General features: G+C 46.1%; 3 protein-coding genes and 3 non-coding genes across 11 annotated transcripts; 5 read left to right on the plus strand and 1 right to left on the minus strand.

Annotated features, from left to right (window-relative positions):
- Positions 1-3,236: 3,236 nt before the first annotated feature.
- On the minus strand, positions 3,237-3,366 carry LOC117721099 (small nucleolar RNA SNORA17). Its single transcript, XR_004608374.1, has one exon. It is a non-coding gene; the product is annotated as a small nucleolar RNA SNORA17 (small nucleolar RNA).
- Positions 3,367-19,479: 16,113 nt separating this feature from the next.
- On the plus strand, positions 19,480-35,201 carry Impdh1 (inosine monophosphate dehydrogenase 1). 5 transcript variants are annotated; one of them, XM_076913622.1, is made up of 16 exons: positions 19,495-19,736; positions 20,105-20,185; positions 23,558-23,656; positions 26,391-26,439; positions 28,701-28,802; positions 28,919-28,993; positions 29,224-29,430; positions 29,583-29,670; positions 30,437-30,636; positions 30,965-31,055; positions 31,252-31,347; positions 32,157-32,300; positions 32,406-32,550; positions 32,815-32,958; positions 33,166-33,249; positions 34,430-35,188. In XM_076913622.1, the coding sequence occupies exons 1-16, from the start codon at positions 19,567-19,569 to the stop codon at positions 34,449-34,451; spliced, it is 1,797 nt and encodes a 598-aa protein (XP_076769737.1). In that variant the 5' UTR covers positions 19,495-19,566; the 3' UTR covers positions 34,452-35,188. The 5 variants fall into 5 exon arrangements, with proteins under 5 accessions (XP_034374814.1, XP_076769737.1, XP_034374812.1 ...); XM_034518921.2 differs by lacking the exon at positions 20,105-20,185 and adding an exon at positions 33,781-33,797 and having other exon boundaries at positions 23,555-23,656; positions 34,430-34,674; XM_034518922.2 differs by lacking the exon at positions 20,105-20,185 and adding an exon at positions 33,781-33,797 and having other exon boundaries at positions 34,430-34,674.
- A 2,095-nt stretch (positions 35,202-37,296) lies between these two features.
- Positions 37,297-37,403, plus strand: LOC117721137 (U6 spliceosomal RNA). Its single transcript, XR_004608399.1, has one exon. It is a non-coding gene; the product is annotated as a U6 spliceosomal RNA (small nuclear RNA).
- A 22,797-nt stretch (positions 37,404-60,200) lies between these two features.
- On the plus strand, positions 60,201-71,382 carry Prrt4 (proline rich transmembrane protein 4). Of its 2 annotated transcripts, XM_034518798.2 has the most exons (5): positions 60,201-60,537; positions 61,771-62,493; positions 62,600-62,704; positions 63,041-63,157; positions 69,021-71,382. In XM_034518798.2, exons 2-5 carry the CDS (start codon positions 61,842-61,844, stop codon positions 70,847-70,849), a joined length of 2,703 nt encoding a protein of 900 aa, XP_034374689.1. In that variant the 5' UTR covers positions 60,201-60,537; positions 61,771-61,841; the 3' UTR covers positions 70,850-71,382. The 2 variants fall into 2 exon arrangements, with proteins under 2 accessions (XP_034374689.1, XP_076769738.1); XM_076913623.1 differs by lacking the exon at positions 60,201-60,537 and having other exon boundaries at positions 60,767-62,493.
- Positions 71,383-75,091: 3,709 nt separating this feature from the next.
- Rbm28 (RNA binding motif protein 28) lies at positions 75,092-109,228 on the plus strand. The gene is made up of 19 exons (XM_034519372.2): positions 75,092-75,655; positions 79,543-79,701; positions 79,973-80,067; positions 80,759-80,834; positions 81,409-81,501; positions 82,648-82,719; positions 84,823-84,979; positions 85,112-85,251; positions 87,742-87,814; positions 90,973-91,082; positions 95,084-95,157; positions 95,893-96,028; positions 96,940-97,004; positions 98,844-99,002; positions 102,112-102,261; positions 102,562-102,636; positions 105,558-105,817; positions 106,364-106,466; positions 108,728-109,228. Exons 1-19 carry the CDS (start codon positions 75,538-75,540, stop codon positions 108,860-108,862), a joined length of 2,250 nt encoding a protein of 749 aa, XP_034375263.1. The 5' UTR covers positions 75,092-75,537; the 3' UTR covers positions 108,863-109,228.
- A 10,537-nt stretch (positions 109,229-119,765) lies between these two features.
- LOC117721117 (U1 spliceosomal RNA) lies at positions 119,766-119,929 on the plus strand. Its single transcript, XR_004608387.1, has one exon. It is a non-coding gene; the product is annotated as a U1 spliceosomal RNA (small nuclear RNA).
- Positions 119,930-141,744: the final 21,815 nt, after the last annotated feature.

The following is a 141,744-nucleotide window of genomic DNA, read 5'->3' on the forward strand; positions in this document are numbered from 1 at the left end:
TTGAAATCTCAAACCCCAACCCCACCACACACTTCCTCCAACAAGAAGATACCTCCTAAGTCTCCTAATCTTTCTCAAATAGTGCCACTCCCTCTTGACTAAGCAAGCATTCAAATATCTGAGCCTATGGGCATCATTCATGTTCAAACCGCCACAAAAACTATCCTTTATTTTGGTTCCATTTCCCGAACCACTGCCCATTTCTTTAAGTAATCAACCTTGTGCATGTAAAACGTCAAAACTGTTCATCAAGTGGTGTGGGGGGGGGGGGCTGGAGAGATGGCTCAGCGGTTAAGAGCACTGACTGTTCTTCCAGAGGTCCTGAGTTCAATTCCCAGCAACCACATGGTGGCTCACAACCATCTATAACGGGATCCATACCCTTTTCTGGTGTGTCTGAAGAAAGCAATGGTGTACTCATATACATTAAATAAATAAATAAATAAATAAATGAAATGTTTAAAAAAAAAGTGGTGTGTGGGGGTAAACATCTGTAAAACCAGCATTCAGGAAGTGGGGCTAGGAGGATTGCTTTATGTTACAGGCTAGCCTGGGCTACAGTAGTAAATGTCAAGTCAGCCAAAACTGCATGACATGACCCTCTCTCAAACAAAACAGTTTAGCATGGGATCCCTCCCGTCTGCTCTCTAGCCTATGGTTAGATTGCACTCCTTGGCTCTTGGAATTGAGTGTGGCCAAGAACTAGTGGTGTGTAAACAGAAGAGCTTCAGAGTTCTTCAGTGTATGGTGGGCTGTGGCTATCGAGGAACAAACCTGTGCTACAGATTTTTTTTTAAATTTAATTGGTTCATTGTGGGGTTTACATCATGCACCCCAATCCCACTCATCTCCCCTCCCCTTGTACCTCCCCTCCACCCTTGCAACCTCCTCCTCCTCAACAACAACAACAACAAAAAAAAAAACTCTTGTTATGGAAACTGTATTGTGTCACAGTGTGTCCTACTGTGATACAATATATATATATATATATATATATATATATATATATATATATAGAGAGAGAGAGAGACACTATATATGTTGAATATATATATATATATATATATATATATATACACACACACACACACAATATAGCCTTTTCCCACACCTTTTTGCTTGCAAAGAAGTTCATTTCATTGCAGTGAGTCACTGGTCTGGTTCGAGGCCTCTGGCCTCTGCTACTCTATCAGTACTGGACCTCACTGGGACTCCTCTCCGATGTCCTGTTGTTGCCCTGTGTCATGGAGATCCTGCAGTTTTGGATCAGTAGGACTGGCTCCTTCATGCACTCCAGCAGTTCACCCATGGGTAGATGTCAGGGTGGGCCAATACAAAGCCCTGGATCTGGGCCTGAGCGGTGTCTGAGCTGGGCAGTCCACTGTCTCTCCCACTATCATGCCCTCGGAGCTGGCTCACTGGTACCTCTCTCCTGAGCAGGCAAGGTGCAGGGCCCAAGCGTTGCAGCTGGTAAGGGAGGGACATGGCCAGTCTTCCCACTCTCATGATCCTGGGGCTAGTTCTCCTTGTCATAGATGAAGAGATGAGGGAAGTGAGGAGGGTATCTCTCCCTCATCCACAACATTGCCTGGCAGACAAGAGGCAGGAGCAGCTTTCCCATGCTCACACCTTTGGGGTGTGTCCTCCCTCCCCCATCAGGGTCAGCTCTACTGTGCTGCCTGGTTAGGTGCAGGGCCTGCTCTCCTGAGTGCTGCAGCTTGTGAGGGGATAAGGACAGCTCTCCTGCTCTCATGACTCCAGGGTCAGGTCTCTTGCCTGCCACAGGGGGTGAGGAGCAAGGAGAGGAGGTTATCTCCCTCATCCATGCTACCACACAGGAGACAAGTGGTAGCCCAGCTCTCCAGTGCTCACCCTGAAACTCCTGCAATGTGTTGTGGGTTGGGTGGCTGGGAACGCTAGGCTGGAAGTTAGGCATGGCGGCTGTGGCTACAGTGGCTCATTAAAGGCTTCTCCATGGTTCTTCATGGCGCAGTCCCAATGACACAAGAAAGTCCATGAGTTTTACAGGCTTTATTTTCATGGCAGGTGTAGATGGATCTGGATGGGCAACCCCCTGAAACTCAGGGCAGACCTGAGTTACAAAGGGAGGGAGAGAAGGGGGAGGGGCTGGAGAAGAATGCTTAATTAGCTCCACCCTCTGACCTTCAGGTACCTCATTAGTTTGTAAATCTCTCTAGGGCCTGAGGCCCGTTCCTCGTGACTGATGGCCTTAGATCTCTCTGTGGGAGGGGCTGTGGAGGGTTGAAGTTAAATGAAAAGAACCAGGGCCTGGGAGCAGAGCCGAACTCCTGCCGTCCAGTAAGAGTCTGGGGTTCCAAGCTCATGCTCGACCAAGCACCCAGCTGCTTCTCACAATCCACGGCCCCATAATGTGTAGCACCTCTCTCCTGAGTACTGTAGCTGGCTAGGGCTGGGGACAGCTTTCCTGCTCTCAGGCCCCCAGGGACAGCTCTCCCACAAGGACGAGGTAAGGGGTGGGGCCAGTTCTGCACAGCCCTCAGATATCAATATGTCCCTGGGCAGCAGCCCAGACCAGGGACATCTGCCTGGCCTTTGGTGGTAACAAACCCATGTTGCTGAGGGCCACAGATCCAGATGTGTCTCCCCGCCCCCCCCCACAGCCCCCCCCCCCCCCGTGGCAGCACAGACAACAATCCCATTATGGTCCCAGGTGGCGTCATAATTACTCACATCAGGCTGTCCCTCACTACCCTCGAGCCCCCAGCTCTGCCTCTCTTCATTGTGCCCACATCCTTCTGTTTCTCTTTCTCTTCTATTTCTCCACCACTTACTTGCTCCCAGGGTCTCTGAGTGTCTGGGGTCATCTCAGGAGTGGTCTCAGGAATGCTATGCCCCACTTGTGCATTATGGCACCAGGTGGGGTCATCTTGGGCATTGTCTGCCCTCCCAAGCCTGCATGGCACCAGACTGGTGGTCATCTCATGCTAGCTTCCTGTCTGGGCCAATCTAGTGGTCACCTCAGGCTTGCGCCTTGCCTGGCCCGCCCAAGTGACCCCTTGCAAAGGTCCTCTGTCTCAGGCTTACCTGGGGGCCCTGTGATCCCAGGTGGTGTTCTTCTAGTTTCTGGTTTGTTCCCTGTCCTGGAAGCCTATCCAAGTCTGTTTGGCACAGGATTGGTGGTCATCTCGGGCTAGCTTCCTGTGCAGGACCCTGGCGCTAGACTGGTGGTTGTCTCAGGCTCGATTTTTACAGGGAATGTTAGGCTAATAATCTAATCATTCAGGTGTTCACAGGTCAGAACACTGAGTGTAACCTCGCTCCTCTCTGCCACCTACTGACGCACATGTGACACAGCAGCCACACCAGCAACATTCCGGAGGCAGGGTCGAAGCTGCTTTCAAAGCACTGCACACACACACACACACACACACACACACACACACACACACACCCGGTCTATCTGAATGGCAAAGATCAAATGACCAACCTAACCCTGTGAAAAGGCAGGAAAGAAGAGGCAGAGCTCCTGGAACTGGACAGTCAGGAACAACGCACACAGGAATTTCGTGTACAACTCTGGGAAGCGTCTTAGCACTTTTCTAGCCAATCAACCACGTCCCTCATAAATTCCTCTCTGGTCTAAGAGAGATGATCACTTTATTCATACAAGAATCTATATTTAAGTGAAAAGAGCGGCTCTATTCATAACTATCTCACACTGGAAGCAAACCAGATGTCCTGGTGATGAGAGAAAGGATAACCCGTGGCACATCTGTACACTGAATGCTACTCAACAAGAATGAGCAGGTGCATCAGAAAGCGTGCACGCACACACACACACAGACACAGAGACAGACAGACAGACAGACAGACAGACACACACACACACACACAGTTAAGATGTAATAATTTTAAAAGACAACCCTCTCAGGGGCTGGAGAGATTGATCACTGGTTAAAAGCACTCCCAGCTCCCAGGTCAAGTAGCTAACAACCATCTTTAACTCCAGCTCCAGGGGGACTTGATGCTCTTTTCTGGCCTCAGAGGGTACCTGCACATCTATACATATTTATGTGTCACACACACACACACACACACACACACACACACACACACACATACACACACACACACACAGCTCTGGGAGAGAAGGGGAGGAGGGAGAGACAGAGAGACAGTGAATTAAAAACAAACAAACAAACAAAAAAACAAAAACAAAAAAACAAAAACCAGCCAGGCCTGGTGACACATGCCATTAATACCATCCTCCAGGAGGCAGAGGCAGGTGGATCTCTGACTTTGAGACCAGCCTGGTTCATATAATGAATTCCAGGACCACCAGGACTACATAGACCTTGTCTCAAAAAGCAAGCAAACAAACAATAACAAAAACCTTTCCCTGCCTGGGTATGGTGGTTCAGACATATAACTCCATCTATTAGGAGACCTAGGCAAGAGAATTATCTTGCCTTCTGGGATATGAAATGAAACCATAGGGGTTTTTTTTCTTTTTGTTTTTGTTTGTTTGCTGTTGTTTGTTGTTGTTTTTAAAAATCCTTTGTCAGTTTCTTCATCTATAAAATTAATATACCTTCTTCATTGTAGCTGCCGGGTGGGATGGATTTTTATGAAAGGGTATAATGTCCGCATTGGATTCTGGGTGAACGGTTAGCTGCCTCCCTGGATTCCCGCTCTGGTCTCATTGCTCTACACGGCCCCAGAATACCCTTTTACATGGTAGAGTCTCACATCTCACCTCAAAAAGGAGAGCAGTCAGTCAGATCCACTCAGATACTTCCTGCTCTGTCCACAACCCCAGCAGCTCTCCTTGCTTTCTGAAATCCTACAAATGTCTGCATTATTCTTGATGTGTTTAAAGAACTTTCAAAAATATACTTCCTTCATTTGTTACCGAATCCAGGATTTAATATATTCTATCACAGGGAGAGCCAAACTTCAGAATAACCGACAAAACCCACCAGATTGCTGAGGCCAGGGTCTGGCCGGGCAGGGGGACCCTATGCACTTGTATAGATGACTGTCTGCATCCGGTTGCTACAGAGGCCCCCATCTGCTCACAAGCTCTGTCCTCCTGGCCAGGGCATGTATGTGGGGGCCTTACTTGAGTGCCAGTCCTCAGGGGGACTGTGGCAGAGCCACCAGGCCCTCAGCGGGCTTGTCACAACCCGCCTCCCAGAACTGACTCCGGATGCTGGGGCCCCCGCAGAGGAGGCCTCTGCGGCAGGTGAGGCGCGATGAGGGATCCTTTTCAAACCACTTCCTGAATCTGCTTCGGGTCTTGGGTAAGTTCTTGATTTCTTTGATTGGACGGCATCTGAGTTTCCATGCTGTAGATGGGACATCCTTTTTTTCCTTCATGTTCTGTGTGTGTAGCAGGCAGACGGAGCCCCGGACATTCATTCCCCATCTCCTCCTTTCCTCCCTTTCTCCACCCCACCCCTCCCCCTACAGAGTTTTAGACATTCCTGTAAAGCAAGGAGTGAGTTGTAGTAAGGATTCCTGGGCTAGGCTGTCAAACTTACTTCACTTTTTTATTTTTAATGGAATGTATTGGAGACAGCATCTCACTATATATCCCAGGCTAGCCTACAACTTACTGTTTAGCCTATGCTGGTCTGCAACTTGTGACAAGGCTCCTGCCTCAGCTTCCTAAATGCTAGGATTACAGACATGACTAGAGGTCCAAGAGGGTGGCACTGTTGCATCTCCAAGGCACAGCTGCCCTTCCTGACATGTGGAGGAGCTACAGCCTACCCTGGAGCCTCTGGGCTATGCTTCAGCACACCTAAGGGAAAGAAATGCAGCTCCAGGCTGCGGTGCCCTGGAGGGTCAGGGCTGAGGCAGGGACCTGGGGGAAACGCCAGGTCTCACTCATACACAGAGGGGACTGAACTGGAGGTCTGAGTGCACAGTGAGGATTGGAAGCAGAATGGCACCTGGGGTGGGGGGTGGGAGGCTTTGTGGGTGGAGTAGGAGTGAGTAACACCTGCTGGATTCAAGGCATAACTTCCAGGAATCTAGAGGCACCTGATTGGGCAAGGATGAGACAAAGCCTTGGGGACTGAAGGAGGTTTGGAGAAGCCCACCTAAGACTGTCTCTCTCTGACTGAAACCTATTCTCTCTTTCCTTCTCAACATCCAGGCCTTCTAGGCCTTCATACCAGGTCACTTCTTTTCCTTCACTCAAAAACACAGCCAGCCATGTGTGCCCTTTAACCTGATAGGAGGAGAGGACAGTTTGGACTTAGCAGGTAGACTGGACAGAGGGTAGGGCTCTTTACGAACTTGGGGACAAAATGTATCTCCAGCCCGTTTTTTTTTTTTCTTTCCTTATTTCTTCCTCCCTTTCTTTCGTTTGAGGCAAGATCTCACTAAATTACTCATTCTATCCTTGAACTTCCTCTGTAGCCCAGGCAGGCCTTGAACTCATGATTCTCGAACTCCAGCCCCATAAGTAGCTGAGATGACAGGTCTCTCCCATCAGGGCTTCCTCTGGTTCCAATTACATGTGGGGACCTGAACTGGAAGGCCTTCCCCTTCCTGCCTTCGGATACCCCTTGAACTAGTAAGTCCCCACAGCAGCATGCTCTCAGGCCAGGGCATGCAGTGAGCAGAAGAGGGGGCTGCCCTGGCGCCCTGGTCCCACACTACAGCGGCAGCACGCTCTGTCCCTTTGTTCCCAAGCTCTAGGCAAGAGATAGGAGCAGGGGTGAAGGATAGGATGATATTTTAAAGCTCACTTAATGTCAGGGTCACCCGGCAAGAAAGAAAGAAATGTAATCTGTGCTCTCTTTCTCGCTCTCTCTCTCTCTTGTGCTCTCTCCTCCCCATTCCTCCTCCTCTTTCTTCTTCCTTCTTCTTCCTTCTCCTCCTCCTCCTTCTTCTTCCTTCTTCTCCTCTTCCTCCTCTTCCTCCTCCTCCTCCCCTCTCCCTCCTCTTCCTTCTCCTCTCCTTTTCTCTCTCTTATTTTGTGTTTTGTTTTGTTATGTTTTGTTTGAGACAGGGTTGCTCTGTATAGTCCTGGCTGTCCTGGAACTCTGCTGGGATTAAAGGCATGTGCAGCCACCACCTGGCTTTTTATGTTTCTTTTGAGGCCTGGTTGGGAATGGTTGGAAATAAAAGCAAGAGAATATGGGCAGACAGTCCCTTAAGGAGACTTGTGATGCTTCCTCTGCCCTTGCAGTGAAGGGAAGAACATTTCAGTGGGCATCCCATGCAGAGGATGGGGTAGCCACAGTGAAGCAGCTGTTGCGGTCTTGGTCTAGAATCCAGATTCTGCTCCTGCCACTGAACAGGCTCCACAGAGACAGAAACCACACACATCTAGGTGAAGCAGGGTACAGCTTGCAGATTATTCCGTAGTGTAGTGTAGTATATTCAGGGTGTCAGCATGGGGACATGGAGTAGGATGGTGAATCATGGGCTGGGTGCCTGGGTCCTGGCTTTGCATACACCTATGTGGACCTCTGATCTCTGACCCCTCTCCTCCTCAATGTCTGGTGGAAGCAGATAATCTCTTGACCTCGGGGTACTTGGGGCGACCTGCCTGTTGTTTTTCACTCATACCTACTCCCACCACCATCTACTTTGCCCTAAAAGACCTCCAGTTCCTCGCCCTTGCTTTTGTTTTGTTTGAGACATGTGCCCATTTTGTAAATGCGGCTCTCCTGGAATTCCCCGTGTGGCCCAGGGTATGCTCAGTTCAAGGCTATCATCCTGTCTTAGCCTTCCAAGTATCGGGATTACAGGACTTGATCACCATGCCTGACACTTTCTGGTTTTGTCTTCTCTTCCAGCAGCACTCTGAGATACCTCACCTCAGGACCCCTTAGTGAAGAATGAAGTTGAGTATAGAGTACTATAGAGCAGTGGAGTGGGTGGAGTGGAGTGGAGTCCAGTGCAGTGCAATACTGTGTAGTGCAGTGCAGTGTACTGTACTGCAGTGCACTATAGTAGTGTAGTATAGTGTAGGGTAGTGTAGTGCAATGCAGTGTAGCAGTGTAGTGTAGTGAGTGTAGTGTAGTCAGGTGCAGTGTAGTATAGTCCAGTGCCATGTAATACAGTGTAGTGCAGTGTACTGTAGTCCAGTGCAATGTAGTGTAGTGCGGTGTAGTGCAGTGCAGTACGGTGTAGTGCAGTGCAGTATAGTGTAATACGGTATAGTGTAGTGCGGTGTACTGTAGTGTAGTGCAGTGCGTGTGTTGTAGTGCAATGTCATATAGTGTAGCACAGTGTAGTGCAGTACAGTTCTGTGTAGTGTGGTGCACTAGTACTGTGCTGTACTGTACCATAGTGCAGTGTAGGTAGTATACTGTAGTACACTGTAGTATAGTGTGCTATAGTGTAGTGTAGTATAGTGGGCTGTAGTGCAGTGTAGTGTGCTGTAGTGCAGTGTAGTATAGTGGGCTGTAGTGCAGTGTAGTGTAGTATACTGTAGTGAAATGTAGTGTGCTGTAGTGCAGTGTAGTATGCTGTAGTGCAGTGCATTGTAGTGTAGTGTACTGTAGTGCATAGCAATGTACTGTAGCGCAGTATACTGCAGTGCAGTGCAGTGCAGTGCAGTGTAGAATGAACCTCATCAGTCCAATAGACCTGCAGCTGTGTAACAGTTCTGTGAGGGTTCTTGGCTGCCTCCTGCTTCTCAGATGTGTGCCATCCAGCTCCCGTGCTTCCTCCACTTTACTGTATGAGAGTTATCTCCAAGCTACCCTGCTCTGGTGACACTGCACACATTCATCTACACTTTCTGGCTTCTTACCTCACCCTGGCCTTGCCTCAGCAGGCCAGAGCCTCTCCTTTCACTGAGTCTCCGCACTTTCCCCACTGATGCTCAACACCAATTGCATGTCTGTACTCTGAAGTGTGGTTCCATTTTCTCCAGTCCCTCCACATTCTCGATTGAGTGGATGGGTTAATATAGGTGTCCTTTCAGATAAGAGGACAGATGCTCCAAAGTAGGTCAGCTGGATTTGAAACAGGAAAAAAAGCACTGAACTGGGTGATGGCCCTGAAGAATTCCATTTGGTTCCTGGTGATATCTGGAGATACATAACACAGGGGCATTGGTTATACTAGACCACGGCTGAGGCCTGGACAATAGGTGGGCTGGCTTCTAGTCTCTTCTCAGAAATGACCACAGGATCCTCTCTCCAGTTTTTAGCACTTTGGTTTTCCCCCATTACAGAGATACGAGCTTCCTGACCTACCCTGTGGATTGAGTTGAGATGATTCTCACTGATAGGTACTAAGAGAAAGGGAGCCATGGTAAGAACTACCAGTTCCTCGCTTATGTTACAGTTGGGATGAGTGCTATTAGAGTTAAAAGGGAATGTTAAGAGGTCAGGAACACTACGAATAAGAGATAAAGCTTTTAGTTAGGTGTGAACCAAGCAGATCTGATGAGAAACGGTTGGAAGGTGCTGAGAAGAAAGCCCAGTGTGAGAGGGATGGCTAGCAAACTCCTGTGAGACCCCTTCCCCTGGGGAAACATGCTGGGCACTACAGCTTTATTATTATCTTCTTCCTCCTCCTCCCCCTCCTCCACCTCTTTTTCCCCTCCCCTTCCTCCTTTTATTTTCCTTATTCCTTCTCCTCCTTCTCCTTTTTGGGGCGTGGGGGGTGGTAGGGTAGAGGATCTCATCTATCCCAGGCTAGCCTTGAACTCCCTGTGTAGCTGACATTGGGGGGTGGTAGGGTACAGGGTCTCATCTATCCCAGGCTAGCCTTGAACTCCCTGTGTAGCCGACATTGGCCTTGGACTCCTGACTTCCCTGCTTCTACCACCAAAGAAAGTACAGCCATGTACTACCACGCCAGGCTTAAGTATGATCAGGATTTCCAAACAGCACTTCAGAGACAGCTAGTTCTTTTTTATGGTGAGCTACCCTATGCAGTTCTGGATATTTGTGGCCTGTACTCGTGAAATGGAAGAAATGCTCATTTCTCCCTGATCATAATGTCAAAAAACCCTATAGATACAGATATAGCACGGTTGGTAGAGGCCTTGTCTAAGATGCATGAAGTGGCCCTGGGTTTAATTTCTAGTTACCAGGTAAGCTGGACGTGGTGGTGCATGCCTGGATACCCACATATGAGAGGTGGAAACAGAAGCAGCAGAGTTCAAAGTCATCCTGAGCTACATAGGGAATTTGAAGCCAATCTGGGTTATCCAGGATCCTGTCTCAAAAGAGGATCCCGTAGAACCACTGGGCTGGGCATTGTTGTGAGACTCTTTCCAATGTCATCTGGATGGCCTCTGGCTAAGCCATCCAATGTGATTATTTTTAATGAATAGTTTGATAGCAAATCACATTTGTAGCCAACAAGCTCTGGAGATAAGACAGAAACAGTCCTTGGTGAGTCCTCGTTTTAGCTGTTGCTCCTGCTCGCTAATTATGCATGTGTGTGTGTGTCATTCATTCATTTTTTTTCCTTACACTCTGGTCCCAATTCGTCTCCTTCTCAGAGACTCTGGCTCTTGCTGCACAGCCACGCCCCTGTCAGAGCTCACCTTACTCTGCATTCTGATTGGTAGTTTGTTCTCGGTCCACTAGACTTAAAGGACCATGACTGCCCAGTCAAAGATCATCCTCTCCATTGTGTTCCCAGCCTCTGTCTGGAACATGTGATGTTCTTAGTATACTAAGTCCAGTAAACATATAACCGAAGCGATAATACATTGGGTTTATCGTGGGCCAGAGGTACAGAATTTAACAAAGGCTTATGTCTTAGTCAGGGTTTCTATTCCTGCACAAACATCATGACCAAGAAGCAAGTTGGGGAGGAAAGGATTTACTCAGCTTACACTTCCACATTGCTGTTCATCACCAAAGGAAGTCAGGACTGAAACTCAAGCAGGTCAGGAAGCAGGAGCTGATGCAGAGGCCATGGAGGGATGCTACTTACTGGCTTGCTTTCTTATAGAACTCAATACTACCAGCCCACAAGGGGCTGGTCCCTCCCACCCTTGATCACTAATTGAGAGAATGCCTTACAGCTGGATCTCATGGAGGCATTTCCTCAAGGAAGACTCCTTTCTCTGTGATAACTCCAGCTTGTGTCAAGTTGACACACAAAACCAGCCAGTACAGCTTATTACTTTACAGAAGCCTTTGCCTGGCTTATTTATAGCTTACTCTGCAGCTAGGAACTTTACACATGTTCATGAAACAGAATTAATCCCTTTTTTTCAGGTGAGGAAACTAGGGCTCTTTTCAGCAAGAAGAATTGTAGGAGCAAATGGACCCAAGACTATCTCCTGATGACTAGAATCTACCCTCCCTACCCCGCTCCAACCCAACATGCACTGTTTATACCCAGTGACATGGGGCGGGGGGGGGGGGGGGGGAGGCGGCGGCGATACAGCAAGAAGCCCAGACACCCATATAACTGCAGGCTCTGGTTCAGTCTGTCTCGTATTACTGTTACAATTTATATCAGTTTATCTTTGCTTCTTAGAGGGATATGCAGAGCTGTGAAAACTGTCAGATCAGACAGAATCTTTCTTTAATTACATCCTTTTAAAAAGTGCTTTTAGATTATTTTATGTTTATGTTTCTGAGTGTTTGCCTGCATGTATGTATGTGGACCGTGTTTGTGCCTAGTACCTGTTGAGGTCAGAAGAAGGTGTCAAATGCCCTAATTTTAGAATTACAGATGGTCGTGAACCAGCATGTTGGTGCTGGGAACCAAACCCAGGCCCTCTATAAGAGCAACAAGTGCTTTTAACTGTTGAGCCATCTTTGAACTCCCCACCTTCATAATGATATATATTTTACTTAATTGTTTTTAAAAAAGATGCATTTATTTGTTTAATGTATATGAGTACACTGTAGCTGTCCTGAGACACACCAAAAGAGGGCATCACACACACACACACACACACACACACACACACACACACACACACTAAACAAATATAAAAAAGGAGGGAGAAAGAAGAAAAAGGAAAAGAAGTTGTTTAAGAGATGGAAGTGGGACTGGAGAGATAGAGATGGCTCAGAGGCTAAGAGCACTGGATGCACTTCCAGAGGTCCTGAATTCAATTCTCAGGAACCACATGGCTTACAATCATTTATAATGTAATCTAGTGCCTTTTGGCCTGCAGGCATTCATATAGGCATAATACTGTAAAATAAATAAATAAATAAATAAATAAATAAATAAATAAATAAGAGGTAGGAGTGTAGCTCAGTTGGTAAAGTGCTTGCTTAGCATGCTCAACACCCCAGGTTTTGATCTCTATACAACATAAACCAAGCACAATGATATAAACATATATCTTCAGCATCCAAGAGGCAGGAGGATCAGAAGTTCAGGGTTATCCTCAACTATGTAGCATATTTAACTACCAGCCAGGGATACATGAGACCCTGTCTCAAAAACAACAGCAATAACTACAACTACAACATCATCACATCATCATCATAATAAAGCAAGACAAATATCAAGTAAAATAAGCCAGAGTCAACTGTATAGTTTTCTCTCCTATGCAGAGCTAGGCTAAATTTATACTAACTATATACTGTGTGTCTATATATAGGATACTTTGTATCCTAACTTAACAAATACTAACATGTTCTTTGTGGAACAGATCAAAACGTCTGCTTTAGACAAGCATGGTCCTGCATGCCTGTAATCATTGCATTTTGGAGAGGCTGAGGCTGGATTGCTAAGTTTAAGTTTGTTTTTTTTCTTTGTCTTTTGTGGTATTGGATCCCACAGGCTAGGTAAGCACCCTACCACAGTATCTCCAAGTCTCTTCTCATTTTTTAAAAATTTATTTATATGAGTACACTGTCACTGTCTTCAGACACACCAGAAGAGAACATCAGATCGCATTACAGATGGTTGTGAGCCATCGTGTGGTTGCTGGGAATTGAACTCAGGACCTCTAGAAGAGTAGTCAGTGTTCTTAATCACTGAGCCATCTCTCTAGTCCTCCTCCCCCCTCTTTTTTTTTTTTTTCTTTTTTGAGACAGGGTTTCTCTGTGTAGCTCTGGCTAACCTGGAACTAGCTGTGTAGACCAGGCTGGCCTCAAAGTCTCAGAGATCCACCTGCCTCCTGAGTGCTGGGATTAAAGGCTTTTGTCGAATTGCCCAGCTCTTCTTGTTTTATTTATTTATTTATTTATTTATTTATTTATTTATTTATAATTTTGAGACAGGATTGCTTGTTAGTATTCTGTGAAGTATTGCTGTGAAGACACACCATGACCTGTATGTAAGTGTCTATGACTTGCTGAAGAATGATATCCCCGACTCAAATAGTGTGTAAACGCAGTGTTTTATTCTGTAGAAGTCCAGCATGTTAGGGTCTCTCATTACCAAGATAAAAAGACAGCCAAGTGAGCTTACAGGCCCGTTTTAAAGCACATTAGGGGAACTTCAGGGTAGGTGAGCTTTGTCTTACTCTGTCTTTAGACAATCCAGAACCATTACCAAGGCCTGGGGCTGGAGCCTGTTTTTTTTTTTTTTTTTTTTTTTTTTTTTTTTTTTTTTTCCCCAGTAACTGACTTGCCTGGGCTTGTCTGGACTTGTCTGGTTCTTAGGCCAAGTCTCCTGGACTGTCCATTTGAAGCCTGTCATGGAGTCAGTCTAGCCTTTTCATTTCTCCTCTAGTTTTGGGCCACCTGAGTCCTTGAGATGTTTCTATGGGCTGGTATTGTTGTTTGACAATAAATCTGTTCCTTAACAAACCTAACTAAAACATTGATTATGTAAGGACCACAAGTCAAAGTTAACATTTTTTTTTTTTTGTCTTGTAGTCTCTTTCTGTCTAGAAATAATATTTTGTTGTACCTAAGTCTGTACAGAGTCCTCTCTGCTGGAAGAACAGCAAGTCTAGGCCTCTTCTGTTCTTTAAGACTACTTTTGTCAGGGAGAATAGGGAATCCTGGAGGACTGTGATGGACTTTTTCATCTCTTGTTTATCTGTATCTATCGCCATCAGTAGGGCCTTGTAGTTTTTATCTTGGAGTATTAGGGTTGAGGCCCCTACACTAGCAGCTCTGGCCGGCCCTATGCCAAGGAGAGAACCTAGAAACCCAGCGGAAATGGCCACCCTTTTAACTCGATTGTTTGGAGGAGTTAGCTGGCTGAAGACATTCTCCCCAGAGTAATAAGTCACTCTGGGTACAAGCTGTACTAGAACATAAAATTCCTCAGTTGTATTTACAACCAGGCCATAAATGCATGGAGTAAGCCCTAAGGTACAAGCCCACCAAGCATTCTCTGGGGGCAGCATGTATCCTGCAACAGTAGGGGTTACAGTGCGGTTGCAGAGGTGAGAATAGGGTGAGGGTACCTTATTTCCAATGCAGAGTCCCTGTCCAGTAGCCAACAGTTCCATGTTAAGTCTGAGGAGAAAGGAGTTAAGAACTGGCAGTTCAATCAGTCTTCTTGCCAATCACTGTGAACTAGATAACAAAATTGTTGCATCGTCCCCTGGGGGTACCCAGATAGTAAGGGGGGGGGGGGGGGCTATAGGACAACTGGAGTTGCAGTTTTAGCAGATTGACAGGGTGTAAGGTTACCTTTCATTTTTCCTGTGGAAGTTCATTCACCTGGAAGTCTCCTCTGCTGGGGCCTCAACTGCTGGATCACCTCTCTCCTGGCAGGCTTAATGTGGGAGTGGTGTGTCCACGTCCTGACCTCATCCACCTTAACAGCCATAGGCAAGGTTGGAATCATGGCGTGAGGTTCTCTCTAGCAAGGTTCCAGAGTCTTGTGGTTATGTCTTTCAATCTAGACTTCATCATCTGGTTCAAAGCAATGGGGATTATGGGAAGGAGCAGACTCATAAACCTGGGGGATGGCAGGCCAGAGTTGCTTCTGGACCCTATGGAAGCCTTTTAAGGATTTAAAAAACTTATGTTGGTCATATTTAGCTAAGATATCAGACTGGAGGTTAGGCAGCATGAGAGGGGGACTCCCATATAGGATCTCAAGGGGGGGGGGCTATTCCTAGCCCTATATAAGACATAGGTAGGAGAATGACCAATCACCACCAGTTTTAGGAGTTAATTTGGTCAAGGTTAGGGTCCAATTCATCTTCTCTACTTGCTTTGAACTCTGAGGTCTGTATGTACAATGCAATTTCCAATTGATTTCCAGAACCTGTGTTAGAGATTGAGTTACCTGGGAGAAGAATGCTGGTCTATTGTCAGACCCAAGCAGGGTAGGCAAGCCATAGCTGGGTATGATGTCTAGAAGCTTCTTTGTGACTAAGAGGAGGGTCTCAAAGCCCACTCTTACAGTGACACACTTCCACCAATAAGGCTACACCTCCTAATAGTGCCACTCCCTGGCCCCCTAATAGGCTTGTTCAAACATATGAGTCTATAGGGACCATACCTAAACATAGCATAATACAAAATACGTTTAGTCCAACTTCAAAAGTCTAAAAGTCTATAGCAGTCTCAACAATGTTAAAAGTCCAAAGTTCAAAGTCTTTTCTGAGATACATTCAATCACTTAACTGTAATACCCTATAAAGTCAAAATTAAAAAAGCAGATCACATACCATAAGCATCACAGGATATAAATTACCATTCCCAAAGGTTATAGTGTAGAATTACTGGACTAAACAAGACAAAAAACCTGCTGGGAAAACTCCAAACTCTGCATCTCCATGTCTGATGTCAAAGCACTCTTCAGATCTCCATTCCTTTAATCTTTGTTGACAGCAACAAACTTCTTTCTCTCGGGCTGGTTCCACTCCGTTAGGGCTAGTTCCACTCCGTTAGCAGCTTTCCTTGGCAGATAGCCCATGCTCTGGCATCTCTAACATCTTGGGGTCTCCAAGGCAACTTCAACTTTACAGCTTCTTGTTCTAATGTCTGAGATCCACATAAGATCTTCTTGGCTTCTCAAAAAGGGCTTAGGTCACTTCTCCAGCTCTGTCTATAGCACTCTAGCCTCTGGTTGACTCTACTGTACTGCCGCTGCTGTTCTTGGTGGTTATCATCCTATGGTACTGGCATCTCCAGTATGCTGGGGTCTTTTGGTGCAACTAGGCTTCACCAATAGTCTCTCATAGGCTCCCTTTATGGAGCTCCCTTTATGCAAAGCCTCAACTGTTTTGCATGGCTCCTTCAGTCCTGGGTTGTCAACTGCAACTGAGGCTGCACCTTCACCAATGGCCTTCTTTGGCCTCTCACAGTGCCAAGCTTCAGCTGTTCCCCATGACCCTTTCATGCCTTCAAAACCAGTACTACCTGGGCGACTCTTACACATTACCAAGTACAGCTGCGGCACGAGGTGCATCCTTGTCTATCTCTGGAACACAGTTCTTTGTGCTCTCAGAAAACACTTCCCAGATTTCACCTCAGTGATGCTGGCCTCTTCTTAATCACTGTTAATTTCTTAGCTCCAGCTAACCAGCATTAGTTGTCCCTGTAGTTTCTTCTATTCTTGACTGTAAAGCCAGAGCCGCATGGCCTAGGTTGTTCTGCTGCTTGCTGGGGCTGGAACATGGCCCTCTTGTTCTATTACATCATCACCAGCTTTCTATTTTTCAACTCCTTCACTGTCTAAGCTTGACTGTCCTGGAATTTACTCTGTGAACTCACCTTGAACTCAGAGATCTGTATGCCTCTGTCTCCTGAGTTCTGGGATTAAAGGCGTATACCACCACATCTGGACCTGAGTTTCTTTCTACCTGGAACTTGCTCTGTACCAGGCTAGCCTTAAACTCAGAAATCTGTTTGCTTCTGTCTCCTGAGATTAAAGGTGTGTACCACCATGCCTAGGCCTAAGCTTTACATGGTTACTATCCCACAAGATCCAGAAAAAGCCTGTGTCTTCCAGCCTCAAGATCTGGATCACAGTTGTGCTCTCTGTTTCTGATTGTAGTTCATTTCAGATTAAAAGTCCAAATAAAAACAATAACCAAGTCCCTTGTTCAATTTCAAAAGTATAAACAATAAGCTTAGCTTAGCTTATCACTTTCTTAATCTGTTTATCTCCTTGAAGACAGGATTCTACTCCATTCTATTTCCTGATGCCCCTTTATTCTTTGAGCCATATTTTTTGTATTTTTCCTTTCTATGCTTGCTATGCTTCAAAAAGCCCTTTTTAAGAGCAAACTAGAGGGCAAATCTATGCTGGGCTTTTCTGAGACTTCCTTTGTCAATGCAATTAATTGAGATCTCTTTACCTTAGCTTCAGGCAAACACTTCAGACAAGGACAAAAAGCAGTCACATTCTTCACCAAAATATCACAAGAACAGTCTCTAGGCCACATACTAAAATTCTTTGCCACTAAAACCTCTTGGGTCAGAAGGCCTATACCATTAAAATCACCCTCAGCAGCACTGTCTTCCACATTCCTACTAGGATGGCCCATTAAGTCCTACTTTAAGCATTCCACTGCTTCCCAAATCCAAAGTCCTAAAATCCACATTCCTCCAAATAAAAGCATGGTCAGGCCTATCACAGCAATATCCCATTCCTGGTACCAACTTCTGTCTTAGTTAAGGTTTCCATTGCTGTGAAGACATACCACAACCAAGGCAACTCTTACAAGGTCAAAACATTTAATTGGGGCTGGCTTACAGGTTCCGAGGTTCAGTCTGTTATCATCAAGGCAGGAGAATGGCAGCATCCAGGCAGATGTGGGGCTGGAGGAGGCAAAAGTTCTACATCTTGATCCAAAGGCAGTCAGGAGAAGACTGGCTCTCATGTGGCTAGGAGGAGGATCTCGAAGCCCACCCACACAGTGACACACTTCCTCCAATAAGGCCATACCTCATAATAGTGCAACTCCCTGGGCCAAGCATATACATACCACCACAATTGTTGTATTCCCGTTACCTCAACTTCTGGGGTAGCTGAAGTTAAGGTCCTGCACCACCAAGTGTAATCATAATTTTGCTTTGTTTGTTTGTTTGAGATAGGGTTTATTTGTGCATCCCTGGCTGGACTGGAACTTGCTATATAGTCTAGACTGGCCTTGAACTCACAGAGATCATCTTACCTCTGCCTTCTGAGTGTTTGGATTAAAGGCTGTCCTAGTTATGATTATTATTGCTGTGATGAAACACCATGACCAAAAGCAAATTGGAGAGGAAAAGGTTTATTTGGCTTATACTTCATTGAAGGAAGTTGGAACAGGAACTCAAGCAGGGCTAGAATCTGGAGGCAGGAGCTGAGTGATGCAGAGGCCATGGGGAAGTGCTACTTACAGGTTTGATCTTCATGGCTTGCTCAGCCTACTTTCTTATAGAACCCTGCACCACCCACAGTAGGCTGGGCCCTCCCAATCAATCACTAAGCAAACAAGCCCTACAGCCTGATCTTAGGGAGGCACTTTCTCCGTTGACATTTCCTCCCTTCAGATGGGGGAGGGGGAGTGCCCACGACAGAGTCTGGTGCCAAGGGCAGAACTAACTTCTGTCAAGTTGACATAAAACTAGTCAGCACAAAGACCATAATTTGGGGTTCTTGAAATGGATCTTAGTACCAGCAGATCATCCAACTTTTTAAAGGTTTATTTTATGTGTGTAGGTGTTTTTCTACATGTATATCTGTGCAGCATATCCACGCAATGCCTGTATAACCCAGAAAAAGGCCACAGATCACCTGTTACAGCCTTACGGTTGTAAGCCGACATATGGGTGCTAGGAAATCAGGGTCCTGTGGAAGAACAACCAGCATTCTTAATCACTGAGCCGTCTATCCATCCCCAGATCACCGAGTGTTTATTACTTATTCCTCATATTGTCAGATGTTTGAAAAAGTATTCAGTGTAAGAAATGTCAGCTGTTTGTTTTCTTTCTACTTGGCCTCCTCAAACAAATTGCCTGAAGGCAGTAACTCTTTTCCTTGCCTTTCCAGAGTTGCTTTATGAAAGTTGACAATAGTAAAAAAAAAAAAAAAAAAAAAAAAAAGCTGAAATAGAGTGTTTTCTAGGCAGTAGATGAGCAAATAGGAGTACCGTGTGTGCTCGACCGGTATTTCCTTGTAAAAGGATACTGCAAGCAGGGCAAGACCTGGATGGGTCTTTACCTTTGGGAGCCAGTAGCCATTTGTCTTCTCTGGGTAGTGGTATAAAGAAATGGTGGGAGTTTGTTGAATAGGTACAGGGCTTGATGGAGTGTCCCACCTCTCTTGCCTAGGACTGGAAGCACTCCAAGAGGCCATGCAATGGTTCATTTGGTGTGTACTCTGGTGTTTGCGCTCCTTTTCCTCAGATAAAGCCAGGAGAAACTCGAAGGTGCACGAGACAGGGTACAGCGGAGGTCTTCTTCAGTTGGGTCCTTGAGGAACACAAACCTCACTCCACCTCACCATCTGCTTATCTACTTACTCTTGAGCCTGAGTGGCGGCTCACGGGGGCGGAACAGAGCGTGTTGCCAAGGGCGGAGCCCGATGGACTCCAGGACCCTAAACCAGCTCCTCCAGAGCCCCGCCTCCAAACATCCAGTCCTGCCTCTTGCAGCAGACTCCGCCCACGGCCCCGCCCCCTCCCGGAGCGGACTGGGGCTCTTATTGCTTACCCTAGTCCGGGAGCCTCCACGCGGAGAGGCTCCCCGCCGCCCAGAGCTGCGGCCTCCGCATGGCATGGAGGAACCGCTCTCACCCCCACCGGAGTCCGGGCTGCTCTCGCCGCTGCTGCAGGGAGGCGGAGCCTCTGCTGCTCCAGAGCCCGGAGCCCGGCAACACCCGGGACATGAGACCGCGGCGCAGCGGTACAGCGCCCGCCTGCTGCAGGCCGGCTACGAGCCGGAGAGGTGACGCCCAGGGCAAGGCGTGCGGGCGCATCCGGGGCGGGCGGCAAAGAAGGGCGCGGCAGCGTCGGGAGACCCGGTAGCGCTGCGGGGGAGGCCAGGGGCAAGTCCCCTCTACTGCCATTCCACTTCCTCAGATGCAGTTAGACTGTCATACACCTGACTCTGGCTGGCGGATGCAGGCGAGCACTGTGCAAAAAACAGTTCAGTGCCGCGTTGCTCCGGGGAGCTGGGGAGAGGGCGTAGGTTGTAATATCGTTCCCTAAAATTTTATCTAAGATCCGACCTATACTACACACTCAGCGACGCTTGGTGCAAGTGGCTCCGACCTCTGGGGTACAGAAAGTGCTTGCTGGAGTCCCGGTCCAACATTGCTTTCTCCTCAGCTTTCTTCTTCCTAGAACTGTCTTAATTGTTGTGGGTGTCCGGATTGAGTGTCTCCCTAGGACCAGGTGAAGGTACCTGCACTTCCTCACCGGACACTGAGATCCAGTGAGGCGGCTGCTGCTGTTCACTCCCTGGAGAGACTTGTACCCCACTGCAGGGGGTCTGGAAGGCTGTGGTGAATGAGGGTCGCTGGAGAAAGAGTTGGGGCAGTGAACTGGGCCTCAAGGGAACTAGCTGGAAAAAGAGACAGCGGCTAATCTCTGGATTGTATCGCAGTTTGAAATGCAATCCTACTGTCCTTCCGGTCCAGGGGATTTGGACTCCTTTCTCTACCCCATCTGCTGGTGCTCAGCGGCTTGGGGAGGTGACCTGGCAGCTGGGCTTTGGGGGGGAGGGTGGTCTGGGGAATTAGCCAGGTAGTTCTGCTCAGGGTCTGGCCGCTTACATAAGAACTTTTAACGGCTTTAGGGGCTACGAAGCTCAGCCCCTTTTGCCGGTGCTGGCTGTCTATAGAACCGATTTAGGCTTAAGCATTCCCCATCCGTTTTTCTATAATAGAAATCTAGGTTGGAGGGCTTGGGGTTTTAGAGAGGTGCTACTACATGGGAGGAAGCGGGCCGTGGCACTTGTGAGCTTGAAGGAAGCCAGAATTGTAGAATTTCAGAGTTCAGGCAGCTGCATCTTTTTTCCAGATGTACTGCTGCATCAAAGGGATAGTGCCAACCCCACACCCTCCTGCCCCCCACTTAGGCTCAGACGGGCCTGTGTGAAGCTGAACCCCAGCCAGGCCAGTATAAGAGTCAAAACCTGCCGGCTAGACCCACCATCTGCCTTCACCAACCCGAAGCTGTAGGAAGAGGCAAGGATTCTCTGAGAAGCGCTGGGCTTGAGTCCAGCGTTACTGGTCTCTCTGGCTTCAACTTGAGTGAGCCCTGCCCACTTATCCCAGCTTAACAATGCTAATGTGGTCATTACCTTTCCCCCCCTAAAAGTGTTGTTTTGAAATCTTGTTCCTCTAAACAACCTCAGATCAGATCGAGTCCTCTGGGCTGCTTGCCTGAACTTCAGTGCCCTGGTGGACACTATTCCCCTATTCCCCCGAGCAGCTGGCTTGGACCTGCCCCCTGCCCTTGAAGCTGTGAGGAAGGGAGTCTCAGGGGACCAGCTGCCCTTCCTTGCGTTGAAGAGGCCCACTGGTTGCCTGGTGTCTCCTCCCTGTGGAGGAAGCAGCTGGGGAATTGCAGGAAGAGGGAGGGGGAAGCCAGGGGGATGGATTAAGTCTCTAGAAAAGGACAGCCTTGAGCCCAGCAGCTTAGCGCAATGAAGAGCTCTGACATAGGTCAAAACAGGAGGGAGAATGGGTCCCTGACTGGGAAGGTGACCCTCCCCATAGCTCAGACTGCCAGTCTCCTCTTCTGGGACCCAGGAGACACATTAAAGTTACCTGAGGTGGTCAGGCCCAGCTGCTCTCCTGGGCACCAGCCTTGGCTGAACTCTGAACTAGAGCCAGTCTTGACTCATGATGTAGGGAATAGTGACCCATAGCAGGCTCCTTAGGAACCCAGAGAGACCATGGGGCAGGCCATGCTCAGAGCCTGTGATTGACTTGGTGGCTATTCTGTGTTCAGGAAGGGCGGTTTAGAATGAGCAGGGTGTGTCTTCTGGCTAGTCTCACTGCTCTGAATATTGATAACAAGCAGACTCTAGTGCTGGCTCCCCATATGGCCTAGGCTTCTAGATGGAAGCTCTGAGTGTTGGAGACCCAGAGGATCCCTGGCAAGCAGACCAATTCCTAGTTTCCCCAAAACTCCACCAGTCTCCTCTCCTTTCTGATGTCCAGGGTTTTCAGAATTCACACCAGGCCCTATCCTTTGGGCTCCACTGGTGCCCACCTCCTAAGATCCAAGAAGACATCTGCAAATTCTATGTAATACTTGATCTCTATGGGAGACTTTCCTTTCCCTTTGCACATGGATGGAAGAGACTCTGTTTTCCTGGCAGGGTCCCGGGGGCATCATTGGGGAGGTTGGGCACCCCAGAGAGCCTGGTGGCTTGGAAGCCAAGGCTCCCCTGGGCCTAGCTGTCACCACACTGTTGAGAGGTAAACAAACCCAGTCTTCCTGGGATGGGGAGGGAAGGAGCTACATAGCTGCTCTCAAGGCAGGGAGGGAGAAGAGTGTCTCCAGGACCTAGTTTTCTCCCAAAATGTGTGGGAACTTCAGGAGGGCAGGCTAGTGGCTGGGGGAAAGCGGAATGATCTGGGATAATACTTCTGGCCACCTCTACCTTCCTCCACGTGTGAATGGGTTTGCTACCTAATCTTATTGTCTCAGATTGAAATCTGGGTCTTGCTAGCCACTCAGAACTGACCACTAAAGTTCTCCTAAGGGTGTGTGTGTGGGGAGAGACTGCTTCTGTCCTTGTTTGTATACACACTTGTTTATGCCACTGCCCCAAACCTTTGAGTTTTCCCCAACTTCTAACCTGACATTATTATCCCTACTTCTCTAGACTAACCTTCCTGGTCTCTAGATCTTTCAGGATCTCTCTCTCTCTCTCTCTCTCTCTCCCTCTCTCTTTCATGTGTGTATGTGTGTGTGTGTGTAGTCTGGGACTGGGAATAGCCCTTCCCCTTTTGAACTGTAGGCTTTGCACCAATGCATGAGGAGATCCAATAACTGTCAACTAATAGATTGCGGAATATAGGTGTTCATTTATGAAGAATGCTTAGAAGACAGCAGATGACTCTAAGGCTTCTCAAATATCAAGCATTGTTTTTTGTTTTGTTTTGTTTTTTAAATCTTGCTCCTTAGGAATTGCGTGGGTCCAGGCAAGAAGTGGTTCAGGGCCCATCTCCTGTGTGGGGGGGAATTTTGAGTTCAGACTGATATTTCAAGGCTCTGGGGCTTTTATCAGGGTCGGGAGAATGACTATTGAGAAAAGGTTAGAGGTACCCCTAGGGTAGGTAATGGGAGACTAAGGGGCTCAGTGGCCTAAGGAATCTAAGGGGCCCATCCAGATTAGGGGTGAACCCTGTGAGGTACATGGCTGGGGTTCCGGGTAGCATGTTAAAGAGCAGCAAAGGGGGCGTGTCTACGCTTGGCTCTTTCTCTGGTCTCATCCTGCCCGCAACCCCGCCCTGGTCGCCAGAGTCGAGGTGCGATTGCGGGTGATCAGGGCGTGAGTGCAGCAGCGGTAGCAGGGCGAGCGGGGCAGGGCCTTTGTGCGACGAGGGGCGGAGGCTGCGATCTCCGAAGGAGGGGCTGGAGGAGAGGGCGGCGCCCGGGGCCTCCCTCCGCAGCCGCAGCCTCCGCCCCCGGCCCACAGCGGCAGCGTGGCCTCGGTGCGCGTCAGCGGCGGCGGCGGCGGCGGCGGAGGCAGTAGCAGCGGGGTGGCCCGCGCGGGTGTTTATGTCGGGTCGCGGTGTCTCCCAGCAGCATGGCGGACTACCTGATCAGCGGCGGCACCGGCTACGTTCCTGAGGATGGGCTCACCGCGCAGCAGCTTTTCGCCAACGCGGATGGCCTCACTTACAAGTAAGCGCCGAGATTGGCCCTACCTGGGTGAGCACGCCGCCACCCGGCGGCCCCTGGCCCCCGCCCCACACGTGCACCGCTGTTCCTCGCTGACGCCCGAATGCCCTCGCCCAATAAGAGTGACTTGGGGCCAGTGGGGGCTGGGCAAGGGAAGGAAGGAGGCTTGCACCAAGAATAGAGAGGGACGTGGCACAGCGACATCACTGCCCAGGGAGCCTTGACTGATAACTGGCTAGCTCCGAGGTCAGCCTGCTCCCTTACTATTCTCCTGAGTGTCTTGACCACCCTGGAGAGGCCTTGGGACATGCGGGAAAGCGAGAAGTGGCTATTCTAGGGGGACTTTAACCAGCATGATCCAGGATGTCATCCTTCCTCGAGCCTCACCGTGAAAGCAGGGAGGTCTCAGGATCCCATATCAGGCAGCTGGTTGAATAATAATTCCCAGGAGGGGCCCATTGAGCAGTAGTGTGGCCCTTTCCATGTCTAATCCAGCCCTCCTACTTGTGTGGCTTCCTGACCATAGGTTGGGACTGATGCCCTCCATGAATTTTCTGTGCCAACCCTTCAAGCCCACTCCACGTGGCATTTTGGAGAAAGGTAGAGACCTACCTGTCTGCCTCAAGCTTAGCTTGCGTTTTCTGTGGGCCCTCGGCCAGTTCTCCCTGCAGGCCTGGCACTAGCTGTGTCTCCTGGCTGCAGGACGACGTCCCTGCCAGGAAGTAGCATCAGAGCCCTTGATGCGGGCAGAGTAGCTGCTGGAGAGTCAGTAGCATCTGTGGCCTGTCACCTGTCGGTCTCTACCCTGCTTCATAAATATTCCTGTTTGTCGGGCAACTTTCCTGTTGCTCTGAGGAAGGCATCCTCCTGCGGGCCCACAGGTGAAGGGTGATTTTATCTAGAAAATGCCAATGGGCCCAGACTCACATGTTTCTTCTCTGGCCTCTAAGTCAACTACAGAGGGAAATAGGCTGACAGGGGAAGTCAAGATGGGGTCAAAGTTCTTTGCTGCCTTGGTGGTCTTTGATGACTATAGATGGGCTATATCTTTGATAGGAGTTTTACTGCGTGCCTGGGGAAGTTTGATGGGGGGAGGCCGGGGGGGGGGGGGCGGCTCTTAAGAGTTTCTCTTAGGTTTGGTAGCAAATTAGTCGCTGGTCGGTGGTAGCGCACGCCTTTAATCCCAGCACTTGGGAGGGAGAGGCAGGCGGATTTCTGAGTTCCAGGCCAGCCTGGTCTACAGAGTGAGTTCCAGGATAGCCAGGACTACACAGAGAAACCCTGTCACAGCAGTCCTATCTGCCTTGTGTCAATCTAGGCTTGTTGTGGCTTCAGGTAGCCTGTGCCCATAGTATCCCTGGCCTGTGGCAGTGTGTCCCTAGAAGTACGGTGTAGGCCTCCTCTTTCTTCCTAGGCTACACTTGACCGTTACTCCGCTGGTTGTTGACAGCTGCTATGGTCTGGCAGAAGTCCTTAGGACTTCTGGTTGCCCTGTCCATGTGCGTTGGTTGCTCCTGTCCCAGTGCCTGCTCTGTCCATGTGCCTGCTCTGTCAGAACATGTCCTGAGCTCAGGTCTCTGGGGTCCCTCCAGCTGCTTTGAACCTTGTGTGACTCAGCAGCCCCAGCCCTGTGCTGTGCTGGGTTGTGCTTGGGTTGTGTTGCTTGCATTACAAACTTTATTTTCAGATTCTGTGTTTTCTTTTTCTCTTGCAGTGCTGGGAATCAAACCTAGGACCTTGTACATAATAGGCAAATGCTCTATTATGAAGTTACATCCTTAACCCAGATTCTCTGTTGTTTTGCTATTATTTTGTTTTTCTGAAACAGGATCTTGTAGCACAAACTGGCCTCAACCCCAATCTCTCTGCCTCTACCTCCCTAAGTACTGGCTACTATAGGGATGAGCCACTATCCCCAGTGTAGCTTCTGTTTTATTGTGTGGAGTTATTCTTTGCCTTTGTTAGGACTTTTAAAAAAAAAAAAATAAATGGTTTTTTTTGAGACAGGGTTTCTTTATATACTATTGGCTGGCCTGGAACTCACTCTGTAGACCAGGCTGGCCCCAGACTCTCAGAGAGCCATTGCCTCTATGTGAGTGCTGGATGCTGGGATTAGAGGTATGCACCTTCATACCTGTCAAGACAGAAATCTCAAACCAGGCACTGTGGCACATGCCTGTAATCTCAGCAGGCTGAGGCAAGAGGATTGAGAATTCAAGGTCATTTTAGACAACAGTAGAATACTGTTTTAAAAGGGAAAAGAAGAAGCTAGCTTTGGTGGTACATAATCACATCGCTTGGAGCAAGAGGTCGAGTCCAGTATTATCCTTGGCTATATAGCAGATAATCTGGCCAGTCAGGGTTACACAAGACTTGTCTATAAAACTAACTAAATCAAATAAACATCAGACTGAAAAGTCTTTAAGGACATGCGTTGTATGAACTGTGTGTGACCTTATAGGAAACTTCTGTCCTTTCACACACTCTGGGTGGCCTCCGGATCTGTAGTCCCTCTGACATTTTTGGCTCTAGTTCCTGAGGTTGAAGCTATCAGAACGTTATTGGGGGGTAGGGGGAGGGTGTGGTAAGGAAGACCTTTCATATGGAACCAGAGGGTCAGTGGATTCCAGCCTTTCTGCTCCTCTGCTCACCCCTACCCTGTTGCCAACCCTAGGATAGCAGACCTGGATGATTTTGGACACCCTGCCTACCAGTCTCTCTCATTCTGTCTTTACAGCGACTTCCTGATCCTCCCAGGATTCATAGACTTCATAGCTGATGAAGTGGTAAGTGCCTCTTCCTTTGGCTAAGGGAGGGGGCTGACTTCTTATTCAAGGGCAGGTTGTGGGAGAGGCTTTCCTTGGGAATGCTCTTTTGCCTATTACCCTTATTGTTGTTGGAGGGACTAGCACATAGAGTAAAGGGCAGAAGGAGGCAGGCATCTGAGTTGGGGGAGACCCTTGAGAGTCTTGAGTGGCAGTCTCTGGGGTTTAGAGGTTGCCCTGTCACTGAAGAAGTTGGAGGGTTGGCTCAGAAAAAGCCCTGTGAGGAGAAGGGTTGGGCGTGGCTGCTTTATTATATAGACAATAAGGATTAGCTTTTGTCTGAAATGCTGAGCCAGGGCTATGCTCTAGAATCACTTTGAATACAGTGCTCACTGATTGGGCACTGACCCATAATGGACAAGAACTGGCAAGAGGGTTTGAAGGAGTAGGACTGGGCTGGGGGGATGGTCACGGAGGACTTTGGACAAGGAAACACAGCTTTCCTTTCCATAAGGGGCTAGCACTGAGCCAAATCAATGAATAATCAGAAGGCTGAGAAGCTGAGAAGAGTAGAGACAATAGTGTAAGGCAGTTTAGGGAAAGGCAGCGATTCGATCTGGAACTTATGCCTGTTTAAAATACTCATTTCTGTGCTTTTTTCTGCTTATTCTTTCCATTCTCACAAAAGGCCTGAGAGCCCACACATGCACAAGCCTACATCTTTTATATATCGAGGTTTTAGCCTGTGTGTATAGAGCTGGCCCCGACAAGATTTTTACGATTTGGGGGGTGGGCGGCTGGGATTTGGGCTATTCTGGTTGTTCCCTTATGATAGCGATCAGGAAAGCTTGCTTTAGCCACTTAGTTTACCAAAGTTTACTGCACATCCTGGGCTGGGCATCCTGGCTCTGTGCCAAACTCTGGTCTGACAGCTAGGAAGAGAGGGACTAGAAAGATGTCTGCCTAGTCTCCTTGTCCTATGGCCTCTGTCAGGAAGGTGGTGGCTGCTTGGGCATGATAGAAGAGGAAACAGTGTGATTTTCTGGGTGTGGGCCCAGAGCCCTGATCACAATCTGTAATGTACTTCAGGGGCCTGTGAGTCTCAAAGGTTTAATCCAGAGTTTGTTTGGAGGATTTGAGGACTAGATCAATCTTTATTGGCCTGATTCTCAGAAGGGTCCATGGTCTAGCCATGTATAGACAGACAACCTGTGAGTGTATTTAGGAGGAGTGTCTCTTATCCAAAATACTCAAGACCAAATGCTGTCAGATTTGTAGACTTGATTTTTTGAGAACATTTGCATATATATATAGTGTGAAGTCAGGAATGGACCTAAATCTAAACCAAAAATAGTTTATGTTATATATACACATCTTACACACTGCTTGAGGGTAATTTTATTTTATTTTTATTTATTTTTGTTTTATTTATTTATTTATTTATTTATTTATTTATTTATTTATTGGTTTTGTTTTTTCAAGACAGGGTTTCTCTGTGTATCCCTGGCTGTCCTGGAACTCACTCTGTAGACCAGGCTGGCCTTGAACTCAGAAATCCGCCTGCCTCTGCCTCCCAAGTGCTGGGATTAAAGGCGTGCGTCACCACCACCCGGCCGGGGGTAATTTTATAGAGTAGTTTTTTTCTGCATTTTAAGATGACTTGTCACGCGAGGTCAGATGTGGAGCATTGTACTTGCGATCATGTCTGTACTCAAAATACTTTAGGATGTAAAGCATTTGGATTTGGGGTCTTTAAATTAGGCATGTGCGTCCTGTGTTAACAATCCTGACCCTTTTCTTGAGCTCTAGACCCTTAGCCATTTGTGTTCCTACCTGGCTAATAAGTGCCTCCCTGGGCTTCCCTTTGTCACAAGCCCTTGCCACCTAGAACCCATTCAGCCTGCTCCCAGTGTCACATGGCCTTGGTCTCCCCTCCCCTTTCTCTTTTCTTCCTTATCTGTCTCCTTTTTACTTTTCTCTTTAGTCTCATACAATCCAGGCTGGCCTGTAATTCAATATTGGTTAAGGCTAGCCTTGAACTCTTAAACCTCCTGCCTCATCTTGGGATTATGGGCCTGGTGCTCTTTGTGGCTTTCATCTCAACTGAAGTGACCTTGTCCATGTGCCTCACATCCACCTTCTTCTCAAGTGGAATGGTCAGTTCCCCAGGAGCTGTACTGATCACTGCTGTGCTGCAAAGCCTGGCCTATGCAGGATATAGATGCTGGCCAATGTTTATCCAGTGGATAAAACCCTTCAATGGACCATGCTTCCATCCTTAGGACCTGACATCAGCCCTGACCCGGAAGATCACACTGAAGACACCACTGATCTCATCTCCCATGGATACCGTGACGGAGGCTGATATGGCCATTGCAATGGCTGTAAGTCACTTGATTGGGTGGGGACCTCAGGGCAGGGGGGGACTGCACAGCAATGGGGTGTGCAAAGGGAAGAGGAGGCTAGCCTTTGCTCTTACCATACCTCCCTTCTACACCAGCTCATGGGAGGAATTGGTTTCATTCACCACAACTGTACCCCAGAGTTCCAGGCCAATGAAGTACGAAAGGTCAAGGCAAGTACTGGTCTCACCTCAAAAAATACGCAGTCTGCTTCATCTTCTAACTGATGTGTGTCCTAGGTGCCCTTTCTTACAGTGAAATATGGGCTTAGCCTTCCCATTGGTCCTCACCTTATTGAGGGCTCTCACTTCTCAATAACACATCAGGGTCCCCTTTGTTCCTGGTGGCCAGGCTTGGTGCAACCTTTGGGTTTCTTGCAGCTCTCTTCTTCTTCTGTCTACAGAAGTTTGAACAAGGCTTCATCACAGACCCTGTGGTCCTGAGCCCTTCACATACTGTGGGTGATGTTCTGGAGGCCAAGATACAACATGGCTTCTCTGGTATCCCCATCACTGCTACCGGCACCATGGGGAGCAAGCTGGTGGGCATCGTTACCTCCCGAGACATCGACTTCCTTGCTGAGAAGGACCATACCACACTCCTGAGTGAGGTGCCTGCAGGGCAGGGAAGGCAGAGCTGCAGCACAGAGGGAACTCCACCCCCAGGGGCCCCAGATTGGTGCCTGTGACCAGGGACCATAGGGAGGTCTGGCTCCTTCTCTCTCACCTGCCAACCTGCAGGCAAATGTTCCTGGCTCCACAGGTGATGACGCCGAGGATCGAGCTGGTGGTGGCTCCAGCAGGTGTGACATTGAAAGAGGCAAATGAGATTTTGCAGCGCAGCAAGAAAGGTACTGGGGAGTAGACACCCCATCTTCCTGTACGGCAGGATTTCCATTATTTCTCAGGCCCAATAATGAATAAAACAATGGGGAAAACTTGAATAACGCTACACAGTCTGGAGCAGGATCCCTGATACTCCGCTACCTGCTTACAGAAGCCCATTCCTAATTCAGTGTCTTCCCAATGTTTTTCCAAACTAGTCCTGAGAGATGCTTATCATAGTAAAAGAGCGTTCTGGTCTTAGAAGTCTGGGGAAGGACTGAGGGGGAGTTCTAGGACAGCCAGAACTTCATAGTGGGGGACCCTGTGTCAAAAACCAAAAGAAAGAAAAAAATTACCCATTGACTTCTCAGAGTCTCTGAAAAGTCCTGCAGTGGAATGTATTTGGTAGGGCTGCTGTTTGTATAACATACATTCTTATGGGCTATTGCTTCCCAATGGAGAGTTCTTTGAGGTTTGTAATGGGCAGAGAAGATGCTTGTTCCTCTCTCAGGGCAATCTCACATTAAGACATTTTCTGGGTACTTGGTGCAGTGACCTGGCCCAGCAAGTGAAAAGCTGCCAGGGTTCAGGGGCTACCTCTCCCACCAACCAGCCAGGACAGGAAGAGCCTTAGGAACTTGCTTGCTTGGGAAGGTTCTTTGCTTCCTGATCTTTGGGATGCGGTCCGGTCTTGGGTGGGTGCTGTCACCTAGTGGCTGACGTAGGTACTTCAAGGGGTCTCTCATTCCGTTTTCAACCCATTCTGCACTGCTTCTCTTTCCTCCTGGTCAGGGAAGCTGCCCATAGTCAACGATCAAGACGAGCTGGTAGCCATCATTGCACGCACGGACCTAAAGAAGAACAGAGACTACCCTCTGGCCTCCAAGGACTCCCACAAACAGCTGTTGTGTGGGGCAGCTGTGGGCACCCGTGAGGATGACAAATACCGCCTGGACCTGCTCACTCAGGCGGGCGCTGACGTCATAGTACTAGTAAGGAGATGGCGGGTTCCTCTGCGGCAGGCTTGTGAGGCCCGGTCACCTCTATTAAGCCTTTGCTCCCCACTTTGCTTTTCTTTCTGCTTCTCTGGCATCAGAACGAGGCTAATTGTAGAGCCCAGAACAAACGATGCCCTCCCTTCCTCACGTACAAGCTCACTTACCTGATAATTACAGATCACATTCACTGAGCGTCCTCACTTGCTGGGCACTGAGATCAACTTTATACACGTTCGCTTGTTTAGTGTTTAACTTAGTTAGCGGCAGCTCTGTGAGAGGACTTGGCTGTCTAGCCTGAGCTTTTTTTGGTCCCTGCTCACAGGATTCATCCCAGGGGAACTCAGTGTATCAGATCGCCATGGTGCACTATATCAAGCAGAAGTACCCCCACCTCCAGGTGATTGGGGGAAATGGTGAGTGTGGAGTGACCCCTCTCAGCCCTTCAGAACTCCTAGGTGATGATATTGTTCCAGGCGAAGGGGGTAAAGGGTAGGATGGGCTTTGGCTAGCATTTAGGTCGGGGGAGGTATACTAAGATCCCAGGATGCTCCTGGGCAGGGTGGGGACACTCTATCCTTACATTCCTCTCTCGGCTTCCATCATCCCCAGTGGTGACAGCAGCCCAGGCCAAGAACTTGATTGATGCTGGTGTGGATGGGCTTCGTGTGGGCATGGGCTGTGGTTCAATCTGCATCACCCAGGAAGGTGAGTATCTACAGGAGAAGGAAGGAAGGACTGCCATTTAGAAACATCCTGGTCCACTCTGGCCTCACACCTCACTCTTGCTCTATGGATACATGAGTGTCTGCCTCACTAGGCGTTCTCAGGAGCGGGGCTCAGCCCTGTGCCCATGCTTTTACCCTGTCTTGGGATAGTTGTGGGAAGAGGCAGGTGTAAGCAGATGAGGGCATGTGACTTTTGGGAGTGGACCAACCTGCTTTTCAGACTGGTTGTGGAGACTCTGTTGGTATCACACTACTAAGGTTAGTATGACATTTTTCTATAAGGTGTGTGTTGGAAGGTAGCTAGGGCTTGGGTCGTGTTTGTGAGCAGACCATGCCTATGGTATGAAGGAAACAGGTCTCTGAACATCCAGGGATTTAATAAACCCACATTGCCACGTGTAATAGGCTGGAACCCTGCCTCCCAGCCCCTTAAGAGCAAAACAGTCTTCCAAAGGGGGCCACAAGAACCCAGCTCTGGTATTAGCTGCTAGTGCTAAGGACTCCTTTACACAAAGCAGTGCCTCCCCAGCAGCTGGTGCTAGAGACCACCAGACTTGAGGTCCTGTTTCTGAAGGCTGACACTGCTCCCCTGATCCATCTCCTTTATGACGCTGCTAGTGGTGGGTGGATTAGGAACCTAGACTGACTCTCCCCGCTGTTACTGTTGGGTCCTACCTTATTAGGCCTCAGAAACACCATCTCTCGCCACCCTTTCTCCATAGATGGGGATAGATACAAGGAGAAGAGACCCCTGATTCATCTCTGTCCCTTACATCCCCCTTTCCCCAGTGATGGCCTGTGGCCGACCCCAGGGGACTGCTGTCTACAAGGTGGCTGAGTATGCCCGGCGCTTTGGGGTACCGGTAATAGCTGATGGTGGCATCCAGACTGTGGGCCACGTGGTCAAAGCCCTGGCACTTGGAGCCTCTACAGGTGAGGGGAACACTTGGGATTGGGGAGGAAAGGACTAGAAGCCAATGGGGCCGTCAGAATACTGTGGAGTAGGGGGCATTCAGCCCTGAACTTTGACCTCTGCAGTGATGATGGGCTCCCTGTTGGCTGCCACCACGGAGGCTCCTGGTGAATACTTCTTCTCAGATGGGGTGAGGCTTAAGAAATACCGGGGCATGGGTTCTCTGGACGCCATGGAGAAGAGCAGCAGCAGCCAAAAACGATACTTCAGGTTTGTCTTCATGTTCTTGGGCTCCTGCATGCCCTTGACCCCTGAGGGATACCTGAGATGGCACCCCATGTTTTGGAGACCAATATACATGCAAAATGGCAGGTGTATCCCGGCCTGGGATACACGTTGTCTCTGTTGTAGCCTAGTATGTATCTGAGGCCGCTGTGGGGATCCTGGGTGGTATTCTGTCTGTATCCTGGAGAGGCAAGGTGGGGTCCTCTGAGCCTTGGACTGCTCAGCTCAGCCTCCCCACCTTCCATGCAGTGAGGGGGATAAGGTGAAGATCGCACAGGGTGTCTCAGGCTCCATCCAGGATAAAGGCTCCATTCAGAAGTTCGTGCCCTACCTCATAGCCGGGATCCAGCATGGCTGCCAGGATATTGGGGCCCAAAGCCTGTCTGTCCTGCGGTGAGTGTTATAACTTGAGGGGGCAGTCGAAGGTTTTGGGAGGGTTTCCTTTTTCCTCTTCTCTCTTTACTTTTTCTTCATATATATATATATATATATATATATATATATATATATATATTTTTTTTTTTTTTTTTTTTTTTTTTTTTTTTTTTTTTTTTGCGGGGGAGGGAGTGTTTCTGACTTATTCACCTGCCCACCTCCCAGATCCATGATGTACTCAGGAGAGCTCAAGTTTGAGAAGCGGACCATGTCAGCCCAGATAGAGGGCGGTGTGCACGGCCTACACTCGTAAGTGGGTAGCCTCCTCACCATTGCTGATTGGTGCTGGGTTGGACAGGTTCAAAGGCTAAGCTGAGGTTCCAGGGGCCACATGGCCTCTCTGTCACCCTGTCTACAGGGCCCAGTCTACCCTGGAACCTTGTCATGGAGCCTCGAGTAGGCTGGCAGTTCCCCTCCCTCCCTTCGGGTAGCTTCCCGGACAGGGCACGGGAGGTGTGGCTGCTAGCCCCACCTGGGCTCTCTAGCTCTTGCTTGCTCAAGAAGCTTGGTGGCTGGTAGTAGGGGCTGTTGGTGTTGGGCTCTTGCTGGTGGTGGCCCCAGGCAGGCAGGCAGGCAGAAAATGGGGGCATGAACCCTCTGGTGGGGAAACGGGCAGAGAGACAGATGCCAGGCCCAATGCTGGTGTGACTGTGGGTTGGGGGCCGAGCTAGTTGGCAGCAGTAGTTGTAGGCATGCAACCCAGCCTGGTCAAGAGGACCCATCTCCTTAAGCATAGGCGGGCATCTAACCTGTGTCTCTTTCTGCCCCACCCTCCCATAGCTATACCTTTCTGCCGTGTAAGTAACTGCGCTGCCGGGGCCAGGCGTAGAATAGAGCAGGGGCAGTCTGGGTGGGCCGTGGGCTGGGAGAGTGGGGATTGGGTGGGAGGTAGTGCTGGAGTGTAATCAGGAGACATGGACCCAGTTGGGCCCTTCTGGTCCTCATTCCCAGCACCATGGTGGAAGAGACCAACCACAGCCCCTCGTCCAATCAAAACACAAATATCATTGTGGGGTACAAAGAGATGCCTGTGGTTACAGGCCTGGGGCTACCCCTTATGAAGGGCCTGAGTCATATTCTTGGGGGGGGGGCACGGTGGAAACAGGGTACTGAAAGTTGAGCTGGTTGAAGTCTGCTCCTGAGGATGGCTGTGCTTTCCTGAGCTGTCTCTGCCCTCCTGGCCACCAAGGACAGTCCACTCAGGTGGAGCACAGCTTTCTTTGGAACTGGCATGGTTTTTCATGGAGCCCTGGCCAGAGGAAGACAGAAGTCTGGGGCCACTTCTGCCTCCTCTAGCCCCCTGGCTGAGAGGCAATCTCTGCAGCCCTTGCCCTATTCCAAATCTGGTGGGCCATGGGCAAGAGAATGCTAGGAAGGGAGTAGAGGCCACACACCATCTCTTAGCCCCGTCTTACGTTTGTCTTCACAGTTACGAGAAGCGGCTGTACTGAGGACAGCAGCGGAGGCCAAGGCAGTGGAGGGGGCGAACCCCAGGCTCCTGCTCCAGTCACAGCTTCCCTCCATAACTGAGTGGTCCATAGATTTGCACTACGGGTTCCCCAGCTCCTTTCCAGGGAGAGGAGTGAAGTCCCTGAGAGGACTGTGGCCCCTCTCTGGGCAACCCCACAGAGTCAGGTAGCTCCCTGTGCCAGGCTGCCCCATGCGATCTTCTGGGTTCCCCCTTCCTCAGCCCCCTGAGCCCAGTCAGCCTTGGCTCTCAGGCCCTGTGCCTGCCTCAGGTCTTTCTCGCTGCAACCTGCTCTGGCCCAATGTCCAACTCTGACCCCTGGGGAAGGTAGCCCCTCCTGGCTTCTCCTATAGGGCACCTCTCTCTTGCTGCCCCCTTCCTCCCAGGAAATGGTGCTCTCCTGACCCTGCCTCTGGCCCATCCCTGGAGTGCTGTCCTCTCAGCCATGTGCCACTGTGGGTTCTGGACCTAGGCCAGAGGGAGGTCTCTGCCCCCTTCCTCTGGCTTGAGGCTCCCATGAGGCTGCTCCTCAGCCTACTTCCCCATCTCTGAGCCTGGGGAGGGCCTGATGATGACCACCTGCCCTTCATTCCTGACCCCCCATCGTCCCCAGGTGTACCGTCCCTGCCCTCTCTTCTCAGCTGCAGTTGAAGGCTTTAACTTTGCACACTTTGGGGTCACAATTGTGTCATTGTATATTAAATAATCTGAATAAATCAAGCAGTTATCAATGCCTCTGGGATCTTGTTTCTGTCCTTTGCTCTCAGGGTGGCTGGCCTCTATCCTAGTAGTGACTGGGAGTCTACAGGAAGATGTGGGGAAGCCATACTTGAGGGCATACTGGGGTGGGTGGGCCATGTGATAGGATGACTCCCAGGCCTGAGTCAGCTGGCCAGCAGTTCCTACAATTGGAGACTATCACAGGAGCGTTCACTGGAATGAAGTGGCCCTGACCACTCAAGGCCTATGACCTCACCAGCTAAGATTCCCCTTGTGTGTACAAAGCAGATGGGTGAGCTACCACTGTTTACTGTGATTCAAGACTATCGGCAGCCTCCATCTTCCTATGGAACAGACTTTGCTGTCCGTGGGCTTCTGGACTCTTAGAAAGCATGTCTGGTTGTTCTAGCAGGAAAGTACAGCTCTTCAGATGACCTCGACAGAAGACCAAGTCCCTAAAGTTGGGGGTGAGTGAGACATTCATGTTGCTGATAGAGACTGGCAGTGGTTGCCGAGCTGTCCTGCTTTGGCATAGTCATCACTCAGATAGGCAGAGAGGAAGATAACCTGGGAATGCCTCAGTGGCAGGGAAGAGCAGAGGGTAGGAAAGATCCTGGTTTGTGGTAATGATCCAGAAGTGCTCCAGTCACTTCCAAGGTGGTGTTCCACAGGGCTCTGTTGACCCACCGTGATAATGGTTGCTCTCACCCAGGCCCGACTTGCAGTAAGCCTTTTGGCTATGGGCTTCATACTGTTGAACACTGGGTCTACACTAGGTTTTTACTAATGTGCCTTCCAGCTTTGTGCACCTTCAGGACTGGGAAGGGAATTGGGGGCCAAGCTGTTGGTGGAGTTCAGAGGTGCTTTGGGAACTGTATGGAGAGTCCCTGAATGAAGGCCTTGTGTCCTAGAGTCTGTGGCTCTGGGGGCACTTAACAGAGGTGACCTAGCTGGTGGGAGGATGCCTGGATTTCATAAGGTGGTAAAAGATGAGGGGACGCAGGCCTAATTGAGGCCATCCCACAGGAGCAGCATGGCCCATTCCATTGCGGGGAAGAGATCTGCCCTCTTAGACAAATATCAAGCCAGCTCTTTCTGAATCAAGCTGTTGAGTGGATCAAAGGGAGAGTTTCCCCTTGAATTAGATCTCATTGACTAACAGCTGACATTAGAATAGGTTACTTTGCAAGCTAGTGAGCCCCAGTGATCTGGACATTATTAGCACTGGCTGACCTTTCTAGAGGAAGTTCTAGCTCAGTAGGCATCTTAGTTTCTTTTCTCCTTGCTATGATGAAATACTCTCAGCTTAAGGGGGAAAATGGTTTGTCTTGGCTCACAATTCCAGGGTTCCATCATGGTGGAGAAGTCAAAGCAGAAAGGTCTTGAAGCCTTGGATTGCAAAAAGGAAGAGAGTGATGAGAGACCATAAGCCTATGGAATGTTGCCACCCACAGTGGGCAGGCAGGTTGTCTCATCTCAATTAACTTAAGATAATCTCCCACAGACAAGCCCAGAGGCCCAAGTGAGTCTAGATTTCATAAAGTGGACAAATAGATAAAGCATCACAGGAGGTATGACACAGACTATTCCAGGGAGACAATAATAAAGACGCCAGAAGCTCAGGATCACTGAGTGGACTGAGCCTGAAACTCTGAATAGGCACTGAGTCCCCAGCTTCTGATACTTGGCCAACTTTGAGAATTGTTATGGAGGAAATTATACTTCCAATGGCATGGTTTCTGAGACTCCAAGATATGTGCTATAGTTACAGATAACTCAGCAATTATCCCATGACCACATGACCAAAGGATCATGTGAGAGAATGACTAGGGGGTGGGGGATAACCCAGACGACATGCTCACTCTGGCTGTAAATTCATGCACTGTGGTCAATACGCAAGTGGAACAGATGCTCTGGGAAGGAAGGTCATAACAAGTAAATATGCAGAAGCAGCTGGGAGCAGTGCTTGGTCAGCAGAACTCTGGCCATCAGGAGTCCAGTCTGGTTGGCATGGTGCAGGTGTTTCTCTCGGGCACTCTCTGGTGCTATATGGCCTAGGGTGCCTACCACTTTGCTTTCACAAACATGACCTATCAAAAACCACTCTGGTGCTCGCTTCGGCAGCACATATACTAAAATTGGAACAATACAGAGAAGATTAGCATGGCCCCTGCACAAGGATGACACGCAAATTCATGAAGCGTTCCATATTTTTCCTACTTTAAAAAAAAAAAAAAGCCATTCTGAGTTGTGGTAGCTCCCCAGATCCTCCCTTTGTGGGCAGCAGCATTGATGTGAAGGTGTAGCCACTCAGGGAGAGACCATAGATCACCAATGGGCAGCCAGCCAATGCCCCAGGTCCTCAAGGAAACACCAGACTGAGCAACCCCAAATGCAGCCAGGTAGGCCTGTGGGTATTTGGTCTTGGCTGCTGGTCTCATCCCCAACAACAGTAGAAAGATAAGTAGGGGTCATGCCAGGGCAGGAGGCCCAAGTGAATAGGTCAGTCGAGTCACACTGCTATCACTTCAGCCAGAAACATTTCAGCCATCTCTCTGGTGCACTGTGGGGACAAATAGAAGTACATTGGGCAATCCCTTGCTTCTGCTCTTCCTTGACACACACACACACACCCCACCCCCCCGGCAGCCCCGCCAAGAACAGAGAACAGGAGATTTCAAATGGCATGACCCAGAAGTTCAGGAGATGCCTGGGCTAGCTCTCCACTGAGGGTCATTTTAACTTACATTTGCCCCAGTGTCAATCAAGGAGTAGATAACCCAGCCCAGAAGGGAAGAAGGGGTGGCAACTCTACTGTGAATGCCAGCTGCCCTTAATCTGCCTCCCATTGTGAAGGGGGATCCAAAGAGGGAGAGGGAGGGACTCAGCCATGGGGGTATAGGGTCAGCACCTTCCAGTGCTCTTAGACTGAGTCTTTATTCTTTTAAATTCTTTTCTACTCACTGGTGAGGTCTAGAATCTGAACCTGGCCTTACATACAGATAGGACTCAGGCCATTGAAAGACCAATGCTTCTTACCTCTCTACACCCACAGTGACCCTTCTGCCCTCTACCTGGAGAGTTTGACGGCAGAGTCTTGTTTGGAAAGTATAGACTGATGACATATGCTCCCTGAACTTGAGCATGCAGCTGTTGCTTAGCAGGGCCCTTTGCCTGCAAGGTGTGCATGAATCATACTCCCAGCCTTGCCTTTCTTCTAGCTCAGCTTAGGATTAAATATGGGGATACCTTGGTCCCCAGTCTCTCCTGCTCTGTCCTTTTAGCTTCCGAGATGCTGTCTTGCTCCCAGCTCAGCTAGAGGTGGGCAGAAGCATCTGGACAGAAAAGATAGTGTTCTACTATGACAGATAGAAGCCAGACTCTCCTTCACTTCAGACTGCAGTTTCCCTACTGGTGATAATGGCAGGGAAAGAAAAACGACGTCATGGGGACAAATAGCTTTCTATCTCCTGACTCCGAATTTCAGATAATCCACTTTTCTCTGAACCTTTCACACAGGTTTCTCTTGGGGTGGGGAGGGGGCAGGGGCTATCCCAGGCAGCAATCACCTGGAAGCCATGTCCCTGCCTCTGGTGACTGCTGCTGTCTCAGGGGTGAGGCAGAATGAACTGAGCTTCAGCCGTTCATCTGGCCACTATCTTGCTGGAAAAAGTTCACATTAAGGAAAAAAAAAAAAAGTCAAGCGTACTAGGTCACCTGGAACTGAATGGCTTGGAAGGAGGACAGAGAAGAAGAACATCCATAAAGACCTTGCTGTGACCCCAACCGTCATCTCCTACCTCCCACCCTAGCATCCTCATTCTGGCTGCAGTCTCCTAGTAGATGCAGGCTAGCGAAAAGCAAAATGCAAGTCTGCACTGCGGATTCCGCACTACAGAAAATCAATTAAGGGGAGGGATTTCCTCCAGACCCCATTCTGCGGGTCCGCTTCCTCTTGCTGTTGGGAAGGACGTGGTTTCCACCCTCCTTGTAGTCCACAGAAGCCAAGTCCTTTGCATGCTTCTGGTACCCGAGGGAAGTCTGAGGGCAAAAGGAGTAAAGAACTTTTCTATGGAGAGGTGGTAGAGTGGAATCGGACCCTTCCCTCCTTCGGTAATGGGACTCCCGGATCTGGGTGCTTCAGAAGCAGTGTGGTGCCCTGTATCCAGCAGATGGCGCCAGAACCCACCTACTGCTGGGAGCCCAGGGAACCAGAGTGGTGACGTTTCCTAGGCAACAGACAGCGTTTCTAAAAGCCCGGCCCTTGACAACCATTCCCTGGTTGCTGACGTCCATAGTAAATGTGGCTTCTGGAGGACAGGAAGAGCACAGAGAGCAAAATAATCTCGCAATAAGGCTAGCTGGGGCTGCCCAGAAGAGTGAGGAAAAACCTCCTTTAATATGATTGTTTATTACTCTCCATCAGTACCTGCTAGGATGTCATATCCCCAGCTACCATCCAAGTCCGCGTCGCAGAGTTCATTATTATGGCTGGGAGAATGAGATTCAGAGAGAGAAAGTAGCTTCCAAGGGCCAGCTGGTTGGACCCTGGGCCCTCCTGCTTGTGGCTACTCCCTTCTGGGGAAGGGCAGCATGAAGCATCCAGGCAGTATTAGGGTAGCTGGCAGTGAGGTTTGTTGGGAAACCAGAGCAAAGCAGAGCAGAGGGTGTGTGAATGTTAAATGAATGTCACCTCACCCAATCCAGTTCTGTCTGCTGGCACGAGTTGGGGCCCTCTACTCAGGGTCTTTGCTGCTGTGAGTGGGACTTTTTTATATCAAAGAAGCCACTGAGGCGAGAGCTAGGCATTCCAGGGGTTATGTGACATCTCCCAGAGGTACAGTTCTCCAAGAAGGAAGGGCACAAAGATGGAGCCTACAGCTGTTTGTGGGGAGGAGAGAGGAGAATACAGGTTAGGTCTTGGGGACTGTACAGAGCAGAGAAACAAATTCAAATGAGTCTGGAAACAGATACGTTGTATCCAAATCAGTCCCGGTTATCTGCTCTGTATCCACCTCAGCCCTCCTTTCGCAACCCTCTCTCCACCTCTCACTTACTGAACTTCAGACTCCATGAATTGCCCACGTTCTCTACAGAAACAAAACCAATTACCTACGCATCTGTGCGTCTGCCTATCTGCTCTCAAGATTCCCATCCAGAGAGATGGGGAGGCAGACCTAGAGTCAGAACTATCATAATGAACTGATTTCCGCGATTATAGGGACAGGAGGAAAATGTAAGGGGCTGCAGGCGCTAATCGGAGACCCAGATTATTGGTTCTTTTGAGTCAAACTCCCTAAGCAGGAGACCTGTGTCTTAGCTGGAAGGCGGCAAGCAGGCTGAGAGAGCAAATTTTTAGTCAGCCTTTGTTGTTGCTCTATCTAGGCTCCTCTGGGATTTGATGATGCTCACCCAGCTTGGCTCATTCTGTGGAGACAAATGTAAACCTTTCCGGAAACACCACTACATACACCACTAGAAGTTTCTTTTTTTTTTAATCACAGGATAATCTGGTTACCCTAAGGACACACGGACACATATAATCCTCCACTGTTCTTTCCAGACACCCCCTTCTTTTATTCTCCCCCATGCATATTTAACCCACTAGCACTCCGTCTTGGCACTGCCTTCATAGATAGCCTTTTGGGCCACTTCTAGTCTCTTCTAACAGCTAAGCCACGGCCGTCTCCTACCTGCATTGCAGCAATGGGCCCAGTTTTCCCAGTTCCCACTGTTGCCTCCTTATCTCCTGAGTGCAGCAACTGGGTGGTCCTTTTGAGATGTAGGCTGGAGCATGGGAAGGCCCCCTAGTGGTTTTCTTGGGCTCAAAATAAAAGCCAGGCTCTTTTCCTGTGACCTTCAAGAACTGTCGTGATGGGACCCCTACGCTTCAGACCTTGTTAACTATTGCTTTCTTCTCACCCTGTGGTGCACCCTGTCTGGACTCCTTGTTCTCCTCCCATGATCCCTCAGGCCTTTTTTTTTTTTTGTTTTTTGTTTTTTGTTTTTCGAGACAGAGTTTCTCTGTGTAGTCCTGGCTGTCCTGGAACTCACTTTGTAGACTGAGCTGGCCTCAAACTCAGAAATCCGCCTGCCTCTGCCTCCCAAGTGCTGGGATTAAAGGCATGCGCCACCACTGCCCGGCCCCTCAGGCCTTTAAAAAAAAATATTCTCTCAGACATCCCTTTCCTGTCTACTCTCTTCCCTTCCTGCAGGTGTCTACTCCAGGGCCATCTTGATAGATGTTCCAACACACATGCCAACAGTTTACCCACTCCCCTCCTTACCTATCCTCTCTTTCTGCTTCATTGCTCTCCAGAAAACACCACAAACATATTCTGTTTCTATGTATGCTGTTTGCTTCCCTCACATGACTCTCTCTCTCTCTCTCTCTCTCTCTCTCTCTCTCTGTGTGTGTGTGTGTGTGTGCGCGCGCACGCATGTGTGTGTGATAAGGAATAGGCTTCATATGTTCATTCACTTACGTATAAGTGACAGTGACTGTCTCTCATAATGAACATATGGTGCCTAGCCCTCACCTGGTACTTATACGCAGGCACAGCAATGCTGAGGATACAGAGATGGACAGAGCACACGTTCCTTTGAAGAACTCAGCACCTAGCAGGAGAGATCAGCTTTGATTTGTGTTGGTGAGCAGTTCAGGACCATGTAAATGATGCAAATGTCAGCAGTACTGGTGGGGGGTTTGCTCTATGCTGGAACTGTGTACACGAGTTATGACACCATAAAACCCTGTGAAGTGGAGAATATGACTTCTCTTCTAGAGGAGACAGGCTCAGAGAGACTAAGTCATTTGTCCAAGGCCATCTAGCTGCTCAGCCAGAGCTGAGGCTGTGTCCTCATTCCCGAGTCCCAGCCCCAAAGTCCCTTCTCCCACTCTCCCAGGGGAAGCTAAGAGGGTGAAGAGATAGATTAATTAAAAAAAAAAAAAAAAAGAGGAGAATTCTGGGATGCCTCATGTGGAGCTGAGAGAATGTGTCCAGTCACTGCCAGCCTCCTGCCTGCAGCCTGGGGCTGATTGGGCTCCCCTCTGAACACCAGCCTTCTTGTCACACCCCCACCTTTGGCCCAGCAATGACTACACAAGGATCTCTTTGGGGCCTGGTCATGCATATAACCACAGGCTGACAGTTCAGGGTGCCAGGGCAGCCAGGGGTGAGGTCACAGGCTGAGCACTCGGTACCCAGCCCCTCCTCTCTCTCACCGCAGGCTCTGTTTTTGCCTTGCTGGCTGTAGAATTTCCCAGCAGCTTTTTTTTTTTTCCCCAGCAGGCACCAGTTTCTCCCTGGCAAGGTCTAAGTGTGCCAGCCTCCTGTTGCTGTGGTAACGAATTACAACTTCATATTTCAGGACAACATAAACTTACTATCTTACTGTGGTGAGGGTCAGAGGTCTAGGATTCATTCTTCCAGTGGCCTTCCTTCTAGAGGGAGAACCCATTCCTTTGCACTGAGAGCTCTTGAGACTGCCTAAGGACTATGGCTCCTGCTCTCATCTCATCCCTTCAAAGTCAGAGCACAGCATCTTCAGCTGTTCCCGTCTTTCTGATCCACTCCAGCTTCCCCTCCAAAGGCCCACCGTAGTGTTCCCATCTCCCAGTTTACAATATAATCATATCTGCCAATGTCCCTTTTGTCATCTTGGACACCACGAGTTCCAGGAGTCACGGTAAACATTTTCAGAGGGCCATACCTGGCTTGCCACAGCTGTCTAGGATGCCACCTCAGTAAAGAGAGAGAGGCTATTTATCGGATGCTTAACAAAAGCTAAACAATGTGGACACCATCTGTTACATCATCCTTAGGAAGTTTTGTGTGGACCGCCCCCCAAACCCCCGCATGCGGACCCTATTACCTCTAATAGCATACACCCCAAGGTCTCATTCACAGATTGGAAACCAATCTTTCCTAGGGTAGCTTTGTCTAACCTGAAAGTTCTCAAGGTAAGAGAAAGGGCTATGTCTCACTTCTAGAGCCCCTGGAACAGGGCAGGGCAGAACAGGCACTCAGGCCCCTGCAGGTTGGAAGCAGGCAGGTTGGGCACATGGGTGTCTTCTAGAAGGACTGTGAATCTACCCCCATTCTTTTGTGCATGCAACCCTTTTGTGTTTGTATCTATTTTTTTGAAGATGAACGAAACCCCACCATTAGGGGCTCAAAAAAAAGCTGGTTTTGTTGAGTTGTTAGAATGCTCACCTAGTATGCACAAAGCTCTTGGTTTGATCCTAAGCACAACACAGAACTGGTTATAAAATCTCGGGCAAGAGGACAAGATCCCAGTTCAAAATCATCCTTGGCTACATAGTAAGTTTGAGGCTAGTCTGACATAAATGTGACCCTGCCTCAAAACGAAAAGAGACAAGAGGAGGAGGAGAGAAGAGACCCTGATCTGGGCACAGCCTTTTCTAAGAAGGGGGCCTCCTTCTCTTAGGCAGGTTGTCACCGAGGTCATTCGGCAGGGGCGGGAGTAAAAGGATATGGGCTTTTTCTACATTGCTCATCTAGTTTTGATTGGCCCATGAGGCAGCAGAGATTCCTGGGATTGGCTGAAGACAGAGTTGGTCAGCCAGGTGGCTGGGTGCCTGTAAGAAGAGAGAAATAAATGGTTATAATCGTGCCACCTGCTCTAACCAACTCTGCTCACACCGGGCTGTGCAACAATCAGGGGCATCACTTCCTGGTGTGCAGATCTGAGTGCGCCATATCCACCTCTCTACCGAGCTTCCCGGTGATGCTGAGAATATGGAGCCCGTGGACCACACATTGAACACAAAGGACTGGAGGGCGAGCCATATTCATCTAATCCTCCTTATCTTCAATTATTCAGTGATGCAGTGTATGTCTGCATAGCGTATGTTTCTCTCCGACCTCGGGTCCCACCTTCACTCTCTGGTGCTGGCAGGGAGGGCCTGAGCAGCAGCATCTATTCATGTCCTCATTCCTGATGTAGTCTGGTCCCCTGGGGCTAGAAATGGGCTCTCCTTGCTTCTGAGTTTCCATGTTCATGTCTGCCCCGGATCTCTGTGGCTGTCCCACCCTGCGTGCCTTTCCTGCTACTACAACTCAAAGCCCTGGCTTCACTCTATCAGCGGCAGCCAGACTAACACAAGGGCGGAGCGCTCTCCACAGCTTTGTCAGGGTGGGACCGGAAACCAGCTCTTCCCTTTCCTACAGAAGCCGCTTCAAACACTGTACTGGGATTTCGGAATCTGGGAGTTGGATGGAGGGTGATTTTGTTTTGTAGAACAGGAGGTGCATTTTGAACCATTGGGTATTTGAGCCAATGCTTTTTTGTGCTTTGCTCCTTTCCCTGAGTCCTGAGCCCTGAATTTACAAAGGACTTGCCCAGTATCCCACTATGGGCACCTGACTTAGGTCACAGCTGTGCGGTGGGTGGGAGTGGGCAGGTAGAGAGCAAATAGAAAAAAAAAAAAAAAAAAAAAAAAAAAAAAGACAAACCACACAGGGCTTTCTAGCTCTTCTGGGGAGGTATAGTGTTGCTTCCAGCATCCATACCATTCTTAGGGAAATGCATTGATGCATTGTTTACATAATGAGGGCACTAGACCCCGTGGCTGCAGGCCGGTTTTCCCAGCTCCTAGGAAGGGTGAGGCAGAAGGACTGGCAAATTTAAGGTTTTGCCGGGCAACTTAGTGAGGCACTGTCTCAAAAATTCAAAGAGGGATAGGATATTGCTTAGTGGTAGAGCACTTGTCTAGCATGTTCAAGGGTCTAAGTTCAATCCTCAGGAGGAGGAGGAAGAAGAAGAGAAAGAGGAAGAGGGAAAGAGGGAGGAAAGGAAGAGGACCAACCATAATGAAGGCCTCAGGTTCAGATGAAAAGGGAGACAAGCAGCAAGATCAGGTCAGGACTAGAGATTAATCACGAGCCCCCTTTCCCACCACTACCTCTTGGGATCAGGAAAAAGGAGGCTTGTAGAGAACCAGGGCACAGGATACTTAGGGACAGGGAGGTGGCGTCCTCCAACCATGGACATCCTAACCAGGCCTCTTGTGAGTGAGGACCTGGTAACTCCATTATGGGCTACCCTCTTCCCTTGTCTGCAGGGACAGGGGCTGCTCCTGTCTTTGGTCTCTGAGGGATTGGGGTCACATGCAGGAGAGGAGGGGGTCCTGGGCAGCAGGTCTGTCCTCTCCTGCTGTGGGAAACGGAAAGCAGCAGAGTGCTGGGCACCTGTGGAAAGTCTTCCGGCTGTCAGATGCTCGCACATGCCTGAGGCTTGCTCCACAAACAGTTTCTATGGAAGGAGAGGTTCAGACCAGAAGCCCCAATGCTATTTTTTACCTACCAATCTCTCCCCCTTTACTCTCTGCTTGGGTTGTTCATGGGTCTGAGGCAGGGTACAAGCAAGCATAGAGATGGGTAGGACACCTCAGCTCTCTGTAGAAAGGCAATGTCCTTTCTTCCAGTGACACGAGAATCAAGGCCAATATCCCTGAGGCTTGCTCTGTCCTAAAAAAAAAAAAAAAAGTAAACAGATCAGTCTTGCAGATTGAAACAGCTCTGCCACCTACCAGCCTGTTTACCTCTCCGGCTGGGGAGAAGGTACCATGTAGCACATCCTCTGACAGAGAGCTTTCTCTCTTCACCATGTCATCTTTTCCCTGGCCCTAGCCCTCCTAGAAATTCCCCCTCCCTCTCCGGCTCACTGTCCCAAATTCCTCCATCCCTCATTCCCACAAGGGCCAACATGTGTTCTCTCTCTCTCTCTCTCTCTCTCTCTCTCTCTCTCTCTCTCTCTCTCTCTTTCTCTCTCTCTCTCTCTCTCTCTCTCCTCTCTCTTCCCCTCCCTCCCTTGCTCTCCTCCTCACCTCTCCTCTCAGTTCCAGAGATTGAAGCAGAGTCTCAGAGTCTTGTACACATACATGTGCCCCCAGCTCTGTGCCACGATTGTCATAGCTGCCGGGCTATGCTTATTTTGTGGGAAAATTATTATGCAAAATAAGAATCTTATGCACTTTAATGACTGAGGACAGGCACTGTAGACCCCCAAAGGCATCTTAGGGCAGCTGTCTTTGTCAAAAGAGTAAACACAGATCTTTTGTATCCTACAAAGCAAATGTGCCCATCAGACCCTCCTACTTTTGCCCAACTCACAACTTAATCTCCAAGAGATAGAGACAGGGACATGGAAAGCAGGACTCTCTTGAATCCCTGCTGTCCTGAAGTAGCTCTGGATCAGAGTGCCCACCAGATTAGAAGGGTGAGGGAGTGAATATGAAGGGGACTAGCTTCTGTTCTTTAAGTCCCTTCGCTAACCACTATACTTGCCCCTTGTTCCAGTTTTCTTTCTTTCTTTCTTTCTTTCTTTCTTTCTTTCTTTCTTTCTTTCTTTTTTTTGGTTGTTTTTCAAGAGAGGGTTTCTCTGTGTAGCCCTGGCTGTCCTGGAACTCACTCTGTAGACCAGGCTGGCCTCGAACTCAGAAATCCTCCTGCCTCTGTCTCCCAAGTGCTGGGATTAAAGGTGTGCGCCACCACTGCCCAGCTTGTTCCAGTTTTCTTTATCTTTCTTGATAACAGGCACTAGGGTGTGGGAGCCTAGGAGGAGGCAGACCCTGGGGCTGGGCTGAGGACTCTTGATCCTCCTGCTAGGAGCTCTTCTACCTTGTCCTCACATCCTCAGGTTCCAAGGACCAAGCCAAACTTCACTCTCAGATAACATGAGCATGAGCCCCACAGGTTACCCCCCCCACCCCCAGTAACTTAGATCTAGTAGATTCCTAAAAGGTGGCCTTACTCATTCAGAGGTGGAAATCCTGTTCTGGCTAGTTTGATGTCAACTTGATGATAGCTAGAGTCATCAGAAGGGAGGATATCTCAACCGAAAACAACAACAACAACAACTCCTTAAGTTTGGGGTGTAAGACTCACCTGGGCAGCAAAGTAAAGCTGGTTTTGGTAGTGTGGGCTGTGGGTGAGCCAGCCCCAAGGGTGTGAGCGCAGGAGAGCTGGATGTGCTACTTTGTCTGTCCTGTGGTGGTGTGGGCAAAGGAGATAGGCTGTTTCTCTTTCTCTTGCCTCTCACCATCTATGGCAGGAGGGAGAGCTAGCCCTGAGGGCATGAGAGCAGGAGAGCTGGCTCCACCCCTTGCCAGCAGCAGCAGCAGCATTAGGTGAGCTAGCTGGGGCAGTGCTGGAGAGTCCACCCTAGTGGTGTGGATGCAGGAGAGCTGGTGAGCTGACCAGCTCAGCTGCCAGTCAGGTCTAGATCCAGGGCTTTGAGTTGGCTCAACCCAACCTCTACTCTGTCTATGAACTTCTGGAGCAAGTGAAGGGCCCAGTCCTGCAGATCCAAAGCTTCAGGATCTCTATGACCCAAGGCAACAACAGGATATCTGAGAGGAGTCCTAATGAGGATCCAGTATTGATAGTGTAGCAGAAGCCAGAAGCCTCTAACCAGGCCAATGACTCATTTCAACGAACATTTGCAAGTAAAGAAGTGTGGACAAAAAGGGACTCACCATGACACACTGCAGCTTCCACTGAATTTTTTTTCTTTTTTTGTGGGGAGGGGGGAAGTTGCAAGGGCAGAGAGTGGGTACAACAGGACAGGAGATGAGTGGGATTGGGGTGCATGATGTGAAATTCACAAAGAATCAATAAAAAGTTAAATAAAAAAAAAAACTGGGATGCAGGCAAGCCTGTAAGACATTTTTAAAATTAGTATTTACTATGGGAGGGCCCAGACCATTGTTGGTGGAGCCTTCCCTTAGGCTGGTGGTCCTGGGTTCTATAAAAAAGTAGACTGAGCAAGCCAGGAGGAGCAAGCCAGAAAGCAGCACCCTTCCATGGCCTTTGCATCAGCTCCAGTCTCCAGCCCTGCCTGAGTTCCTGTTTCCACTGCTTTTTGATGATGAACTGTTATATATGGAACTGTAAATTAAATAAACCCTTTCCTCCCCAGGTTGCATTTGGTCATTTTTTTTTTCCCATCATAGCAATAGTAACTAAGACAAATCCCAGCATTGACCTCTGGATGGACACACACACACACACACACACACACACACCTGAGTGGAGTGGAAGGGGAAAGGAGATGAGGCCACTTGTCCAACACTATTCAGGTAAATTAAAAGCATATGAACAACCATGACTGTTTCATGATAAAGAAAATATAATCTTGGGGCTGGAGATACTATTCAGTGCTTAAGAACATTTGCTGTTCTTGCAGAGGACCCAGGATTGGCTCTCAGCACCCCATATGACGGCTCATTCTTATTTCAGGAGATCAAATGCCCTCTTCTGGTCTCTGTGGACTCCTGTATTAAAGTAGTTCACATAAACTCATGCAGGCTCACATACATACACATAAATAAAAATAAATAAATAAACTTAAAAAAAATTATATGTAAGCCAAAAAATTGGCAAAAGAGAAAAATGCAAAGAAGAGGTCAAAACTACCCATGACCTTAACAAGCTCAGATAGTCACTGTGTGACTATGGTATATTTCTGGGTCTAGGCACATATATGCCTAAACAGACGACTATAGCAACATCGTGGTTCTTTTGTATATACTTTTATGTTTCCTCTTTGTTTGGCTTCTCTACAACTTGAGAAACCAACACTGTAACAGAATTGTGTCCTTCCTATTTCCTTAGGGTGATATTTGTAACAATTGTATCAAGGGTTTACCTTAGTTTACTTAGTTATTTCCCTAGTGTTAGATCTGAACCAGTGTCCAAGGTCCTGCTTTTAGAAACTGTACTGTCATTAATATATTTGTACAGATTTTTCTTGCATAATTGCTTTTGACACCGAGTTAACATCTAAAGGATGAATAAGTTATGAACTTTGGCACATGCCTATAACCCTAGCATTTTAGAGAAGGCAAGAAGTTCATGAGTTTGGAGCAAGTCTGGGCTACATGGTGATCTCGTTCTTGTCTTTGAACAGTATAAAATTTAAAATAGTTTCTAGTGTCTGTTGCAAAACAGTACATTTATATTTTGCGCTATTTAAAACTTCCCCAGTCATATACAGAAATGCCCAATTCACCATACACTATTGGCTGCTAATAAAAGTTGGGAATTGGAAGGTGGGTGAGTAGGAACCACTTGCTTTTGAGAAGAGACAGGAACAAGTTCTGAAGCAGATGAACAAAACAGCCCACTGCCCTAACTGTATTCAAGACACCCAAAGCTTGGTACACAGTACAACGCCACCATAAGCCCCCATGACAATAAGTGCTGCCCTCCCATGACTCCCTTGGGACTTTGCCCACCAGAGAAAAGCTTCCAGTGAAGAGAAGCTACCAAAAACTACAGCAGAATTTGAAGGCCCTGTCTAGCATCCCCTCTTCTGGAGGTCCACATCTACCACAACGTCGTCCTTTCCTTTTGTGGTTGGACCATGCTTCCTTCTTCATATTGGTAAGAGTGCATACAAATGTAGTGAAACCATTAAAGGGGTTGGAAGACGATTAACCTACAAGCCAAGGAAACCATTCCCTAGAGTGGAAGAGCTGAGAAACGTTATGGTCCAATGTGGAGGGAGCGTGGGTGTTTGTTTTCTGATGGGGTTAGAGAGATGGCTCAGTGGTTGAGGTCACACGGTACTCTTCAGAGGCTGGACTCAGCTCTGAGCACCCATGGTGGCCTCACAATTCCCTGGAACTCTGGTTTCAGAGGAGTGTGTCCTTGGGCGCTGCAGTCACCCGCACAAATCCACATGCAGGAACAAGTACACACATAATTACAAAATAAAAAATAGCTGAGCGTGGCGGTGAGCACCTTTAGTGCCAGCACTCAGAAGGCAGAGGCAGGCAGATCTCTGGGAATTCAAGGCCAGCTTGGTCAGCCAAGTCTATATTTAATTAAGCCTTGTCACAAAAATAAACAAATATAGAATCTTACAAATAAAAATCAGCATATATGCTTTTGCCTGTTCACATACACCCGTATGTGATCTTCCAAAAGTATTGATTCTCCTAATAAGATCTATCTGTTTCATCTAGCCCCTGACTCTATATCTAACCTTTGTGGGTCTATGGATTATAGTTTGGCTCTCATTGATTTAACAGCCAATATCTACATATAAGCGAATACATACCATATTTGTCTTGCTAGGTTTGGGATTTGTTCGAGACCACTGGGAAAAGACCACCAGACTCAAATTAGATTACAATGAGGTGAATTTACTAGGGATTCTAGCAGGGCCACAGTCTCTAGCCCAAATCAGGGATGTACCACCCAGAGGCCAGTGACAGACGGGCTTTTAAAAGCAAAAAACCACAAGATTTCTGCTTAGACCTCAAAACTGTCCTTTCTTGTCTGCTTAAGCAGGCTACAGAAGCCAAATCACCAGCCAGTCATAGCAAGGCAAGAAGATGGTCACAACTGCACACTTATGGGTAGGTTAGGGGGTCGAAGAGTCAGGGTTGCTGAGAACTTATCTTCCAGAAACTTGAGTCAGAGACAAACAGCTCTTAGGTACCAAGACAGACACCAAGCACAAACTAGAGTTTCTTGGGCCATCACAATGCATCATTCAGGATGACTTATCTCTAGTTCCATCCATTTACCTGTGAATTTCATGTCTGTCTGTCTGTCTCGCTCTCTCTCCCCTTTCTTCCCCTTTCTTTCCTCCTTCTTTCTTTCTTTCTTTCTTCCTTTCTTAATAGCTGAGTAATACTCCATTGTATAAATAAACCACATTTCCTTTATCCATTCTTTTGTTGAGGGACATCTAGGTTATTTCCAGTTTCTGACTATTCCTGAACTAAGCAGCAGTGAGCATGTTTGAGCAAGCCTCTCTCTGGTAAGACTAAATGTCCTTTGAGTGTATTCACAGAGTGGTGTAGCTGGATCCTGAGGTAGATCGGACCCATCTGACTGAGGAACCACCATATTGATTTCCATAGTGGCTGCACAAGTTTGCACTTCCACCAGCAACGAATGACCATTTCCCTCACTTCATTTACTCACCAGCATAAATTGTCACTTGTTTTCTTGATCTCAGCCATTCTGATAGATGTAAGATGGAATCTCAAAGTTGTTTTGATCTGCATTCCCCTGATGGCCAAGGATGTTGAACACATCTTTAAGTGTTTCTTAGCAGTTTGAGTTTCCTCTGTTGAGAATTCTCTGTTTAGAACTCCTCCCTGTTTTTTAAATTGGGTTTTTCATTTTCTTCATATCTAGGTTCTTGAGTTCTTTATATAGTTTGGATGTGGAGTTGGCAAAAATACTTTTCCATCTTGTAGGCTGCCATTTTGTCCCATTGACAGTGTCCTTTGCCTTGCAGAAGCTTTTCAGTTTCATGAGGTCCCATTTACTATTGTTGATTTTAGTGCCTGCACTAATGTTCTTTTCATAAAGTCCTTTTTCCAATGTGTTCAAGGCTATTCCCCAATTTCTCCTCTATCAGTTCAGTGTATTTAGTTTTATGTTGAGGTCTTTGAACCATTTGGAGTCGAGTTTAGTGCACGGTGATAAGTACAGATCTATTTGGATTCTTCTGCACACAGCCATCCAGTTTGACCAGCACCATTTGTTGAAGATGCTGTTTTTTTTCCCAGCGTGTATTTATTGCTTCTTTATAAAAAATCAGGTGTTCATAAGCATGTAGATTTATATCTTGGTCTTTAATTTAATTCCACTGATTAACATGTCTGTTTTTGTAGCAACATTATGCTATTTTTATTACGACAGTTCTGTAGTACAACTTGAAATCAGTGATATTTCCTGCAGTTCATTTATTATTTAGCAGGTTTTAGTTATCCTGGGCTTTTTGTGTCCATATGATGCTGAAAATTATTCTTTTAAGATCTGCAAAAAATTGTGCTGGGATTTTGATGGGGACTGCATTGAACTTGTAGATTTTTTTTTGGACCTGTAGGTATTTTTACCATATTATTCCTACTTATTGATAAGTGTGGGAGGCCTTTCGATCTTCTGATAACTTCAATTTATCTCTTCATTGTATTAAAGTTTTTATTATGTAAGTCTTTCATTTGCTAGGTTAACGACATCCCAAGATATTTTGTTATTTGAGGCTATTGTGAAATATATTGTTCCCCTGATTTCTTTCTAAGTCTGTTTGTCATTTGTATCTAGGAGGGCTACTGATTTTTGCAAGTTAATTTTATATCTAGATACTTTGTTGAAAGTGTTTATCACTATAGGAATTTCCCAGTGGCATTTTTTAGAGTCATTTATATTTACTGGCTATCATCTACATATAAAGATACTTTGACTTTTTCCATTCCAATTTGTATCCCTTTGATCTCCTTCACTTGCCTTATTGCTCTAGCTAAGACTTCAAGTGCTTGAAAGGGCTTCAAGGGCTGAGAGAGATGGCTCAGAAGTTAAGAGAATTGGCTGCTCTTCCAAAGGTCTAGAGTTCAATTCCCAGCAACCACATGGTGGTTCATAACCATCTATAATGAGATCTGGTGCCCTCCCTCTTCTGGTAAAAAGGCAAACATGCAGGCAGAACAATGTTTACATAATAAATCTTATAGAAACAGACTTCAAGTACTATATTGAATACGTATGGAAAGAGTGGATAACCTTGTCTTGTTTCTGATTTTAGTGGAATTGCTTTGTTTTTCTCTATTTAAGTTGATGTTGGCTATGAGCTTGCCATAAACTGTGTATATTATGTTGAAGTATATTCCTTGTATCCCTAGTATCTCTAGGACTTATGTCATTAAGAGGTGTTGGACTCTGTCAAAGATTTTTCTCTTTCAGTTGGCTTTTATAGTGGATTATATTTATCAATTTATGTATGTTGAACCATCCATGCATCTGTGGGATGATGTCTAGTTGATCAGAGTAGATGATCTTTTTTGATGTGTTCTTGGTTCTTTTGTTTGCAAGTATTTTATTGAGAATTTTTGTATTTATGTTCCTAAGTGAAGTTGGTCTGTAATTCTCTTCTTTGTTGAGTCTTTATAACAGGGTTTGGGGATCAGGGTACTTCATAAAATGAATTGGAAAATGTTTCTTCAGTCTCTATTTTGTGGAATAATTTGAAGAGTATTGATGTTAATTCTTCTTTGAAGTTCTGGTAGAAATCTGCACCTGGCCTTGGGGTTTGTTTGGTTGGAAGAATTTTAAGGACGGCTTCTATTTCACTAGGGGTTATAGGCTTATTTAAATTGCTTGTCTGATCTTGATTTAACTTTGGTAAGTGGTAAAATTGTTCATTTCTTTTAGATTTTCCATTTTGGTGGAGCTCAGGTTCTTAAAGTATGTCTTTATGATTATCTGGATTGTCTTCATGCCTTTTTTTTTTTTTTTTTCTGGAGCTGAAGACAAGTACTCTACCACTAACCTAACCCTCTAGTGTCTGTTTTTATGTCTCCCTTTTCATTACCAATTTTACTAATTTGGATCTTCTCTCTTCCTCTTTTAGTTAATGTGGATAAGGGTTTCCCAATCTTACTAATTTTCTCAAAGAATCAACTCTTTGTTTCACTGGTTGTATTGTATTGTTTGTTTGTTTGTGTTCTATTGATTTCAGCCCTGAGTTTGATTATTTCTTCCCATCTACTCTTCTTTTTGTTCTACAGCTTTCAGATGTGGCGTTAAGTTACTAGTATGAGATCTCTTCGATAGATAGATAGATAGATAGATAGATAGATAGATAGATAGATAGATAGATAAATTTGGTTTTTCGAGATAGGGTTTCTCTATATAGCCCTGGCTGTCCTGGAACTCACGCTGTAGACCAGGCTGGCCTTGAACTCAGAAATCTGCCTGCCTCTGCCTCCCAAGTGCTGAGAATAAAGGCAAGTGCCATCACTGCCCGGCCTCTTCGATATTTTTATATATTCTTAGTGCTATGAACTTTCCTCTGTGTCTCATAATTTTGTGTATATTGTATATCTACTTTCATTCAATCCTAAAAAGTCTTTCATTTCTTTTTGAATTTTTATCTTGACCCATTTTTCATTTGTTGGTGAGTTGTTTAGTTTCCATGAGTTGGTAAGTTTTCTGTTGTTATTGAGATTCAGCTGTAAGGGGTGGTGATCAGATAGGATGCATAGTGTTAGTTCAGCTTTCTGTGTCTGTTGAGACTTGACTTGGGTTGTCATATGCACTGATTTGGGAGAAAGTTCCATGAAGAACTGAGAAGAAGGTATATGTGTTTGGGTGAAGTGTTCTGTGAATATCTGTCAGGTCCATTTGGTTTATAACATTAGTTAGCTCCAGAATTTCTCTGTTCAGTTTTTGCTTGGATAAGATGACTATTGGCAAGAGTGGGATATTAAAGTCTTCTACTATCAGTGTGTGAAAGTCAATATGCAATCTAAGCTATAGTAGTGTTTTTTTTTTTTCCAACCTGGGGTGCCCTTGGGTTTGGTGCATAGATAATAAGAATTACAATGCCCTTTTGGTGGATTTTTCCTTTAATGAGATTGCAGTGTCCTTCCCTAGCTCTTCTGATTAGTTTTGGTTTGAAGTTTGTTTTATCAGATATTTAAATGGCTACACCAGCTTGTTTCTTAGGTCCATTTGGTTGAAGTATCTTTTTCCATTTTTTTACCCTGAGGTGGTGTCTATCCTTGATGTTAAGGTATGTTTCTTTAGATGCAGCAGGATAGATCCTGTCTTCTAATCTATTGTTTTAATCGATGACTTTGTATTGGGGAGCTGAGACCTTTGATGCTCACAGATATCAATTGGCAATGTTTGTTGATTTTTCTTATTTTGTATTTTGTTGTGTTGTTGTTGTTGTGGTGGTGGTGGTGGTGGTGGTGGTGGTGGTGGTGGTGTGTGTGTGTGTGTGTGTGTGTGTGTGTGTGTGTGTGTATTTCCCCTCTTTTGTTTTTCTGGTCTGGGAATACTTATTTCCTGCATTTGGGAGGTGGGGAGCTGTGGTTAACCTCTTTAGGTGGAGTTTTTCTTCTAGTGTCTTCTGTAGGGCTGGATTTATAGATAGAGCTTACTTAACTTTTGTTTTTTATCATGGAATGTCTTATTTTCTTGATCTATTGTGATTGAAAATTTTGCTGGATATAGTAGTCTTGTTTAGCATCTATGGTATCTTAGAGTCTGTAGAATATCTGTCTAGGCCCTTCTGGCTTTTAGAGTCAGGTGTTATTTTAATAGGTCTGTCTTTATATGTTATTTTTTTTCCTTGCAGCTTTTAATATTCTTTCTTTGTTCTGTATGTTTAGTGTTTTGATTATTATATGGCAATCTATTTAGTGTTCTGTATGTGTCTCATACCTTTATAGGAATGTCTTTCTTTAGGTTAGAAAATTTTTCTTCTATGGTTTTGTTAAAAATATTTTTCTGACCCTTTGAACTGGGATTCTTCTCCTTCTCCTTCTGTTATTCTTGGGTTTGGTCCTTTCATAGTGCCCTAGATTTCTTGGATGTTTGCCAGGAATTTTTTTTAGATCTAACATTTTCTTTTACTGGGGTATTCATTTTTTTTAATTGTGTCTTTAATACCTGAGCGTCTCTCTTCTATCTCTTGTATTCTGTTGGTGAAGTTTGCCTCTGAGTTCCTGTTTGAATTCCTAAGCTTTTCATTTCCAGATCATCACCTCAATTTGGGTTTTCCTTGTTGATTCTATTTCCACTTTCAGGTCTTGAACTCTTTTTATTCATTTCCTTCCACTGTTTGTGTTTCATAGCTTTCTTTAAGGGATTTATTCTTTTCTTCTTTAAGGACCTTTATCATATTCATCAAGGCTATGTTAAGGCCCTTTTCTTGTGCTTCAACTATGTTGCAGTTCTCAGGACCTGCTGTGCCAGAGTTGTTGCCTCTACTGGAGACATTGTCTAGATGTTATTGATTGTGTTTTTACATTGACATCTAGTCATCTGGGTTTGGGAAGATTATAATTCTAGGTGTTGATACCTGATCTTGTTTTTGTTGGATTTGTTGGATGTTTGGTTTTTTTTTCTTCCTCTCCCCTCTCTAGTTCTTAGAGCATGGTGGCTGTGTGTTGCTCGATGGAAAATTATTCTGGGATCTTCATAGGTGTGACCACTGAGGGTTCTAGGTAAAATTCACTTCTATGTATTGGGAGCTGATACTTAGGAGTGGGGATGGGCTAAGAGGTGGTTAAGGGTTCTCTTTTACAAGTTCAGAGGTTCAGTCCATTATCATCAAGGTGGGAACATGGTGGCATCCAGGCAGGCATGGTACAGCTGGAGCTGAGAGTTCTACATCTTCATCTGAAAGCTGCTAGCAGAATATTGACTTCCAGGCAGCTAGGATGGGGGCCTTAAAGCCCACACCCACAGGGCCACACCCACTCCAACAAGGACACACCCACTCCAAACAGGGCCACGCCTTCTAATAGTGCCACTCCCTGAATTAAAAGGGAGGAAAGCAGAGTATCCCACCAGGATCTATTTAGTCCCCCAGGAATGGGGACAGAAAGAAAGGGAGGGCAGGTGGTCTGCTGAAGAGCTGGGTATGGGACTAAGGGGTTGGATTTGGGGGAGCAGTGGTGAATATCTACAGGTAGCCTATCTGCTTCCCTGGCTGGAGTGATCTATAGGTTCTCAGGGAAAGCTAGCTGGGGTTGGGAATGACTTGGGGAGGAGGGTGAAGTTTGGAGGGAGAGATCCATGTGACCCACTGGAGAAGGGAGTCAGGTGGTGGGGAGCAGCAGCAGGTGGTCTGCTATAGAGCTGGGGATGAGACTGGGGGATTTGTTTCTGGGGAGCTGAAGGAAAGGCAAAGATCTGCAATTAGCCTACCTGCTTCAATTAGACGTCCTTTGGTCACGATTAAAGTTGGAGGGTGGGGGTGAAGTGCTGGTTAAGATCTCTGGGCATGGTGGCATATGCTTTTAATCCCAGCACTCGGGAGGCAGAGGCAGGTGGATCTCTGTGAATTCAAGGCCAGTCTGGTCTACATAGAGAGTTCCAGGAGAGCCAGGGCTACACAAAAAGACCCTGTCTATTAAACACAATACAAAACAAAAATCCTCTGATCTCCCAGGTTGGGTTCGGTACTGTGTGGTGATCCAGCGGGGCTGACTTTGAAGAATTCCTATGGTGGCTTCATTGTGTCTTTTTTTTTTCCTCTGGCTGCTGGAAAGCCCCAGACTAGAGTTTTCCAGTCACCAGCCTGAAGACCAAAAGGGACCAGTTTGTGTGAGAAGGCTCAGATTCTCTGCATTCAGCATTCCAATGGCACCTGGGCACTAAATCCCTTTGTTTTCAGTATCTGTTAAGGTTTATATATGCTCAGCCCAGGGAGTGGCACTATTAGAAGGTGTGGCCTTGTTGGAGTAGGTGTGTCCCTGTGGGTGTGGGCTTTAAGACCCTCATCCTAGCTGCCTGGAAGTCAATATTCTGCTAGCAGCTTTCAGATGAAAATGTAGAACTCTCAGCTCCAGCTGTACCATGCCTGCCTGGATGCCACCATGTTCCCACCTTGATGATAATGGACTGAACCTCTGAACTTGTAAACCAGCCCCAAGTAAATGTTGTCCTTTATAAGAGTTGCCTTGGTCATGGTGTCTGCTCACAGCAATAAAACCCTAACTAAGAAAGTGTCTTAGTTCAGAGGATGCCTGAGGCTCTGCGAGTCCAGCGCTTCTTCTCAGAGGAAAATCCCACAGGCCCTACTGTCCATGGAGAGGATGGACTGTTTCCTAGTGGTTTGGAGTTAGGGAAAGAGACCTAGGAATCGAATTGTGCTTTGATTGGTCTTTCCTTTAGCCTAGGCTCCCAAAGTTCCTGAGGCATTTGGATTGCCAGTTTCTGTGCTTTCTGAGAACAGTGTGATGTAAATCAACTTCACTCTGGGTTTCCTTTCTGCTAGTGAGAGACAGGTTTTTGCTCAGGGCTGCTAAGTCAGTAACTGCCACTGCCCACCATCCTGCCCCAAAGGTCTTTGTTGCTCTTGTCCCTTCCTGCTCTCTCCATCCTTGCAGAGTTGTCAATTGACTCTAAAGTCTTCTTAATAACATTTTAATAGGGGTTTGGAGGGAATACAATTAGAGGTATGACTTCAGTCACCATGTTAACGAAGAGCCCTAACTTCCCCTTTTCAATATCTTTGTAAAAATATCGTTCTTGGGAATAACCCTGCTTGGTCATGGAAGATTGCAATTTTAATGTGCTGGGATATGTTTATTTCTGCTTTTTCACTTAGAAGTCTTTAAGTGAACATGATTAGCAAGAAATGAGGCTTTCTAAGAGGGAGATGTAAAGAAAATGTCTCCAGTGGGCTAGCTTTTATTAAGCATATAAAAACAATAAGAGTCTAAATCTTAGCATGCTGCCTGAAGGCAGCCCCTAACGGCCTGGGCCTGGGGAGGAGGACAGAGTCCTGGCTTCCTTTAGGGACACCTAGGGCATGTCTTTCCCAGTGTTTTGTTTGGAGACTCAGGATAAATCCCAGACTCTCACAGTCAGACTCTGAGAGCTTGGTGGGAGACCTGATTTGATCTTGTATCTAGTGATGGCATGAGTTCTGTGATCAGAAAATGAGTCTCAGATGCCTTTCTGAATTGCAACATGTTGTCCATTCTTCCCCTGACCAAAATACTATGCTAACTCTCTGCTTTCTGGGGCAGGACGAGATAATTTTTGTCTATCTGTCTGTCTGTCTGTCTGTTGAAGCTGGTTACCATGTAGCTTAAACAGGCCTCAAAATCCCTGTGTGACCAACCAAGGATAGCCTTGAACTTGGATCCGTTTTGCCTTTACTGCCTAAAGGGTGATGCTGGGTTTTTGCCCTCACACCCAGCAGAATGGGCAAGTCTTTTGCTGTTTTGGTCTGTCTACCTTTCTGTCTGTCTGGTTGGTTGGTTGGTTGGTTGGGGTTTTGTTTGTTTGTTTGTTTGAGAGATTATCAACTTGTAGTCCTGACTGATCTCAAAACTTCAATCTTTCTGCCTCTGCCTGCCAAGTGACAGAATTAAAAGTCTCTCTCTCTCTCTCTCTCTCTCTCTCTCTCTCTCTCTCTCTCTCTCCCTTCCTTCTCCCCCCCCCCCCCCCGTGTTTCTATTAAATTCAACGTTTTGGAAGAAGGAAAACATGAAGGGATTTAGAGAGACTCCAGACAAAGCCACACTTATTCAGTCAGTCAATGATACAACCTTTAGACAGTGCGGCAGGCTTAGTGACTGCTCAGTACTCCTGGTCCAGCCGTCCAGTGAGGCTGGGCGCTCTTTCTCTGTTTTTGTGTCTTATTGGAGACAAATTGTGATCCACCTCGCACACCAGCTTGTCTCACTAGTCTCCCCCACAGATACTTCTGAAGCTGAGCATTTTGGAGAGATTTTAGCAAAGGGAGACGTTATGAATGGGGATTGACATTTGGCAGTTGGCCTGCGAAGAAGCAAGAAGCGTAGGAGGCCCTCCTCAGTGGTTGCATGTTTGCAAACCACCAGGTGGTGAAGAAGGCAAGCAGAGAGACTGAGTTCAAGTCTCCGTCAAGCTGAGCAATCTTAAGCAATTTGATAAGTTCTGGGGACTTACTTTATTTGTCTCTAAAATGGGAACATATTTGTTCTCATTGTTGTAAAAGAGTAGTAGGTCTATCCAGGGCTCAATGGAATGGATTTGATTGCCTGCGATGCTATCCTATGCCAGACTGCCGTTGCATGTGTGCATGTACTTGTGTGTCTGTGCGTGTGTGCGTGTGTGTGTGTGTGTGTGTGTGTGTGTGTGTGTGTGTGTGAGTGCGCGCACGCGAGCGTACCCAGTGCCCTCGCCCGAGCGTGTTTCTCGGGAATGGCGTTCTTGTGGGTGTGTGCGCTGGGCCGTCCTCCGAGTCTGTGGCTGCCAGCGCCAGGCTGAGAACGAGGCACCGGCTCTCCCGCAGCTGATTGGCAGCGTTGGGTGAATGAGTGCGCGTGGGGCCGGAGCAGCGAGGCGGCTGTGGCTCGGCGCTGATATGCGCGCCCGCCTGCCGGCCCGGGTAGGGGCGGACCGCGGGCGGCGGGCGGGCGGGCGGGCGGGCTGGGAGGAGGGAGAGGAGGGCGGGCGCGGGAGGCGGCGGGAGGGTTGTGAGAAGGCCGGCAGCCGCGGGGCCCCGGCGCGGGCGCTGGGCCGGGGAGCCGGGCTCACAGCCAGGAGGCGGCGCCGCGGGGAGGGAGCGGAGTGCCGAACGCGAGCGCAGCCCGCCGCCCGCCGCCTGCTGAGAGCTCTGCGGGTCGCAGACCTGGCTGGGGACAGACCGACCGGGAGCTTCGGGTGGGCTAAGCTGCGATCGCCCGGCTAGCCAAAGGGAGTCGGGGGCTCTGAGCTCGAGTCCCGGCTTTGGGCGCAACGGAGAACAGGCTAGACTCACCGAGCCCTTGCCCAACTGGGGCCCGCTGAGCCAGGGAGCCCCTTCTCCCGGAGGTTGGCCCCCGGGACTCGCCGGAGCGAGAGAAGCAGGTCCGTCGGTCCGGACTGGGGGAGCGGGAGTGTGGTGTGCGCACGCGCGTGTGCTTGTGTGCCTGCGAGGGGTGGGTGTGTAAGGGGCGTGAGAGGGGGAGATGATAAAAATGATGGTGTGTGGTGTATCTGTACAGTGTGTTAGGGTTGTGTGTGCTGCTGACTGCATATGGGAGAGAGAGAGAGAGAGAGAGAGAGAGAGAGAGAGAGAGAGAGAGAGAGAGAGAGAGAGAGAGAGAGAGAGAGAGAGAGAGAGAGAGAGAGAGAGAAGAAACCCACATAGGAGGGAGAGGGGCGCATCAGGGCGGAGTGTGTATCTGTGCAGGAGTGTGTGATGTATGCGTGGGTGAGTGTGTCACGGGTGCTAGGTGTGGCTGTGTGTGTGATGTAAGGGTACTGGGTGCACGTGTGTCCCTGGTTCATTCTCCCTTCCCCCACCAGATGTGTTCTGGGGAGGGGGGTAGCCTTTCCGCAGCTGCCCCTTACCAAGCTTGCCCACCTGACCTCCTTTCCCACGGAGCTAGAAAGGGTTAATAGGTCCTTCCCTCAAAAACTCCTAGGGTCACGGGGAGGGTAGCTGCAGGCCAAGCCCCCGTAAAGAGGGTAAAGGTTCCGGAGAGCCTCTGCTAGGCCAGGGACCCTGCTTTGCTGGCATGCGTAGCCTTCACTCAGGCTTGGTGTCCTGCCCTTCCTGAGGGCCTTGTGCTCCAGTGGTTTCTCTCACTGGATCTGAAGGTGGGGATCAGGAGCCATCCGGGAGAGTCTGCATTCTTTGCCACTGTATTATTGGAACGATGTTTGATATACAGTGGGCCTCAGTAGATATTTGAAAGGGGGAAAAAGCTGGGTAGAGGGGTGGGGGAGGAGGGAGAGAATGTGTATCTGCAAGCCCAAGTCGATTCCCTCTGTTCTGGCTAAGGATGAGGCTACTGCTTGTAGTCAGACTTCTGGTCAGATATCAGGCCCCCTTGTGGGAGGGTTAGGTGTGTGTGGTGGTGATGGTGTGTGTATGGTGGTGATGAGGTGTGCAGGGAAGAGATTTGCACTGGAGCCTGCAGGTAGTGGGAAGAGACTAGCAAGAAGAGTTGACATGCCTCTTTCAGGCAGAACATTTTGCCTGTGTGTTCCTGCACCTGCTTCTCTGTGATTAGAGTCTTTGCCTAGGGCATCTGATCCCCGGAAAGGGAGGAGGGTGGTGGAGGCCTTGACTCACGGGACTTCTCCTTCCTCTAGGACCCCTGAGCTCACAAGGTGCTGAAGAAGTGAGCCCCCTGCCCACCCAGGTTGCTGAGCCAGGTGGGACCATGGCAGGCCGCAGCTGCCTGGAGCTGGGGCTGTTCTTCTGGGTCCTGCTTGCTGTACCTGTGGGCCCGCAGCCTGCTTCCTTTGTACCAGGTGCCCCTCTTAATACTCTGACCCCACCACCTCAGAGTGAGGCCTCTATGCTATCTCTCAACCTGGGACTAAACTTCAAATTCCATCTCCGGGGACCTGCTGCTGTCTGGGGAAGCCCTGTTACCGAGACCCATCCTCTCTCTCCTGGACTAGGCCAGGAGTCTGAGGAAGAGGAGGAAGGCAATCTGAGGACTGATCCCCTTTGGGAACTGCTGGTGGGGTCCCCTGGGAACTACCTCCCAGAGTGGGGCTCTGCCGAAGGTAGCTTTACACCCTGGGCTTCTTCTTTGCCTCCTGAGTCCACATCTCCTCTCTCAGGGCCCACCAAGCGGCCCACTGTTCCCTTTCAACCTAGGATGGGCAGTGTGACCTGGGCCACTGCTCTGACAGGGACAGCGCCTCCAACCAGTGCTCCCAGGCCTCATCAGGGTGAGCTTGAGCTTAAGTTTGATGTGGCTTTGAGAGCCGGTGCTGCCCCCACTCTTGGTCATCGGTCACTACCCCTGCTGCCCAGCCTGCGGGCCAGCCTGGCAGAGATTGCTGGGTGCCTGGGACCTTTCGGTAAGTAGCCACCCCATTTAGGTGACTCTCAGATGGGCATCAGTTGATGAATATACACTGTCCACTAGGAGACAGGAGGCAACTTCAGCCCAGACTCCTTTTGCAGGGTTCTTTGGTACTACCGTGTCCCCACTCCAGAACTTCTCAAGCCAGAGTTACCCAGGCACAAGGACACATCCAAGTTTTGCTTCTGAAGTGTCAGATTCTCCCGGTGAGTGCTGGCTTTATTGTAACAAACATCTGCATGGCATCAACTGAACTAGTCGTCTGATCTGACCATGATCACCTTCTTTGGCCTGAGGAATGTCTGCATTGCTTTTTCCAGGCCCCAGGACAAGGGCTAATGTCCCTTGGGGGGAAGCAGTCTCTTTCTTATATTGACTCTGATTTGGTGCTTGTTCATGGAATACGTGTGGCTACTACTGTTTCTGGGGCAACGATTTTCTTAAGACAAGCTCTGAGGAAGGATGGAGTTTTCTCCAAAGTCTCTCAAAAGCCACTGCCAGCTAGCAGGATGACATTTGAGCCCCCTATGCGTCTTTTACAGGGCCCTTTGGTACCACTGGGTCACTTCCTCCACCTCTCCTGGAGAGGAAGTTCTCAAGCCCCAGCCTGTTGGCTTCTGAGAGCTCTGCCTCAATCAAGACAACGCAGGTGCAACACGGTAAGCATGCAAGTCATTTGTATTTGACACACAGCATGCCAGACACTCAGTAGTGTCCTGGGACTGTCCTGGCCAGCAGAGCATTAAACGTGGGTCCGGGGAGGGCACCTGAAAGAGAAGATGGGCGACAGGCAAACGCAAAGAATGGCGATCTGTCTATAGGCTGATCAAATCACGATTTTTACTTTTTCATACACTAAAAGGCAGGATGTGGGGGAAGGGGATGATGCAGGAGCATAAGTGTTCAGGGGGAGTACAGATATCTTCCAGAACAGAGTATCAGCTGGGTGAAGCTTCAGGGGACAGGTCATTCTGACTCCACCTATGACTCACTTGTCCCTATCTAAGTTGATATTATCCATCAAGGTTACTTGTCTACAAGGTTTATGACTGAGACCTGACAGCTTTCCACCAAAGCTGCTTGTTTACAGTAGCTTCTAGCCATTTGTTTCAAGGTTTTTTCACAGAGACCCAAGGCTTTGTGCTAGCAGGCTGGCTTTAAGCCTATGGCTGATTCCAGGCCTTCAGAGTACAAGCAGAGATGCCCCTGACATGGGACCTTTCTATAACCTACCTAACCTCTCCCTTCATCGTGACCTTGGAGAAATTATACATCAATGATCTAACAGGTGCTGTCTGGGAAGGTACTGCGTGGAGTTAGGAAATTGTTCTCTGAGGTGTCTGCTGCTATAGGCAGAGTAGGACAGAAAGGTAAGTCTGAGCCAATTAGCACAGCAGCTACCTCGTGCTGTCTGCAGCATCTCTCCCTCCCCCTCCATCCTGGGTGCCCGGTCTCCCTTCCTACCTCCACTCCACCCAGCCTTGGAGTTTTCTCCTCTGCTGTTTGATCTGTCATGACATGCTGTCAGACCTGGACAAGGCTGAGCCCTTCACAGAGAAGACATTAAAGAGAGGGCCATGAACAGACAGATGCCACCTTTGTTCTGGGGAGTCTTTCAGAGCATGCACTTAGACAGGTCGATGGTGCCAAGGAAACATTTGACCTCTTTGAGCCTAGGTCTTCTCACTTACATAGGGTCTGATAATAGCAGACTCTGTGTGTGTGTGTGTGTGTGTGTGTGTGTGTGTGTGTGTGTGTGAAACTCTAATGTCTCCAGGTAGTGTAAACCCTTGCTGGATACAAAGTAGAAGCTCATTAAACAGTAACTCCTTAACTTTGCCTTTTGCTCACACTGCACCCCAAATACACCTTCAGACTCAGCCTTGCAGATACCCTGGCCTTGGCCCCACCTGCTGATGGGACAACAGAATTCCCAGGGCAGAGGGCAGGGGTGCTCAAAGAGAAGTTTTGCTAAATGAGGCCATGGGAGCCATGGGCAGGGACTTCCAGCCCAGCTTCGTTCTACTAAAGACTTCCTGTGTCTGTAAAACATCTAAGCCACCCTGTACTAAGCTCGGCCATGGATGCTCTGGCTTCTTCCAGCTCCAAGCCTGACGATGTACTGTATTTTATGGCGTCCTTCAGCCATCAGCATCGTGCTCCCTCTATGGTGTGCAAGTGATGGCTACTGCACGATTAGCTTGCAGCAGTGGCAGGATCTGCTGTGGGTGGGGGGCAGCTCTGTGCCTCAGGGGATAGATGCTGGCTGGCATTCTGTCAGCCTGGGTGACAGTGCTGGCCAGGCAGGTTTAATGAGTCTGGACAGTATCAGAGGCAGCCCAGCCCCACAACCCCCCTCTCCTCATCTCCGCCTCACTGGTGGTTGTAGGAGCCGGGCCTCCTCTTTCTACTCCTCTTGCATAAACTCAGAGACCTGGCTTAACCCTTGCTCATGAGAAAGAGAGAGAGAAAGGATGGAGGGAGAGAGAGACAGAGAGAGACAGAGAGAGAGAGAGAGAGAGAGAGAGAGAGAGAGAGAGAGAGAGAGAGAAGAGATCAAACTTGTATTCTGTTTTGTTTTGTTTTAAGATAAGGTCTTATGTAGCTCAGGCCTGCCTCAAACTGGCTTTGCAGTTGAGGCTGGCTTTGAACTCTTGATCCTCCTGTTTCTATCTCACAGGTACTGGTATTTCAGGTATGTTTTTTTACCATACCAAGGATCCTAGGATATTTCTAACTCAAGTGTCACCTACATTGTGTCATGATATAGGGTTCTTTTGCTCTGGATTCCCTTTTCCTGGACCATAGCTTGTATTTACACATTGAAATTTTATAATGGGCTCTCCCATATCCAAGGACTTCAGGCCCACTGGTAAGTCCTCATTGTTGTCCCTCTGCTCCCTGACCATACTGGCAAGTCTGGGCTATGAATGGCCAATGTCTGGGCAATGCAGTTGTTAAATATTTCCAGTGTTACTGCTGCAGAGTATCAGCCCTTCACAATGCTGGAGTTGGGGGTAGGGAGAAGCATGTAGCCAAACTATTAAATGAGCTGCAGCTTCCAGCATCCAGAGTTGATTCCTCAGCCCTTTGATCTGGGCAGCTCGTGGATAATCAGACCTGGCTTCTCCTGGCTTATCGTTTCCCATCCCCCTCCTCAGCCAGCCCTGCCTCAACAATTACTCATGTTGACATCCCATCTTTTCTCTCACTCCTGAGGTCAAGGGTCACAAGGACAGGGTGGAACCTCCCTGAAGGGGTGGCCTGATCAGGATATAGAGAATATGGGACCACTGTCTTTTAGGGAAAACTCAAGGCATTTTCTGAGGAAGCTACAAATAGAGAAACAAGAGATAAGGACAAGTGGCCCCTTCAGAATCTAGCAGACAGAATCTAGGCTGCCTCCTACCTGCCTCCATCCACATTTGGCCCAGTGAGCCTCTCTGGACAAACTCTGGTCCTTAGGAACACTTCCAAATTGAGAAGTCCATCTCTGTTACTCATGGTGCCTCTTGTGCTTTGCATGTGTTCTCTCCTGGATTTCATTATTGCTGAAGTTTGCTCTACAGGCTATCATGCTTGGGGACAGAGATGAGAAGTGGGGTTTCATATGGCCCATAAGTAAGAAGTGGGCATGGTCTCTGAGAGCATGTGTCTGTATGGTAAGCACAGGGGAGAGGCTGAGGAATCACAGGTGGGGACAGACATGGGCCAAAGGAAACCAAGGTAATCCAGTAACTTAGTAGCAGTAGGTTAGACCAGGGCATCAAAGGAGGAAGGAGAATGAGAAGAGGAGTGTTATTAGCTTGATGCACTGACACCACCAGGCTGGTGCCTCCTCTGACTAGCAGGCTACCTGTTTCCAGCTGAATGGCCACTGGGGAGAGGGTAGCATAGCACTAGGTCATTGTCCTTCAAACAGCTCAGACTGAGACAATAGATTGATATTCACTCAGTGGACTCATTGTTATCTTTCTAAACATGTTTAAGATGTGCTAAGGGCTCTCCACACAGATCATAGACTTAAGTTGTTAAGCTGAGCACTAATCTATGGGGCTAGAGACAAGACTCAGTGGTTAAAAGCACACACAGCTCTTATAAAGGAGCCTGGTTGGTTCCCAGCACCCATACTGGATAGCTCACAACTGTCCATAACTCCAGATCCAAGGAGTGCAATACCCTCTTCTGGCCTTTGTGGACACATTCACCTGTAAATACCCAACACACATAATTACCAATAAAATAGATCTTTATAAAAGAACTAATCTGAAGTCAGAGCTGATCACACACAAACAAGATGATTGATTCCAGACAAACATTAGGCAGTTATGATAGTGGCCAGGGTTATATATCGAATGATTTTTTTTTTCTACACCAGGGACATACCTCATTTATCATCACGACTGTTCTGGGTAATAGGTATTCTTACCCAGCTCAGATTTGAGGAACGTAACGTAGTGGGAACTGAAGTGCATGCTGCCACTGGGAGCTGGCAGGAAGCTCTGCGTGTTTCAGTTTCTGATTGCTACCTCTATGCCTTTTCTAATTGTCCAATTCTTCCCTTCTGTCTCTTGAGCTGCCTGGGACTTCACTATGGTTTCTTCTGTTTGGTTTTTGCTGTCTCCAGCATGAGGGGGAGCAGCCTGGGGTGGGTGTTCCTCTATTATCCAGCCAGCAAATATCTGAGGCATGGGCAGGCAATTGGAGCAAGAGTGTAATCATCAGAAGTCCTTACTCCTCAGCACACATCTGTCTCCTGTCCTCCCCATCCCCGGGTGGCTGTCTCTATCCTTCATTATCACCTTTCCTCCTCCTCCTCCTCCTCCTCCTCCTCCTCCTCCTCCTCCTCCTCCTCCTCCTCCTCCTCTTCCTCCTCCTCCTCCTCTTCCTTGCCTGCAGCTGTAGTCCTGCTGAAACTTGGAGGTGCAGGAAGAGATCAACTTCTAGAATATTCCTTTCTGTTTGGCCATAGGAGGGTCTTGAGTCTAACCTTTTTAGAGCTCCTCTTGCCACAAGAGAGCAGAATCAAGGGTCTTAATTCCTTCCAGTCTTCACTGATTCCCCTTTCCACAAGAGATGTGGGAGATGTTGGGGCACACGGGATGTGGCCAGAGCCTCAGTTAGCAGACCCCAGCACACCTGAGGGGTTAACTTATCTAGGTAGCATGTTGCTCCACTGTAATTCCCCCTAATTGTTTCTTTGGGTAAGGGAGTTCAAGGCCACTCTCTGAGACTCATCCCAATACTATTTTCTGTAAAATGGGAGTGAGGAAAAGGGACACCTATCTCAAGAGCCTTATATGAGAGGGTGTGGATGTGGCACTGTGGTAGGTCATGGGGGTCAGGGGAGAGAGTATTTGGTTTGAGCCTGGCATAATAGGTGATGCCTATAGTGCTAGCGCCTAGGAAGCTGAGACACAATGTTAGTTGTGAGTTAAGAGGACAACTTGGACTACACAATGAGTTGGCAGGCAGCCTGGACTACAAAATGAGAATCTGTCTCATAAAACAAACACATAAACAACAAAAGAAAAGCCCTAGACTAATGGTCTTGTGGATGAGTCAGGATGGCAGAGCTTCTGCCAACCATTGGTTGAGCATTGGGGTGTACCTTGTAGGGAGGACACTTAATAAAATGTGTTCTCCTTAGAATGCTAGGGCAGTGGACTCTTCTTTTTTTTGCTCTGTGTGTGCATGCATATGTTTATGCATGTTCTGTCCATTGGGACAAGGAGGGTATCGAAAAGGGACAGGCGAGTGTGTGTGTATGCATGTGTGTCGGGAGAAGAGAAGCATATTAGTGACAGGTTATTGTGGAAAAGGAATGCAGATTGGGCTCAGATCTGAGTCCTGATTCTCTATTTATGACCTTGGACAAGTCCTTCTGCACAGCCTCAGTTTCTTCTTCTGGTATAAAGAGGGTTTCATTTATTCAGTGAATGCACACTTAAGCATGGAGTTTCATAATCTGTGCAAGGGAAATTCATTCATTCTCTCTCTCTCTCTCTCTCTCTCTCTCTCTCTCTCTCTCTCTCTCTCTCTCTCGTTTTTCGAGACAGGGTTTCTCTGTGTAGCCCTGGCTGCCCTGGAACTCACTCTGTAGACCAGGCTGGCCTCGAACTCAGAAATCTGCCTGCCTCTGCCTCCCAAGTGCTGGGATTAAAGGCGTGTGCCACCACTGCCCGGCCAAAACCTTTATGCTCATATAACGTCTTTCCTGGTGTGGGATTTGGATTGGAGGGGGCCTCCACACACTTCTTTCCAGTTGTAAGGTCCTGTAACTTCTTAAGAAAACATCACCCCCAACCTGATAAAAATCAAGGAATGATTGAGGGTGTGTGTGGAATGAACAGTGAACAGACGGGAGGAGAGCGGTCGCTGAAAGCTTCAGCCTGGAAGATGGGGTTCTGGGAGGAGAAGGGGAGAGAAGAAAAACCAGCTCATCGAAGAAATTCAGATTTCTAGCTGAGGGCTGGGTGAGGGGGCTGCTAACGGCTCCAGCCGAACGTTTTCTGTCCACAGACCCCACCGTCTCCACTTCTGGCCCAGACGAACTCTCTCCTGCCAGCTTCGGGAATCCTTCGGCACAGCCTGGATGTGAGCCAGGCTCTTGTAGTGAGCCAGCGTTGCCCGACGACCTGGGGCAGCCGCCTGCCTCCCCGCTGCCTCTCTTCTTCCTGACCCTGGAGGCCGACTGGGCAGAGGCTAGGGCTCGCTGGGGCCTGGCCTGGGAGGCCCATGTATATGGAGCAGGAGCGCTCTTCGGCCTGGTGGCTCTGCTGGCTCTGTTGGCTTTGGCCCTCTTGCCTTGGCGTTGTCCGCCCGGCGCCCCCTGCCTGGCGTTGCTGGATCTGCTGCTGCTCTCGGCAGGGACCACTCGGGCCTTCCCGCTCTTCTACGACGCCTACGGGCATCGCGATCGGCTGCCGACCCTCGCCTGGCTGCTGCTGCAGGACCTTCCGCTGCCCTGCCTAGCCGCAGGTCTGGGGCTGGCTTGCCTGTTGCTGGCCCGGCCGCGCACTCCGAGGTGCCCCGCCGGCTTGGCGGCGCTGCTGCTACTGGGGCTGGGGCTGGCGGCGGCGGCCGCCCTGGGGAGCGCGTTGCACCGCCCGCTGCGGCCGCTGCGGCTCGCCTCCCGCGGGCTGCATGCCTTCCTCGCTGCCTTCCTGTCGGGGCTCCTGCTGGCGCTCTCTTGTTGGGGCGGCCGGCGGCGGAGGGCCGGAGCACCCTTGGGAGGGTCTGGCTTTAAGGGTGCTACTCCGGTCCCGCAAGTGCGCAGCCCCTTCGCCCCGCGGGAGTCCTGGAGGCGAGCGGCGCGCACAGCCCCGGTGGCCGGGACCTTTGGGCTGCTGAGCGGAGCCCTGCAGGGCTACCAGGTGCTTCACGCCCTGGGCTACGGAGGCCAAGCAGGCTTGGAGGGCCCCTGGCCCTGGTGGGCTTTCCAGCTAGGTCTGCGTCTGGGCGAGGTGGGCGTCGCGCTCCCGTTAGCGCTGCTTGGCCTCTACCCCGCGCTCTGCAGCCCGCGTGTGCCGCGGCGCTGCTGGGCCAAGCTCTTCCGATTGTCTCCGGGACACGCTGCCCCGCTGCTGTCAGGAGGTTGGGTCCCCGGGATCCGGGACAAGGAGCCCCTGGGTAGCGCGATCGCTCGTGGGGACGCGGAGCTGCTGCAGCTGTGCGCCCTAGCAGGCCCAGGTCCCGATCTCCTTCTCCAAGGTGGAGGCGGCTGCCGGGGACTCGAAGGTGCCGGGGCCAACCCAACGCAGTCACCAGCCTCCTCCCCTAGCAGCGATTGCACTGTGGACTTCCGCCCGCCCTCACCCATCAACCTGCGGCGCAGCATCGAGGAAGCCCTCTGCAGCGAGGCGCTGCTGGCCCCTGGTCTCTTTCAGGGCCCCGCCTTTGGGGTAGCCCTGCCTGGGCTCGGTCTCTACCGCAGCATCTCATTGGGGAACAAGAAAGAGGCAGGACCCAGTGAGAAGACCGAGAAGGTCCCTGGATCCCCAGCACCTCCTGAGCTCCCCTCTCCCGGGGCCTGGCCTGCCGGCAGCAGCGCCTCATCTGGCTCTCTATGTGGACTCTCACGGGACAGCTCGTCCATGCTTCTGTGTTCCAGCCCCGACAGGCCCCCGCGCTGTCCGTTAGTCTGCGTCCTCAGTCCCCCGCGGCCCTCAGGAAGCAGCCCCAGCCTCCCAGCCTCAGGATCCTACCAGGCCCTATCCCCACCCTCCCGTGACTCCCCGGAACATGCTTCTGAACTGCAGGCTGAGGAGGCATTGCTGCAAGAGCAATTCCTGGATGCCTGCCGACAGATTGATGAGCTGAGCATGGGCAGCGACACCATAGACCTGTGAAGAGGCGGCTATCTCACAGCCAAGTCGTTTGCCACCCCCTACCCCCTTTCTGGTATCTGATCTGCTCAAGACCTACTCACTGTAATAATTCCCCAATTCTGCCTGGTTCAGATACCTCTCACTGATTCTTCCCCATCCAGGGGCCCCTGGGTGGGTGGGTCAGCAGCCAGGCTCTATGGATTGGGAGTCGTCAGTGCCATCTTCTCTAGAGCCGTGGGATGCTGATGTCTCCAGCTGCAATTTTAGGCTGGCAGGGTCCTACTTTCCTTGCCCATCACCAGCAATAAAGCTCCAAGGTGCTCCACTCCTGACCACCATACCCCCCACCCTGGTGCTGAGTGAGACAGCTATCCTTAAAAGACCTAGTGCCCTGTCTGGGCTCCGTACCCACCTCTGCCAGCTCCTTCAAGGAACCGTTCCCTAACGAGGGATCTGTGGACCAAGAGACCTTACAGTAACCGGGTGGGAAATGAGCGTTTTCAGAGTCAATGTACCAATAAAATATTTTCAGAGGAGAATGTTCTGACCTTCTTGGAAAAGCTTACAGGGGGCTACTACCTCAGGCTCCACCAGAAGTGGAAATGGTCTGCCTCAGACTCCCAGGGACCGTCACACGAAAGCAAGGACCATTCTGGTGCATGAGTCTTGAGACAAGTCTCTGGAAGCTGCCTGGCAAATGTCTTTTCCTAGAGGAGACAGGGTCCTGGGAGGTGGGAGACAGAGACTCTTTAGCACTGGCAAAATGCCTTTGTTCCTAGGAGCCCTGCATCAGGTCTTGGGAGATAGCTTCCCAAGAGCTAGTTAATAACAAAGATCTTCATGGAAATGTGGCCACACCTGTTAAAGGGCCTGATTGCTTCAGTTGGGCCATCCCGACAACCTGTCTGCCAAATCCCCATAAGACTTTACAAAAAGGAAGCTGCCTTTTCTCATCAACAGGGAGTCTTTGAGGCTGGTCTTACAAGGACCTCATCCCCCTTTCCCACAGAGCTCTGATCCTCAGTAGGGAAAATCGGTCTTCACTGCCCACCTCTTGCCCCAGCCCCAGCTTAGTTCTTAAAGAGAGATCACACTGCAGGGACCCATTAGCACATCCAGCCACCAGCTACAGGGCACCCGACCCTTTCCTGAAGCATTTAGCCTCCAGTTACATATACACTGCATTTGTCATCTGGCTAAAATGTAATGGTTTACAGTGACAAGGTCTTGGATCAGGTTTGAAAATAAAAAGCTGGCAGTGTTTGGCAGATGTTCTGCATATTACAGAGAGACCTGGAAAGGCATACACATTAGGCTCAAAGTAAAAAAAAAAGCTTAGTGATCACACACACACACACACACACACACACACACACACACACACACACGTGCACACAATCACACATTCACCGAACTCGGATCACCAGCTAATGGGGTTTGGAGAAAGGAGCCAAGGAGCCAAGAGGGATGCAGAAAGGCAGGTGAGGAGGGGCTGAAGCCTTTGTTCCTTGTAAATGAAGATCTGTCTTGTTTGAGGACAGCATCCAGGGCCTCAAGACCTCAGAGAGGAGGGAACATCTAAGGGAAGGGAAGGGTCCTGATGGAGAAGAGAAATGTGAGGCAGCAGTGCAGGTGAGGCTGAGGGATGGACCTGGAGTGGCCCTGACCAGGCCTCCTCCATTACCTGGCTCAGTGTGGCTCAGAAATTCTTGTTGCATCCTCACTCTGGGCTGAGGCCCAGAGAACTGCCAGCTTCCTAATTACAGGCATTTCTCACTGGTGTCATAGTGGCTGCAGTGGGCCCAGCATTGGCACTGCATTGTGTCATGCACGGAATGCTTGCTGCTCTGGGAAATTGTTCTCCTTCTTACCCCATTTCCCCTCCCAGCTGCGTCTCCTCTACTTCTGCTTGTGCCCAGCTCCTCTGTCACCGCTTCCTCATGCTCATCCTCTCCAGCTGCTCTGTCTTGCGCATTCTCACTGAATCTGATTGGCTTCATATACTCCTCTCCCCTGAGTGCAGCAGCCCAAAGCTGGAGCTTCCCCATTCAGTCTGTCTGTTCATCTCTCACAGACACTTGTTTTCCTGTCTGGAAGCTCTGAATGCAGCTGATGAGAAAGGAAGCCAAAGGAACATTTCTCAGTACTCACCAGATCCAACCGTTTGTTGATTTTCCTTCATAAAAATTACTTCCAGGAATAGAGGGATGTTTCAGCAGTTAAAAACTTTTTTTTTTTTTTAAATTTCCAGCACCCACAGTAGGCTGCTTATGATCACCATTAACTTCAGATCAAGGTAATCTGATGATCTCTTTTGTCTTTCATGGACACTTCTCTCATGCACACAAACCCTACACATAAAAATGAAAATAAATCTTTAAAAAATTCCTAGCTCTTTCATACACAAAGAAGCCAAGACTTCAGTTAGCTCTACATTTTGTCTTGTGCCTTATCTCTTACCCAAAGCAGGCTTCTCAGAAGGAATAGAGTTAGATCCTAATGCATACATACTACAGTTTCAATATTGGTACAGGGAGGGACTGAGAGATAAACATTCATTCATTCATGAATTCATCCGCTCTCTTAAAAATATCTGTTGAATGCTCAAAATATATCAGGTGATGAGAATAAAAAGGCAGAGAAGGAAACAAACCACGAATATGTGATAGTTTTGGGACCTGCAGAGGAAAGGCAAGCACTAATAGAAGAATCATTATAGTACAAACAATTATTACAGTTGTGAGAAGCGAGGGGCAAAAGAAATATCTAATCTTATAGAAGGCTCAGCTTATGGGGAGAGTGAGGAGTAGAGGCAGAGGGGTGGGGCCGGAGAAAACCTGGCTAAGAACATCCCAGGCTTCTCTTCCTTCCCTTCCAGGCTTCAGCATAGTGATGGATGAGGGGTAGGTCTGCAGTTTATTTCCCTTGGAAGCCACCTTGCAGGGTTCCATGACTCCTGTTATTTAATAAAGAACACTGCATGAGTCCTGAGTAGATGGATGAGCAGATATTCTTGGCTGAAGAACCAGATGCCCTTTCTGATGTGCATGGATAGAAGGGGATGAGGCAGGAGACAGATGGGGGATCCACATCTGAATAAAAGGCTTGGTTTTACTGTGTAGTCTGAGGGACACAGAACCCTGACTATGAGTATTTGCTGCCCCCTGATGGACATAGGGAAACAGTTTAGTCTTTGTCCTTTAAGGAAAAATTGGACTTAGGGTATTTAGAATGTTTTTGAGGGGAGAGGAGGATTACAAATGGATATTAAATTCTTTCCCCTTTATCTACTGCAGCTATGACTAGGTCCCCCAATACAAGGATAGAATTTGATTCTTAAGGAGGAGAATGTAGGATTCCAAACCAATTTTGTTTAAACGATTCTTTTTTTGCCCATTTTACTTTTTTATGTAAGAGGATTGACTCTGTGATATCCTTGGCAATCTATTTGGTATTTCAGTGCCTTTTTAAATTTGTCTATTTAAAATGTAACTGTGATATGGGCTCTTTTTCCAAAAACACATATTATTTGACGCCTACTAGGATGTCATAAATTTCACGCTTAACGCACCTCCTCCCGTCATTACTACCAAGTCATCCATCCATTTATCCATCCATCCATTCATACATCCATTATATTGAATATGTATGACTCTTGGGAATTTTGTCTTTCATCCTTTGCGGTGTTTTCTACCTACCAAGCAGTTGTAATTTAAAAGTAAAGACTTTAAAAGTGCCTCGGGTACCTTTTGCAGCTAGGCATTCTGCAAGCATAGCATGTAAGACAGACATTCCATGTAAGACAGACAGTGAGCCCACTGAGTGTCAAACACTGTGGGTAGCCTCGAGTCTATCTGATAAACAGACATGAATGAAGATCTTCTGTCTCTAGGCAGCAGTGTGTTCTAGGTCTGTATATAGCTGGGTGTTATGTTTGGCTTGTGTGTGCTCTGATGTGATCTTGCAGAGATTTTGTAAGATTTAAAAAAATAAACGTCTCTCTCTCACTCCAGATTCTACTTTAAATGAAGGCAGGGACCCTGTCTTTTTTTTTTCAGGAACTAATTTTACCCTAATATACAAGTAGGAGCTCAATAAATAAGAATTGAAAATATGATTTCTTAAGTAGTATTTGTTCTATGGTAATTTTAGTAGATACAATTTGTCTCTGAGGCCAGGTGAAATTTTGTCTCATGTTTTCTGAGGACATGTGAATTGTTCAAATTATGTATGTTACATGCTTGTGTCTATGACGTTTCGGATGTGTGTGTGTGTGTTTTCCTCCCGCTGCGTTATCTGTAGCAACTCCTCAGAAAAAACTTATTGAACACCCACTCTATGTCAGATGAGGGCAGGCTTAGGGGGAAAATGACTTCTGCCTGCTTTGGTGAATTTGGGGTCGAGTTCCTAAATGAAAGATTTTAAGAGAGGGTAAACTGTTGATGTCAAGTTTCCCCCAGTGGCGGGGGCGGTGCTGGGACTGCACATAGACCGACGCTCAAGAAGCTCCGCCCCCAGGTCGTCATTTTTCTTTTTTCTTTCCGGAACTATTCCTTCCAGTCTGCGTTTCCTCCCGGACTCTTTTGAACAACGAGTACTTCCTGAATTTCCCGGCAACTTGTTTGCCGGCTTCCTGCCAAAGCTTATCCCAGGACTCGCTCGCGCCTGTGCGGCTCCCTTGTGGCCTCCCACGCTTGTTTCTCGGTCTCATGGCCGGTCTGACTTTATTCGTGGGCCGTCTCCCGCCCTCGGCTCGCAGCGATCAGCTGGAAGAGCTGTTCAGTCAGGTGGGTCCGGTGAAGCAGTGCTTCGTGGTGACAGAGAAAGGTAAGTAGTAGGATGGTGGAGAGGGCGTGTGCTCCTGGGAGCTGGAACAGATTGAATTTTAGGGAGCTTTATATTTACTATCTGTTTATTTGTTTGTTTTGAGACAAGGCTCTCACTCTGTATCCCAAACTGGCCTCGAATTCGCTACCGGTAGCCCTTATGCTTCTGCCTCCTGAATCCTCTAATGACGTGAGCCATCCCAGCTTGTTCTTTGCTCTCTCCAAAAGTACGGGTCCGGGAACTAAGATTTTTTCTAAACTGACTCAGCTGTAGATTGGCCAATAAGGTTGATTTACGAAAGGCAAAACACTTACTTAACGTTTCTATTGCGTTTCCCCCCTTTATTGCGCGTGTTCAGAAGTTCAAACGCAAACCCAAGCCTGGCGTAATGACTGTAATCCCAGCATTTGGGAAGGCTGTGGCAGTAAGATTGCTGGGAATTCAAGGACAGCCTGGTCTATGTAATAGCAAGTTCAGGACAGCTTGGATTACATAGGGAGACCCTGTCTCAAACGAACAACCCAAAGTAACATTTAATAAAGCACCAGTATGGCTTGTTCAGAGTCCGATGATTGCTAGACCAGAAGGGAAGGGTGTTTAGTTTGACAAAGGTTAACTTATTTAATGTTCTCAACAATCTTATAGGATAAAGAGCCTTAATCCCATTTTTTAAATAAAGGAATATAAGCTTTAAAGACATTTAATGGTTTGAAGTTGGTATAGCAAGTGAGAGGACTCAATTTGATTAGCACATCAGCACATGCCGTGCATTCATCTATTTATTTGGCAAATTCTTGGATGCCAAGTATGTTTCAGAACATTGCTGGCTGTCCTTGGGATACAACAGATGTTTGACACTAAATCACTGACTCAGATTCTGTTCTCACATACTTAAGGTTTGAAAGACAGCCAATAAATAACCAAACTATATGTTGACAATGGTGATAGATTTATGTTAAGGAGAAAAGTCAAAAGGGTGAATGTGTGTGTAGATAGGGTGGCTAGGGAAGACTTGTTTGAGGAGAGTGAACTAAGAACTAGGAGATAAAACAGTCTGAATTCAGGAAGCAGCAACCTTGAGGATATGAGAGTAGGTATATCCTTGTATGAGAAGAGACCATGGTGGCCAGGGTGACGAGGAAGTGAATGAAGGTGTGGCAGGGTATTAGACCACACCGGGAATCCCCAGATTGTGTTGTTTACTAGAAAATCCTATTTCTAGTTGTGTGGCTCAGCTTTAGCATACACCTTTAATTCCAAACAATAATGGTAAAGTTAGTTTGTAGAAGGAAGCACCCATGTTTGAAAGTAATATCTAATTGGGAGGCAGATAAAATGATGAATCAGAGAAAGATTTGACAGAAGAATAGAATATGCCCAGTTCTCATGAGAACAGGGAGAAAAGAGATTCCAGGACCTACCCCACCTGATGGATAGAAAAAAATCAACTCCTACCAGGTTGTTCCCATACCTTTGCACACACATAAGTAAATAAATGTTACAACACTAATGTTGTGCCAGGAGTGGTGGTATCTGTCTGTAATCCCAGCACTTGGTAGGTAGAGGCAGGAGGATCAGGAAGTTTAGGCCAACTTGTGTTATAGAAGTCACTGTCTCAAAAAACAAAACAAAAACAACAAACAAACAAACAAAAAACAAGAAGGAAACATTAATGTCCTTTTTTTCTGGTGCCATTGCTAAGTTTCCAAGAGGCAGAGTTCAGGTTCATTCAAGATTCTGCTTCACCCATAACCCACCACCATAGCCAAGGAAGGCACTGCTGCTGGAGTGTAATGGACATTAATACTGCTTTACAAATAGTGCCAAAGACCACCCTCATTTCCTGTAGCCTGGCATGTTGAATTGGAGAAGTTGCCAAACCCTTAAGACAAGTGCCAAGTCCATCTCTTGGAGTATAAGTTCTGTGTTCCTTTACCTTAGATCTGGTCTAAATCCTTATAATCTCTAATACCCTTCTAAGAAAAATTATGAGCTTCCTATCCAGGCAGGTGAGGTGTACTAGAAACAAGTGCTGCACTCCAGTGGTAGAGGAGAGGTGAGGATAGAGGTGAGGTGGGGTGTTCCGTAATGGTATGGGCATGGCACCTCTAATGATTGTGAGGATTCTGAGTGTGCGTGGCAGTTCTCTGTGGAGACATAGTTTTTGTATATGCCTTTATTTGGGCACTAAACTTTACAGTGGAGCAGCTTAGTTTTTATTGTACTTACCGAGAAGAATGGGGGGGGGGGCGGCTTGATTTTTGTTTTTTTTTTTTTTTCTTATTTTCTGAAAGATGAGTGATAAGCTTTTGTGAGAGGAAGATCTAAGAGAAAAGAAACCAATCTTCATACATATGTGTAGTTTTTAAAACACGCTACAGCCTTGCCCAGGAGCTGTCACGGCCTGGCCCCTCCTGGCTCCCTTTTGTCCCTCCCTGCTTAGCTCCGGGATCTCTCCTGCCAGCACTCACCCAGTTTCTCTTTCTCACCCACCTTGCTCCTGGTGGGGTTGAGTTACCAACCCACTCCCCAGACCCTTGAATTCACGGATAAAAGACACACACACTGTTCCATTACCTCTAGAACTTGCCTCTAGGCATAGTTGCTGGGCACAGATACCTCCTGCCAGCACTTGGGAGGCAGAGGCAGGCGGATTTCTGAGTTCGAGGCCAGCCTGGTCTACAGAGTGAGTTCCAGGACAGCCAGGACTACACAGAGAAACCCTGTCTCGAAAAACCAATAAATAAATAAATAAATAAATAAATAAATAAATAAATAAATATAAAAATTAATTTCTTGGGCTGGAGAGATGTCTCAGCAGTTAAGAACACTGACTGCTCTTCCAGAGGTCCCAAGTTCAATTCCCAGAAACCACATGGTGGATCACAATTATCTGTAATGGGATTCAATGCCCTCTTGTCTGTCTGAAGACAGCTTCAGTGTTCTCATATACATTAAATAAATAAATAAATCTTAAAAAATTTAATTTCTTAATTTTATGTGTATAGGTGTTTTGCCTGTGCACCATGAGTGTATCTGTTGTTCTTGTGCCCTGCTGACTTTGGAGGCCAGAAGAGGTCATTGGGTCCCCTGGGACTGGAGTTACAGATGATTGTGGGCCACCATTTAGGTACTGGGAATGGAACCCCAGTTCTGTGGAAGAGGAGTCAGTACTCTTAACCACTGAGCCATCTCTCCAGCCCCCTAGCTTAGTTCTTAACACTGTTTTGACATTCATCTATTTCTCTCTGTCTCAAATTATTCCTTGGAACAAAGGGATGGGCCATACTTGTTTTACCTAGCTTGGAGTGTTCTGAAGCTAAAATGAGACCAGGGAATTTATACCTTCTTTGGAAATATTTAATTTGGTACTGAAATGCCAAGGTGTTGATGGTATAATGGTAACAATACCTAGAGGTTTGTTTATTTATTTATTTTTTTGAGGTTTTTTTTTAGGGCCTTACTTATTGTTAATGTCTTCTAAGAGAAGACTGTGTTGTCATCTGAGTTTCCAGATCTAACATATGTGGTTTCCTACCCTTTCTGGTGATCTTTCATTGTTACATGTTGAATTCTTTTGTGAAGGCCTAGTGTATGTCATGAGTGTTCCATATTCTTAAGATTATCGGGGCTGGGTTAAGAAAGGCGATAACAGGGGGACATTGAATTGGAAGCAAGAGGAAGACTAACAGTCCTAAAGTGGGGAAGGGCTTCTGATCCCAGCCATATTCTTTTCCTTTGGAGACTCATTATCTCTGGGGCCGCTCACAGGGTGACGGGGTAGAACACATGCTGCTGGCTTAATCTTTGCCGACTTGGTTCACTGCTCTTGACTTGGGAGCCTCTGTCCTTCCACTCCAGTCCCCTTCCTTTGTGCCTTGTTCTAGGGAGTAAGGCATGCCGAGGCTTTGGCTACGTGACTTTCTCCATGCTGGAAGACGTTCAGAGGGCCCTCAAGGAGATCACTACCTTTGAAGGTTGCAAGATCAACGTGACTGTTGCCAAGAAAAAACTGAAGAACAAGTCCAAGGAAACGAGGAAAAATGGTGAGTTTCTAGTAATTCTGCAAGGGTTAGGAGGACACTGAAAATGCCAGAAGATCAGAGAGCTGGGATAGAGTTTCCAGAACTTGAGTTCCCTAATTTTCTTTTTGTTGTCAACACTCCTCTGGTATGCTTTGATAGTCATTTGCTTGTATCTCTGTCTGTGAAATCTGGTTCCTGGATATTGCACACTTGAGCTCATGGCAAATGCTGTCTGTGTTGGTACTTTCTTCACTTATGGTTGCAGATTTATCCCGTGTCTCTCACTTTTTAGAAAATTCAGAATCCCCAAAGAAGGAGCCAAAGCACAAAAAAGCCAAAGTGGCAGACAAGAAAGCCAGATTAATTATCCGGAACCTCAGCTTTAAGGTGAGTGGTGGAACTTAGGGTGTGTTCTAAAGGATGCTAGAACCAAGGCGTGCTCTTTGGTAGAACTCCAAGAGTGAGCAGTATTCTTTTGAGAAATAAACCTGCTGAATTGGAAAAATGGACCTGTTTATTAAGGGCTCAGTGGGTAAAGGTCTTTGCTGTCAAGCTTTATGACCTGAGTTTGATCCTGGTCCCACATGGTGGAAGACTACTGACCATTGCAGGTTGTCCTCTGATTTCTAGGCACATGAGCATGTGTTGTTTCCCCCCCCCCCCCCCAATAAATAAGTTACTAAGTTCATGAAGTGTGAGGATGGATGCTTCCCTTTGGAAGAAGCTGCTACTGAGAAAATGATCCGTGTGTTTAGCCTCTTTGTCCTTCCCTTTTGAGTGAGACAGGGTCTCTTGTAGTTCATGTACATCTCAGTCTTTCTAGCTGACTCGGTCCTCCTATCTCCTGGGTGCTGAGATGACAGGTGTAGAACACTATGTCTAGCTTTTTCTTTTTGACTTCTTAGATACCAAGTAAGCTGTCATCTGTTCACAGTTGTTTGCTGTTCTAATCATGAAAGTTTAACAGAAAGGAATGAAAGTATTCAGACTTGTTGTAGGGAATGAACTCAGCAGCTGATGTTTCAAGTGTCTTTCCTGTGCTAACAGTTCTCATTTTCCTTTTTTTCTCTGGCTTTAGTGTTCAGAAGATGACTTGAAAGCAGTATTCACTCACTATGGAACTGTCCTGGAAGTGAATATCCCAAGGAAGCCAGGTACTTGTGCATCTCCGTTTAATGAAGATAATTGGGTTTTATTTGTTGTTGTTGTGTTTGTTTGTTTTCAAGACAGTATCATTGACTATCCTGGAACTCATTCTGTAGACCAGACTGGCCCCAAACTTACAGAGATCCAACTGCCTCCTCCACCTGAGTGCTGGGATTAAAGTCATGTGCCACCATAGCACTGCTTGATGTAAATAATTTAATGTGACTTTTTCCATATTATTGAACTGGGAATAAATTATTTGCTATGTTTTTGTGGCCCTAGACAATATGATATTTGCAAATTGCCTGGACAGTACTTGACAAGTAGGGAAGCCCAGGTGCTGGTGTTGCTGTCTTGGAGATATTTTTAGGGAGCTCAGACTTAGATTGCATTAGTTATGCCTGCTGTTGCCTCATTGCTTTCCTGAAGCTGGAGTTATAGGCGATATTAACTGTTGCTTTAGTGCAGGGATCTCTTGGCTGGTTGGCAGGCTGTGGCCTGTCTTGTCAGCCAGAGTTACTACAGCCTTCCTTTCTGTGCTACCCACTGCTGCCTCTGACCTTTTTGTACATTTGTTCACAGATGGAAAGATGCGTGGTTTTGCTTTTATTCAGTTCAAAAACCTCCTTGAAGCAGGAAAAGCTCTCAAAGGCGCGAATATGAAAGAGATAAAAGGTAGGTCTTGTACACTCATACCATGAGCTTGTTATTTCTGGTGCTTGAGTGAATTAGCACAGTAACCACAGTTTTTGGTATATTCAAAAGACGTTTCTGCTGCTTAGGAGCTCATTGCTAAAATGCTAGATCAGGTAGCCCAGGGTATCCTGGAGTTCCCTCATAGCCAAGGATGACCTTGAACATCTGATCTTTCCACTGCCTTCTAGTCCTGGGATTGCAAGTATCTACCACCATACTACAATTTTTGGGGAAAATTTCTAGTATTTAATCTTAGGCTAAACTTGAAAGGTCTCATGCCAAGAGCCCTGTCTTCATTTGGTGTGTCTTTCGGAGTTCCTAGTGACTATCCTGGATAAAGCTGCTAATAAATGCATGTTAATACCTATGTTTCTCTCTTCTGTTTGGGCCACTATTCATCAATACCCAGGCACTATTAATCTGTTCTTGGTAGTATCAGGTACTGGGCTGATGGAAGGGTCAGCTTAGTTCTTTCCTAACTTTTGAGCAGGATTTCCATTTTCCCAGACTATCTGTTTTCCTTCTTGCTTTTTGAAGTCTTTTTTAAATACTCATCTTTAAAAAAAGTTGTATTTATTTTTATGTACTTTAGTGCTCTCTCTGCATGTACACCTGCATGCCAGAAGAGGGTGTCAGATCACATTATTGATGGTTGTGAGCCACAATGTGGTTGCTGGGAATTGAACTCAGAACCTCTGGAAAAACAGACAATGCTTTTAACCACTGAGCCATCTCACCGGCCCCACATTTACAACTTTATCTCATATTATGTAAAGTGTGGTGGCTGTGTAAAAAAGTGGAATTTCTGTTGTTAAAAGGTTAAGAATTAAAGAGAGCTACTGGGAGCATTTTTTAGCTTTGTATTTGTTTTGTAACAGTATCTTGTAAGATAGTCCAGGCTGGTCTGGAACTCAAGATCTTCTTGCCTCTCTTATGTTTAAGAACCAATAGTTGGGCTGGAGAGAGGGTTCAGTGGTTAAATGCTAAGCTCACAGCCAAAAGAACCAATAATCTCAGAACTGGCATTTCTTCGTCTCTACCAGTATGTTACTGCCTTTCGATGGGCGGGAAGTTGGGATATTAGAAGGAAGAGAGTCTGTCTGATTCCACCTCTCTGTTTGACAGGCCGAACTGTGGCTGTGGACTGGGCTGTGGCGAAGGACAAATACAAAGATGCCCAGCATGCTTCTGCGCCAGGTAAGGTGTGTTGGCACTAGGTAGGAGGATTGGGAGGACAAAAAGAACTCCTGTGGGTTTTTGTTTTGTTTTGTTTTGTTTTTCCGAGATAGGGTTTCTCTGTATAGCCCTGGCTGTCCTGGAACTCACTCTGTAGACCAGGCTGGCCTCAAACTCAGAAATCCGCCTGTCTCTGCCTCCCAAGCACTGGGATTAAAGGCGTGCGCCATCACTGCCCGGTTTGTTTTGTGTTTTTTGAGACAGGGTTTCTATACATAGTTCTGGATGCTCTGGAATTTGTTATGTAGACCAGTCTGGCTTCAAACTCCCAGAGATCTGCCTGCCTCTGCCTTCCAAATAATGGGATTAAAGGTGTGTGCCACCATGCCCAGCAAACAGTTCTTTTTTTTTTTTTTTTGGTTTTTCGAGACAGGGTTTCTCTGTGTAGTCCTGGCTGTGCTGGAACTCACTCTGTAGACCAGGCTGGCCTCGAACTCAGAAATCCGCCTGCCTCTGCTTCCCAAGTGCTGGGATCAAAGGCGTGCGCCACCACCGCCCGGCCCAGCAAACAGTTCTTACATTTTGATAAAAATATATCAAAATACTGTCATAGTCTATAATGGGAATGTTGAGCTGGAAATACCCAGAACACAGATTAGTTCCTCCCACCTCCCTCCCCCCAAAAGACAAAGCATCCTGGAAAATCTCCAAATTTCTGTGGGCTCACGGACACTTATCAATTCACATTAGACTGCCTGGTGATCTGATCGACGAACATGGGCTCTTTTGAGTCTAAACTCGCTTCTGAGGTATGAGTGAGGGGGCCTTAGGTCATTTCCCTCACTTATGTTCTTACCTCATACTGATGAACCACTGAGACGAGAGGGCAGGGCTGGAGCACTCATCCGTTAAGAGCACTGCGCTGTCTTCTAGGGGATCTGAGTTCAATTCCCAGCACCCACATGGCAGCTCATTAACATCTGTAACTCTAGTCCCAGGGGATCTGATACCTTCTTCTGCCTTCTGAGGGCCCTGCATGCTCATGGTGCATAGATACATATACAGACAGAACACTTTTACATGCATAAAGTCACCTAAGTCTCAGAGACTATTTCACATCAAAGGTAAAGTTCATGGCGGCCAGAGTGAGCAGTATATTTGCTGTGCTGTGTAAGTGGTGGGTTTTTTTTTTGAAGAGTTTTGGTTGCTGTTTCTCTCATTCTGGAGCAGGTTAACCTTAAGGCTTCTGATGAGGACAAGAAAAAGAGGAATCTATTCTAGGTGGTGACAGCTTTGGGTTTTTTTGTTTTGTCTTATTTTTGCTGATATTGTTTTCTGTCATCTTTTGGTGTCTGTAAGGTATTGAGCCATAGACTACTCAGATGCCCAAACCCTCAGATGTTTAAATCTCCTCTAGAATTGATGCAATACTTCTGTCTTAGTTAGGGGTTCCATTGCTGTGAAGAGGCACATGACTCTGGAACTCTGATAAAGACAGACATTTCTCTGGGGCTGGCTTACAGTTTCAGAGGGTTAGTGCATTGTTGTTATGGCGGGAAGCATGGCAGCAGCTAGGCAGATGTGCTGGAGAAGGAGCTGAAGAGTCCTACATCCTGATCTACAGGCAATAGGAAGAGAACTAGTGTGAGCTTCTGAGCCTTCAAAGCCCACCCCCAGTGACACACCTACTTCAGGAAAGCCACACCTACTCCAATAAGGCCACACATCCTTACCGTCACTTCCTGTGAGCCTATGGGGACCATTTTAATTGAAGCTACTACACCTTCCACTTCCGTACATTTTACATCCTTACTAGATTACTTGAAAACCAAATATAATACAAAGCTACATAATAGTTGTTATACTGAATTGTCCAGGGAATATTGACAAAAAAATTTAGATAATCAGTATAGACACAGCATTTTTAAAACATATTTTTTGGTCTGTGGTTAATTGTATCTGAGTATATAGAACTGATAGAAATGGAAGTCTGACAGTATACTAAGAGAAAATAGGAAATCCTGAAAAACCAGAGAAACTAGCTACTGGAGTTATTAGTTATTCCTCCTAAAATAATCTTGTTTTAGATAATAAATGAATTCCTTTCTGTGTCTTCCTCCATAGGTGGAAAGAAGAAGCCTAAGGAATCAGGTAAGAAGAACTGCAGGGTGGAAGAGCAAGTAGAAGATGATGATGATGGTGAAGATGAAGAAGATGACCATGATGATGAAGAGGAAAGTAGAGAATCAACAGTAGCTTCTCCTGTGAGCGTGCACAAGAGGTATGTGCGCGTTCTGAGAGCTAGGGAAGACAGCGTTTCTCCTCTTGCCTTCACTGCGAGCTTGGCACATGTAAGAAAGCTCAGCAGCTTACGTGTCAGCCCCATGATGAGGTCCGAACTGTGCTGTTGCAGAGCAGTCAAGAGAACAGCGCCCGAGGAAAGCATCGAGGAGTACGACTCTTACGAGGACAGTGACCTGGAGGAAGGAGGCAGCTCCTATGACGAGGGGACCGTGGGCAGTGAGAGCAGCGCCGAAGAACAAGAGGATGAAGGTTTGCTGGGATTTTCCTAAACACCTTCCAGCTTTGAATAAATTAACGAGAAATGGACACCAGCTCTGCCCGGGCCTCTTGCAAATAGTTTTCTATCAAATTTTTGACTGCTAAAAGAGAACCTTTATTTTCATTTTTCTCTCATGCTTTTCTTCCCATCCCTGTCTCTCTGTCCCCTTTTCCCCTCGCCTTCTCTTTTGAGTCAGGATCTCATGTAGCCCAGGCTGGCGTTGACTGGGCTGTGTAGAGGATGGATGAGCTTGAACCTCTGATCCTCCTGTCTCTACCTCCTTGGTGGCTTATGTGGTGCTGGGGATCAAACACTGGATTGTGTGCATACAACACAAGCGCTCTACTAACTGGCTGTGTCTCTGCTTCCCTTTCCCCCTTTTTAAGTCAGGTTTCTGATAGCCCAGGCTGGCCTCAACTCAGTATGTAGTTGAGAATGCCCTTGAACCAGTCCCTGCTGCCTTCAGTGTGATCTAACCCAGAGCCGGATCACAGGTGTGCACTGCTCTGTTTGCTTCCTGTGGTGCCGGGGACTGAATCTGGGCTGCATGCATGCAGGGCAGTCATTTGCCACCGGAGCCATATTCTGAGCCCTTTTGTTTCTTTATTTTTTTCTTTGTTTTAAAGATGAGTTTGAAATGATTGAGACTTTAGAGTCTTCCTTAGGGAAGTTAAAACCTAGCCTTGACATTCAGGTTGTTTCCACTTCAATTGTCTGAGTGGAATCACTGGATAAACAGGATATAAGACATGTTTACATACTAAATAGGTTTGTTTTTTAAAAACAAAAACAAACCTTTTGAGTTGATATGTAGATAAAATGAGTTTAAAAAACTAAACAAACAGTTCTGAGTTTGAGATGAGGTAAAGAACTATAAATTCAGCTTGGGCTTCCAGAACAAAATCCTACAGACTTGTGGCTCGTGTAAGACAGATTTATTTTCTTAGAGTTCTGGAGGTTATATGTCCCCAGACCAGGGTGCTCTGTGTCTGCCTTTCGAAGTTTAACCTGCTCACCGTCTGCAAATAGCTTTTACCCATGTGTGGGGTCAAGGAGAACAAAACAAAACAAAAACCCCCAAAACTCTCTCCCTCCTTAATAAGGAAACCAGTCCGGCTAGAGTAAGGGTCTACCCATATGACCCCACTTAACCCTAATTACCTGTCTGAGGTCTCTCCAAATGTAATGACTGTAGGAGCTAAAGGCTTACTGTGTGAGTTTTGGAGAGGCACAGCTCAGCTCCTAACAAGGACTTCTGGGAGCGTTTGTAGAACTATGAGCAAGTCCATGCTGCTTCTTTATTGAGGATAAGTAAGGCAGGTCATTATATAGTGCAAACTGGCTGATAACTGAGGATAAGTAAGGCAGGTCATTATATAGTGCGAACTGGTCGATAACTGATTCCCAGGGAGTTTGTTGGAGTGGGTGTTTTTATTCAGCTGTTTTGCTTGTGTTTCTGTAAGCCCAATGTTTTGGTTGGGCCACAGAAGAGACAGGAAATCAGCTTTTTCGTTCCTGAAGATGGAGTCAAGGCTTTCACACTGAGGACACAATGAGACCTACAACTTGGATTCATCTGCCTCCTGTCATTTTCTTCTTTGAATCAAAAAACTTAGTGGGACTCAGATAAAAAGTTAAAATACAGTACAAAGGAGCTTAATGCAGCAACCAAAAGTTCTTCAGTCCAACGATTCGCCAAAGTGATCTTTTTTCCCCAAAATTTTGTATGTATACACATAGCATATAAGTGGTTTTTCTTAATTTTTTTTTTGAAAGGGTCTTACAATGAAGTCCATGCTGGACTTGAACTTGAGATCTTCATACCTTTGTCTCTCAAGTGCTGGGTTCCAAGCGTGAGCCACCACACCTACTGTAATGTTTATTCTTCAAGCAGTGAGTTTCCTTTTCATCCAGATCCGTTAACCTCTTAAACCGTACTCCCAGAGACAATCAGTATCATGTTTCTTGTATACCTAGCGAACATTTTAACACACTTATAAGCAGAAACACATGAATATACACACGGTTATAATATATGTGTGTGTGCACCTGTGTGAATGTGGCCACAGCAATATATGGGAATTTTTTCCTCCACACCTTTACCACATTGGATTATATTGGTCTTTTATGTTTTGCCAATTTAAGTAAAAAATATTTTTTTTCTTGAACTATGCCCGTTCTGTTCTCCCTTTCTCTCTCTCTTGCTGCTGTGAATTGAACCTATGTCCTTGTTTATGTCAAATACACATTCTACACTGAGCTATACCCTCAGTCCCTCTGCTTCACTTTTCTTTAAATATTTTGAGTGTGAGCATCTTTTAATATATTTAGTCATTACATTCTTAGTCCATTTAGAATTTTAGAAATTAATTTATATAAAATATTTAAGAAGTTAGCCCTTTGCCATATGACTTGCATTGGTCTTTTTGAGTTTTTTTGTTTTGTTTCGTTTTGTTTTGTTTTTTTGTTGTTTATATTAGATGTTCCAGTCTCGAAGAAAAAGAAGAGGAAGTTACACTCTGATGTGACTGAAGGGAAAACTGTTTTCATCAGGTATGCCCTCTTTATGCAAAGCTGCGTGTCCCCTTCACAGGTCTCCTCACTGACCTGGCCTTCCCTCACTCACCTGCCTCTCCTTTCCCCTCTCCCCCACCTTCTGTCTCTTCCTCTTTTCCTCTCTCCTTTCCTTAGCACTAGAGTTAGATGCTGTGAGACTGGTTAGCACATCTGGTCTGGGGGACACACCAGTGAGAATGTAAGAGCAAGAGCTTAGGAGGGGAGGTAAGTAGCAGGGGTGGTAGCTGTCCTCTGTAGAGTTTTTGTTTTGTAACTGGGGTGGCATCTCCTAAAACATTTCAACTCTTAGCTGGTTCTCACCTTTACTTTAGGAGAACACTGAGGTGATACCATTTGCCCTAGATAACTTCTCTCATCATGCCTAACTTCTCTTTTTCTTTCCTTTTTGTTTTTTATATTTTGAGAGAGAATCTCATGTATCTCAGATTATGTAGCTGAAGATGACCTTGAACTTATGTCTTCTACCTCTACCTCCTGAGTGTTGTAACTACAGGTGTATTCACATGCCTAATTTGTATTGTGCTGGGAGTAAAATTCAGGCCTTTGAATTTGTATACACTACATGTATGGAATAGTTTTTTGTCAGCTTGACATAAGCTACTCATCTGGGAAGAGGGAACATCAGTTGAGAAATTGCCTCCATCAAACACAGGCAAGTCTGTGGGGCATTTTCTTGATTGGCAATTGATATGGGAGGACCCAGATTCTGTGGAGGTGACCCTGGGCTGCATTAAGGAAGCAAACTGACAGGGCTAGAGAGATGGCTCAGTGGTTAAGAGCACTGACTACTCTCCCAGAGGGCCCAGGTTTGATTACCAGCACCACGAAAAAGGATGCAACTAAAAGGATTGGCATCAGCTCAGGATATCCCAAATCCAAGTTCACAGCACAAAGGATTTTTATTTGCCCCAGAGAGACAAAGGGCAGGGAACAAGAGACAAAGACAGGAGATAGAGGATGAGGTAGAAGTAGAAGGGAACAAGGGAGAGGGGGAAGGGGTATTTGTCTCAGAATGTATCAGACTGCCTCTGATAGAGAGGAGACACACATGGCCCTCAGGGAAATGGTGGTTTATAAAGAAAACCCTGTGTTAAAGATGAAGTGTTTAATTTTAATTGTGCGGGTTAATAGGTGAGCCAAAGGGTGCTTTTGATTGCTGGACTTCAATACTTTGTAGCTGAGTCTTGGTAGTCAGCCTGGGTGTTGGTGGGATGGCCAAATAAAGGAATACGCCTGGGTGACTAGCTTTAAGCATGCAATCTAAAGGTTTTTAGTAAGGCAGAGGGGATGGGAGAGAGGGGCGAGGCCTGCCAGAGCCCTGCTTACACACTTGAGCTGGCCGGAGTCCCTCCATTCCCACCTTTTTGTTTCATTGTTGTGTTGTTTGGTGTTGGGTAAGTGGGCCTTATTCTCCCTGTCTGCTTCTTGCTGACATTGGTGCTTCATTGAAGCTGGGTTGTTGGTCCAGTTTGGGAAGAGCAAGCTCTTTTACCTGTAATTACAGTGTAATCTGTGAAGCTGGACCAAGATGTAGATTCTGAAGAAACAGCTGGGACTGGTGCTGGAGTTGTTGGAGCAATCTGTACTCGATTTGAAATTTGCTGGGACAGATAGACTAGGGACAGAGGTAAAGTTAGGGAGTTTAGGAAAAAAATGCATGTTGGATGTACATTTGAAATGTTGGGCTAATGGTCTTGGTAGTTGGGAAAAGGAGTCCCAAGACCAGGGGCAGGGAGAGAGATCCCACCCTTAGATATAGGCAGTGGGCAGGACAGTTGACAGGAGTACTTGTCTGGAGTCTGAGAGTTCTTGAGAGAAGCCAGGGAAATTTCCATTGGCTGTCTGAGGTTAATTGGAGAACACTGTTATCTGAAAGCAGGGTCTTATTGTGTTGGGGAGAGCATAATAATTTGAGAAGCTTTTGTTACATCAGAACAGTCTTTCCTGGAGTATTCAGGTGGGTTCTGAAATTGAAATATTTTAGGAACATGGGTGAATGGGGAGGCTCTTGGCACATGATGAGAGGGATGGTCTGTAACAGGGGTTGAGGTTGGTGTGGAAAGGTTGAGGGAATTTGGCTTTGGTTCCCAGATTGTATTTGGATGTCAAGGGGACAAGTGGTTAGTAGTGGGGGTGAAGCATTGGCAGCCTGAGTATCACATGTGTTTCATGGTACATATGCACATATATACATACTAAAAATTTTAAAAATACATGAAAAGCTTCCAATTCTCAGATTAAGGATATTCAATGTGTGGTTCCTGCTCTTTCTCTTTCCCTTCCCCCTTTCTCTCTTTCCCCTATTTGCCTAGGAGAAATCTTTACCATGTTTTTTTTTTTTTTTTTGTATTATTTTGAAAGATTTTGTACTCTTTAGAACATTTTAACTGAAATCCAGATTTTATATAAACATTAAGGGGAATATGTCTAATTCAATAAAAGAAAGACATGTTTCTTACTAGCGTGCTGTGAAAACTTAAACTTCTGGTTGTAATAACAAAAACTAACTTCAGCCACAGTGAGTGAAAAGAGGGCAGGCTGGGTGAGCACTGGTTTGTTCACAGAATTGTTTGCACAGTGTTGTCAAGGTGCAAATCTCGAGTAGGGAGTGAAAATCTGGGCATTTTTAGATTCCCGCTGCTGGGGGTTGTGGGTCTTTTCTCTGGGATACCATCTTTTTTTTTTTTTAATGAAGGCACAAGGTATTGATTTCTGTAAAGTGTATTACTTTAAGGGTATGGCTAACCAAAGTTTTCATGTATATATTCACATGACTATCAGGTCACACTATAGTGTATCTGTATCATTTCAGTATCTGTGACACGTCTGTTTTGAAGTTAGTGTATCTGCAGCTTTTAGCCTTTTTTTTTTTTTTTTTTTTTTTTTGTCTATTAAGTTTTAAATTCTCAGGTGAGAAAATCTGATACATAGGAAGGTTGGGACAGAGACAGACTGAGAGAGCAAAGGCTTAGCCACTAGGGGCCGCTCTTGTGTGCTATTGCTATTTTGAACAAGGGAGAATGGATATGAACAAGGCAGACATCATTAGTTGATGTCTAATTCATGCACCTCAGATCAAAACTCAAGGTCTTACTTTGTCATTGGAATTTGTGTGACCTGTTTTTCTTCCATAGAAATCTTTCATTTGACTCGGAAGAAGAAGCACTTGGGGAGGTCCTCCAGCAATTTGGTGATCTTAAGTATGTCCGAATTGTCTTACATCCAGACACAGAGCATTCTAAAGGTACTTGCCCTCAGCTGACCGGGCCCAACATTAGGAAAGAGCATAAATTATGCCATTCCAGTCTCTTTCTTGGCTTCCATTAAAAGCCCAAGGACATTCTGAGATTGTCTTTCAGGACGTGGAAGTCGGCAGTTTAATGGCTTTGCCAGCCTTAATTTTTGTCTTAGCCGTTAAAGCTCTTGCTTATTTACTTTAAGAAAATGAATTCCATTTGTTGTTCTCTTTTGCATTTCAAATGTGATAGCATCTCATGGGTATTAATCATTCGCCATTGCTCAGAATTAATAGGGAACTTTTTTCTTTGATGCTTTTCTTAGAGATAGAAACTGACAGAAACTTTGTGGCATGGCAGTAGTCAGAAGGAAAACTATGTAGTAGGAGTGGTGTGTGAGATATTTCCCCTCATGCTGTTTATTTGTTATCCTTAAGGGATAAGCATTTATGTCTTCCACACTGCTGTGTATTAGAATGTGAATAGATACACATCTATAGCACCAACCCATTTATGATCTTTTACCTCATGGACTGCAGCCATTCTGTTTAAGCTTCCCATTACTCAGTGTCTGCGCGATTTATTTTGCTTCAGTTTCAGAAGACTCAAGTCTGTTTTGGTAGAGAGGACATGTAAAACAGCTCAACTCTTTTCATGGTGGGCCAGGAAGTAGAGAATGGGCGGAGCTAACAGTCTCCTCACACTGTTTCTTTGATTTTGCCCAGGCCCCTAGACCATGAAGTACCACCCACCTTTAGGGAAGATCTTTCTCCTTGATCCTTTTGTGGAAACATACTCACAAATATACCGAAAGGGTATGGCTTCAGTCTCCTAGGTGATTCTCAGTCCCGCCAGGTTGACAGTGATAGGTAAACCATCATAAACACTGAGGTCATGGTTCATTCTGATCTCTGGCAGTGCTTTAAGCCCTTTCCTCAGAAAAAACGCTATGTCTCAGGGTTTGTGGGTTCTCAAGAGTTTATCCATGGTTAAGAACTTCCATTCTAAACCTTCGTTTTCAGCTAATAAGAATTGATCAATTTTACTTATACTCAGTTAAAATAATATAAGGTAGTACTGAACAGCTCCCTGGAGGTAAGGGACATTAAATCACTGTAAGCTCATTTAATTACCTGGAAAATGATTAGAGTAATAAAATGTCTTCAGTGCTGATAGTCACACTTTTGGACCTTTTTCACTTCTGGTTTTTTTTTGAATGGGCAGCTAGAATCTCTTAGAATACCTAGAGTGTGGGCACAACACTATTTTACTTTTATCTCTTAGATTAATACTGTTTTGCAGTGTAGCCTGCAATTGATTTGCTAGATATCTTTTCTGTTCTATTAGTCTTAATAGTTAATGATTTTAAAAGCATAATTTTAATTTTTTAACTGTATTGTCATTTGCTGGCTCCAGCTTGCTGAAGTTTTCTGAGACCTTTTCTGTGTTCCTTGACAGTTTGTTTCTCTTAGCAAGCCATTTCACTACCTTGAAGAGCTACCTGTGATCCATGACCTTAGGGAGATGCTGAACCTGAACTAGGACTGATGCTGGCACAGTGATTTTCTTATACTTTGGACTTTCTTTACTCTCTCTTTCTTTTCTTCCTTCCCTCCTTTGTTTTCTTTTCTTTTTTTCTTTTGAGACAGGGTATCACTGTGTAGACCAGGCTGGCCTGAAACTCACAGAAATCTGCTTGCCTCTATATCCTGAGTGCTGGGATTAAAGGTGTCCACCACCTTATCTGATGACTACGAAGTCTGCCTGTTAGGCGTCTTTACTTCCGCATCCTCTGTTTCTTTTATTACACTTGTCCTTCAGTACCCATTGGGTCTTGTTCCAAGACCATGGCAAATACCAAAACTTATGAGTACTCAAGTTCTTCATATAAAGTGGCATAATGTTTGCATATAACCTATGCACATCTTCCCAAACCTTTAATCTCTAGATCACGTATATACATTAAGGAACAAAAATAAAGCAACTTTCTCTTGGATTAGTTTAGCCAGGTGTAAGCCTGATTTGAATTATCCACTTGTCTTGTATCTGCTGGCTGCCCTAATAAAGGACTTTGCCTCATACTTATTGGACAGCACAGAAGCATGATATGGGGAAGTAAAGAGGGATCTTTATAGAAGTCTTTGATGGGAATAAGTACCTTTACTACTTTCAACAGACTCAGTATAGCAACAAAAGCACAACAGATGTTACCAGCCTATGTCTACCTGTTGCTTTCAATGTTTATAATATATTAGTTGTTTAAGATTGCTTCCACCCTCTCACTGGTTTCAGCAAATGATTAGCATAGCATGTGCACGTGCACACACACACACACACACACACACACACACACCATGTACTATTATTTTGGATGAGAAGGGGCCTGTAAAAGTACATGACTTACTATTAAAGCTATGTGTTTAGCTTAGGTTATAAAAACTGATTGTGTGAGAAATTCAAGGCACAGTTAGGTTTGTTACATGTTCTCTTTAAGGTAAAGACTCTGAGTGCACAGTAAGATAAATGGCTAAGTACACGGTCTTAAATGATTTCAAGGCATGTCATTAACTTGATGACAAGGCCTGGAAAAATTCAGTCTCCTTGGGGTCAAGAGACACTTTCATTAAAATGTGTCAACATACACACCCCCTAATAAACATAAAATAAGTTGTTGTTACATTGTTTTTAGAAAATGGAGAGTCCATACATGTTCACTGTGAACCACTTTCTCCCCAAGTATTTTTGTTTTGTGCGTGGTTGACTCCACTAGTGCGTAGCCCTTGGGTTCTGAGATTGAACTGTGTTTGTTGGTGCTGTAGTAGGTGGTCCAGCTTCCTTAAGTACTTCTCATTTGTGGAAAATGCTACCTGATTGCTATGTGAATGGTGGATGGGAGGTGTTGGGGACACAGAAGTAGGAGCACTTGGCCCTCTGTTGGAGACTTGGAGAGTTAGCCTACTCTATGTATGCTTTAGATTAATTTGCCTGCATCCATTTCAGTATAGGGCAGAGGATAACGCCCTAGCTCTGGGAGATTTGGGAGTGTTATTATATGAGAGAATTCTTTTTGAGTTTTGAGGTATAAATATGAAACATACTTTTTTGAAATTTACTGTGCAGTGAATTTGTGCAAAGTTGCTTTTAATCTGTAGTAGAGATTTTTTTTGGATCATTCGGCCCTTTATTTAACCAGTGAAAGATATGCTTTATAAAGATGCTAGGGCTGGAGAGATGGCTCAGCAATTAGGACACTGACTGCTTTTCCAGAGGACCTGGATTCAGTTTCCCAGCACCCACACCTCAGCTTACAACTGTCGGTAACTCCAAGATCTGACATCCTCACACAGATGTACATGCAACAAAATACCAATGAATAGTCAGGCAGTGATGGTGCATGCCTTTAATCCCAGCACTTGGGAGGCAGAGGCAGGTGGATTTCTGAATTTGAGGCCAGCCTGGTCTACAGAGTGAGTTCCAGGACAGCCAGGGCTACACAGAGAAACCCTGTCCCGAAAAACAAAACAACAACAACAATAAAATACCAATGAACATAAAATAAAAATAAACTATTAATAAAAAATATTCTAGAGCACAAGCCAACAACTGAGCACATGCAGTATTCATAGAGGCCTCTTTTACCCCCGAGGCATAGCTACCATTATTTGATGCCTCAGGCATCTTAAGACTATGAAATATAATTAATTTCAGGGTTAAATACTTCTTGCTCATCTTTCACTGTTGTACTAGGCACTCCATGATGTTGAATTAAGTGATTGACTGAGTGTCTTTATCATTTCATGTGGGTATAAGGAGATAGTTGAGACCAACTGCTAAGAAAGGATGTGTATGCTGTAGTATCTGGGTGTGATCCCTCAGCACTTAACATAGTACCTGTGCCATAGGCACTACGTCTCCTCCCATTGTGTCAGGCTCTGGGTATCTTCAGTGTTGTCTTTTGCTCACTGTTGGAGTGAGGGTGTATCTCACTAAGTTTTGTGTCTTTGTGCAGGTTGTGCTTTCGCACAATTCGTGACTCAGGAAGCAGCTCAGAAATGTCTTGCAGCGGCCTCTCCAGAGGCTGAGGTAAGGAAAGCAAGTCCTTCCCCTATGCCGAGGACATAGTAGCTTCTATAGGCAAGAGCTGATGCTTCCACCAGGTTTTATTATTATTATTTAGTTTTCATAAAGTGAAGGCTTGAGCACTTAGTATGTGCTGTACACTGAGCTTTGCATGTGTGGCCTTAATCCGTGCTTTGAAATGATCGCAGCTGTCCGTGTTTCTTAAGTGAGGAAACGTGTTTGATATTTCTAGTGTGCATTGATTGTTGTCTGTGTATCAGCCTCTATTCTAGGCTAATAACACGAAAGACTGAAAGAAGGTATTAATGCTGTCTGTGAGGCTGGATGAGTGTCTGATAGAGTAGATACTGAGAAATATTCTGTGCTTTTTAAACAAAGCCCTCAGCTTTTGAGACGTTATCCTATGTTGTCCTTGTCTCTTACACATTCACACACTAGCTTTAGAATACTAAGCATGTTTACAGAACACTTTTCTCAGTGTAGGCCCACTCTGGGACTGAGCTACTGTAAAGTAAATTCCTTCCTGCTGATCCTCTTCAGTACATACAGATGTGACCTTTGTACAATTGTAAAAACGACTTTGAGTCTCAAGGGTCCACGTGTAGGGTCCAGGCAGATGCAGCCTGTGGCCTGGCTTCCGCAGCACAGCACAGTATGCTGAGTCCCTTTCTTGCTTTTCTTTGTTATGTGCTTACTTTCTGCTTGCGTGTTTGAAGAGAAGGTTGTAATATGTTTCAGGGTGGTGGGCTTAAACTGGACGGCCGGCAGCTCAAGGTCGACTTGGCTGTGACCCGTGATGAGGCAGCAAAGCTTCAGACAAAGAAGGTGAAGAAGCCAACTGGAACCCGGAACCTCTATCTGGCCCGAGAAGGCTGTGAGTATCAGAAGAAGATAGGCACCAGGCATCTAAGTAGCCGGGCCCATGACCTGAGGTGAACTAACGATTATGTTTCAAGATGTGTTTCAAATATAAAACCCAAATTTCTTCCTTATCAGTGTTTTATTGCTGTTTCACTTCAGTAGATGTGGCTTTGTTAGGAACCTTCCCCCATTTTGCAGAGTAATCAGTCTCATCCTCTGCTGTATAGTTGCCCCGGATTATTTCCAGAGCAGGATTGGAAGCACACGGGAAGAAGACTCTTAAATTACCTGCCTTTATCTTCATTTTTAATGAGGTGTTTTTGTTTATAAGAGGTTGAAAAATACAATTGAAATGACCTTTTTTGGATTATTGATAGATTTTTAAATGTTTACCTAGCATCTTTCACATAAAGTCAGAAAAGAATGAGACAGTAGCTTTTAAGTATTTATCAGCCTACTCCTGCATAGATACATAGTCTCAGCTAGTAAAATTAGACTGTCAGCTTTTGGATCCAAAGCCTCTGAGACCACACTTCTGTTCTCTATTTTGGCTCATCTAATTAACTGCTGAGTGGTTGGTGCCCGAGTGCATGAGGAACAGCCAGTCTCAGAGACAGGTGGTTGGGGGAACATTCTATATTATAGCCACATTCGGAACTTCTTCATGCCTTTCTGTCCAACTTGCTCCATGGATGTGATGCTGTTTAGAGGCAGAGAGGAACAAGATTACAAAATGTTCAGTTTGTCTTTAGAGCAAGTCTAAGTCCAGAACTTAGCCCTGTAGCTATTTTTGGAGCTAACTAACTGGCCAACACAGTCCTCAGGGCCCAGTACAAAGAGTTTGCATCATTCAAATCACATTCTTCCTGTTGCTCAGTGAACATTCCCTTGCTGACATCTTGGCCCTTTTCCCTCTTTCCGCAGTGATCCGTGCTGGGACGAAGGCTGCTGAGGGTGTGAGTGCCGCAGATATGGCCAAGCGCGAGCGGGTGAGTGGATAGGCACCGGCCTCAGGGCTCTCATGTTTGTGTAAGTGAATCAGAAACAATCACTGCTGCTACATTTCACCTGAAGAGCCACATGTAAGGACTGCACTTTACCATGTTAGATGCACACAGGTGAAGGAGAAGTGACTGGACAGTACTACTGGCGTTTTGTCAGCATTCCATCCTGTTGTGAGAGCTCAGTTTTGTTCTTTGTTTCAGTAGTATGCATGTGTGTGTATGTTAAGTATCTGCTGCTAGATTGTGCAGTAGGTGTGGAGCAATAGCTGTGTATAATTGTTATCCTAAGTGTAGACAACAGAACGGAAGGCAGGCTTACTAGGAATGAGAGGAAATGTGGGTTCTGGAAAGAATAGCTAAGGTGCCATTTGGGAGGGATGGTATCTCTAAATTATACAGTTCTTATAGAACAACTTCATATATAGGCATTTCTACTGTTAACTGACACCTTTGCTGCGTAGTAGTGTTGGCAGTAGGTGCTACTTTTGTACATATAGCTTACTTTTGTTGTTTTGAGATAGTCCCATGTAACTCAGGCTGCTCTCATTATGTAGCCTAATATTTCTGAACATTAACCCTCCTCCATTCACCTCCTGAGTACTGGGATTCCAGGCCAGCTTCATCATGTCCAGTATCCATGGTGCTGAGGATTGAACTCCAGATGCTGTGTGTGCTAGACACTTTAGCAGCTGGGCTATATCTCTAGCTTGTGCAGTTTACCTTTAAAAAGGCAGTCTAGAGCCAGTGGAGTGGCTCAGTGGGTAAAAGTGCTTACTGCACAAGCCTAGATGACCTGAATTGATCCCTAGAACCTACAGTGGAGAGAATCCTACCTCTAAAGTTATCCTTTGATCACTACCACATGCACAATGTGTTACACATAGACACACACCGGATAAGAAAATAAAATAATTAAAAGAGAAAAAGCCAGCCTAGAGTGGTAAAAATACAGAACAATGTAGGACCTCATTGTTGAGGAGACGGCGAGCAGCAGATACAGTGTAGTGATCAGTGGAAGCAATATTTCCAGCACAGGGTTTTTTATGTTAGTATTCTTATTTATTTATTTTTTTTTTTAGTAGTGAATATCTGCATATTGTGGTATTTGGGGAAGCAGTGCAATAAGCTATACTGAGTTTAGAACTAATTTTGCTAGCCACAGCTTACTGGATTGTTTCTGTGCATTATAAAAAATAAATTGACTTTAGGAAGTAAGTACTAGACATTCCCAGTTGTTGGGTGGGTGAGGACTGAGCATAAATGCTAATTTCAGTATTACTTATAAGAATATTTGTGCTAAGCAGGGCAGTGGTGATGCACACCTTTAGTCCCAGCATTGGGAGGCAGAGGCAGGCGGATCTCTGAGTAGGAGTCCAGCCTGGTCTACAGAGCTAGTTTCAGAATAGCCAGGGCTACACAGAGAAACCCGGTGCCTTGAAAAAACAAAACAAAATAAAAATAAACTTGTGCTGGGGCACATTTTTGAGCTATGTGGGGGTTTTGTTGTTTTTAAAATCTCATTTGGCCTCATGTCAGTGCTGAGTGTTAAATATTGACCCATAGTTTCATTTTTATAGATGAAAAGTTGAATCTTAAAATGTCATTTGATTTATCCAGTTGGGTGAGTTTTTGGTTCAGAACTGACTCTGGAGTTCATGATCATCCCACCTCCCTGAACCTGCTTTTCTCCCTGCTAGGTATTGTAAAGCAGCAGGCACATCTGTGGCCCTGGGATGGGGTTAGGACTCTCTTCTTTTAGACAGTTCGGAGCCTGCCTAACAGATGTACTGGATGGTAAGACCTTGTCTTTTTCTCCTCTCCCAGTTCGAGCTACTGAAACATCAGAAACTCAAGAACCAGAATATCTTTGTCTCCCAGACCAGGCTTTGCCTGCACAACCTCCCAAAGGCTGTAGATGACAGACAGCTAAGGAAGCTGCTGCTGGAGGCCACTCGAGGAGAGAAGGGGGTTCGCATTAAGGAGGTGAGCGGTGCCTTGCCGTTCGCAGCTTACAGGCACAGCATTCGTCTCAGGCCGTGTTGTTGGCGTGTCAACAGGGTTTCTTCTGGACATAGCAGCATGTAAAGCTGAGCTTGTCAGTTTTCTTTTGGGAACTGTCTTTCATGTTTGACTAAATTACAGCAAAATCTGAGGAAATCTCTACCATGAATTAATTTAGCAAGCATTTATTCAATAGCTGCTGTGTGGTCAGATTATGTAAATAATATGTGAATTTTGTTGTAGAGAATACAATTTATGTGTTTTGGTTTCTAAAAGACTAGATGCGTGTGTGTGTGTGTGTGTGTGTGTGTGTGTGTGTGTGTGTGTGTGTTTGCATGCATACATATATACATATTTGAAAGAGAAAGAGAAAAGGAGGGAGAAGGAGGAGGGGAGGGGCAAAGAGAGGAGAAAAGGAAAGAGAAGAGGTAGGGAGAGGAGAAAGAGTACACAGGGCACACTCAAAGATGTCAGAGGGTACCTCAGTTTTCTTGGTTGGTCCTCACCTTCCAACTTGTTTGAGTCAGGCTCTCTTGTTCATTGCACACCCATGCTTACTACTGGTCTTAGAGCTTGCTTCTGTTTCCACAGAAGCTCCTTATCCCACCATAGGATCGCTGAGATTGCAGACACTCACCATCCTGCCTGGCTTTTACATTGGTTCTGGGCATCTGAACTGAGGTTCTCGTGGTTACATGGTGTCTTAATTAGGGTTTTATTACTATGAAGAGCCACCATACCAAATCTTATAAAGACAACATTTAATTGCAGCTGGCTTACAGGTTCAGAGCTTCAGTCCATTATCATCAAGGTGGGAACATGGCAGCATCTAGGCAGGCATGGTGCAGGCAGAGCTGAGAGTTCTACATCCTCATCTGAAGGCTGCTAGTGAAAGACTGGCTTCCAGGGAGCTAGGCCACAGCCACAGTGACACACCTACTCCAACAAGGCCACACCTCCAAATAGTGCCACTCCCTGAGCCAAGCATATACAAACCATCACACATGACATGCACTGTGCCCATTGTGCCTTTTCCCTAGCCCCTAAAGTGGCATTAGCTATGTCAGGCTTTAATATTCCGTTGGAAGCACAGTCTTAATGGAGACTGTGCGTGTCTTCACTTGAGTTAGAAAACTATGGGTTCACACTAGCACTCAGTTCAGCTCTCTCTCTTTTGAAGGCCTTACCATTATACTGGCCTAAGACTATTGGTTATTTCTCCAGACAGGTTGAGCTCTTTGAGAATAAATAGTGCTGGGCAGTGGTGGTGCATACCTTTAATCCCAGCACTTGGGAGGCAGAGGCAGGTGGATTTCTGAGTTCGAAGCCAGCCTGGTCTATAGAGTGACAGGACAGCCAGGGCTATACAGAGACACCCTGTCTCGTAAATAAATAAATAAATAAATAAATAAATAAATAAATAATAGTATCCTGGGGATACTTGGCATAGAGTAACCTTTTGATCTTTATATTTAAAAATGCCATTGCCAATATTTTAGGTGAGCCTTGCTCTTTTATAGCTGTAAACTGTATGCCTAGTACTCAGAGGCCTCTTTAACATATTCTTTGGTATTGAGGAAATAGCATGAAAGAACAGTAATGTGTCAGACCATGTCTGACACCACAGTTAGTAGTGAGTACCTACAGTATTTAATGTGTGCCCATTTTGAACTCAGTACAGTTTAGTGCATCTTTGTATATTATACAGTCTATGTATTGGTTGTGTAACTAATTCCTCTAAGATAAAATCTCCATCTTGGAGGGAAGGTAGGTTGGTCAACTTAGAAAGGAAACAGCTCCTTAACGGCTCAGGATATTCCTGAACCTGACCAGATACTCTAGACCTCTTACTCCTCAAGCATAGATAAGCGGCCAGGACTGCTGAGGGGTAACTCTTAGACGGGCTGAGGCCTGGAAGAGGCTCAGCACAGCCAAGCTGTTGGGTAGAGGCAGAGACCTGATAAGCTGCCTGGAGGAGACCCAGGCCATTGAGCTACCTGGAAAAGACACTAACCTGTTGAGTTGCCTTCAGGTTGTGCAGTGTACTACAGGTACCCAGCTTGTGAGCTGTTAGCCATGCTAGGGTGGGCTTTTGGTGGTGTAGCTGTCTTTGAGTCATTTCTGCTTCTGTAAGTAACCCCAGTAAAGTCCTGGCTCACCAGCTGACTTTAGTGTTGTCCTTACCTTGGTCTGTCTTTGGGTCCCTGTCTTGGGTAAGTAGATGTTCGTTCTTGTTTCCCAGGATTCATGACAAAAGCATTATTTTTTTCCCTTAATCCCTTTATTTGTGTAAGTTCTGCATCACAGCGAGATGTCTTGAGTGATGTTTTAAGTGAGTGAGCATATTGAAGTCAGGAACTCGTTCTTCTCTTCATTCCTCTGCAGCGTACAGAGTAGGATCGATGCATGGAGTCGTTGTGGTATGCATGTGTCTCATACTTAGACTCCCCTACTACAGAAGAACAGTGGCTCTAGGCACTAACATTGTATAAGTGGTGTATTTTCTCAAATTATCTTCTGTGTTCCTCATGACCCTAGGATATTTACTGTATCTTGGCATTTAGAGAAAAATGTCCACCAAGGAGTTTCTGACTCTAACCCGAGACAGCTGAAGCTTGCTGTATTCTGAGGCTTACCCCATGTTGGACTATATATTTTTTTAATCTAAAACCATCAGATCTTCTTTCCTCTCATCACCATTAATTTCCTTCCTGGGACTTTCTTCAGGATGGAATTTTTGGACAGTTCTCCATTCTCAGCAATAACCTGCTGAGAAGCTGAAGAATCATGTACCTCTCTCTGTTAGGTGCATTAGGAACAGTTAAGTATTACACATTTTCCTTAGGGCACCGAAGAGATGGCTTAGTAGTTATGAGCACAGTAGTGCTCTTGCAGAGGACGTGATTTTGGTTCTCAGCTCCAGGGACTGTTGCCTCTTAGACTCCATGAGCGCTGCATTCAGGTGCACATGCGTACACATGGACATGCACATATACATGAGATTTTTTAAAAAGACATTTTTCTCTGGAAGTTTTATTTCTTATTCATAACTTCTGTTTTGTTTTTCTTTTCTTTCTTTTTCTATTTATAGTGTAGAGTGATGCGGGACCTTAAAGCAGTTGATGGGAAAGGGAAGGGTCAGTCCCTGGGCTATGCCTTTGCAGAGTTCCACAAGCATGAGCATGCCCTCAGAGCCCTCCGCCACTTCAACAACAACCCAGAGATCTTTGGGTCCCAAAAGGTGAGTCTCCTCCTCCAGAGTGACCCATTTTCTGAGAATAGCTACCTCGTGTCCCTGATATTTGAGTGGTGGGAAACAGTACCAGGTGGGCTGGGTGGAGGTGGGGGCAAGAGATGGTGAATGTGGGTGAGATGCCCCTGAAGAGCGTGACTGGACAGACTGCCTGCAGAGCTGGCCTTTAGAGAAGACATGAGAAACAGCCTCAAGGCTGACACAAGGAGAAGCAGTTGGAGGAGCACCTAGGCCCGCTGCACTCACAGATTGTAAAGTCTTACGAGTGACATTGTCTTCCTCTGACAGAGACCGATAGTGGAGTTCTCTTTAGAAGATCGAAGAAAGCTTAAAGTGAAGGAATTGAGAGCCCAACGCAGCCTGGTACTGAGCCTAAATCGGGTTTGGTGCGCGCGCTCTCTCTCTCTCTCTCTGTCTCTCTCTGTCTCTTTCTCTCTGTGTGTGTCTGTCTGTCTGTCTGTCTGTCTGCCTGCCTGCCTGCCTGCCTGCCTGCCTGTCTGTATGTGTGCCTGTGTGCCTGTGCCATGGATTCTAAAGGTCAGAAGACAACTTGGGGAATTTGGTTCTCCCTTTCTAGCCTGTGCATCTGGGGACTGAACTCAAACCATCAGGCTTGGTGGCAGTGCCTTTATTTTTGCTGAGCCATCTTCCTGGCCCTTGTCTGCAGCTCTGACTAACCTAGAACTCACAGAGATCCCTCTGCCTCAACTACTAGATTGAAGGTGTGTGCTATCATGCCCAGCCTTTTTTTTTTTTTTTTTTTTTTTAAGGGGGCTTAATTAAACTTCCTCTTCTCTATTTTATGCTTCTGCCAAGTAGGAGTTTACTCTGTTTCCTAAGACTCTCCCTGCTGCTTTTTCCTTGGCTGTTCCTCTCCTGAGTGCTACAGAGGGGAAGGGAAAGGGAAGAAAAGCAAACCAATGTTGTCATCTACCATGAGCTTCTTTTTTGTTGTTGTTGTTTGTTTTTTGTTTTGTTTTTTCGAGACAGGGTTTCTCTGTGTAGTCCTGGCTGTCCTGGAACTCACTCTGTAGACCAGGCTGGCCTCGAACTCAGAAATCCGCCTGCCTCTGCCTCCCAAGTGCTGGGATTAAAGGCATGCGCCACCACCGCCCGGCTCTACCATGAGCTTCTACATGGTGTGTGTGGGTCATGTCAGAACGAGTGGCTGAGGCTGAGTTCTAGAGTCACCATCAGCAGCAGCATCTGAGACAGGCTCTTCCTTTTTTGTCCAAGCTTGCCTTGAACTCAAAATCCTCTAGTCTCAGCACAACTGCTGGTTTTAGACCATTTTCAGTTTGTGTGGGGAGAAGGAAGATCAGGAGCTGTAAGCTTCCCTTTCTTAGCTGCATATTCCCTGGCAAGTTACTTCTCTGAACCTCAGTTTATAAATGGGTGCATACTATCTGCATTCCTCATGTAAGGAGGCTTAAAGGAGCTGATACGCCATTGCTCAGCTTGTAGTCACTACTCTCTTTACCCATCTTCCCTTGGGACATGCTAGGCTAGATTATTTTGAAGTTCATAATTCTTACAGCACTCATCAATACTCTACTACCATTTACATCTATAGTGTTTGATGTATGCTAAAAGCATGACAATCCGATGAACGGTAGCAGTGGCTAAAACTGACTTTTGTTGGAGAACCTGGGGTCTTACTCCTGGACATACCAAATTGCCTTTTAGCCATTGCTTCAGGCGTGTTTCTGAAGCTGCCTGCGCTTTCTCTCAAGTCTTTGCCCCTGTGCATACTGCACAGCCTTTCTCCTGACTCATTTTCTTATCCAGAGCAAATGCACCCTCTCACTGTCAGATAAGCACTCCTTACACAGGTTTTCATCAACTTGCTTGGTTTTATTTTTTTGTTGTTGTTGTTTTGTTTTGTTTATATGTGTGTGTGTGTTGTATTAGTTACTGTTCCATTGCTGAGATAAAATACCATAACCAAAAGCAACTTAGTGAGGAAGAGTTAGTTTATTTGGCCTCATGCTTCCAAAAGGATGAGTCCATCATGGCGGGGAGGCATAGCAGCAAGCAACAGGTATGACCACAGAGGAAGAGGCCAAGAGAGCACATCCTCAAACTACAACCAGAGCAAAGAGAGCCAGCTGGAGTCGGCCTGATTGTGAGCTCTCAAAACACGTGAGCCTATGGAGGACATGCCGTTCTCACCTTGCTTCAGTGCTAGTAAACCTTCAACAACCTTGTCTTGCTTCTGAAGCTCCAGCCTCCTCTTGCCTTCCTTATTTCACTGGTCCCTCTCTGAGGCTTTCCCTTCTTCATGTTGACCCAGGTTTTCAATCTACGCCGTTTTCTTGCTCTGGAGAAATTTGCTTAGCATTTTTTTGAAATGCTGGTTTCCTGGCCGCAGTTCATTTGTTCCTTCCTTTTAAAAAAAAAAAATTTATGTATGTGAGTACACCATAGCTGTCTTCAGACACAACAGAAGAGGGCCTCAGATCCCATTACAGATGGGTGTGACCACCATGGCTAGGAATTGAACTCAGGACTTCAGCAAGAACAAACAGCCAGTGCTCTCAACCCCTGAGCATCTCTCCAGCTCTCCCTCCCCACTCTTTCTTTCTGAGAAAGTCTCTCTTACTTTTGTGAAAGATAATTTCATTCGGTAGAGACATTTCGGTAGGTAATTTCATCTTCTGAACCTAACTACCTCATGTTACCTTGGCTTCATGGTTTACTGCAATGTGACTGATAAATCCAATTGTGGAGTTTGGGTGTTTATTTTATTGGGTTTTCTATCTGCCCTTAGACCTGTGGCTTAATGTCTGTCACTGGTCTTGAAAATTTTCTAGCTGTATTACATTAAATCGTTTTTATTTGTTTTTTTCTTCTGCTTCTGTTCACCTTTTTTGTGTGTTATGCTTTGGCGTGGGGGGCAGGAGTCTTTTGAAACAGGGTCTCGTATAGCTTAGGCTGGCCTCAAACACACGATCCCTTCCTTCCTTCCTTCCTTCCTTCCAAGTGCCTAGGATTCTAGGTGTGTGTTGTCATGCCTGGCCCACTTTCACCATTGACAATTGTCTCTTCTTACTAGCTTTTGAATAGTGGGCTACTTCTTGCTGCCTGTTTGTTTTCTGCCTTGTCCCCTGCCTGGTAGCTGTTACTAGACAGCTTGTAAACTGCTTGCATTTACTTTTCTGTGAACTATGTGGGAGAACAAGCTCCTCTTTGATCAAGCTCGTGCCAGGCTCCTCCTCTGCTGCTACTTTCCTAGCAAGTAAACCTCCTCTGGAAGTCAGGCGGCAATTTCTTGTTTTATGCAGCAAAAAATGGGATCCAAGCCTGTAACCAACAACAAGCCCCCAAAGAAGCAAAAGGAACTTGGAAAAGACAAGCAGCAGAAAGCAGCTCAGAGCACCACACAGGATCAAAGTAAGGTGCCTGGAGAGCAGAAAGGGAAGGCCAGCTCTTCCTCATGGACAGGGTTCCAGACCAAGGCCGAAGTGGAGCAGGTGGAGCTGCCTGATGGGAAGAAGAGAAGAAAGGTCCTGGCACTCCCTTCACACCGAGGCCCCAAAATCAGGTGAGATGCAGGAGAGCCACTCGGAAGAGGGTGCTTCCGAGTGCATTGGGTTTGATGTAGCTCTGTCTTGTAGCATTTGCTTGGACAAAAGGGGTATTTGTCTCAGCCCCAGCAGAGACATGACTTGGACCATGGCAGAGGGAACCTCGGAGGAACCCTCAGGGCAGACTGCTAAGCCATTCTTGTCTTTTCTGAGCTTTTCCTGGCCAGCTCTGTCAGCTGAGGTTCACCTGTTCATTTCTATTTGGGACAATAGATTAGTGCTATGAACAAATGATCTTTAAAAAAAACCTTGGTAAGTTTATGAAGGTTTCTGTGATTTCCATTGAAGTCACAGGCAAAAATAAATAAACACAGAGAGACAAACAGATATATAACTTTTATAACTTAGGATATGCTATTGTGAACTCTATTTAAGAGTGACTACTTTTAGGCTTAGAAATAGCTACATAGAAAAGAAATGTGTCTCTTAAGCAATTTTAGATGACAAGGATAGTAACCAGAGAAAGGATTCTGTGTGATGTTTACTTGGCTATTTTATTTCAGGCTGCGGGACAAAGGCAAAGTGAAGTCCGTTCCTTCTAGGAAGCCAAAGCCCCAGATGGGCCAGCGGAAGCAGAAGAAGCAGCAGTCAGCTTCTTCCCTGCAGGTGAGGGCTGCGGGGCGTGTGGTGCTGCAGCTCTGCTGGGCCAAGCAGAGAAGTAGACTGTGGATAGTAAGCAGCTTTTAAGAGGATGAGGGAGGCACAGTGTAAATGTGGAGAGGGAAGTAAGGCCCTGTCAGTCTACTTGTGCTTTTAGCTTGTGTCCTGTGCCAGCTTTCCCCCAGTAGAGTGTATGAGAGCAAATCCCGCTTTACATGTAAATGTAAATGTATGTCTTGAGATAAATTACTCAGAAAATCTTCAGACTACATCTGTAACGGCCAAGTATACACACACACACACACACACACACACACACACACACACACTATCATCATATCTACTGAGATTAATCAGAAGCTCTTTATACCCTCTAATATGTAGCCCCTATTAAAATTTTTCTAATTGCCTCAAAACTGTCTTTATGTTTGGTTAGGGCCGGTTAGGATGCTAACAAAGCCCACACAATGTATTTACATTTGTATTATTCATCCCTCCCTTCCTTCATTCGGGTTTATTCTTTCTTACCACACTTCCCCCACGTTGTTTATTTGTTGTAGGAACAGGTCATTTGTCCCTGAGAATGTATTTTATGTTGCGTTCACTTCCTTATGGTATCATGTAACTTATCTCTGTGACATCTTGTTGCCTGTCAGCTGGTAGTCAGGTCTAGAGGTGTCATCAGGTCAGTTTTCTTGGAAAGAGACTTCATAGATTTGTTTCCTTGTTCAGTGCCGCATTTTGGTTGTTCACTGTTAGTAATGCCAAGATCAATCAGTAGGTGTCGGATTGTCTGCTGCATTGTTCCATTTAGAACCCCCCACCCCCCATCCCTACTACCTTTTCAGTTCTTTTTGCTTTGCAGTGCTAGGGATCGAACCCAAGATTCAATCGAAAGTGCTCAACTGTTATGTCCCTAGCTGCTTACCTTGGTTTATAACAACAGTGGATTGTTATATAGACCTATTATTTCATTATAAGTTACAGAATGGTAACTTTCCAATACAATCACCCCTTTGCACTTAAAAATAGTGTTCTAAGAATTCTAGAAAGAAAGAAAGAAAGAAAGAAAGAAAGAAAGAAAGAAAGAAAGAAAGAATAGTCTTAACGTATAATAATGGCAAGGTTAGATGATTTTTTTTTTCTTCTTGCTGTATTAAGTTTCCAGAGTAGTGAGCTATTGCCATACCAACCTGCTCTGGTGGCCTATGAGACAGATAAACACACACACACACACACACACACACACACACACACACACACGTAATATATAAAATCCGAAATTTTCATATAATGCTTTGTGTTTCAGCCAAGTGCAGTCAATCAAATGCAGCCATTATTCTTGTTCTGTTTAAGCCAAGAGAGGCATCTTGAATCAGCTCCTGCATTCTTCTGAAGAGATCTTGTCTGTCTTTGGTAGTGTTGCTTTCTTGTATAAGATGTTCTAGGTGCATCTTACATGCTTCTTTTTCAGTTTCTGCCAATAGCCAGTTTCCCAAGAAGCTCTAGTTCTCTTTAATAGAAAATAATAGTCCTGTTGGTCCTGTGCTCTCATATATATGTAATTTATAAGTATGGATAATTTGTCTGCATGTATGTCTATAAACTACAGGCATGCTTAGTGCTCCTAGAGACCAGAGGAGGGTGCTGAGTCCCTTAGGTCTGGAGTTACAAATGGTTGTGTGACACAATGTGGGTGCTGGGAACAGAACCAGGGTTCTCTGGAAGAGCAGGCAGTTCTCTTAGCCTCTAAGCCTTCTCTCCAGCCTCCAGTCCTGGGTTCTTGATCATTTGAGGACACACTTTTATCTCCCTCCCATTTAAGAATAAAAGAGTCATTAGCATCCTGTCCTACTCAAATCTGTCTCTGAGAAATTTCTGATTATATCATATTGTATTGTAGAGCTCTAGTCTCCGAAGTTTCATAAATGGACTGTTTGTGTAGGCAGGAGCAGACAAGCATGTCCAAACTCGGTTCTCCAGGAAGTTGTCTTCCTAGTGAACGTGATCTTTGTACCTACTTTTGGATACCCTTGACAGGGTTTAGAATTAAGTGGGGTATGGTAATAGCCCTTGGGAGGAGGAGAGATATGGGTTAGGAGTTCAAGCTCATCCTCAAGTCCTTAGTGAGTTTCAGGCATGCAGAAAAGAAGGAAGAAGGCAGGTGAGAAGGCATGAAAGCAAAAAGGAAGGAAAGGACAAAAAAGGAAAAAAACAAAACCAACCAACCAACTGAATGATTGTCTTATGTTTCCTTTCTTTCACAGGCACCTAAGAAAAAAACTAAGGAAGATAAGGCAGAAGCCCGCTTCAACCAGCTGGTTGAACAGTATAAGCAGAAGTTACTGGGCCCTTCTAAAGGAGCACCCCTTATGAAGAGAAGCAAATGGTTTGATAGCTGATGGCACCTGTAGACTGTACAAAAGCCGTGTCTTTCCCTGAGGGAAAGAGGATCCCAGATGATACCCACTTTCCTGGGGATTTGTAGGTTGTATACATTCTCGGTCCGTTCTCCAGTGTGGTATTGGTTAGCCACATGGAAACACCTGAAAACATCATGGAGTTTCTATAACTTACCCATCTCAGTGCTGAATCTGTGTGTGTAATTGCAACTTATTTCTAATCTCTCCTCAAATGGAAGCTGTTTCAGAGTACTGAATTTTAAAGATGCATATTTTGTTATGGAGTCTGTAAGTGAGGAATTGTGACTTTTTAGATATGTCTCATTTTTAATATACATAAATATATATTTATGAGTTTTTCCTAAATGAGCCTTTTTAACATTTTTAAATCGGCTAAATAATCTGCAAGAACTAAGAACAGAGAAAATACTTACTAAAGCAGTCTCTGAATGTCGGAGACACCTGGAAACAACTGAAGGCCATGGGCCTGGCAGCAAGCTGCACCTGTGAAGTGTCTACCCCAGAGGGGAATGGCTGACTGGGAGTAAGATTGCAGGCTAGACCCCAGCCTGACCAAGGATGGCCCAGATGTATCCCACAGAGCACCTTCTCCCAGGGACTGGGAGGGAAAGCAGCGAACATGAGGCTCTGACCCCAGTGCCTTAACTAGTCCTGCTCAATGAACAGTTTAGCCAAACGGTCTCCTGGTCATTCCCTGCACTCCATACTTTTAAACATTCATTTTACCTGTACTTTATCTTGTTTAAAGAAAGCTGAGGGTGGAGGGTGTGAATCTTAGAGTTGGGGTCCACAAGGATTCTGATGGGATGAGCAGTGGGCTGTTGTGAAAGATGAAGATCACTGGGTCAGCTCTGACACATGTGGAGTACAGTGATTCTGCCACCTCAGCACCTCGTGTCTGCCCCTGGGCCTGGAGAGCGTCTCCTTAGTATCTTTTGTCTCTCAGATCTCCACTGAGCTGTCAGCTCTTCTGGTGCTTCCTTCAGTTTCTGAAGTAGGGCTCCTCTTACCTCCCCAGTCTGACTCCTGACTGGATTCTCAGATCCTGTTTGTTTTCTCTTGGCACTAATCACCATCTAAAATTGTCTCCCCATTAAAACATCTGCTTTGAGACTTTTTCTTGTTTGCCCTTACATAGTGGGTGTGGAATAAATATTTACTGAATGTTAAAAAAAAAAAAAAAAACAATAACAAGGGAAAAGGAACAGTGGTAGTCTGTAGAAAGGAAAAGGCTGACAACTTAGCTCAGCTTGCTTGGTTTCCTGGCCTAATGTACTGCTTTAAAGGCCGCTGTCCCAGAATATCGCAGAGCCAGGCTAGAGCTGTTTTATGGCAGTGTCTTAGGAAAAATCAACTAGTGCTCCAGAAAGCCCTTAATGGTTTAGAGGTAGTGAAGGAAAAATCATAAAAACATTTAGACCCTTTGGAGGTATCCCAAGGACAGGTGCTGTCTGTAGGGTCAGTTGGAGACAGTGATGGGGGTTTTGAACATTCTTACAAGGCTCTAGCAACACACCTGTCCTAGAGACGAGGTAGAAAGTACCTATGGGTAGTGTCAGAATGGCCACAGCCTGCCTGTCAGTTGATCTGTTTCCCCTTGGCCAACTCAGTCTGCTTGCCAGACACCTTTCCTCCAGTACACATATATCCTTAATACTTGAAAATGTATCTTAACATTTACGATTACAAAAATTTTGCCGTTCTTTCAGGGAGTGTTGCCAGATTCTCCTAGATCCAGATATTTCTCCAACATCTTTAGCAACCCTGGGTGTTAAAACACCAGTCAGTTGCTTGGACGTTATTGCACAGTTCTTTAGATGAGTGCTGTTTCTCAATGACCAGACTCCATAAATGGTGTCTTTCTCCTCCCCTTGGGTTCCTCAGTTGGCTCCTTGACCCTTTGCCATAGGAGTGTTAATGTGGGGGGGGGAGGCGGGGGGGGATTGTGCTTCGATTTCTAGCCAGGTGTTTCAGGAAATGGGGTTTCTCAGTTAACACGAGGGTTGAGTCCCACATTGCTTGGTTAATGAGAGTAAGCATTTTTGTTAACATCCAAGACTAAAGGTCATAATGAGAACAACCAAGTTGCATCTAGCTTTTTTTGTGATTATGCTGTAGGCAGCTTCAAGAGATAAGACCTCTAAGTAGAGAGAGAATGGTATGCAGCCTTTTCTGTGCCTTGTTTTCTCTTAGTTAGATCGAGGTTTTGAGGTTGGTTCTCCAGAGTCAGCCTGTGGCAGAGAATATGCTTTAGCTGTTGTAGAAACAAAAACTGTGGTTTCCTCTGTTTGAATCCTAGAGCATGTGACTCCTTGAAAGACAGTCTCATCTCTGAACAGTGGGGTTCCCGAGACCTGCTTTGTCACTCCATCTTGTCACTTGCATGTACACCACAGAGCATGCTTAGACAAACCAGGATGGCCGTGATGACGCTCGGTGTCAGTCTTTGGGGACCAATGCCATGAGTGGTCCTTCCTCTACTGAAATGTTAAGTGACACATAGCCACATTTCCAAACAGCCTTGGATGCTTTTGTCTTTTGTTTGTTTGCTTTTCAAGTTAGGGTTTTCTGTGTAGCCTTGGCTTTCTTGAAACTCATTCTGTAGCCCAGGCCTCAAACTCAACAGAGATTTGCCTGCTTCTGCCTTCCAAGTGCTGGGATTAAAAGTATATGCCAGCACCACCTGGCTATTTTTGTCTTGAAAAGAAGCTTTTCTAATTATAATTTAGAGCCCAGGAGCTCCAGGCTCCAAGGAGCTTCTTACTCATTTGGCTTTCCCTTGCCTGAGGAGGCCGACAGTCAAATGTGCCACAGTGAATACAGACACTGTAGCCTTAGGAAATGCAAATCTGCAGTCTCAGCTCTAGCTGCCCTAGTTAGCCAGTTTTCCACTTAAGCTGATCTCAACTCACAGTGACCTGAGTGTCAGGCACCTGTCAATTCTGTCATACAAGGATTGAGTCTGTTCATACAACCTGGAATGTTCCTTCACTTCTTCATAGATTGCTCCTTTACAGTGGAATCCACATTGTCACGGGACTGCAGTGCTGAGACAAGTTGATATTTCAGTTCCTCTAAGCTCCTGCCTCCCACTCACCTCTAACCGGCTTGTTAGGAGCCAGGGTGGGATTCCTCTCTGGCCAAACAGAGCTTTTCAAATTTCTTATTGATGAGTGTAGCGGGCATGCACACAGGTTACATTGCTTTGGTTTTCTCTTTGTTCTGGTTTCACTTTGTTTCTGGAATCATTTGCAGAGCCTGAGACCTTTCTGGACCAGGTACTACTTGGCAGCCCAGGGTTTGGGTGGTACTAAGACATAGTCTATAATTACTTTGGCTTCTAATTCTGAACTGGTGATTGCCTGCAGACGATGATGCTTCCAAGCTGATGAAGGAATATACTGGGAAGGCTGTTGGACACTTCCTGGGAACCAGTTCTGAGAAGGAAACCGATGAGTTGCCAAAAAGACCTTTTGGTCAATCCCAATGGGCATGTCTGTGCTGCTCAGAGCTGACTGCTTTTTACTGGGAGTAAGCCTTCACTGCTGAAGAGCCATCCTGAAAACTCACTGGACATCTGATAGGGACAACATTTTGTCTTTGAAAACAAGGGTTGTGTTTTATGTCTTCCTACAGGCACCAACACCCAATGTCAATTTAGCATAGTAGGAGCTTGTGTGATCCTGTGAGCTCTGTAGTGGTCGATCATACCGAGGCATACCTACCTGGACTTGTAAAGGACAGCAGGGTCATTTTCTAAATTGATGCAACTAGAAGAATAATAATAGTAATTGATGATATATTGATAGTAATAGTAATAGAACAATAATAGTAATTGATGTTCACAGTCTGAATGGGCCACCTGTGTCCTTTCTGCTATGTCTGTAGCAAGCTACCTCTCTTCTCTACTCAAATACCACTCATCATTCTAGTTCAGGCTCAAGGCCTGACTCTTCAGGGACCTCAATTCTCCGAGGGCATAAAGATGAGTCACTCTAAGTCACTGGCATACTTACTGATTGGCCTGTCACTCAACAACATATGCTACTGTGGCTTGCTTGTCTTTTCTTCAGGTCTTGTTGTCCCATGGAAACTCACTTGGTATATAGCTGTCCTTAGTGGTATATTATTAAGGTCAGTTACTGAGGTGTGGCAGTGATCTGTATACAAACATATATACACATACATATAGTGTGTGTCTGAATATACACACTATATATGTGTATGCATACAACATATATATACATATAACATAATTTTATAACATATAAGATATATGGTTTCTCCTTCTATTCAGCCTTGTTGCCCTTGTATTAGGTACTTAGAAAACATCATTTTCTCTTCTCCTGCACTGTTGTCTGGGCCCCAGTCTACCAACAGCTCCTTCAGTTGTTGCTTTATTTGTCTGAAGAGCTCATCTGTTTCTATGACCCCAGAGAAATGGCAGCCCTCAAGTACAGGGCTGGACGGTGAGGGCTGAGTGTAGGCAGCTCAGTCCCAAGTAACTGACTGTCAAGTGTCCCTTCTCAGTCTCCCCAGCTCTCCTTTCCTCTTTCTTTCCTGGGCCAGTTATACCCATATTACTTCGGCCACGAGAGATCAGAAGCCATGCTTTGGATGCCATCACCGGAAACACTGTGTTCTGGTCCAGGTGGGCAAGATGCAGTCAGTCAGCTTGTGAGACCACAGATGGACCGAGGTCGCAACAGTGCTGAGTTTTACAAAGGATGGGATTAAGGTGTTTTCTCGTAATAAGATACACATGAAAGCACTGACCAGAGGTTGCCTAGTCCTCCAAACATTGCATCTCAGCATCAGGGTTCTGGGGAACAATGGAGGCTTGGTTTATTTCTAAGGTGGGCTTAACTACCAAGAAAATGAACAACTCACTAAATCAGCAAGAGGAGAAAGTGCTTTAATCCCAGCACTTGGGAGGCAGAGGCAGGCGGATTTCTGAGTTCGAGGCTAGCCTGATCTACAGAGTGAGTTCCAGGACAGCCAGGGCTACACAGAGAAACCCTGTCTCAAAAAACAAACAAACAAAAGAAAAAAAAAAAAAACCCAAACCAAACAAAACAAAAACTTGACCAGCTATACAGAATTCCAATGAAAAACATTGTATATTACTATTTGTGAACTGTGTGCAGCATACTCTTTCTGAAAAATAAAATTTTGTGAAAATATGTTTAAAATTATAATAAAGGTATTGCATACATTTTAATCCCAGAGATTTGCTTTTTAAACATTGAAACGCCAGAGCTGTAAAACCATTTTACTTAGGATCTTATTATGTAGGCTAGGCTGGTCTAGGACATACGATTCTCCTGCATCAGCCTTCTAAACACTGGCCTGTGGACACTTTGGATTTCTGCTCACACTGGATCTGGCTTTGGCCAGCTCACTGCTTTGGGGTACCACACATTTCCATTTTTCAGGTACCCACGGTGTTCTGCCCAGCCCTCCCGACATTTTTGACCCTTCCCTCTGGACTTCTGTTACGCTGGGGTGTTGTGGCTCAGGGTAGCAGTTTGTTTGTCTTCGTGAAGCCCCGGATTTCAATCTGCAGCTCCTTGAAGGGGAAAAAGCGCTTTGTTCTGCTGCATCATCTGCCAGCTGTGGTTTTCAGCATCAGCCCCTGGCTTTCTGAGGTTAGCTCTTGACATGTGCAAGATGTTTAGAGGGGATAGTTGTCCCTGTCTGGTCAAACCAGTGGACACTCAACCCTTCTTCCTACAGGTTCTTCTTCCTACAGGTATTATTCCTACATAATACAGTGAATGTTACAGGAAGTTCACATGAGATGCCTTCATGTCAAAAGAAACAGGAGAGGTTTGGAACCCCCTCTCAAGTCACCTCCACGCCTGTGGGTGGGGCTTAGTGTCTGGCATGAAAGGATTTACCTAAGGACAAGGACCCAGTGACATGTGCCGAGCTGGATAGTACTTCCATTATATAAAACCTGGCTGAGTAGGGCTGCCTGGCTTAAAGCCCTTCATCTTTCCAATCTCTAGAGCACTTTGTCCTCAAGCCTGGTGAAAGGCCTTGAGGGGGCAAGCCTCCCCTGCCAGTGTCAGCACAGAGAGAAGAGGGTGGAGCCCGCATCTCCCAAGATCTTTTTCCCACATGGACTAGAGCATCTAATCCATCTCTAGGGGCTTTTTAAGGAACCTGAAAAACACTTCTTATTAGGTACTAAAGGTGGGGGGGGGGAGTGTTAAGTGGTTTCTTTTTTCAAATTAGGTAGTAAGAAAAGGAAAGGCACTTCCTGTTTTTTTGTTTTTTGTTTTGAGACCAGATCTGTTGCATCCTAGGTTGGCATTGAACTAGCTACAAAACTAAGGATGACCTTGAACTTCTGATCCTCCCATCTGGGATCATATGCCTACTCCAACACACCTGGCTTTTTTGGTGTTGGGGATGGATCCCAGGGCCTCGTGCATGCTAAGCAAACATCATCATCTGTGCTACAGCCCTTAGCTCCAGGAAGAACATTTTCAATGTCATGCTCTTTGAATGGCAAAGCCTTTGAAAACTTCCCTTATGTAATTAATGTAAAATTTTTATTATATTTCTCAACTTGAAAATTAAGCCCTTTGCTTGGCCGGCTTCTTTGGTCACCTTCCCCCTCCTTTACGTCACAAGGAACCACTTATAGCTATTTGTTTTTAATTTTCTACCCCTCTCTCTGTGTGTGTGTGTGTGTGTGTGTGTGTGTGTACATGCATATGCATGAGCATATAAGAAGTGTTTGAGCCCAGAATATATTTGTGTAAAGATTTTCTTCATCGTGGCCGGGCTCTGTATCTTGGCACACCACGGAGTTGCTCAGACACAGCTGGTGTGGATCAGTTCCACTCGCTTTTATAACTCTGTTTCCCAGAATCCAGAATGCAAAGACATCTCCATTCCCCTGGAGGTCCGATAATGGCTGTTGTCCATAGTCACGAAAATCTCCAGGGAGAGCCATGGCAATTTGACAAGGGCTATTAAAGGGACATTAGGCTTGAAGTACCAGCACCGGGAATCACATACCTTTGAACCCTAGAACAGCTGCCAACACTGACCAATTGGGAATCTGACTCTCTAGCCCTGCAGCTGTGTGGGTGCTGCTGTCATCCAGACACTGGAGTAAGTCCCATAGAAGGGGAGAGGCTCTCGGAAGAACTGTTTGCCTCTGCTTTCTTACTCCTCACCAGAGGACAGGCAATGCAAACAGCAGTCACTAACAACAGTTGCAGTTACCCTGCTGACTGTGACCGTGCTAGGACTAGGAGTATCTCATGGAGTAAAATGCCCACCCCACATTCTCTTACCCAGAGGCCAAAAGAAGAGAGCAATGTCTGGAAAAGCAAGTGGCCCTTCCCCTCCCTTCTACAGACCTGGGCAGAAACTCGCTGCAGCCTTGGCCAGGTACCTCATATATCTTCTCACACTCTGGGGGATCAACTAATTAGTAGAGGTTAAGGACCCTCTACAGAGCTGTTTGTGGTCTCTTCAGTTCTCCCTGCAAAGAGCTGTCTTTGTCCAACTTGGGAGTATACTTGGATACAGCAGACACTTAATAATGCAGTGTTAATAGGTTTCCATAGGAGGCCCCAGAACAGGGTTCTGGGCACCTAGACATTTCAGGAGCATACACAGGTTGGAGTGTTGCATCTCAGAGCAGGACAGGGCTCATATGGGTTCCCAGGGACCTGCTACAGAACAACTTGGATTTTGAGACTCTTGGTGATACTGGGTCTTAAATAGGATCTGTGTCCTTTCAGGGGTTGGAGGTGGGGGCTTGAGCGGATTAAGCTGCCCAGGATGGTAAGCAATAAGGAGAGACAATGATCCTGGCTTCTCCAGAACAAGGAAAGTGAATTAAATGATGCTGACCGGCAGGGCTGCTGGTGCTGCACCTCCTGGGACTGATACCATCTCTGTCTACGACTGTAGCCCACCTCCCCCAGGAAGCAGTGGTGAAGACACAGGTAAAGGTCAAGAGTCAGGGTGCTGGACACCCCTCCCGCCCCCGATCTTTTGATGTATGAGCTGGGGAGTTAGAAAGCCCAGCTTGCAGTTGTTGGCAAGCTCCTGACAAAATGGCTGGTGCGAAGTTCTTGGAGATCACGGTGGATAAGGAGACGTGAGAGGCTTGGAAGAATAACCCCTGCTGCTCTTTGCCCCCAGTGCCCTCGCTGAATTCACAGGAAAGGGGAAAGAATAACCAGCCAGGGTGGTGCCCACTTTCAGGGCTATTGACAGATAGTCCTCAGGGATAACCTCTTCTCAGTAGGGAGAATTACCCTCGGGGATAAACAGCCAGAGTCCTGGGAAGTGTTTGTCCTGGAGGTATTAGTAGCCTCATCTCTCATCTGTGTAGCAAGTCCAGGACACCTGGGAGAGGCTTTGCTCCCCGAGTCACTGCTGGGACAGTGGATCGTGTTCCCTTCGTGTGTGACCTGCATAAGGCAATGTCTGTGTGATATGAGCAAGTTCTGTGAGGAGTCTCAGTAACACCATCGCCATGCTTCCTTGTTCAACCATACCAGACACTCGCAGTTGGCATAGGAGATGGTGCCTGTCTGCCAATCTTGCCGTAAGGGAGCAGCCTTCTTTGCCAAAGCAGAAGATGCCATTAGCCACACTGCCTTATACTGGGCTCATGCTGAGTTTGTGGACATGGTTTCAGGGCCATCAGCATTTTTCATCCTCACTACAAGGTCCAGAAATGGATGCTACTAGCAAATACATTGATCAGAAAAGTCAGGCTCAAGGCGAATTTGCCTGAATCCACTTGAGGAATGTGAGGTGACTGCTCCATAGCAACTCCCCTTCAGAGCTGTGGAGAAGCTCTATTGGAACCCCCAGAGAAGGCGGAGCCAGACCGGAAGAGGCGGAGGCAGACCGGAAGAGGCGGGACCAAACCGGAGGAGGTGGGGCCAAACCTAGAGATAGAGGACATAGCTTCTGGCGGGAGGGATTGTTCTATCCTTAGAATTATACCTCCAGCTCCAGCTTCCTGTGTGAACAAAGGTGCTTGTGAGCTTCCCGATCTTCTCCAGGTTCTCACTAGGGAAGCCTGGCTTAGAAGGAAATCAGAGAAACTGCCTCCATGCTACTTTTTATTCAGTTGAAAGGGTTTGGCTGTGACTGTAAGAATTGAGATTTAAAATAGAGGCACACCCCCAAAATAGTTTTTTTTTTTTTTGAAAAATTTAAAATAAATATTTATCAATTTAAACACTGAAATTTTTTTTGTTTTGTTTTTTTGTTTTTCGAGACAGGGTTTCTCTGTGTAGCCCTGGCTGTCCTGGAACTCACTCTGTAGCCCAGGCTGGCCTCGAACTCAGAAATCCGCCTGCCTCTGCCTCCCAAGTGCTGGGATTAAAGGCTTGCGCCACCACCGCGCGGCTAAACACTGAATTTTAAAGGACAAATTATGTTGGATAATGAAGGAGTTATTTTATGAAGATAGTGAGAATTTTGAATACTTTTAAATAAGACTTGGTTCAAATGGGCTGGAAAGACAACCTAGCAAGCCATGGCACTTGCTGGCAAGCCTGGTAACCTGGTTTTGATCTCCCAATTCTACAGGGCGGGAGGAGAGAACCAGCTCCCATGCGCCTTTAATCCCAGCACTTGGGAGGCAGAGGCAGTCGGATTTTTGAGTTTGAGGCCAGCCTGGTCTACAAAGTGAGTTCCAGGACAGCCAGGGCTACACAGAGAAATCCTGTCTCGAAAAACCAAAAAAACAAAACAAAAAAAAGATGACCATTCTAGACTTGACCCAGATAAGGACCACGAGAAACCTGATTTCCAAACAGTCCAAAATCATCTTAAACATGTTTATATTCACACACACACACATTTAAATTATTCATGTCAACAATAATAATTGTACCACATGTAAAATTACAAATGTAAAAGTCTTGTCTTTGGGGGGACAGATTCAGTTTCCCCCTTGCTGTTTTAGACTCAAAATGGCGTGTGAAATCAATCCCATGGAAACAGTGAGTAAATTTTTCTTAGCAAAAGTGAAGTAGAAAACGTTTATCTATATTTGAGATACAACACAAACACAGGAAGAGGAAAAGTCCAAAGTTAAGACTTATTCTGTACTTAGGGCAATAGCCTTTTCTGTTTTTATTAATATTTTTTGCAACAGGGTTTCACTATGTAGCCTTGACTGGCCTGTAACTTGCTATGTAGACCAGAACTCACAGGGATCTGCCTGCCTCTGCCTCCTGAGGTCTGGTATTAAAACTGTGTGCTTTCTATCAGGGCTTGTGCATGCCAGATGATGCTCAACTACTGAGCTACACTCCTACCCTAAAGGTTTCTATGATTAAGAGTTAAGCTGCAGAGAGAAACCCCTACAAGATTTTTCTCCTTGATCCTTCCTTCTTCTCTCTCTCTCTCTCTCTCTCTCTCTCTCTCTCTCTCTCTCTCTCCCTGACCCCACCAAATGTATGTACATATCTATCTATCTATCTATCTATCTATCCATCCATCCATCCATCTATCTATCTATCTATCTATCTATCTATCTATCATCTATCATTCTCTCTCTCTCTCTCTCTCTCTCTCTCTCTCTCTCTCTCTCTCTCTCTCTCTCCTATCTCTTTTTTAGTGGTTTCTCATTATGTCACCCTAGCTGGCCTGGATCTCACTATGTAAAATAGGCTTCTGGCCTTTAACTCATAGAGATCCAGCTGCCTCTGCTGTGCAAATGCTGAGTGGACTCAGGGGATGCACCGACACTTGCAGTTGACCATGTTACATAGTATCCTAAAGCCGTCTTTTCTTTTGAAATGGAATTGTGTTCTTGGAGACAAGGAGGAAGAGACAAAGTCAGAGAAGACAGATGAAAGGGGGAGGGCTCGGAAAGTTAATTTTTATACTTACCCGGCAGGGAAGATACCATAATCAAGAAGGATGCTTTTCCCAGAGTAAGGTTCACCATTACACTCTGGTTATGCTGACTCCTGCAATTTCCCCAAATGCCAAAAACTCAACTGCATAGTTTGTGGTAGTGGGGTATAGCATTTGAGCTTTTCCCCTAAAAAATTAATTTTCTCTGAGTTTATAGTTTTGACACATCTATATTTTAAAATAATTTTATATTTATTTTTAAAATTGTGTGCGTGCACACATGTGTGTGTGTGTGTGTGTTTGTGTGTGTGCCATGTGGAGTTCAAAGGACAACTATAGAGTTGGCTCTGTTGTTCTGTGCTACCGTGTGAGTCCTGGGGATTAAACTCATGTTATCAAGCTTGGCAGCAGGCTGACCTGATGAGCCATTTATTTATTTTATTTTTAATGTTGCTTTTAACCTTATTTATACAATTTCTAAAAGTCTATTTTTTTTAGTAAATTACTCATTTCATAATTTTTAGATGCTTTTAAATTCCACTTAAAGAACACCTATTTTTGATCTTTAAATTCTATTACCTTCTGGGTGTGGTAGCACATACCTTTAAGCCCAGTATTTGAGAGACAGAGACATGAGGATCTCAGTGAATTTGAGGCCAGTCTGGTCTACACAGTGAGTTCCTGGACAGCCAGGCTACACAGAGAGACCCTGTCTCAACAAACAAACAAACAACAATAAAACAAAGCAAAACCCATATTTTCTATTACCTAAGAATTTGGTGTAGCGTGCAAAAACCCAATTTAGGGTGTCATTTGTTCCCTTTGAGGCAAATGTAAACCAGGACTGATCTTTAGATACATTTTCTCGTTTTCCAAATACTTGAAAATCAAGATAACATAACTATCAAACATAAAACCAGTCAGGATAAGAAATGGCAGTTCTCCTCCAGACACCCTTCCCTTGAATCTCTATATTTTATTTCCTCCTGAAAATCTAAAGCTTCTCTGTGTTGCAGAGGGATCTGGTTTATGTGCTGCTGTCAGGAGCAGCCTCCCCAGTTTTTATCCTGAGGTCAGCTTCTCCCTCTGTGACTCAGACTTGTCCTGCACGCTGACTGGAACATGAAGGGCTCAAGACACTGGGTGATCAACCCTGTGTGTCTCTTCCCAACTGGACCAATAATGTTCTTTCCAACCCAGAAACGTTCTATTTTGCTGGGCTTCCCCATGAGTCAATTATATACATGGGGCGTTTTGACGTTTCCACCCTGTTGGGTTAGAGGGGAAAAATGCATCTTCAGTCTCTTGATGGTCACATGATCATAGAATTACTAAAACAAAGATAACACAAAGCTATAAAAAAAAAAAAAAAAGGCATGAGAAGCTATGGGGGTGGGGGCAATCGAATTTGTGGTGCTGGAGAGATGGCCTAGTGATTAAAAGCACTAGCTGTTCTTCCAGGGGACCTGAGTTCAGTTCCCAGCAGCCACACTGGACAGCCCACACTGCTTGAACTTCAGCTCCAGGCGATCTGACTCCCTCTCTTGGCCTCTTTTCTCAGTTGCATGCACATATACACAGAAACATGCACAAATGCATAATTTAAAAAACAATTGAGAGTGCAGAATTGTATTTTGAAAGATTGGCAGAAGAGAGATTAAATGCTAGTGAAATAAACCAAATGACAAAACAGTATATCAAAATAAGATCCAACTAACCATCCAGAATAAAGCAATGGGCCATAGACTGACCAATGAGGGTCTGACCCCTGGAGAGAACTTAGCAGCATCCACTCAAGGAAGCAGTGCTGAACACTTGGCCATAGTGGTCTATGTGGGCACCTGATACTAATCTAGGTGACTCCTCTTTTGAAAGTGGATCTGCTTGAGGCCCCATATTGGGCACCAAATATTGTCAGTACAAAAATATATTTCTCATCTCAAGGAAAATAACCATAGTTTATTCTAGAGCCAAATATGAGTGGCAGTTGTCTCAGGCACGTTGATGTTGGTTACCCCCAATACCGTGTTCTAATGTGGTAACAATTTTATGATCTTTATTTTTTTAGAATTAAAGGAATAGCTGTAAATCAATGTACTTCAATAATTTCCCATGGTTACATAACCCTCGATGGCTTTGATATGTCACAATTTACTTAAGCAGCTAGCTCCATAGATGCTAAAAGTTTCCTTGGTTTCTGTATCAGTCTCTTTTCCTGTTGCTGTGATAAAATACTCCAACCGAAGCAGCCTAAAGAGGAATGGTTTATCTGATTCACAGTTCCAGGTTACAGTCCACCACTGAGGGAAAGTCAGTCTGGAGAAAGGCAATAGGAACTTGAACACCATGTCACACCCCATCCTCAATAAAGAGCAGTTAGCCACGGGTACAACCATACTGATTCCCAGCTTACTACCTCTTCCTTTTCATTTCCTCGACCCCACCCATCAAATGGTACTGCTCTTTAGAATGGGTCTATATATCTCAATGGATCCAATTAAGAAAATATCTCACAGGTGTGTGCAGAGGTCCACCTCAGCTGAGTCTACACTGTGTCTAGTTGATAGCATGCACTATCACAGGTTCTGGCCTCTGGTATTAGAAATTCTGTGGAGAATGACCTTGCACATGTGTCCTTATATGGACCACATGGTTTTGTCTATTGTGCTTTGACATCTGGTGGCCTTCCTGATCTTGGGGAGACAATCCTTACATGGCCAGTTGAGAACCCAGAGCAGTGGGTCTCAACCTTTCTAACGCTGAGATCCTTGAATACAGTTCCTTGTGTTGTGGTGACACACACCCCCCCAACATAAAATTATTTTCGTTGCTACTTCATAACTGTAGTTTTGCCTCGGTTATAAATCATAATGTAAATATCTGATATGTAAATGATATGTAAATATCTCAACCCGCAGGTTGAGAACCTGCTGACCTGGGGAGACTAAACACCTTGCCTGTGAGTTTGCTTTAACATGCAGGAATCAATTCTGAAGTCAGATCCTCAGGCACTTCCTTTATCTGATTCTATACATTAAGCTAACATTCTCCCTGCCCTAAATTATACCAATGTACTAAACCTAGATACTGTATACCTAGATACAGTATACCTAGATATAGTATACCTAGATACAGTATACCTAGATACAGTATACCTAGATACAGTATACCTAGATATAGTATACCTAGATACAGTATACCTAGATACAGTATACCTAGATACAGTATACCTAGATACAGTATACCTAGATACAGTATACCTAGATACAGTATACCTAGATACAGTATACTTAGATACAGTATACCTAGATACAGTATACCTAGATACAGTATACCTAGATACAGTATACCTAGATACAGTATACCTAGATACAGTATACCTAGATACAGTATACCTAGATACAGTATACCTAGATACAGTATACCTAGATACAGTATACCTAGATACAGTATACCTAGATACAGTATACCTAGATACTGTATACCTAGATACAGTATACCTAGATACAGTATACCTAGATACAGTATACCTAGATACAGTATACCTAGATACAGTATACCTAGATACAGTATACCTAGATACAGTATACCTAGATACAGTATACCTAGATACAGTATACCTAGATATAGTATACCTAGCTACTGGGCATCTAGGAATTATTCTGTTAGTTGAGAGCCTGTTAAAACTATTCCAACTACTTATTCTGAGGTGTGTGGACCCCACTGTATTTATGGAAATCACAATAAAGGCTCTGGCTCATGCCTTCTCTTATTCTATCTGCTTCCTGTGTCCCTACATGGCCCTGCCTGGCCCCTTTTCTAGGCAACTGTAAATAATATATTCTTGTTTTAAAAGGTACAGTTGTGGGCCTGGCGAGATGACTCTGCAGTTGAGAGAATATACTGATTTTTGCAGAGGACCCAGTTTGCTTTTTAGCACCCACATTGGCTGACACACATTTGTTTCTGACTCCAGCTCTAGAAGTTCTATTCTTCTTCCGGCCTCCTCAGGTGCCATCGCATGCAGGCAACCTCCTAAGTAAAAAGTAAAGAAATCTCCCCCCCCCCCCAAAAAAAAAAGGCCAGAGTTGTCATTGCCACCTTAGCTAATCAAAACAAATCCTGGGTAGATTTAAAACAGTCATTTTGCCAGTCGTGGCGAGGCCAGTATCCATAGACAGCCTGGTTTATATGATGAGTTCTAAGCCAGTTAGGGCTTCCTAGAAAGACCTCCCCTAAAAAACAATATCCACAAACCAAACAACAAAAAATGAGCCATATGTTGCTTGGCTCCAAGGACTGCTATCTTAGGATAGGTAGAAAGAAGAGAAGAAAGTGGTGGGCAGGTGGTGGGCAAGCTGCCTGTGTTGGCTCATCCTGGCCATTCCAGCACTCAGGACACAGGCAGGAGCTCCTCCAACCTGGTTTGGCAGGGGATCTCTGAGGAAGGAAGGAAGGAAGGAAGGAAGGAAGGAAGGAAGGAAGGAAGGAAGGAAGGACGGACAAAATGAGAAGGAACCAGGGAGATGGTTCAGTGGGTAAACAGCTTGTTTCATAAGCATGAAGACATGAGTTCAAATCCACAGCATCTGCATAAAAAGCAAATGTGCCTGTGCACATGTCTGTCTGTAACTCTAGTGCTTCAGGGCTGGCTGGCCACCAGCCTGGATCCAGATTCATTGAGAGACCCTGTTTCAAGTAACAGAGCAAGACATCCAATGTCATCCTCTGGACTGAGAAATAGAAAGGCTGACATGGAAGTATTTGGGGATTGGGGTGGGAAAGATGTTCATTTTTTAAATTATAAAACACCAATAGAGAACATTTGAAAAATGCAAATGAAAAATTTATAAACCATTCATTCTGCAAAAGGTTAAACATAAAATTAGCATATGAGCCAATAATTGCCCTTCTGGGTATGGCACCAAAAGAAATGAAAGCAGGAATTTCAACATACACTTGTTAGGATATAGAGGAACAAACAGTGTAAATATCCATTGGGGGTGAATGGTAAAGCTGGATATGTACCTACATGTAAGGAAACATCACTCAGCCATGAAGAGGATTGGGATTCTGAAACCTACTGCAATGCAGGGGAGCCTTGAAAGCATGCTCAGTACAAGACGACCCAGAGGGGAGACTGTGTGAGTTCACACCCACAGAGTGTCAGAATAGACACACCTACAGAGAGAGTACCACATAGCGAAGTAACTGGAGGCTGAGGGTAAGGAGGTGGGGGTGGGCGAGGCTCGTGCTTCAAGGACTCAGTGGGAACATGGGTGGATGAAAAAGTTCTGAAACGTAAAAACATCCCCCCCCCCCAAAATCACAGTAGTGAATCTTAAACAATACTGCGAATCCACTTGCTGCCACTGAGTCACGGGCCTAAAGTGTCCACAAATGGTAAATTCTGTGTGTATTTTATCAGAATAAAAACAAAACTACCATGGGGGGAGGGGTCATGTGAGGGGGAGGGGCTGGGAGGAAGGGGAGGCTGTGTCAGGATGTAAAGTGAATAAAAAAAATAAATTAATGGAAAAAAATACCTATCCCCTTATCCAAAGTGTGATGTGTGTGTGTGTGTGTGTGTGTCTGCCTTTCTTCCTCTGAGGCATTGCATTTTATAAAATTTGATGTGAAATATAAATGAATTTATTTTCTTCTATCACTCTGTCTTGGGAATTAGACCCAGGGCTTCATGCATGCTGTGCTGGTTTAAATAGGAATGGCCCCCATAGGCTCATATATTTGAATGCTTAGTCATCAGGGAGTGGCAGCATATAAAAGGATTAGGAGGTGTGGTCTTATTGAAGTAGGTATGGCCTTATAGGAGCAAGTATGTTACTAGGGATGGGCTTTGAGGCTTCAGAAGCCCAGGTAGACCCAGTGTCTCTCTCTTGCTGCTGTCTTTGGATCTGAATGCAGATCTCTCAGACACCACGTTCTGCTACATGCTGTCATGCTCTGTGCCATGAGGATAAGGGACTAAACTTTCAAAATGGTAAGCCATCTCCCCATTAAATGCTCTCTGTTATAGGAGCTGCTGTGGTCATGGTATCTCTTCACAGCAACAGAACACTGACTAAGACATATGTTAAGCAAGTACTCTACCAACTGAGTTATATCTCTGCCCTAATGTTCCCTCTTCTTAAACAGACTCCTGTGATATCTAATCTGGGATGACCTCATCTTAGTTTAGCTTAGTACAATGGCAGCAACCCTGCTGCAAGCAAGGCTACACATCCTGAGGTGCTGAGCATGCTCTTCCTGCACTCTGGCATCTACTGGTAAAGTATCACCCACCAATGGTCTGCCAAGTCTTATGTCACACTATTTTCATAATTTCTGCTTCAGCGTATATCTAATTGGATAAGGCGAACTTCCTTCTTGTTCTGCTTCAACTTTTTTCTGAAGTATTCCTGTATACATATGCTCTTGAGACAAGGTCTCACTACCTAACACCGGCTTTTAGACTAGGATGGCCTCTAACTCATAGACATCCACCTGCCTCGGCCTTCTGAATGCTGAGATTGAAGGATGGATCACCATCATGCCAGATGACCTACCCAGCTCTCCTTCTCTTTAACGGGAGCAGGTTAGCTCTTCAGGGTGTTTCTTCTCCCTCCCCATGTTTGAACACGACATGCTTTTCCATCTAATTACGTCATGAGATTTCAGAGCTAATAAACTTGAAGGTGTGGGTTTCCTGTATCCCACCTTGTTAGGAGAGTTTCCTGAGTCCCACCCTGTTGGGATGGTGAATCCCAGGTGCTTTTGTTATTGTTGTTATCTCTGTCCCCCTGCCTGCTTTACTCCCATTGTATTTTCTAATTGGTTGTTGGTAGTTGATGAGGAAGCTATTGAATTTTGCATCCAGCTACTTTATTAAATTCTCCTGTTGGTTCTAATAGCTTTTCAATTTATTCTTGTGGGCTCTCTGGAGCCTTTTCCACAAACCAATTCAAATGAATAATTAACTCTCCAGATGAATCAATGACCTTACCTAAATCCGGTCTCTTGTAAATGGAAAGAACTTGGCTGTGTAAAGGCGGGTTAAAAAAAAAGGGTGGTGGTGGTGGGGGAACCTGGAGCATTCCTGTAGCCTTAAGTATGGTCACGTTCTTCAATTCATCATTTTCACGTCTTCAATCCATCCTGAAATAAGCAACCAGAACCATGAGTTACAGAATTTAAGGCTTAAGATGTGCATTGCAATGCCTTGTGTTTATAATGATGACAATTGCACACAATGTCCTGGTTATTCATATTAGCATGATGGGTAAGTGTTTACCTGGATTGAACCTCAGCAGGTCTCTCACTTTACTCACTCCTCCAAGGCCCTCGCCTCTCCAGTGAGCCTTACCTTTGCATACTCTGTTGCCTGATGGAGTCCTGTTCTATTTTGAATGTTGTCAAACCCACTGTGCACCCCTTCATGGCTCCGGCCCATGGCTGAGGTGAGGCACCTGGGGACACTTAGGGGCAGATATCCACATGGGGAGTGGCTGGGAAAGATGCTTCTGAAGAAGCAGAAGTTTGAACTGCAATGCACCTATCAACTGGGACTGATGTCGGGGACTCCAGAACTGGTGTGGCCCTTTAAAGTTATTATAAATAGCCATAAGTTGATGTAAGGAAGCTAAACTCTTCTCTCTCTGGAAATGTCCTCCCTTATGAGAGAAACCATTACTGAGCAAAGATCCAACTGTAAGCACTTGATACTCCCTCAGAAGCAAAAGCCTCCATCCCGAAGAGAATACTGGGTGAGTCACCACAGCATTCATGGCACCTATACTTCGGTTAAATATAGCCACAGACTGTTTTACCCCTTATTTCTAGTCAAAGATGGAGCCTATCTCTTTTTCTTCTCTTCCTTCCTTTTCTTTTCCTTTTTCCTTTTTCTTTCTGTCTTTTACTTTTTCTTGGTAGGATGTATCTTTAGCTGTCTCAGAAGTCACTATGTAGACCAGACTGGCCTTGAACTCACAGAGATCCACTTGCCTCTGCCTCCTGGATGCTAGGATTAAAGGCATGTACCACCATGCCTGTCTTTCCTTTTGTTAAATATGAGATAATTCTATGACTTATTTTAGCCAACAGAATATGGCAGAAGTGACTTGGATTCCCGAGGATGTCTCTTGGCAGATGGACAATCTGTCTTTGACTCGTTGGTGCACATTTTTGGAGGCCAGTCTAACAAATTGGATTGACTATCTTAAGACCATCCTGTGGGAGCCCAAGATAGCCATGTGGAGCAGACCATATGGGAAAGTAACAAGGTAGTAGGTATGGGAAGGGAGCCTTTTAGCCTGACCAATGGCTGGATACAACTAAGCAAACGAGCCCTTGGCAGGATTCTATAGATCAGAATCCTGTCTGTTTCTTGATCTACAGAATCATGAAAAATGGAAAGTAATGTTTTAGAGAGGGTCTCTCCACAACTCTTAAAAGATAAGAAAGCAATATACAATTAAGATATATCCCCTGTTCTTTTTTTTTTTTTTTTTTTTTTTTTTTTTTTTCACAGAGACTCACTATGTAGTCTATCCTGTCTTTGAACTTATGATCCTCCTGTCTTGGTTTCTTGAGTGCTAGGATGTGCCACCATCCCTACCTAAAAAGTCTCTTCTTGGTGCAGTCCCAGCATTAGGGCCAGGGGAATATGAACTGGCTGCCAACTCCAGGCATGGCATTCTACTAGAAGGAAACCTTAACCTCTATGTAAGGACCCCCTCTCAAAAAGTAAATTCGTGCCTTTTTGCTTCTGCTTTCTTCCAGCTCTAGTGCCCACCAGGCTCCAGACTTTGTGGCTTGAGTTCAGACAATAGGCCCAAGATGAGAATTCAGAGCCCTAAGAATGTTATTCTATTCACAAACATTCTTGATTTTCCATAGGCTTGGCATACTGGAGTACTAACACTAATATTGATGTCTAAGGTATGGTTTCATTGCTACACTGTTAGTGGCCAGATGATTCAGGGGCCGTAGTATTTAGAGCACAGAGTAGTCCATACTTGTAGTATTTAGTTTCAGTGTTATGTAGCGCTTACAATATTTATTATCAGAAGTATTTAATTTTAGTGTTTTTTATTGCCTGTAATACTCAGCATCAGACCTATTTAATTTAGGTGTTAAACAGTGCCTCTAACATGTGCTATCTTGGTATTTAGTAGATGTAATATTTAGCTTCAAGGCATTTAGTGGCCATAGCACTTAGTGGCTGTCCTATTCGGAATCCATCTTCCTCAGTGGTCACATTATTCAGAGGCTGTAGGACTTGGTGGCCTCTTGCAAGTTGGTGATTGAGCATGTGTTCTGAGTCTCCTTTGCCGCCTCTGAACAAAACACGCTCCCAGCAGTTCCTCAGTCTGCCCTGTCAGTTCCCTGCTCCCTCAGCCAATGCCCTCTGCTCATAAGCAATTTTTCAGTCCCCTGGCACAGCTTCATTTAAAAATGCACTTTTCTGCAGTGCACGAGTGATTTTTTTTCTTCCGTTTTTCAAAGTTCAGCTGTTTCTGAATCATCTCCTCTCACTTCTCTCCCTCCTCCCCCTGCCCTTCCTTTGCTCCCAAAATGGAGTACTTTTCACAATGGGAGCTACGGAATTTTCCATGCCCCACCTCTACCTACAGAATGAGAAAGTTACTTGGCACAAGCTTTCTGAGTAGACAGAACCGGTATTTGTCTAAAAGAATCAGTGGGCACAAATACTGAGCGAGTGAGAGGCGGAGAGTGGCTTCAGCTAGGTATGTGGTAGACCACTAGAAGGCGGTACGCCTAGGTCCACTTCTGGCCTGCAGTGTCACCCTAGGGCCTCTCTGAGCTCCCAACATGCTGAGGTTTGCACTGGACACAACAGAAGTCATCGAGTGGGAAAATGCTTGAGAGGTCCTGACATTCATGAGATAACTATCGATGGCTATAGGCATGGTTGATGCTGTGACCTACGAACTAGGGCTGTGTGGCCATGCTGGGGTCACTAAGAAGAAAAGCAAAGCTCTCTCCATCCATCCTCCACCAAGAGGGTCCTCCATTCTCCATCTTGAGTTTAGGCTCTACCATACTGCCAGTGGATTGGTTGAATCCCTCCGTCCTTCTCTGTTCAGCTCCATTTAACTCTATAAACATTTGCCAAGCATTTCAGTCTGTAAACATTTACTAAGCACTGTGAGACAGTACACAATCCATATTTGAGGCAGGATGACACAGCTTCTGCACTTTGAAGGGACTGCCAGGTTGTTTCACTTCTTAGGTGCAAGGAAACTAAGTTCTTGAGTTCATGTTTGGGTCTCCATAGGGCTCAGGCTCTTCCGAGGTTCACTTCAGCCTCTTCCCTTTTAGTTCAAACCTATTCCCTTTTCCCCACTGGTCTATCTAGGGGCAACTGGAAAATGGGAAATTAAATATACATGGGAGAGGAAAGGATCCCTGCCCCGCCCCCCCCGCCCCCCCAACTCTGGAGTCTGGAGAAGCTTCGGGCTTGCTAAGAACCAAAAAAAAAAAAAAAAAAAAAAAAAAAACCAAACAAAAAAACAACAACAACAACAACAAAAAACAAAAAAAAACCAAAAACAAACAAACAAACAAACAAAACACGTTAAAATAGCCACGAACCATGCTAAAGGTCTTAGTATGATGGCTTTACTTTTTTCCAGATAGTTTCTAGAGCTCTCTACGATATGACTATTCACTTTTGTTCATGCTCATGTGTCCCCTGGGATCCAGGGTCTTCCTTTATCAGCTCTAATCCCCTTCAGGGCACACCAGAAAGCAATGGATGGTTTCTTTCACAAGAAAAAGATAAATAGACCCCTTTGAGATGTGACTTCAGAAGCCACCAAAATCATATATATGGGTACTGCAGAGACAAGCGTGTGTGTGACTGTCTTTAGGGAAGCCCACCATTGCTCAGCCTAGATCTCCTCTAATTGATTCCAACTCTTCCTCTCACTGGCCTCACTCTGAAATTCTTTTCTGCAGTTAAGTCAATAACACTGGCTTCACCTGAATGGAGGTCTCTAAAAAGAACTCAGGTCGCTCCAGCTGGCAGCCTGGAGCTGCGTCTCCAGCCCTGCCCCCACTGCCCCAATGCAGTCCCACTGAGGACTGGGAGCTATGGAGGGATGTCAGCGGGGCTGGTCCCCTTGAACCAAGAAGACTCTCCTGACTACTCTTTCATTCTTGTAGGTAACCTTTGTCTTGTAACTAGGGACATGCTCTGAAAAGTTTGATAATTTCAGACTCTTATGACAATTTAAGCATTACAAAGGCTGTGATTTAGCCTGGCCTCTGGGGTGATTTAGACTCTCAGTTAAGACCTTTAGCCTTTTTGATTAAAATAGAGACATTTAATATCACCAGCGGTCTCCCAAACTCCCTTTAGCTTTCTATATTAATTTTCCTTCCTTGCCTGTGCTAAGAACAAATGCTTCTTCTCTTTAGTCTTTTCCTTTCTATTCCATTTTTTCTTCACTATTCTCTTTTATCTCTTTCCAGTGTTTCTTCTACCCCAAACCCTGCCTCAACCAGAGAAGGCATCAGGTTCCCTGCAAATAAACCAAGTGGACTCTGACCCCTGATCAATGTCCCCAATGTCACCCTTAGGGCTCCTCTACAACTGATCTTCATCTCTACTCCTGCACATCCCTAGGGCCATGCTGGAGACTCCTAGAGATTATCTCTTGACCACCACCATTCCCCTTTATCTTATTAGCTTAACAGTAGTGCTGCTTAGTCTCTTTGAGGCCTCCAGCCTATGGGCACCTCTACTCTATTCTCAGCCGTCATCCTTGCTACCTCTGTGTCTCTCTTGCTCAGGCTTCACATTCTAGCACCAAGCACTAACTGTTATATCTTAAATGTTCCTCCTCCCCATTGACCTTCCCCCAAAGCCACCTGGAAGAATGCTAGACTCAACAAGAGCAGCTTAAATCTTTCCCTGAGGCTGAGTAGGCCTTGTACAGCAGCATTGTACATTTGTAATCCCAGCACTTGGGAAGCAGAGACAGGAGGATCCAGAGTTTAAGATCATCCTTAACTACTCAAGGATCTTAAGGACAGCCTGGACTCTATGAGTTCAACCCCTGCAATGTCTCAGATTGTGGGATTTAAGCAGAGACACTTAGGCAGATTGTCCTTTTGGGTAACAGATTCACTTGTTGTCTATTTTTTAGTTTTATTTTGGGGAGTAAGAAATTTATGAGAGGAATTATTAACCCCAACAGCAGAAAGCAACACGATAAAGACTGAAAAGTGAATTCATCCCACAAGGCAATATTGGTGTCTTCTTTTGGAGGTCTGGGAGGAGACCTCCCATGGTATATAATCTATAACAATCTATACCATGTTACAGATGAGTAACCCATATCCCAGTAGCAAAAAGAGAAGGGTCAGAGGTTTGTCCCTTTAGTAAATGTATGTCCACTAGATAGATATGACATATCTAGCCCAAAAAGATTTCCTGCATAGGGTCTCTGGTAACTTAGGGTTGGTAAACTTCCTTGAGGAAGAGAGGAATACAGGTTCACAGGCAGCCTCTCAGTGGGGTACCTGAGATTTCCATGTACCAGTCAGTGGGAGTTACAGAGTCAGCTATGAAGGGAGAGAAAGAAACAAGTTGCATCAGGTGACCATGGCCCGAGAAGCCCTTAGTTCAAACTCAGCTCTTCTCCCAAGACTCTCCCGAAAACATTCATAATGATAAGCAGGGCAGGCTAGGTTACCATAAAGTCCTGATCTCCACCCAATCAGACTATGGGCAGTGTCCAACTAATGTCACTACTCCAGCTTCTGTCCTCAAAGAGAACTCTGCCGCCCCAGACTGTGACCCCATGGTGCACTGGCAGATGTTTAACAGCGGCTCTGAAGAAAATATTGATTTTGTAGTCTTTTGCCCATTGTGATGGTGTAAACACTCCCATTTCAGTCTGCTGTAAGCTACCAGCATGGCAGTAACCAGATACCACAGATGTTATAACAGATGTCAACTCACACAGCATTGATATAGTGAAACAGGAAGTTTAGCACTAACTTTTAAAAAATGCTGTTTTGTAATTGTACTATTTAAATGTTGTGATACTCATATATTCACATATAACTGTAAGAAATAGGGCAGAAGGCTGGAGAGATGGCTTAGTGGGTGAGAGCACTGGTTGCTCTTCTAGACCCAACCTGGGTCCTATACCAGGCACTCACATGCAGATCACAACCATCTAGTAATTCCAGTTCTAGAGGATCTTATACCTTCTTCTGGCTTCTGAGGGCATGTACATACAAGATGCACATGCATATGTTCAGGCAAGACATCCACATGCATAAAATAAAATTGAAGTTACAAATAAAAGAACACAGAGAGGTCTCATGTTCTATAGCCAATGATGGTGCCTTATAGAACCATATCATATCCGGCGCCCTAATTTGATGTACTCATTCACATTTTCAGATTCATATTCCATCTGCTGTCACCTGCGTATGTAGGGGTGTAGCCCTCCTCACATGTGACCATTCCTGTGACTCCCACTGTCAGTAAACAGAACAGCTCCCCACAAGGATCCCTCCAGTAACGACCTAGTTACTGCCCTCTACTTGCCCTGTGCCTTCACTAATCTGAATACATAATCTTGCCAATTAAGTATGCTATATAAATGAAATTCCACGATACAAATCCCCACTTAACTGTATCTTTAATTAAACTTGGAGATAATTGCAGATTCACATGGAGTTGTAAGATATAATACAAAGAGAAAGGAGCGATGGCTCACACCTACAACCCCAGCACATGCGCAGCTTAGGAGGACTGCTGTGAGTTTGAAGCCTGGATAACAAAGCATGGATTGCAGGCAATCATGGACTACAGGGTAAGATCATCTCCAAAAAGACAGACGATAATAATGCAAAGAGATCCCTTATGCCTTTACACAGCTTTCCCTCCACAGTGGCATCTCAGGACATTGACTCTGACACAGGTAAGACACAGAACATTTTCTGTCACCACAGGGATTCTTTCTGTTTTCCCAAAGCCAGCACCCTCTTTTCTCCTTCTATCCTTAATGCCTGGCAACCACGAATCTGTTCTCTGTTTCTTTAATCATGCCGGTCAAGAAACGTTAGATGAATCAAATCTCATGCCCTGTGATCTTTAAGGTTGGGCGTTGGGCCATCAAGTTGGTGCTTCTATGAACCTGTTCTTGTTAAGCTGTGTACTGAGGTATGGATTGTTAGACTCTAAGTATCTAAAACCAAGGGACGCGCTCCCACAGAGAACCCACAGGTAGGTCTCGTTGTAATAACATGAGGTTTATTGATACTGGTGCACCAGGACTCTCTTGTGTGCAGGCAAAAGTGAGTCCTGAATCAGAGTTGAGGCCATTTATATACCAACATTCACAAGGCTCATAAAGGCAGTTTTACCTCTTAATCAATAACTACAAAGGCCGATTTTAACATCTGTTCTCAAGCTTGGTTTCTTTCCCAGTCTCTGTCCCTATTTATCTCACTTCCAATTTACATCTGTATCTCACTCCGGGAGAATTCTTTTAAGTGACTGTTCACCCAGGTGTCTTATTGCTTCTATCTTGGGTCCTTTGTTCTTTTGAAATGTTAGTTCAAGTCCCTGGGATGCACCCCAGGGGCAGCTAACACTTGAGTGTAGATTGAAACTCCGAACCTAAGAATCTTTCAGGTTGAGACCTAAAATTTCATTTTTACAATTTATTCTCACAGGATGAGGTTAGAACCACAGGTCACTTAATGGTTAACCCATCAGAAAACATGGAGTCATTTCTAGTTCTAGCTCCTGAACACGGAAGTGCAGGTTTGCATACGCATTCATTTTTTGTTCTTTTGGACTAATGTCTACCAGTGCGGTTGCTGGGTCACTGACACACCTATGCTAACCTACTGCGCCATTTTGTGTTTTTAATGGCCGTGTATATGAGCAAGCCAGTTTTTCTGCACCCTCCCCCACATTTGGTGTTTTACTTTCCATTTTGGGTGCTGCATGTGGAATGGAATGTGATTATGGAATGGAATGTCATTGCACCTTTCCCAATGGTTAGTGATGCTGAGTATTTTCCACGTGCTATGTGCCATATGTCCTGTGCCATTTGTATACCAGTTCCTTTCCTGACTGGGTTGTTTATTCACCGTTGGATTATACGGCTTCTTCACAAACTCTGGTAAACTCGTCCTTTGTCGGATGTATAATGAATATCTTCTCATTCTCACAAAGTCTTTCCAGAACAGTGTTCAATCTTACATCATTTTCAGAAAAGACTATGCGTTCATCCAGCTATTTTGAACCATTGAGATCAGAGGTGATGGTGTCCAGAAAGCTGATAGACTCAGGGCTCTTAACCTGTTACCTATTAAAAGTGTGCTTTAAACCACCTTGTCAGAAAATACCAGGTTAAATGGTCACAAGGCCAGAATGTTTACAGATAAGGGGTCTTTGTGACTAGACGATGCAAAGCCAGTGGCGTTTGAGATGGCCACCCAAGTGACAAAGACAAAGGAGGAGGTTACTGAGGACAAACCTTATTCCACCAAAAGCCCTGGGTAAGGCCCTGAAGTCAGCTCATCCATCAGGACAAAGTCACAGCAATCGCTCTTAGTTAATTTAGAAATCGCTAATTTCCAGGTCACATCGAGGCAATGCACCATTAGCTTCCCACGAGCTTACCAGAGATAAAACCTCAGATGTGTGGGTTCAGATAACAGTTGCCTTGGTTACTTCTCAGCAACTTGAAGCCTGCTTTCTCTAAAAACACTTCATTCTTTGCTTAAACCTGCAGACATCTGATGAGAGACTGAAGTATTATTATACAAGGATTGACTAGCTCTGCCTTCATATTGTGTCTGTCCCCTTTGTTGTCCTAACCCATGAGGTCACCTTCCACGGAGCTCTGCAGGCAGACAGGTTGAATATTTGAGAAATGGTTTATCCAAAACCATAACAATAAAGGGTTAACTTGACCTGTTGTCTGCTGGAGCTGGAATGTTCTGCTCCACCTTAGCTTGTGCTTAGTAGGCCTAAGAGAGCAGTGGCTCTCAACCTGTGGACCGAGACCCTCTTGGGGGTCACATATCAGACATTTATATTATGATTCATAACAGTAGCAACAAAAATAATTTTATGGCTGGGGATCACCACAACATGAGGTACTGTATTAAAGGGTTGCAGCATTAAGAAGGTTGAGCACCTCTGGTCTAGAGCAAACCACAGCCTGGAACTTGAATGCAAGACAGTGGTTCCCAGCAGTAGGAGCAATTCAGCAATTATGGGGTTAAGTCACTGTCCATTAGCCCACAAACCTCAAGGTCAGAATGCTTACCCACAAGAAGGAAAAACATCTTTTGAAACCATGCCCATGACCAAAGGACAATTACCAAACGTTAGCCTAGCCCAGAAAATCAATAAGAGCTGGCTGGTCTATTGTGAAGTACACAGCAGTCTGACCCCTCTCCACTGCCTCTGAGTTCCTTCAGCTGGAGCTTCAGTTTGCTGAAGCCCCAGGAAAGGGGTTTTGCTCAGTTTGTCATGTGTGACTTGCTCCATGCCCACGACGTAAGATCTGCGGCCCCAGTATTGCTGTGCTCACAAAGGCGTAGGAGATGTTTGTGTGGATGTATTCTAATTTGATGTTCAATAACTGTGTTTAACAACTTGTTCTTCACATTCTTGGAAACTTAACAGCCAACAGCCGGCTCCCTGAGCAGGTTTTGACATCTGCTTTGTCAAGTCCCTTTTGCTTTGCCTGCAGCCTCAGTGGTTGATCTTGTCTCCAGCCTCAGTGTCAAAATAAAAGCGCCTTTCCTCATCTCTGGGTTTATTAGCAGCCCCCCACCCAACATATCTCAACCCTGCTCCTTTCTTTGTCCTTTATCTACAGAGGAAGGCATCCCCATCTTAGGCTGGGTATTTGGTACTGTGAATTCTGACTATACCCATTTCTTTAGAAACTTTGATTCAACGGTGGCCTCCCTCTCCAGGCCTTGAGACTTCAAACAAATTTGCTGCCCTCCTGCTTCAGCCCTGCCTCCAACATCACTTCTTTTCTTCACAGACTCATTCCAAGAATCCATTTCTTCCACCCCACCCACTCTCTCCTCAATCTGTCCCGGCTCCCTTCAGCCCTGCATCACGTATACTTGCCCCTCAGAGTCTCCGGAACCTGGACTCTCCCTAAATCCTTTCCTAGGTCCCATTGATCACCCAGCTCCCTCCACCATGCTCTTAAGATCTTCCTTCCTGGGATTCCGTGTGCCCCTCTTTGTCTCGTGGTTGGTTCCTGGCTTCTGGTCTCTAGTGTGCTTGAGCTCTCCAGGCTACTACCTGGCTCTCTCTCTTTTGCCTTCCACATCCACTCGGGGCAGCTTGCCCATTCCCAAAGCCTTGGCGAGAAGAGCCCAGTGGCTCCCCCTGGATATGAGTCCCTGGAGTCTCATGCAGGTGTCTTAGACTCAGGGGCCCCTCGTGGATGTAATTCCACTTCTTCCCCCTACCCCAAGCTCCTCATCCCAATAAATGGCTCCTAGTCTCATTCCTCTGGCTCCCTCAGCCCAGTCCCATTCACCTCAATCACCCTAGGCTCTTCCCTCTTGTCACACATCCCTGACTCCATCCCAGGCCCTGAGCTCTGGTCTCTCCTGGAACCCTGCTTTGTTCCTTCACTGCTGCCTCTGGTTCTCATCTGGAGAACATCAGTCTTCCCACTGGTCCCCCCTGTAATGTGTTCTCCTCAGGACATCCATGTTAGGTCCCTAGAGGACAAGCCTGACTATGTCACCCTCTGTGTTAATAGGCACTGGTTTCCATGGCTTTTAGGATCAGCCTATCAGAGGGAACTTGTCCTCCTATCCCAAGTGAATATAATTTAGTTGCTCGGTGGACCTCAGAGCCACACTTTTATAACACTGAACTATGACCTACAACCATTCGTCACTTTGTATGTGTGTGTGTGTGTGTGTGTGTGGTATGTGTACATGTATGTGCAAAGTGCATGTGGAGGCCATAGATGGATGTTAGGTGTCTTTCTCACTCTCTACCTTATTCCTTTGAGGTAGGGTTCCGCTCTGAATCTGAAGTTTACCCTTTCAACTAGGCTAGCCAGCCAGCAAGCTCCTGGAATCCTTCCGTTTCTATCTCCCTAATGCCGGTGTTACAGGCACGTGTGGCCATGCCTAATTTTTATGCGAATGTTGGTGATTCAAGTTCTGGTCCTAGGCTTGTTAGTTTATGTCAAGTTGAAATAAAGTAGAGTCACCTGGAAAGAGAGACCCTCAATAGAGAAATTACTTCTATCAGATTGGCCTGTGGGCATATCTGTGGGACATTTTCTTGATTAGTGATTGATATAGGAGGGCCCAGCCCTCCGTGAGCAGTTGCCACCCCTGGCAAATGGTCCTCTGTTGCTTAAATAAGCAAGCTGAGCGAGCCGTGGAGAGCAAGCCCGGAAGCAGTGTTTCTCTGTGGTTTTGTTTCCATTCCTGCCTTCAGGTTCCTGTTCAGGTTCCTGCCCATACTTCCTTCAGTGATGGACTGTTACCCAGGAGTGTAAGCCAAACAAACCCTTTCCTCTCCAGCTTGGTTTTGGTTAGAGTTTTATCACAGCAACTGAGAGGCAAACTCAGACAGGGCCTCATATTTGTGCAGCAAATGTCCTTACCCACTGAGCCATCTCCCTAGCCTCCAATTCAACATGCTGAAGTCTCAAAGTCATTGTTTCTGTTTGTGCCTTTGTTTTTTGTATAGTCACTAGACATGCAACCATCAGGGATTGTCTGGTTCTGCCACATTACTCCTGGCAGCCATTGCACACTCTCCTGCTCAGTGCTGGCAACTGTTATCTTCTCTTTTCATAGATTCTGGATTCTGGATACACAGAATCAAATAACATGTGGCTCTTTGTATCTGGTTTCTTCTACTTAGCATGTGTCTAAGGGCCTTGCTTTTCCTGTACAAATTTCAAAACCATCATTGCCTCCATCCACCTTATCTGCTCAGAGATTCTCAACTCTCAGATTCTTGCCCCTGTATTTATTTGTTTGTTTGTTTGTTTTTCAAGACAGGGTTTCTCTGTGTAGCCCTGGCTGTCCTGGAACTCACTCTGTAGACCAGACTGTCCTGGAACTCAGAAATCTGCCTGCCTCTGCCTCCCAAGTGCTGGGATTAAAGGCGTGTGCCACCACCGCCCAGCCCCCTTTTTTTTTAAAAGAGCATTTTTTTTCTTTGTTTGCTTGCTTGGGTTTTTTTTTTTTTGTTGTTGTTGTTGTTGTTTGGTTTTGGTGGTTTTGTTTTGTTTGACCTGGCACTCTGTCACCTATGCTGGAATGGAACCCCTATAGGTCATGGTAGCTCTGTTTTCCCCAGTATACGCCTCGTTATATTCTATCTCTGTTTCTCATCCAGCTCTCTTCCCAGCAGGGCAAAGATTTGCCATCCTATTTACCTTATCCAGGCCTGGTGTAGAAAAGCCCCTCAGTAAATATATGCCATGTGAAAACTACGTTGATATTCTCAGTAAATATATGCTATGTGAAAACTACATTGATATTTATTGATTCGTAAGATGTGATGGCACATGGCTGTAATCCCGGCACCAAGAAGGCAGAGGCAGGAGGAACAAGAGTTGGAGATATACCCTTGGCTACACAGAGACAATCTATCTCAACAGACTAACAGACAACAAACAAACAAACAAACAAAAAAACTCAAACAACAAAAATTGCATTGGATCACTGGCTTAGAGTCAGAGTCTACTGGTAATTTAACACCGGTAGCTTGAAGTCTTGCTGTGTGACCACTTACTCTTTCTCTTCTGTGATATTGGGTTGGACTTAGCAGTGGATAGGGAAGGGCTCTGAACACTTTTGTGTCTCGGAGAATATGTACAAAAAGAGTCAGAGGGTTCTTATGGAAGGGGTTTGGGAAACATTGGCTAAGCCCTGAGTTCCTGAAGGCCTGGAAGGCTGTGTGTGTTCTTATTACTCCATCCCTGGCCATAGTGGAGAAAGAAGTGTCCCAGCCTGGTGAAGAATTCAGCACAGACAGGTCAGCCTTGGCAGTGAGTTTTTACCTGGGAGCATATGATTCCCACTCTGCTTTGTGCTGGGGTTAGGGACCTGCAGGGAGAGATGGGGTACAAGGAGCAAAAGTAGGGGTGCTAGAGGCTTGTTCAAGGGCTCCCTAAGCCCTCCCTCCATCAGAAAGACAGCTGTCATCCTGAGGATGCAATCAACTCCCATAACTCTCCTAGAAGGGGAGATGCCTGCTCTCGGTTAGCAATGGTTCAGAAAGCAAAGCTGGTGATCTTCTTTCTAGAAAGTTCCACGTGTGGGGGCTGCTTGGACATTGGCTGTTGTCATACAGGGCTCTCTCGAATGATTCCTGGGGAAATGTCTCTCACAAAGTGAAATAATTGCCTATAAAGCTCCTGAATAGCCCTGAGGAGTGACAGGGGGAGAAATGTGGGCGATCTGTATGCTTTACCCATAATGGATTCTTGCAACATTTATGTTCTTTGAACCGACTTTTAAAAAGGCTTTATTTTATTATTCATGGAGGTATGCCCATGGATGTCTGCCACATGCAAGACTGGCAGAGATTGTTTCATCTCCTGGAGGTGGAGTTAATGCAGGTTGTAAGCTGTCTTTATCATGGGTGCTGGGAATCAAACTGAAGTACTTTGGAGGAGCCCTTCGTCCTTCCTGAAAGAGACAAAAGTCATCCTTTGTCAGAGCTGAGATTTTAGGAACGAGGAGGCACCTTCGGCAAAGGGATGTGTCCACAAATGATCGCCAAGAGCGCCACCCAGTGGGTACACGCACCGGCTGCTCTATTATCCAGACAGATCAAATGCGGTGCGCAGAAAAGAAGCTGGGCCACCTGGGGACACAGCGCAAACCGGGGACACAGTGCAAACCGGGGACACCTCGGGTGTATGAGTTTACTTTCTTCGCCACATCTGCTTCTCTGGGCTCACATTGTTCACTAAATGGAAGAATTAAAAGAAGCCCGGGGGAACAAAACAACAGACAAAAATAAACAACAATAAATGTGTTTGCTGAGCCATGGAACTGTTTCTGACATTGCGCGGCAGCGCCAACGTTACTGGGTGATAAAGCTTGAACAGTAGGTTAGAATAGGATAGGAGGGAGACTCCTATTTGTGACTTTAGGATCCCTCCCATTCCAGGTCAGAGAAGTGGCACTTAGTCCTAAGAATGGAGCTGAGGGTAAGGAGCTGGGAAGGCAAATATGCGGCAATTTGGATGGTTCTGGAAAGTGAGTCTTTCCCACTCCATTGTATGGAGATTCCTAGTTCCCTTCCTTGGGAGAAGTGGGCAGGCAGGTGGGATAGTTTGGGCACTCAGACAAAGATAACATGGAAATGACTGGCCAGTCCCTGTACCATTATGTCTTCCGTTTCATTTCCCTGATTTGCACACCCTTAGGAATGGCGAGCCCCCTCTATGTAAACACGGGGGGGTGGTGGTGTTGGGGGGCATAGCCACAAAAGCATCTCTGGTAAGAGAACCCAACTAAGGATTTCTAGAGAAACCAAGGGCTTAGACAATGCCAGCCAATCCAGAACTGCTGTTTAGAAGAGATGTTTTCTTGGGATCAATGGGTCACTGGTGGATGTTATTAGGGGCCCTTGCAACAGTGTTCAGAAGAGCTTGTCCTGGCGTTTCTAACCGCTCTCAGAGTCCGTGTTGCTGACTCCATGCCATCTTACCTCCAAATCCCAAGGGCAGGTAGGGTGAGGTGGCGAGTAGTCCAGGGCACAGGCAGCAGCTGACTACACACTACTCTCTAGACCCCACGCGAAAATTTTCTGAACAATCTCATAGTTCATTTCTACCACCAACCCCACCTGAGACAGCCAAAGAATACAGCCCGTAAGCTGCAGAGCTAATGCTGGGATTCCAAAAATCCTTTCTCAGCACTCAGCCCTTGACTGCTGGATCACTTCCTTCCCTCTCCCTCACTCCCTTTCCCTCTCC

This window comes from Arvicanthis niloticus, chromosome 15 (genome assembly GCF_011762505.2).
Source record: "Arvicanthis niloticus isolate mArvNil1 chromosome 15, mArvNil1.pat.X, whole genome shotgun sequence".
Classification (NCBI taxonomy): Eukaryota; Metazoa; Chordata; class Mammalia; order Rodentia; family Muridae; genus Arvicanthis; species Arvicanthis niloticus.

Coding starts and splice junctions, on each gene's coding strand:
- Prrt4 (XM_034518798.2), top strand. CDS start 61,842: ATGGCAGGCCGCAGCTGCCTGGAGCTGGGGCTGTTCTTCTGGGTCCTG. Junction 62,494..62,599: donor TGGGTGCCTGGGACCTTTCG/GTAAGTAGCCAC, acceptor CTCCTTTTGCAG/GGTTCTTTGGTACTACCGTG. Junction 63,158..69,020: donor GACAACGCAGGTGCAACACG/GTAAGCATGCAA, acceptor TTCTGTCCACAG/ACCCCACCGTCTCCACTTCT.
- Rbm28 (XM_034519372.2), top strand. CDS start 75,538: ATGGCCGGTCTGACTTTATTCGTGGGCCGTCTCCCGCCCTCGGCTCGC. Junction 91,083..95,083: donor AGACACAGAGCATTCTAAAG/GTACTTGCCCTC, acceptor GTCTTTGTGCAG/GTTGTGCTTTCGCACAATTC. Junction 106,467..108,727: donor AGTCAGCTTCTTCCCTGCAG/GTGAGGGCTGCG, acceptor TTTCTTTCACAG/GCACCTAAGAAAAAAACTAA.
- Impdh1 (XM_034518921.2), top strand. CDS start 19,567: ATGGAGGAACCGCTCTCACCCCCACCGGAGTCCGGGCTGCTCTCGCCG. Junction 31,348..32,156: donor AATCTGCATCACCCAGGAAG/GTGAGTATCTAC, acceptor CCCTTTCCCCAG/TGATGGCCTGTGGCCGACCC. Junction 32,301..32,405: donor GGCACTTGGAGCCTCTACAG/GTGAGGGGAACA, acceptor TGACCTCTGCAG/TGATGATGGGCTCCCTGTTG.